Here is a 142,713-nt window from a genome sequence, read left to right on the forward strand (position 1 = left end):
AGTCGCAGGTCATGGGTCTTGCAACAGGATAATGACCCAGAACACAGCTAAAAACTCCCAAGAATGGCTAAGAGGAAAACATTGCACTATTCTGAAGTGGCCTTCTATGAGCCCTGTCCTAAATCCTATCGAGTATTTTTGGAAGGAGCTGAAACATGCCATCTGGAAAAGGCACCCTTCAAACCTGAGACAACTGGAGCAGTTTGCTCATGAGGAGTGGGCCAAAATACCTGCTGAGAGAAATCATTTGATTGCAGTGATTGCCTCAAAAGGTTGTGTAACAAAATGTTTAGTTATGGGTACCATAATTTCTGTCCAGACCTGTTTCATGAGTTTATTTTTTAAAATAATTCTGTTGAAGCATTGTTGAAAAGCAAGGTCTGACTTTCATTGGTTAATTTTCATAGGGTTTTTATTTCAGATCAGATCCAAGTTATTTCTGTGACCATTGGGTTTTTTTTTTTCATTAACCGAGGGGTACCAACAATTTTGTCCACGTGTGTAAAAGCAGAAAAGGAAGCATTGCAGAGAGTGGGATTTGAACTGGGGTCAATGCCTTGTGAGAACAGTGTTCTACCCACTATTCTATGAGCATGAGTTGGGTCTAGAAGGACTCCCAACATTAAGAAAGAGATAAAAAGGAAAAAAGGACAGGGGAATGGAAGGAAACAAACAGCCTAGACTAAGACTGAAAATGTGGATAAATAGCAATAGGGAAAAGCAAACAGGGGTGCAAAAAGATGTACCTTTAATTCTGAGGATAAAGCTCCTGCTAAAGTATAAAAGTGCCTTGCGGAGTGGCACATTAACTGTAGTGCCACCAGCAGGGCCAAGGAAACATCAGAATGGGAGAGCTAAAAGGATAAGGACCTCAAAAGGTGGGAAAATGGATCAAATGATGCCCAAACAAATAAAGAATCAAAACAAAGGAGAAAAACAAGATGATGAGTCTGACTACCTGTTGGCCTTCAGATTGTCTAATCAGAACCCCAGATGGAAACCTGAGGGCAAAACACAAGACTCTGCACCAAATGTCAGGCTGATTGATGCTGGGACTTGAGCACAAAGGTGGTGGTGCAGGAAGCTACTTACAGGACCCCCTCCACAAGGGACATTTCCAGACATCCCACAACCAGCCACCGGATGCCAATTAAAGGTCCAGATTTGGAGGTCTCATTTGGACACAATGATGATTGGGCGGATGCTGTAAAACAGGAAACACTTGTTACTTTCATAGCTACACAATTCAAAACCTATTGCAGTTTAAAGGAGTACAAGAAAACAAAGCACCTACCAGTTCCCAGTCCCAGTCCTCATGAGTTCAATGGCATCATTAACTTGCTCCAGATTCATAGTGTGTGTCACAAACTCATCCAGCTTTATACGACCAGCCATGTAGTCCAGGACAAGCTTTGGGACAGAATCCTTACCCTTATAGCCTGAAGTGAGTTAACAGAAGCTGTTTAATGCAAATGTATGGTTTTATTAAACTTGAAATGCCAGCTTGATTACCTCCAAATGATGTTCCCTTCCAGGTTTTTCCAGCAATTAGCTGAATTGGCCGAGCAGAAAAGTCATAAAGGTCTGTCCACCCAGCAATCACACTTACACTCCAGCCTTTAACACATGACTCCAGTGCACTCCTCTATAGTGAGACATACAAGAGAAATCCAGAGCCACATGCCTTGTATGCAGAAGTCAACTTTGTAGAAAATGATAAGTACTCATAAACACAGATTACCATAACGTCCACTTGGCCCACACACTCCAGTGAGTAATCCACCCCTCCGTTGGTCATTTCTATCAGAACCTTGCTGATCGGCTTCTGGTGGGCTTTAGGGTTCACAAAGTCGGTGGCACCAAAGATCTTGGCCTTTTCAAACTTCTGCTCATTGATGTCCACAGCAATGATCCTGGAGGCTCCAGAATTCTTACATCCCATGACTGCAGCAAGACCCACTGCGCCCAACCCGAACACTGCACACACTGATCCTGGCTCTACCTGTATGCACATATAATAGAGTAGTAGACATCACTGAGCATCACTGAGCATTACACCTCCTCAAAGCTTCTTGATGAAGCTAGCCAGCAAATGCAAGTGGCGCAAGGAGCAACTGACATCATGGTCAATACCTAGGACTACCCCCACAACTGTGCAGAGGCCCTGTGAGTAGAATGAGACCCAGATAAATAATGTGGTGAAGTTTTATGTTTGGATGGAAGAGATCAACATTGTGCATCCCCTATAGCTCCAAACCCTCACAGATAACTGAGCTAATCACACATGGTTTGTTGTTGTGTCCTGGTGAACATGGGGGGCAACCATTTCCCTTTATTCACCTGGAATAATACCCAGCACAGAAAGGACACAAGCCAAGCATGGCTGCATCTCTAATTAGGGCATGGGATGCTCCATTGTATGTTCTTGTATTCTGGCTCTCCCATTGAGAGGGTAGTAGTCCTTACCTGTGATAAACTATGTTAGCCATTCCATTCATTTATCACCATTAGCCTTTTTTTTATCATTTTGTTCAACAATGCCAAGGTAAATAGTTTTCCATTTTAGGGCACATTTAATCATTAAAGGTCACAAAAACAAGGACTACAAAGAAGTACTAGGAAAATTCAAGGGCTCATTTAAATGGTGCAGCATACTCTTGCACTTGTATACTAGTTATATAAAAGCCTTAGCTATCACACACAAAATCCAACTGCTCCAGAATGGAACTTAATAATCTGGTTAATAATGGTTCATTAGTTCAGTCCACTGGCAGGAGTCCAAAAAACCCAGTGCACATACAGTACCTTAGCATTGTTGATAGCAGCTCCATAGCCAGTGGAGACGCCACAGCCAAGCAGGCAGACACGGTCAAGTGGGGCATCATCATGGATCTTTGCCACAGCAATCTGGTTCTTGACAGTGTATTCTGAGAATATACCAGTGCGCATGAATTGCAGGATTGGCTTACCACGGCATGTGAAGCGTGTTTCAGTAAGCGACTGCTTAGCAAACAGATTACCAGACCTGCAAATGAAACAAATGTGATTATCTAATTTTCGTACCCACTACTCCAGTAAATCAGAGCTATGTTACAGTTTAAGTCACTAGGCCTATTTCATAAGACCTGTAAAAGTACCTTACACCTTACAACCTTATTTGGTCTCATGTTGTCATGTGGTGTTTATGTATGTATGTATTTTTCTTACCAGTCTTTCTCACACATGTTGTTATTAGGATTCTTACAGAACCGGCACTCTCTACACTGAGACTGATAAAGGGGGATGACCTTGTCACCTGCAAAACCACACAGACGTTGTAAATATACTCCTTTGGGACAACCCAGAAAAGCAGAAATCGTAACGGTCTGTCTTCTCTGACCTGGTTTGAACTCAGTGACCCCAGGTCCAACACTCTCCACCACTCCAGCTCCCTCATGGCCCATCACAACAGGGAAGCCCCCCTTGGGCTTCCCCTTAAACATGTGGTACAGGTCTGAGAGACACACACTTGTAGCTATCACCTACAGCATAGGAACAGATTTCTATTTTAAAGATCATGCATTCTTTGAACATCTGTTGTAACTGATACTTTGCTCTTTGCACTTTTGGGAATCAATGCCAAGTGAGTGTGAGTACTGTTCTAGCGTATATTAATAAGTATGTTTTCTGCTTTGTTTATAGGTTTGACATTCTGGTCAGAAAAGTCTGCTAGAAAAGGTTCACCTTGATTCGTATTTCATTCTTTTGAGGTGGAGCCACTTCAACCTCTTCTATCACCAGTGGAGTGTCGGCCTCCCAGGCGATAGCAGCACAGCATTTAATCACCTGAAACACACATTGACTCAACCTGTGACTTTTTCTGTGAGTAGGAGGTTGTGTTCTGCTTACAGGGCTGAATCTGAAAGGTTTGATCTCTGGCTGCACATGGAGCTTTTCCAACCAATAGGCAAGTTAAGTGATGTTTGTCTTTAGTGGGGAGAATAAGAGTGATTTCGTAACTTCAGTTAATGCTTTAGCAGTTACTGTAAAAGAGCCAAATTCTGTGTAGGGATACTTGTGGTCATGCTAGAAGTGGCCTTTAACTGCTCTTATGTCATTCACTACTTCAGCATTCAGTATGTACAGCATGAGTATCATATTCAAATCATGGAGACACAAATGCAAGAACATGGTTTTAACTGGAGTGCATGTCAGTTATAGTAACTGTAGTTAATAGTAATAGTCAGTTAAATAGTCAGTTATAGTAACTGTAAGTAATAGTAACAGTAATAGTAAGATAAATCGTCATTTGTTCTGCACATAACAATCTTTGGTGAATGGTTTTAATACATTACACATATAGTAATAATACAGTTCCCACAACATCACGGCACTGTTGGAGTACTGGGTACCTTACAGGACAGCTTAAATAAAGCTATCATGATGTGAGTTGATTATGGTGATTTAACTCAGAATAATCAAACATCACACAGATGAACTTATGAACTAATGTGCAGTGGGATTGCAAACAATGTAGATTAGTAAAGTAGACTTAAAGACAGAATGAAGGATAAAAGAAAAGACAGACCTTTCCTGCAGTAGCCATGTCTTAGCACTATCAGGTTGCAAGGTGAGACAGCAAAATACTTGCCTTTTATTTATATACTTGCGTGCTGAAGTCTCAGTGAGGTGTTGCTCTCTCTCTCTCTTTCTCTCTCTCTCTCTCTCTCTCTCTCTCTCTCTCTCTCTCTCTCTCTCTCTCTCTCTCTCTCTCTCTCTCTTTGGGGAGGGGACAGCCTCATTAGAAAATGATTAAATGAAACCGTTCAAACACCATAAAGGCGAGTAATTCCTTTTTATCTCAACATGTACAGGTTAATTAAGGTTAAGTGACAGGTGGCTTAGAGAAGCCCAGCGTCTGGGGCTCGAGTGCTGTGTGATACTGTAGTTTTAGGGTTACATAATCTCTAGCTCTAGTTTCTAGGTAAAGGTATCACTGAGGCTGTTTACAGTCCGATATTATAAAATGTTGCATGAAAGAGCAGATAAGCATAATATTTAACTCTTTACTCTTTCCTAAAGTTAGCAGGATAAAATGGGGTTTAGGTGCCTTGCTCAAGGGCACTTTAGCCGTGTCTTTTTGGTTCAGGGGTTCAAACCAGTAACCTTCCAATCACAAGGTGACCTGATTTCCAAAAGGCAAAAAGTGACACATTTATTTAATATTTTAAGCACTTTTTACTATTTATTCCCATATTTTATTTCAAAGTAACATGAAACCTTTTGAAGCAACTAAGAGTATTCTTTGGGCGATTTCTTGCAATAGACTTCTAGTTCTGAGAATATTTGGCCATCTTGCATGTACTGCTCTTCAATCGTCTATCCATAGATTTTCAACAATGTTTAGGTCAGGGGACTGTGAGAGCCATGGCAAAACCTTTAGCTTAAGGTGGTCCATTGTGGATTCTGATATCTGTATAGCTGTATGGCTTTGTATAGCTTTCACTGCATGTTACATACCCTGTCTTGTCCTGCCTGTTTTCTGTGTCTAATGTCTGTTGTATTTTTTATATTTATTGTTTTGTTCTGATTCCAGTTTTGAACATCAATGTTTACACTTTATGTTTCTGTACTGTATTGTTTCTGTTCCATGTCGCACCATAGTCCTGGAGAAACGTCATTTTGTGAAATTGTCAAGCCCAAAACATGATTAATCCCAACGTGTGCTTTACAGTTGGAGAGATGTTCTTTTCATGAAACTCTGCACCCTTTTTACTCCAACTGTAGAATTGCTTGTTGTAGCTAAAACGTTGTTCATTTGAATCCTTTGATGTTCAAACATTTACATGCCACTTTATACTGTTTCATAATACAAAAAACTGAGTTTAGCTTAGATTAGCTTCCATTCAGTGTAATTTAGTTTAATAAAGAGAGATACAGTATTTGGGAAAAATATTTTCAAGGAAATGTAATTAAAACAAACGCACCCAAGATGCATTTAAAACAGTTACAAACCTGATCACTCCGACCATTTCAGGTGGTGGTTTGAAAACACATTTGAGGCACGTTTTAACACTGACAACCAAAAACCCTCCCAGTACAACCAAAACACAAGTAATAATTGCCGCATAATGAGCAAATTTGCATATTCTGTACCACACAGCAATCAGATTTAAGTCTGACTAAGTAGAGATGCATTTGACTACCAAGGGTAAATGCATGTGGCTTAAATCTTATCAGGATTCAATCCAGGTACACGGGGTACACAGGTAAACAGGGTCGAAGTGTCCTCAATAGTCCCAGCATGAGTCTTAGCTTTGGCTGGTGATTGCATACAGGCATGAGGGCAGAGTGGTGACATGGTCTGTCACTGAACAGTACCTGCTTAGGCCATTTACATTTTTAAGGATTCAACAACTTACTGAACCCCATCCATCTGTATACAGGGTAGTACTGTTTTCCACTGCACTATTCTTTATGGCCTGTTCACCACGTCTAGATGGCTGCAAAGATTTTTTCCTCATAGATACTTTGGGAGAATGTGATCAAAGCCTAAAAGCCAGTCATGTGAACAGGTGTTAGTTAGGTGCTTGGCTAAAAGCTAACTCTGCCAAATGCACAAGAGGGTACAGAGAGGACAACAACATACTCGCAAATAAAATCATGTTACAGTGATAAGCTATGACAGTCTATGCTAATCCACTGCAGTGACGTTAACTAGCCAATATAAGCAGAGCTTCTTTTTTATTATTTAATAAGTCATGAAAGGTGTTTAATTCTGAGCCATATTAACAGTGGCTTTTAACAGGTGTGCATTGTACATTGTACATTGCAACTTGGCATTTTTCTTCACAACTAAAGTGACATTTTTACACATCAAAAAACATGTAAAGTCTGAACAGATGCATTATTTGCCACCTTTCAGCATAGCAGTGTGTAGAGTGTAGAGTGTTGTGGAAATGAAAATGCAGGATAACTTCAATTATTCAAAAAGACTTGAATCCCAACCTGCACCTGCATTTTGGTTGTGTTCGGGTTGATGTGTCAGGGCTGCTGCTGCATGCACACACACCCACACAGAAACACAGTGCAGGCCACGCTGTTCACGCACACACACAATTAAGTCATCGCAATAACAGCCACAGACTGCACAGTCATTGTGAAGCCATAAAGGCTGTATTTATGATTCTTTATGGCCATCATGACACATCATTGGTTCCAGAAGTCCTTAGTAGGGAGTGACCTTAACTGACAGCCTCAACAGTTCAGGTTCACATCAGTCTTTGCTTCTACACTGAGAGAGAGAGAGAGGGAGAGTTGTTTGTGTTAAAAATATGTAAAAGTAAGGTGGTAAAAGTAATTATTATTACAATTATTATTTAATTGTAAGACATCCGAGCTGAATTAAAGCTTTTAAGCTTTTAAGGCTATTTATAAGTCTTGACAAATAAGTAAAGTTTGTGTATTAATAGTCACATGTTTTTAAATGTATATGACTCCCTCCCACTTACCCACACTGTCACAGTCCTACAACTCAGGCCTACTTGAAGCCCAGGACAATTAGGCAGCTTGGTTTCAGAAGAAGTCCTGGTAGATTCTGCAGTGTCCATCACAGTTGCCTGACTTGAACCCTATAGAAACTCTAAGGTGGGATTTTGGGAAAAGTATGACGTGTCATTGAATAGCTAAATAGCAACAGAAAGGCTGTCACCTTCATCACATCATAAAGTCTTTAAGTGAGTTTTAAGTTATCTGTTAAGAATATTTTTTGTCAATTAGCAAATTCAATCATTTCAATATTCAATAATCAGTCATTTTTATTCAAATGCTTCTGAATACATTTTCTTTCTTTTTTTTTTTTTTTTTTTAAATATGTTGGTATTTAATAACTGGTTTTCCAACAAAGCTGACTGTTCCCTGAATTAGATGACACAAAACACTCTTCTAGGCTTAGGCCACAAAATGCTTCAGTGGTTCGATTGAGTACACTCCAAATGGTTAGACTTTAATGGCCAATATCCAAATCCAACAGGACACATTTTTTCTTTAAAATCATAAAATAAACTTTATTCAGATTCCCAAATATCCAAGTCAAGTTGATTGTAGTTACAGATGCAAAATTCTTTAAAAAAGAAAAAAAAATTGTGCACCTTAAAATAAATTATCCCAAAAGACTGATAGAAAATACAGCATGAGGCATAAATGAAGTCATGGCACAACGTGCAATCAATGAGGTATAAGGGATCAGCCGTAAACTACACCGATGCACATTTGTAGTCAGAGAGAAAAGAGAATAATGTAGCCTGTGGATTACAGTACACCTGCGCTACAGCTGTAACACAAACAGCCCTGCCTTCTCAACTCAGATTCACAGAAAAATCTCATTTACAGATTTAATATAATTTTTTACCTGTGAGGCAGAAAAAGACATTCTTGCAAAGAAGCTTGTGCCCCCTAATCACATAAAGAGCAGCTTAAACAGCAGCCTAACTCATTTTCCTTCCAAGAGTTATCATTTTCATTCCATTTGTATAGATAAATATTTTGTAAATACTGTACATATCAGGCATTCTCATGAATTTCATCCAGAACATGGGCATAATAAAATAAAAGCATGTAAAGAACAACATTTACTCAGACCTTGCCTTTTTCGCAGTTTTTAGCCCTACCAAACCCATTTCCATTTAGCGTTATAAGCATTTGATAAATAGTTTTACATTTCCCATCATTAACATGACTCTTAGGTTGGTATCAGTTTATATTAGGCAGCAAGATGATCAAATAAGTACATGATATTCTTATCACACAATAAGTACAGTGTCTTTTTCTGGGGGATAAACAGGGCAGGACACACAGGTGTAGGCGAGGGGAATAGTAATGGAGGTAATAAGTTGCACATTCACACTGCAAATTCTTATTTTTGCACTTTCATCAATTAGCCTTTAATAACATGGCCTGTAGAGAGGGAATGGAGAACCTTCAGGTGGAGTTCAGTCATAGTTCTGGTCAGATCCTCAGAAGCTAAAGGGGCTAAGAGAAGGCTGCCCTCTAGTGCACTTGTATGGACAATGCAGGAATGACAAGAGGGGCAATAAGATGGATACATCCAAGAAGCTATGCAACATTCCTCCTTCAAAAGAGAGTGAAGTGTATTGTTATGTTTGAATATATATATATATATATATTCTTTTTTTAATTTTATTTAAAGTGCTTTTCTTCAACAATCATGCTAGTCATGAAAATGCATTCACTCACCAGTCAGTAAAAAAATGATAGTCAAGAAAAGCATGCATATCCAAAGCACCTCGCTTAGTGCATACATTACAGTAAAAAAAATCTTCACTACAGTAGGGTCTGTAAATCCCACCCCAAAGATATTCATCCCTGACTAGAACAACCTCTGCCTCATAGTGCCTTGTAAAAGCATGAAGAGTGCCTTGTTATTATGTCTTTGCATTATAGATGATATATGCGCTTGTAATTAATAATAAAAAAACATAGCTGGTGGAACCTTGTAAAGAAACCTTGTTCATTCAAAATTAAAACTTTTCTCAGGCAAAGTGAAAAAAAAAAGATGTATGATGTTTTTTTTAAATGATAAAAAAAGGTTTGATATGACAGTAATTAAATTCTTAATTATGACGTATAACTCGACTTTCACAAGGCACTGTATATGTTTACTAGGGATGCACTCTAATTTCTCATCACATATGTATCTGCAAATAATTGTAGTAATTTGTAATATTTTACACTTATTTTGATATCTGAAGATACATTTCTGCTACTCCACAGCATATCCGGATTTTAGTCACCCACATATGTAACCCTACAGTTCTATTTCTCTACCATGCTGAACTAATATGATTTTGTCCAATTTCTACATTCTGAAAACGTTCATGTATCTGTGCTGGCAGATGCATATATGGATCACTATCAGATGTCAGCTACGTCTCACAATTCCCATATTGGTGCATCCCTAATGGTTATGTAGTCATTTGAGCCTGGCAAAGGACAAAGACCCAAAACACCATTCACAATAATGCTCTCACAAGACATCCATTAAGCTGATCTGTGTTAGGGCAGGGCAAGAGGGCTACAACTTCTCTCTTTAGCTGCAAGGCTGGCACTTGTTCATCAGTCTTTTCTTGTCACCTGTCCTGCCTAGACCTGTTACTTTTGGATGTAGATGATGACAATGCAGAGTGTTCCCACAAGACCTAGGGCCTGGATGCCCAGGAACCAGAGTAGAGCCCAAAACAGCAAGACCACCACAGGCTCTACAATCTTTTCCCCGAAGTAGAGCTGAGTAAAGCCCACGCCTCGCAGACACTTATTCAGCTCTCCAAACAGAGTGCCCAGCCTCTCGCAGTCGTCTACCAGAGCTGCATCTGGGGCAGGATTCGCTGCAGCCTGAGCCTCTGGTTCACCGCTAGACCGGCCTGGAGGTCGTGCCCTCGCTCGCAGGTCATTCTGAGAAGGAAGGAGAGTTTAGTTAAGCATTTTATATAATGTGATTCAAATGTAATTCTTTTTGTCACATTAAAGAGGGCCACGTATGATGTCCTGGATTCCTGGCACTGGACGAACCTTGGTTAACTCTTTCTTTTGAAAGCCCCAGTTGTCAACTCAACTGCAATTAGGGTAATTTCATGACAGCTCAGCAAGGATCTGCCCATTTTGGATTTCCATAAAAACTTTTAAAACTTTCTATATTTATAATTTAAAATGCCATTCAATTTTTAATTTTCAATTTTGCTCTGTTTGGGTCTACGTTTTAGTGAGAAAGCTATTTTGAACCCATGGTGCAGCTTTAAATACTGCATTCAGAAATGGAAAATGTTGGAATACTACATAAAGCAGTATTCTCTAATATATTGTTATATTTATAGCTGGTTCTTTTTTGACATACTCTGAAATTTAAGTATAATGTAGACCCTAATAGGGCAAACTTATAAAACGCATACCTAAAAAAAATACTTTTTTGCAAGGTTGCTTAAATTAAATGAAAGTTTAACTAATTCATGATGTGGGGGAAGAAGGCGCGTTGGTGCAGAATGACCCACTATTAAATATATATAAATGAAAGTAAAGATAGGTGATTTGAGTATCATTAACATTCAAGTCACACTTGAACGAGACTTGGAAAAACCCAATCTCTCTCCCTGATCAGGAGTGTGTGACCATTTCAGGTCACATGGTGATTATCAGTTGCATAATGTAGCCACAGCAGACTTTTACAGTTTGCTTTTTCTGGCAGAATGTAGACTTTAAATCTGTGTGAAGCAGGTATTGGATTAAGGAGGAAGTTATGTTTAATCAGAAGAGTCTATGGTACTATTTGGTCTCTGAGGGGTGAAGCTGCATTTGAAACCAGTATAAATATATCTGTAGCTGTATACGCATTGGATCTGCCTTCTCCTTGTAATTCCTATGGAATTTAAATGTGCATAGGACATAATATCTGTGATGCCTGGCATCATCTCTAGAGATTCTCAGAATGCTTTGGATTGGCATGTGATGCTGGACGAGCAGCATTAATGCAAGTCAGACTTCTAGCTATAAAAAGGAGATGTGTTTATGTGGCCAGGAATCTGAATATATTTTATGTTGACATTATATACATGATATGATATGCATGAAATGAAAAGTAGGTGTTAGGTGGCTCAGGGCATGACTGTCCAGCCAACGACACAGGCACAACTGTCAGAACACATGGAAGCTAGTTTGCCTGGTATGGCAACAAGCCTGAAGACTGTTGTTGTGGGATCATCATAATGTCCTTTGCCGTCCTCTAACAAGACTGTGGATGTGGTCAGAGTAAAGTTGAAGGATGTTGTGGGCCAGTTTTTCCAGATACGGTTTGAGGCCTCTTCCTGGACTAAACTGCAAAACTGCAGTTTAAACTGTGTAAAAGATCAACCATCAAGGAATTTATTATTATTTACCCATTAAGTAGTAAATGTAGGGTCTTAAATTGAGGTTAGAGTTGGGATTAGGGTTTAGTTTAAGTTTAGACTAAGTATGTGTGTGTGTCTGTCATGTATAATATATATATATTGTTTCCACAAGATGCTTATTCATATAGTGTTTATGGAGGTAAAGCAAAGGCTCATGGTATTTCAAGCCTTTACGTGTGTATCACCTAAGCGTCGTTCTGAGCTGTGTTCTGCTCCTCAGATAAAAATCTGACCAAAGATACAAGAAAAGGTGAGGGATGTGAAAAAAATCATATGTAAACAAGAGCCACTAATCCAGGGGGTAGCTTGCAAAGCAGGATGCCTCAGTGAGCGCAATTGCTTAAAAAAAGCATTCAAGGATTTTTGAAAATGTCTGCATTATTCAGTGGTTGAAATGCAAAGGCACTTAAGAGTGGCTCAGTGTGCACTGGTGTATTGGTATTATTGAAACCGAGTCCTTTACAGTGGTCATGATAGAAAACAGGGGTTGCAATCTCCTGAACATGCAATTCTATTTACAAGTCACCAGAAACCTACATGTGAATTCTCATTTGTAATGTTCATAATGGTAAAATGAGTTCACAATAGCAGTAAATAGTGGTTTTCCTTTGGTACTATTTTACCTTACACTGCTCTGCATGTACCTTATATGGACAAAAGTATTGGGACACCTTTTCATTCATTGTTTCTTTTATATATAAAAAAAAAAAAAAAAGTGATTCCTGCTTTTGCTGAAGTAATCATCTACGCAATCCAGAGAAAGCTTTCTACTAGATTTTGGCAAGGTCAGGATGATGTTGGAATGGTTTGCAACCATTTCACTTAATAGCTTCCTGTAAGAGGGCATTATTAACCACAACATGTTGGATCAGGAAACTGTGTGTGTTTCACTGGTGTGTATGTGTGTGTGTTCACTGCACGAATGGGATAAATGCGGAAGCCAAATTCCATCTGTGTCTGTCCCTAATAGTAAATATGGTTGTCTTGTCATTGATTTCTGGACAACTGTCAGTTTTTCCAATATCGTACAGTCCTACTTCAGATATCTGGTTCCTATTTTTTCTAGCGTGGCCCTATCTTGTCAAACCTGTCTTATTGATTTAACCATGCAGACACTTTAAGGCAAAGTCAAGCATACAGAAGAGGTAAGGCAATCAACTGCTGGACTATTAGCAATAACTGTTGCCTTCTGAAATGCTGCTTAATGAAATACACAAAGACATATTTAAATCCACATCTAGAATCCAGTTTACAGTCTGGGTTTTGTAATCGTTGGCAGGTGACAGAATTTTTGATCTGGGCTGCATCAATACACTCAGTCCCTGATTTTATTCAATTTGTGATTTTGGGGGGTTACGATTGACCTATATATTTGAATGGAGAAAGTGACGACTGTGTCTGGGGTGTTATTTATCCTACTAAAGAGACTAGAGCTAAGGGGCAGAAGGAGTGGAACGGATGGTATGGTGATTGGTGTGGAACAACAGATAACACCACTACCTGCCAGTGAGCAGCTACACCACGTGGGAGACCAGGGTTTGATTCCCAGTCTGGGTGACCGTGTTGTGCTACGCTAATAAGAGTCCTTGGGCAAGACTCCTAACACTGCATTGGCCCATCTTTGTAATATGAGTAACCTTGTAAGTCGCTCTGGATAAGAGCATCAGCTAAATGTAATGATGAACAATGAATTTTGATGAACTTAGATTTTTCTCATTTTTATGAAAAACTAGATTTTAGAAATGTATGAAATCCCTATGCAATGCAACTTTAGATAATGCTTGTACACATATCTGAGTTATTATGTATATCTTGTAGCTACTTGGTACATGCTGTGAACACATTTTGCATTGCACCGCCACTTTACCTGCATATCTGCATTTAATTTTATTTATTTTTTTTACCTACATACATTTATTCTCTTATGGTATCTTATTTGATCTATAGCTCAACTGTTGATGTTTACTGACTAAACATCTAGGGCTGGCTTCCCAGGCAGGGATTAGGTCTAGTCATATAGTAGAATATCATATCTCGACTATATTTCCTTTTCAATGGAAAGGCACCTCTGAAAAGGCTGTTTAGGACTTCAACAGTGTTTACCTGTCAAACTCTGAGATAAACAGTGTCCGTGTAGAAGCGCAGGCCGAGTTAAAACGCACTCAGTACGACACACACACACACAAACACACACACACACACACGTGTTTTAGGGGTGGTAAACGGTCAGGAGTTGATGGTAAGTCATGGTAAATCAACCAGAGTTCACAGCGTTAGCTACGCTAAGTGCTGACTGATCAGGACGCAGCTGCTCACCTGCTCGGCTACACAACCATACGGGTACCTGCTCGAACCACCCGCCTCCAGCAGCCCGCGGCGATGTATCACGGCGGCATCATTCATAGTCGGCGACTGACTTGACATTTTCAGATTGTCCAGCAAAAAAAGCTAGCCACAACTCCCGGTTCGATCCAGCCGATGAAACGGGAACCGCTGGGATGATTTGCCGTTTGACTGTGGCTTCCGGTCTTTTCTGTCAAACACAGCACTCGGTGACGTCACCGGAGCCGGAGCCAAAAGCGAGGTGGCACATTCAACAACCCGAAACAGCTCCTAAACATCAACCTCACACCCTACACAGATCAGACCCATTATATAAAAAGAAGTGAATATTGAAGTGGTGTATTTTCACTCTTTGTATTATACGGCAACCTTCCTTGTTTAGGCGGTGATCCCCAAAAAGTTGCATTACCTCACTAAACCCAACTCCATGTCCTTGTCCTCATTCACGTCTATATTTAAGCACATCATCATTTAAAACGTGTCGTTTCCTTAGCTAGCTACTTAAATACGACAAGTCCAGAGCAGATAGCTGGCTAGCTATCTAGCTAGTGTGTGTTGATGTTTACCCTACATGCCTGAGTCAGTGAGGTTCAGTGAGGCACTCTGCTCCATATGAGGCCTGTGTGTGAAGCGGCCAGAATGTAAAATGGCGACTGCGGAGCCGGTGAGTCGAGCCGTTAGGAGTAACGCTGCTTTTCTAGTTTTTCTAGCCGCTGTTGGGTCAGCGCAAGTCAATCTCCCAGCAGTAATAAGTGTGTAGATGGGTTTAGTTCGGGATACCGCTGCAATGTCACCTACATTCACACTTTAGAAACGTTAATCCGACTGTTTGAATGGGAAAGCCGCGAGTCTCCTAACGTTAACTTCACTCCTACTTCGCTTTCTAACAAGTTAGGCTGACTCGGAGTCCCACTGCTTGTTTTGAGAACCGTAGCTCCTGGTTTGAGTAGCTAGCTAAATAACGCTTGTTGCTATTATTTGTCAGTATACTCAGCTGTCCGTGCCATATAGCTGGCTAGGTTTCTGTGTGTTTACATGTTTCTAGCATGTCACGTCGTGTTCCTGCACGCTGTTAAACACCGCGCTGTCAACAGTTAGCTAGCAGTGGACTATAATATGATGATCTAGCGTTAGCGAGGTCCCTGATAGCTGATTCCTCTCTATTTTAGCTAGCCAGGCAGCGTTTGCCTGTTAACTACAGGCTTTGTCGTACACTGAATGAACTTTAAATGAATAAAAGTAGACGCTGTTGGAAGTGCTAAAAGCAGGCTGACAGCTGCGGCTTGCCTACACGGGAGTAACTTCGACCGCCACGACATCTGTAGGTTAACTATCCGGTGGCTCAGTAAAGCTTTCTTTCTTAAGCTTAAGGCAGCACGATTGACACCAAGCGAGACACCGGTCAAAATATTCAAAATATCTCCCAGTGATCCTGCAGTGAAATTATACCCCGGACAGGGTCATATGTAAGCACTGTTAGTACTTCAGCTCGTATGTTAATGTTCCAGCTGTTTACTTGACGCTGTGCTGCACCGCCAGCTGGGTTGGGGGTCTGTTTAATACAGTTATTGATTCAAACACAGATGTGGCCCAACATCAAGATGAATGTACAACTCAATGATTTGTGCAACTCTATGAATCAAGCAGGCTGTTTTCCGTTCATTTGGTGCTATTCCTGTTTTTAAGGAAGTCCTCTTGAATCCGTCAAAGAGCGAAGAGGAGAACTCAGAGGAGACAAGCCAGGAGATCGTGAACCCCGAGTGTTATATCAAACATCCACTACAAAACAAGTGAGCCATGTGCAACACAGCATCTCTCTGCCTTCCCTGAGAACACCTTGGATTTTGCACACTGCTAAAAATGTTATCTTTGAGTTTGTGGGCTCTATCTTGCTCTTGCTCTCATGGATCTTGTGTATTGAACTGTTTATTGACCATGAGTGCCACAGGAAACGGACGCCTTTCTTATCTGCTTGTTCTCAACAGATGGTCTTTATGGTTCTTCAAAAACGACAAGAGCAAAACATGGCAAGCAAACCTGCGGCTGATTTCCAAGTTTGACACCGTAGAGGATTTTTGGGCGTAAGACTTATTATATTTACATGACATTTGTGTGTATTTCAGTTTTCTTTATGGTCTTTTTTTTGTTTTGTTTTTGTTTTCATGAGTTTCTCTGCACCCTGGGAGTTACAATTTGGAATTACATATATGGTACGTGGTTGGTGTGGCGCAACAGATAACAACACTACCTCACACCATGTGGGAGACTGGGGTTCGATTCCTGGTCTGAGTGACTATGCTGCGCTACACCAATATCCTTGGGCAAGACTCCTAACACTACATTGGCCCACCTCTGTAATACAAGTAACCTTGTAAGTCGCTTAGGATAAGAGTGTCAGCTAAATGTTCTATATGTAAATGATTAGAGGCGATAATGTATAAATATAATATTATTGCTAGTAACTAACCATAAACATACTTTAAAATAATTTTTCACAACACGAAATGTGAAGTTCATCATGAAACAGGCAATTGGTCAGTTAATGCTAAACCTCATATTGGCCAGCCCTAGATTAATTATATTCCATTATATTTTGGTCTTTGGCATCCAATGTTTCCGCAAAGGGCCAGTGTGGCTACAGGGTTTCACCCTAAACAACGAGCAGCATGACCAGATTCCATATGTTTAATGAATTAGTCCAGTCTTCAAACACCTGATCACATGTTCTCTTGCTAGGCTGGAATGAAAACCTGCAGCCACACAGGCCCTTTGTGGATATATATATATATTTTTATATATATATAATATGTGAAATCTTTTGTTTTATTCTTTATATACTGTAAAGTTTCAAATGAAAAAATCTTTGTCTTCTTAGACTTTATAACCACATTCAGCTGTCCAGTAATTTGATGTCGGGTTGTGACTACTCGCTGTTCAAGGTGAGCTGAGGTCTTGGTGTGATATGTTGTGGGTCAAATGTACAATGGATTTAACTTTTAACTTTCATTTATAAAGCTCGAGCCACAACAGGGGGAGTGGCTGGCCAGTGTCCGTTGCCTCTCTGCTTCATCGCAGAATGTAGAGGCTGAGTGCTGGGATGGTGGGTAAGTCCCAGTGCAGCGCGGTGGCCGGGTAGATCCGCTGCCAGCCTCCAACTGTTACAGCACCCTACCGGCACAGCGTGTAGTTAGTCACTGAAGCAGAAAGGATTCTCATGGAGCTGCTGCTCCCCCAGTCACGGCTCGAGCTTTAACACTCTGTTTAGCTTCTATCCTCGAAGAGAGAGCGGAGCCATGTTAGCCTTGTGATTGGTCAGGGGTATATTGATGTAAACCTGACCCACTTTTAGGACCACCCATTCCACAGAGCAATACTGGTCAAATACAGCAGATATTTATTAGCCTTTGGGAAGATATTCCATGAGGAGCCCAGGAGATTAACATAATTAGATTTAGCTTTAATGCCTACATTGCTCTGTGTGTGCAGTCTGAGTTTTGATGCAGCTCTAATGATTCTTTTCTGTCCCTCCTCGTATACTACAGGACGGTATTGAGCCCATGTGGGAGGATGACAGGAATAAGAAAGGAGGCCGCTGGCTAATCACCCTCAACAAGCAGCAGAGGAAACTTGACCTGGACCGTTTCTGGCTGGAAACAGTGAGTGTCCTTGTGGAACTGCTCTTTTAGCTTCCTTTTACCGGGAACAGTTCACAGCTTTGATGACATTGTGATGTTTTCACTCTGTGTTCGCAGCTGCTTTGCCTCATAGGAGAGGCCTTTGATGACTACAGTGATGATGTGTGTGGTGCTGTAGTCAATGTCCGAACAAAAGGAGACAAAATTGCTGTGTGGACAACTGATTATGAGAACAAAGACGCCATAACACACATAGGGTGAGATGAATGCACATTGATGCAAAATGTAGAAACCACTTAGCATGGAAATATTGTAAACAACAACAACAAAAAAAACTCTCATTAGCTGTAAAAACTAGATGCAATGACATGTGGGTGTATCTGGTTGTTTCCACAGGAGGGTGTATAAGGAGCGATTAGGCATCCCTATGAAAATGACCATCGGCTATCAGTCGCATGCCGACACAGCCACAAAGAGTGGCTCAACTACCAAGAACAAGTTTGTGGTCTGAAATTCTGAGCCTGATTGTCCTCTCTGTCTCTCTTGCTCTCTCTCGCTGTCAGATGCTCTTTCACTCTCTGTTCTTGGGTTTGTGTAACAAATCCTACCCTGAACCAAAGCTATATATTAACAGAGTTGGGCTGAAATTATTCTGAACAACTAGTACTTGTTCAAAAAAATAGGAATCCCTTCACACCTTAGCCCACACAAATGTATAAGGAATTCAGCTCCCATGGGGACTGCCTCAGCATGTAAAACACTACACATCCACCCAAGCAAAACAACAAACATTAAAGTCCAAAGACAAAGGTTCGTAATGATACCCATTCAAACATAACATTTTGAACATAATGCCAGTCTTAAAAAAAAAAAAAAGAAAAGAAAGGACTGATACCAGCTCACACATCTATTGTTTAACAGGTCTTGGCGATTGTAAGATATTTGATGTGTTCTTTTAAAAAACAACAAAAAAACCAAAAACAAAAAAAAGCAAATCTGTGTTGGATTATTTAACAACTGAGGAAAGAAAATGCCTGTGTGCTCTTATCCAGCAGCCTCGCTGCAGTAGTGCCTAATGAACATATCTAATGCCTAATAACAATCTTTTAATTTATTCAGATCTTAACATTTCATTTAGGTGGCCTAAGGCCACTGAATGCATGCAATCAAGCAAATCTTCATAAGGCTGCCTTATTTTTTCAGCATTAACATTAAATTTGGGGTTTTGCAATTCAATATGTGTTTTTTATTTTATTATATATATATATATATATATATATATATATATATATATATATATATATATATATATATATATATATATAAAATTTGAGTTGTTTGATGCTACCGAGGTTTACATTCCTTGTCAGAATGATAAAATAATGCTGCAATAGACATTGTTCTTGTCTCAATGTAATTGGCTTCAAATTGATTTAGCTTAGGCACAGTATTATCACTTAGGTCCTTAAATAAAGATTGGCCGTATTTCTCTAACATAGCAGAAACTCAGTGTTCTCAAATGGTTAACTCTTTCTGTGTTGCGTGAAATGAAACAACAATGAGTTATATGAACTGCATATAACAAAAGTTTTATATGATTTAAGCCATTTGTTGTTGACAGTTATAGTTTGCTTTTGAAAAAAACATGCTTTTTGTGGGTGCCTTATAGCCCTCAATATAGTAATTTCCTAATAAGATGCTTATCTAAAATTGTGCACTTAACTCAGTGTTTTCAATAATGTAATAAAGTATTACAAATGAAAAACATGGAAATGTAATAAATTCCAAATTATGTAATAAGATAATATATTGTTGGTAAAAGTGGTACTACCTTAATGATCAAGACCCAGTATTACATATAAGCAAATTATTAGATATTTGGGTCCTGTCACATTCTTTGAAGTTAAGAGCACAATTATATTACATTTCTTGGTGTTTCAGGATACATGACAGGATTATTTTGATGTCAAAAGAATCAAGTTTTAACCCCAGTTCCGAATGAGTTTAAAACCCCCTGTTGACCCGTCTTGTTGAGGATGTTATTTTGTTTGTTTACATTTCAGTTGTTTACAAAACAAAACAATTTTGGCTCACAATGAGATTCTGTACTGGAGTTAAGCCTTATATATTATCCCATAGTGAGTGTTACATACAGTATACGGCAAGAGCCAATGGTAAAACTACTCCAGTTCAAAACAGTGACTTAATGTATGATATGGGCACTTTAATATTTAATATTTTTAGCCTCCCCTTTTTTAATTTGTGTGCCAAATGCTTATGTATCAAAAAGGACAAAATTCTGTCATTTTCTTTAGAATTTATTGATTAATTTATTTATTTTGCATCACCCTCTCAACTGCTTTTTGAAAAAAAGAAGAAGAAGAGAGAATTAAACAGGCTATTTTTGGTACTTTGCCTTTAAGACTCATAGGTAAATATTTTTGTTCTGATTGAATGCAATGTAATGTGCTTCATTAAAAAAAAAGACACCCAGGCATGGGTGCTAAACTGCAAATATTATCTTTAGAAATGTATTATATATAACTGCTTTGGTTTTTGTAATCCCACAAAAACAGTGAAGTCTATTTTGTCTCCTTCGTATGGGCTGTGTGGGCTGGGGGCATGAAAGTGTAGTTGGACCAAGGACAAGATGCTCAGGAAGAGAGATGTCCAGAAAAGGCTGCAGCTGCCCTACAAGTGAAGTTCTCAAACAGGTCGGCAGAGAAACGGATGGAGGATGGTTTTGATGGGGGGGGATTAAATAAAATTGAGCCTAAATGTCCTTAGTTTACAACATACATTAAATTACAGATGGGTTTTTGTTGTTGTTGTTGTTGATAAAACAGAACTTATGTCACAAGTCTTTTGCAGGAAATGAAATCATTTAAAGGTGACCTAGAATGGATTTTGGTGTAGTTGGATAATGAGAGTTCAGTACATGGAACTGATCTAGCATGAACACCATTTCTTCTGCAGAAAATCTTAAACCGCTATAAAACTTGCCAATTCCAAAACTGTTTCATAACCGTCTTGACCTGTTATATTTTACCCCTGCAACATTTCCATACATTCAGTCCACTAACAAAAATCCATGCTAGTCCTAGTCAAAGCAGGCGAAATATAGGGTTTTTGATGCCTGTAGATAATCTTCCCCCACAATGTGCATCAAGACACAAGGGAGAGTGTGAACAACAGTGCTAGACTATACTAGATTAGAAAACAGGTTGCCTTGACTGTGCAAGTGTCCACAGAAGGGGAGCTCAAACTGCGTGAGCGAGGAATTACAGTGGATATAAGCTAAAATCAAACTGGGTTTAACTTCTCTTCATCTCTCACGGCACTGAGGGCCTCAACGCTACACTAACTAGTAAGACTTGGGAATAATAACAAACAATGATTACACTGTTCTTGTTACAATGCTAAAAACAATACCGGACTACGCTATGTGGCTTTTTTTGTGAGCCCCTGGAGTGACGTATCCCAGTTTATTCACATGTGCTCCATAAAACTTTCATTCTTGGGCGAAAACATAGGGTTGCATCTGGGCATTTATTTTTCTCAGCTAAACCAAAGTCACAAACTTACTATTTATACCCAAAAGAACACCTTAAAATATTCAAATGCATTTTAAATGGATTTTCTGGCAAAACATGAGTTCGGTGCTTCTGTTGACACACAAGTAAAATGAGTCTTTTTTTCTCTCAAATTGTTACTGCCATGTAAACCTCCCGTTCGTGGCTCCCCATAGCACTAGCAATGCTCCTGACACCAAGAGGGTAAGGGTACTTAACATATATATCCTCTGATAAATGCAAAGCCACCTGTGGAGCATTGCCGAGCAGCCAACACGCTTGGAAGCAAGCACTGGGGCCCCACCAGCTAATAGATGACAACCCACCCAAAGAGAACACAGCCAGTTGGGCTTATTCAGACTGCGGCAGCTGATGGCAAAGCAGCAAAATTAGTCTAACTATATATGCTTCCTTTTAAAGCGAGCTCTCTACAAATAATTAAAATTAATATTCAAATGGCTGCCCCGCAATAATTAGTATGATAATTGGGCCCTGAATATGGTGGTATTAGACTGGACATTCATGACCAGTAGAGCATTTATTGAGTTATTAATTAGACTTGCTTGTTTTCAGTCGTCCTGCCCTGTAAAAACGCCCAATTTTAATGTGATTTATAACTTTTAATTTGGTTGAATGAAGATTGAGCATTTTGAACAAATTCATAGTGATTCATCTTCATTGAAGCTGATTTAAATATTATAGATATGATAAATTGAAGAAACTTTAGCTGATCCTGTGTGTCTTTTGCTGCCTTGGTGACTAATCCTAAGAACACATCGTGCCTTTCTCTAAGCATATCCAGCTGTCTGATCCTGTTGATAGTGGTGTCTCTGTATGACACTGCAATGGCTTTGTGTAGTATCGAGTAACAAAGTGGCGAACAGGTTTCTTGTGAGTACATCTTGGAAGTGGTCTATTACTATGCATATGGTGCCCTCAGCGACAGCGTAAAACGTATTACTTATGCACACTCCTATTGTTCCAGCAGAGTGTCATGTCACCTGCAGTTGTGTTTGATTTAGGTCAGCACAGCTTAATAACTCAGTACGTCATCTGCTCAGATTCACTTTGATTTGATTTAGCTCGGCCCGAAATCTGTCATGCTGCAAATCTGATGCATGTTAATGAGCACCGGAGTCATTTAGCCCATGGCCTTAACATGCTGGTCCATCTGCGTCCACACAGCCTGGTCTCTCCAGCTTGAGAGATGTGTGTCAGTTGTAAGAGAGATTAAATGGTTGATTACTACATCATGAATACGCTAATATTGAGTGCTATTATTACAGTTCCAGAGTTCTGCACTCTTAAAAATTAAGGTGCTACAATGGGATCTTAAAGCGATGCCATATAAAAGCGGCTTTTGGTTTCTTAAAGAAACGTATTTGTAAAAGAGCTGTGAGTGTAAAGAACTTTTACATGAACTTCTTCAAACATTTAAAAACATTCTTCACCTACAACTATTTTTTTTTTTTATTTTTTTTTTTACAAAATAGTACTTGGAACCAAAAGTGTTCTTTCTACAGCACTGCTCCAGCAACCCTTTCTAGCATCCATTATTTTTGAGAGTGTGTTCAAACATGAGATATCTTATTTTGATTCTGTTTACACTAAAGAAAACCTTACAGATCCAGACACATTTCCAAACAAAACACTCTTTCATAAAAATCTGAAGCATTTAGCAAATGACTCATTGCAGTGGGAGTGGATAGCATGAGTAAACAGCTCCAAATAGAATAAATAATAATAACAATAATAATAACCGACTGCTTGGCCTCAATAACATCACCAGGTTTATATACATGGCATCCTGGTGATCCAATTATGTTATTAAATTATATTTGGATCACTCAAGCCACATTACTTAAGGTGGCTCTTGACCATGGTTGACACAAGTTTAAAAGGAATGCTTTTTTCTGGAACTACTTTTTCCCCCCTCTATATCCAGTTAGGCCACAGTTCTATGCATTTTCCACAGTTTTCCCCACTAGTCTTGACTGGTGCCCTGTGGATAATAGTGGCACAGCTGAGACCCCAGCGAGCTGCAGAACGGCCTCTTATTTTGCTAGAGGAAGAAACTGTTGGCTGTTTAAAATTATTTTTCTGATATTTGACAGTACAGAGTACACGGTAGAGTAACGTGTGAGAAACCATGTTACAATGGATGCGACGATGTACTGTTTACGTAGAAAGATCACCGGAGGTTCATTTTAGTGAAAAGTGTGTAACTAGGCAAAGTAAACATTCATATATAACCTGTACATGTAAATAGCCTTAGAGATACAATACTTAATATCTGTGAAATATGAGCATTTACAGATGCTCATTCACAAATCTTACAGCAAAATTAATGAAAGACATGCATTTCAGAACCTTGAACAATTAAATGACATCTGAACTCATGTATCAGGTACTAAGTTAAGGGTGTTAATAGAAATGATCCGTTTCAGAAATATCAGCCTGAGGCTCAATCCAGGAGCAAGCATGCCCTCAGGAACTCATCCCTATCTTGGCCCAATTTTTACACTGTGCCCCATATAAAGCAATGGATTTATAATGCGGTTTAAAAGAGGGCTGCCTTCCTACTGAAGCAGCGGTAAAAACTCTGCGGAGGAAGGAATCAGAGGAGACAGAATCAGGAAAAACAAGAACATGGTGTCAACACAGGGCACTTCCAAGCTGGAGAGGCTATTAAGATGTTCCTGCTGGGTTCACAGTGGGGGCAATGTACAGCTTTCTGCATTATCCTCACCAGGTTCTGATGACACCATTACGGGATTTGGTGAAGCTTCAACTCTCACTGTAACAAAAAAAAAAAAACTTAGCAAAACCTTAAACATAGGTAACAATACTTTAAATAAACATATTAATCTTCTTTTTGGCAAATGCATTAAGTGCACAAAGTCAGTTTTAAGATTGCTTGTTTTAGAGGTGTTTCTGACCACCTCATTCATCAGTGAGTTCATACTTTGGTTCTTTAGACTTGTGGAGGTTTTTTGATGATACCAGATGATGAAAATAGTTTAAAGACATCAATCAGCCATAACCTTAAACCACCCTAATCACCTTTCTAATATTGTGTCCCTCCGAAGCTGCCAAAACAGTGTAAGCCAAACAGAACAGCTCTGACCAATCAAGACATGGACTCAACAAGACCTCTGAAGGTGTCCTTTGGTATCTGCAATCAAAACATTATAGAGGCAAATCCTTTAAGTCCTGTAAGTTGAGAGATGGGGCCTCCATAGACTGCGTTAAAGAGCCCTTGTCATCATGACCCTGTTGCCAGTTCACCAGTTGTCTTTGGAGCACCTCCATACTGAAGGTACAGGTACAGAAATGCTTTAAACATAAGTTTTAGTTTTTGAAATTTGAGAATTCAGTTACTTTAAGGGGGGCCTATTCTGGCACAGGTGACCGGGGGTGCACTTACAGCTTTTATAATCTTCTTAGAAAAGCACTGAGTCATGGGATGCTCTGGAGCATCATCACATAATCCTAAGAATCAGGTAGGGGAGTATAAATCCCTCTCAGTATTGAGCTGTGGAGCAGTAGTACTGCATTCTCTAGAGTGTAGAAGCTCTGTCCAATATTTCAGGGATTAATTAAAGTGGTGTTTGTCTTCCATAACTAATCATCCAATACCAGTACCTATACCTGCCCTTATTAATGCTCTTGATGTTCCAACATCTGGTAGAAATATGTTGGATGATTGTTTCTCTTGCACGGATTAAACCCCTTAGACCCTGTAGCGCACATTTCTTCACTACATTACTGTCAGAATTAACATCAGTGCCCTAACATAGAGCCCTGTGGGACTCCACAAGATAAATCAAACTGTTGCTGAAACATTCAAAATAGTTCCTGCATAAAGATGAATATCTGAATAATAAACCTAGGGTTCAATGGGTTAATACATGGGTTTCTTTGTTGCTTCCATTCAGAAAATGAACTGTGTAAACCCACAAGAGTACCTGCAGCACCATTACAGCATTTAGACATTATAGCATGGCACCTAATCTCAAGCTGCTGGAACTGTAGCGCCCCTTCTTCCATCAGCGGCTCCCATGCCCAGACTTTTAGCATGTTCTCCATGCTGCTCTCTGCCTAAATGAGACTATAATTGCCTTTTATATTCATCAGTTTAAAAGGTTGAGGATTTTATATGGACACAAGTGAGATACCCAATTACAGTGTGGAGGCTGAAAATGAAAAGGCTTACTTGGTGTAAAAGCAGTTTGGCTGTTGCTTTGACACCTACCTTCGAAAACAAAAAGCACAGGATGTTCATTAGCCATTCTGCTGAGCAGTGGTAAATGAGGGGGTCCTCTGAAGCGTGGTGCCTGCTTTCTCTGCACAGCGATAGCATCTGTAATGAGATGCACTCAAATCATTCTCACAGACCCCCAATAAACTCGTACCTTTTGCTCATTAGTTACTCATATATATAGCTTAGAGGTTATATGCTGTTGGAGACTCATTTGAGTAGCTCGTTTTAAACAATTTCGTGTGATCAAATGTGCTCGCTTTGTTTCATGCACACACAAACAGGCTTCTTGGGTGATTCAGGTAGGTCCCAGTGGATGACAGCATGCCATGGACCTATAAAAATACTGCAGGAACAACACGATCCCACACACTGGGGAGTGATGGGTGGTGGGCGTAAGATGGACACTTTAAAAAGGTAGAGCCATCAGCACGACTTAATGTCTGACCGCAGTGTTCTCTGCTGTACACAGATTCGCAAAGGAAAGGGGGGTCGCTGAAAGGAAACAAAATACATTATTACAAATCTTTTTCAGATGACTTGAAATACATAAAAAAAAACACTCTTAAAAAGATTCATTTGCTGATAAAGATTATTAGCATTAAGTATCGAGGCAAACAGGCCGTGAACAGCGGAACGCTTATTGTATGGCCACTAGATGGAGACTCGTTCCAGTTTGCCATCTATTTACTGGCCCAGAGAGTCAATGCCCATAGGGGCAGCCTGAGAGAACCCTCGGTTGCGAGTGATCTGACATTTTAATGGCTTTTTTAAAAGCTTTCTTGGTAACATTAGAAGGGCCTCCACAGTCCTTCATCTTCTGAATAAGTCACCTCCATAACTGACAGTCTGAGGGACTGAAGTAGCCACCTAACCCAAATAAGGCTGTCTGTATTAAGCCATGGGCTATCTGTTACTCCAGAGGTCCAGTTTGTCTAAGTACGCTCGAAACCATCTGAAAAATCAGCTCATGGAGAAGTGAATGACTAGAAGTGCAATCACAGTCTAAATCAGAGTTTAGGTAAGGAGCTACTAGGCCTTAATGCACATTCCCTGTGAACTGGACGGTTCCCAATGAGTCTAACATGAACAATCATTTGCACTTTATCCATTAAAAAAAAAAAAAAGTAATAAAAGCATGTTAAGGCCAAATTGCTTCCTCACGTAGTACCTGAGTCTTCACTGAATGTGTAGACTTGCTGTCGGAAGGTGAAGACTGCACTCTAATACAGAGCAGCTATCTCCTCTGGGTCACTTATTTGCACACTGTAGAGTCTAAATGAGGTTTTAAAGTCACACACATACACCCGCTAGCCTAATTTGGTCTAATCAGGCCTAATGATGTGCGCTAACACACACACACACACTCGCACACGCTCACCAGTGGACAAGGCTCGTGTCCGAGAGCATATTTTTCTTGTTCTCAATCCCAACCATTTAAGGATTCAAGACTTTTTTGTTGCCATACACCAAAAAAGATTTTTGGCTCTGTGTATGTATAAGGCAGTGGTGTCATTTTTTTTAACCCTGACGAATGTGTGCTACACCAAGAATGTGCCGATAGTCATCTAAAATACAAAACTACTGAAAACTAGTTGAGTAATGAGTTATATACTTATTAAAGCAGTAAACCAAGAGAGACCCGGTTTTATCACAAATCCTGTGGCTCTAAAACCTCCTTAAACATGGTAAATTCATGGTAATGTATACCACCAAGTGGCTTATTGCTTGTATAAATTGTCCACGACAGAGAATACTATGAAATGTATCATGTTTTAATAAATAATTTAAGATATCAAATAACAATTGCAGGAGCTTTCTGCTGTTGCCAAGCAACTATTGACTGCTGTGGAGGACAAGAACCGTAGCCTATTGTAGTCATTTATTGAACGTTTAAGATTTTTTGTCATATAATAATAGAACTATTATAATATTTATATAGAGTAGTGCTAAATTGAAACCCCTTTGTTCAATTTCTATTAGCGCATCTATGCAGTTTCTAGTGTTGTGTCTTTCTATTCCACACTGGTGCAGAATCTCATATCGCACCCTACTCTCTACAGAGCGCAATGTAGGATTTAACCCTATAAAACGTCTATGGCCGCTGACGGGCTGAAATAGACCAAACATCTATTACCAAAGAATAGCACCACCAGTTTCTACAGAAGTCCTTAGTGTGTAATAAGCCTTGCTGCTTTAAGGGGTTAAAATAAAGGCCATGCATAACATGACAGTGACTAACAAAGAGTCAATGGAGAGTCCGAACACCACAATTTGGGAGCAGAAGCCAAAATCTCATAACTCACGTAGTGCATTGATTTTAAATGTACCTGAGGATAATCTAACCAAGCCACAGACATTTCAAGATGTTATGATGCAATGAAACTGAATCATTCAGGAAATACTTTAATACTATTAATAATCAAATCAAATGAAACTAAATGTATTTGTATAGCGCTTTTTACAATTGCCGTTGTCACAAAGCAGCTTTACACAATCAGTGATTAGTAAAGTACAATAAATCAACAACATAAGAAGACATGAAAACCAAAGGCCCCCAGTGAGCAGCCAAAGGCGACAGTGGCAAGGAAAAACTCCCTCAGAGCTGGAGGAAGAAACCTTGGGACTCACAAAGGGGACCCATACTCCTCTGGTCAGAACTATTTATACATTATTGATAAAAATCAACGAACCACTGCATAAGGCTGTTCTACTGCTCAGGTGTGCAATATATTTTTAATCATAATATAATAATCATGGTGTAGTATAACTTATTATTGTCATGGCAGTAATGGTAATGGTAATGAGAGTAATGATGGTTAATAGTGGTAATATTAATAGTGGCAGATAGTTAAGAGTCCATTTAGGTTTTAACATGGTCATTAAGCACGTAGCAGTGGTAAGAGGGTGTGCAGTTGGTCTGGCATGGGTGGTGGAGGAACCTATTAATAGAGTAGTGTTTTAGTAGGTTAGCTGTTTTCAGCTTTTTAGTTATCAACTCAGCTGATCACACAGTTCTAGTTGTTGCTCTTTCGTTTACTTCTGTCAAAACACTGGCTGGCCTGTGCACGCAGCGTAACAGTCCATTAACAGTAATGACTTTGGTCATAAGTGTGCATACATGGAGTGCTTTTCAGTGTTGTTAACTTAAAAATTTCATAGTTCTCAAAATTATATATTTTTTGGGATATGAAGGATTGTTTGTTGAGTTGCTGAGGCAGGCAGCACATAGGGGTTGAGAGGAAGATGGGAGGAAAGTGCTGAGAAATTTGAAAGCTCATTTAGGTGGTATGAATAGTTTAGGAAACACAAGAAAACATAAGATAATTGCATTAAGAAAACCAACCAGTAACAGTGAGAATAGCACATATTACATTAGGTAGAATGAGAACAATAATGTTTTCTCCTATTTGCTGGAAAGTTCAGAACAGTATATAGCGATTTCTGCCAATCTCTGTACAGTAATTAGTTACATTTAACATGTTAGACAAGAACAGTGCTAGACCTACTAAACTTAGCTTAGCAGATATTGTTAACAGCTACACTCACCAAGCACTTTATTAAAAAAACCTGCATACTTATTTTTTCATGCAATTATCTAATCAGCCAATCATGTGGCAGCAGTATAGTGCAAATAAATCATGCAGATACGAACCAGCAGCTTCAGGCAATGTTCACATCAGCCATCAGAACAGGGAGGTTTAGGTGCAGTTTGATTATTTCTAGAACCGCTGAACTGATTTTCAAAAGTATCGTCTCTAAAATTTACTCTGAATGATGTATTAAAGTAAAAACATCCAATGGGCAGCAGTGAGGTCAATGGAGAATGGCCAGACTGATTCAAGCTGGCAGAAAGCCGACAGTCACTCAGATAACCTCTGCATAATTGTAGTGAGCTGAATACCATCTCAGAATACCCAACACATCAATCCTAGAGGCAGAGGCAGACTAAAACAGCAAAAGATCAGGTTGGGTTCTGAGCTGAGGCTGCAGTGAGCTCACCGAGGCTCCCCAAAACTGGACAGTTGAAGATCTTGTGTGATGAATCCCAATTTCGGCTGAAGCACACAGATAGTAGGGCCTTGTGTCAACAGTCTGTTTGAGTATTGTTGCTGAGCGTATTCATCTCCTCATGGCCACAATGTACCTGTTTTCATATGGCTACTTCCAGCCTGCACCTGCACTGGTTTCAGGAACATGGCAATAAGTTCAGCGTTCCTCAGTGGCCTTCCAAGTCACTGCATCTGGATTCAATAGAACGCTCTGGGATGTAACAGAACGGGAGATTCTGCTCCTGAAAGGTCTGTAAGAACTTTGTGATGCAATCATGTCGGCACAGAGCAGAATCCAACATCTTGTGATCTTGTGCAAAGAGAATTGAAGCTCCTTTGAGAGCAAAGGGGAAGCCCTACCCGGTAGGAGTACAGTGTTCCTAATAAAGTGCTCAGAATGTGCAAAGCTTTGATTTTTCTTTTAGGGGTGGGGCTACAGCTCACAGTAGGTAAGCTGGAAATATCACAGGTAGTCTGTTCAGTTTCCCGACTTTTTTAATATCCTTGCTTTTCTCAAGATTTATAAGGTACAGGAAATGCTGGACACTGCATGTTGGTGGGTTTGTGGACTTCATTTATCATGAGTTTGAGTATTATGTAAAGTTAGGTAAAGGTATAAAGACCTGCCAGAAAATACAATTGGAGACGCTGGGAAAGGTCATGACCCCCATTTTCACCCCCTAAATTTGTTCCTCTGGGGTAAGGCCACAATTAAACAATGAACGATAAGGTAGACAAATACAAAAAAAGACAAGACAACCAGTGTAAAACAGAGACATGTGAACAGACATGTGAAACAGTGCGTATGTAATAAAGAACGGCATGCTGTAAGAGATGTGGATGTATGAGATTTCTCAGTGAGAAACATTGATTTTCTGCACTGGTTTCTCTTTCCTATTAGACCATTCCTGGCAGTGATGAGATGGTGCCAGTCTCGCGTTGTACTGCAGGCGTTCTGTGCCGCGCGCCGTGGACGGAACGGCTCGTGGCGGGAGTCCCGCGAGGCCCTGATGGTTTCCCATGGCAACAGAGTGGCGAGTGAGGGTCTGTGTATGGCGGGTAAGCGAATTGCACTCACACTGACGCTTCACATCAGCTGCTTTCACCAGTCAGCCGATTAGAGGAATGCAAAGAAAAGCATGGCTCTCTAACCCGCCTCGTTAGGGAAGCCTAGAGCAGAACAAATTCACAACAAAATGTAATATCTAACATGGCAGTGCCTTTTTTTTCCTGAGCTGAATTTTCCCTTTCCGACTTGCCAGTTGTGGCTCAGAATGAAAATTCAACTTGAAAAACGTCATTCCCACTTGCCATCCCAAAGCTTTGTTGTTCTTTTCACAACTGTTTTAAACAAAGCTCGCCTTCCTCCCTCCACGAATCTTCAAGCCTTCTGAGGAACATCAAAGAATCCCTCTGCATAATGACTGGGGATCTTCGGGAAGGTGTTTGATTAAACTTAAAGAATGGCTCATTGTTTATTCATAGGAGAAGACTTCGTTTGAGCCTTCACATGCTGCCTTTTGTTCTTATTGAAGAATTTGCTGGTGCTGGCAGTGCAATCAGTATGTGGCGGTGAATCTTTCTGGGCATTACGTGGGGGCCACAGGGCCTAAGAGGTTCAACTCGAAAGTCCTCACCTCCATCTCCAGTGCCATTTCACTTAACGTTTAATCTAATCCCTCTGTCTAGGACTCACACTTCTCACATTCAGACCGTCCGCCTGGGGCCGCTGACCCGTCATCAGAGAGCTAAGTGGAACTCATCCGTCCAGCTGCATGTGGCTGGCTGCTGTTCTTTACTGCCCCTTACTGCGGTCAACACACATGAACATGTGTTTTTTTTGTTGTTGTTTTTTTTCACTGATGCTGAAATTGTACTTGCCGCAGGGTCAGCACCATGCTGCCTTCCTTTTGGCATCAATAATCAGGAGAATGTGATAGCTTTTGGCCTTGGGGTTCTGGTGCTAGTATTGCTGTGAAGCAGTGCACTGCGTCTACGTCTTCTCCTCAGTGGATGTGTGAGGATAAATCCATTAATGCTAGCTTGTGTAAGTCCGGTGTGTACTGAGCTCACGGCTTCTACGAGCCTGCATACACTTTAGCTTTCATTTCTCCACCGTGAGATCAGCCTGAAAGTGACAGGAGATAGAAATAGCCTATTGCTGCTATCACAAGACAGCAAAAACTTATCTCCACTGTTGACAGTTTTCACATTTATCAACCATCACTTTCATACCCAGTTATGACAGTCATGGTCCTGGGAGCTAAAACACCATTATAAACCAGTTGAAATTTCACGCTCCTTGAGCCAGATATTTCTCTTTTCTGCTTTTGAGAATATGTTTTGAAGGGTTTTGTTCCGGCATCAGGCCTGTGATGCATGTTCTGCCTTTGAAACCAAGCTGAGAACAAGTTCTCTGGCTTCGTAGAAGCTGCACACACACACACACACACACACACACACACACACACATATACACACATTTGGTATCGTCTTATATCAGCTGCTCAGCTGCTGTACAGTACATTAGCCAGCCAGCCAGCCATCCAGCCATCCATCCATTCATCTTCACAAACATTCTCAGTAGGAAAGCCTTTAGTGTATAAATGCTGAATTTCATTGGGCTTTATTCCTTTTGGAAGCCACCCGAGAGCCGTTTATGTCGTTTGGGCTGCAGTTTGTGACCGTATCTGTTATAGTGGGTTATCTGTCATCAGTGATGACAGAACGCGCTGGAGTTAGACAGGCCGTCAGTTAGAGGGGTTTAACGAGGCCCTGTTGCTCCTGATAGTTCCTGTCCGTGTTGTCGCAGCACCAGGAGCTGGAAGTGTTGGAGTGTGTGTTGCGTCAGTGCTGGAGATGGTGTTGTAGTCCTTGTAATCTGAGAGAAGGAGGCAGCTTTAGGGCGTTTGGCTGCAGCTATTTTAATCTTAAGGCTGGAGCATTAAGTCGGGTGCACTGAGGCAAACGGTAGAGCTGTGGAGAGGCATTCCCCCAGGGCTGCCCAAAAACACTAATAATGCTGAAGAGTAGAGAAAGCAGCACAACATGTGAATTACACTGAGAAGGCGTGTGTGTGTGTGAGAGAGAGTATTCCTATTTGTATTTAATTGTCTGTGCCAGCCTGAGCCAATGTGTGCATTTAGAGAGTCTCATTTAACTATATGCTCTGTAGGAAACTGACAGTATTCACTGCAGTGTATGTGTGTGTATGTGTGCGTGTGTGTTTTTTCTTCTTTGTGAGGGAGCATCTACATAAAAGCTGTCTATAGAAGCTTTTTTATATATTTTTTTCAATGCAATATATATATATGTGTGTGTGTGTGTGTGTGTGTGTGTGTGTGTATGTGTGTGTGTGCGCGCAGGCATTATTAGAGCCTTCCGTTTTCCGTTAGTCTCCCCTTTCTGTCATTCACCCTACTTTCCTTCATGGCTGAATATCTCCATGACGACCCAGTCTCTCTCTCTTTCTCTCTCTCTCTCTCTCTCTCCCTCTTTCACCATCTCTCTTGCACTCTCTCTCATCTTTCTTTCTCTCTCACTGTCTCACTCTTTTTTTTTTGTTGCTGTCTTACTACCTTTCTCTTTTTCTCTCTCTCATCTTTTTCTCACAGTCTCTCTCTCTTTCTTTCTCTCTCTCTCTCTTACTCTTACTGTCTCACAACATCTCTCTATCTTTTTTTCTTTCTCACTCTTCTCTTCCTCTCTATCTCTTTCACTGCTCTCCCCTCACCATCTCTTCTCTCTCTCTCTCTCTCTCTCTCTCTCTCTCTCTCTCTCTCTCTCTCTCTCTCTCCCTCCCTCCCTGCTTCCCTCCCTCTCCCTCTCTCTCTTTTCCTCTCTCTCTGTAGTGTGCGTCATACACAGGAAAAGTGTCTTATTCCCCTGTGGAACTCAATCTAGCCCCCCCAAACCAACACACACTCTCACACTCACCTGCAAAATCCCAGCTCCTCTTTGCTCATCACCCTCTGTGTTTGGGAAAACGTCAAACACTCACACACTCACACACACACAAACACACAAGAGCACGTCACACTCTCTGAGTAAGTGCGCGCTTCAGAACGACGGACATAGAGAGAGGACGAGAGAGAGAGATAGAGAGGGAGGGAGGGGATAAAGTCTTATTGTTCTCGAGCAGCGTGTACTGGAGGTGTGGCATCTTCCGGGCGTTGTCGTGGAGACGGAAGGCTACCCGGGCGCTGTTCTCTCTCTCTCTCTTTCTCTCTGGGCTGATCACCAAGACGCTGATCACGGGGAGGCTGATCCTTATGGCAAGAGCCGCAGCCACAGGTAACCAGCACACACACACACACTCACAAACACCCCATCGGTACTTGTGTAGCAGGTTGAAAGGGACAGTGTGGTCATTGTTGTTAAGTGATTTGGCGATGAGTCAAAAAGATGCAGAAAGTGTATGTCTCTGTGCTTTCTGTGTGTGTGTTTGTGTGTGTGTGTGTGTGTGTGTGTGTGATAAAGATAGTGGGTGCACTAGCAACTGTATGTGTGTGGCAGGTACAGGAGCAGATCAGAGGGTGTGTGTGTGTGTGTGTGTGTTGTGAGTCATAAAGGGGGATGTGGTGATGTATTCTGCCTGTGGCTTCAGAGAGAGATGCAGCAGATTCCCACAGCGCACACAGTCCTCTCCTGCTGCGCTCTGAGAAATGGGAAAGAAGAGTGGGAAGTGTGTGTCTCTGTGTGTTTGTGCATGTGTGTGTGTTCCGCTGCGTGTACTGATGTATACATATGTGAGCATGCAGGAGAATCTATAGTGCTGAGAGAGTGGATATTGTATTAAAAAGCTATGAAAACTCTGACTGTGTGTGTGGTGGGGGGGCGGGGGGTAGTGGAGAGGAGCGGCTGGTGGATACAGGTTTATGTGAGTATTGAGAAAGTAGATGGTTTATTAAGATGCTATGAAATATATGAATGGCTCCATAGGCAGATAGATGTGTGTATGTGTCTCTCTGTCTCTCCCCTCACCCTCTCTCTCTCTCGTTCGTTCTCTCTTCCTCCCTCTCAGAAAACGATATTATATATATATATATATATATATATATATATATATATATATATATATATATATATATTTGAATTTATATAAATGTAAAAGTCTGGGCACCCAGATTTTATTAAAAATTAAATAAATCCTCTACAAAAAACTTCACTTCTGAACATTTTATCCCACAGTTCATATTTATTTACATTGTTATTTACATTTTATCAGAAATGCATTTAATAATAGTAATAATAATAAATAACAATAATGTATACATACACATATACATGTGTATACATGTGTGTGTGTGTGTATATGTGTGTATATGTGTGTGTATACATGGCTCAGATGACACTAGTGAGACGTTGTGTCGTGGACATGGACTGTATTAGGTGATGGAAGGTGTTCATTATATAGAGGTTAACTTGTCCACAGTTATTCCAAAGGTGCATCCCGGACACTACTAACTTTGTGGGATGTTCTAGAGATGCCCTAGTGAGGGTATATAGACTCCTTGCACACCGACAGCATAACAGTGGTGCCCCACTGGCCATTAATACCAGAGGGAAACAACAACTCCGGGGAGTGGTACAGAGCAATCGACGCACCACTGTGGAGCAGTTAACCTCTATAATAAACACCTTCTGTCACTTAATACAGTCTATGCCACACTTTTAGGTAGGTGGTCATAATATTCTGATATGACTGTGTACATATTTCGTTGCTGTCACACAAAAATCCTGTACCTCTAAAATGGCAACTTTACAGGAGGAGGAAATACTCTCGTTAACATTCAATGGAAGTCAATGGAAACATATTTTATTACAAGCGATTTTGGAGCATTTGTATTGGTCCATTTATCATGATATTTTGAGACAATGTAAAGAACAACTGGCAGATTGACATTAGGTGAACAAGGGAAAATGGAGCAAAAACTGACATACAAGGTAAAGTCTTCTACAGCAGTTTATATAGCATATATCCAGTTTTATTGTCTTCTGCATTTTGGAATATTGTAAATCTGGCAGTTGATGTTCACATTGTGTCCAAAGTACAATGAATAGATCAATAGAAATGCTCAACATTGCTCAGAATTCAACCTATACCTCTGCTTGCGATAAATGCTAAGGAGGTTTTTGACACATCTCCACATTTTGTTGGGGGTTGGCTGATACCAATATAGATTTTTTTTTGCTTTAAATACATATATTTATTTATTTTCTTCACCTCGATTTTGCTCCACAGTTTCTTCATTGCCAATTTCCACCCACTAGGTAGGATTTCCAAAGATCAGTTAGAAGACAGCTGCAGTGGCCAGCTTCATGCTGAGTGAAGGGGACTAGAGGAAGGCTTGGAGAGAGCAAGGCTATTGGACTCCTGGCCACGGATGGTTGTGGCACCAAGAATCAAACTCAATGTCAACCTTGCAAAAATAGGGGCAGGCACTTAGACTGTTGCACCACTCAGGATCCAAAATAAGCTGGGTTTAATTGAAGCACTTCACTAAAGATGAGAAGTATCATATTCACTGTCACGGTCATACTCCAACTACTCAAACACTCTAGTACCCCAGATGATGTAATACACAGCTAACAATATGACACAAAAGTGTGAGTGTGTGCTTCTTCAGACGAGATTTAATACAGAACTGAATCCGATTTATTCAACCTTAACTTTCACTGGAATTCAGAGTAGAAAGATTTTACTCCAAGTCATCTTAGAGCATTTCTTCTGGTCCATACATCAGTACATTTTAACAGAATTTAAACTGCCAGATTCACAGTATAGTCCAATAGTGAAAAATGATATAAGGACAAAGACTACATATATATATATATATATATATATATATATATATATATGTATATATAAGACTATATATATATATATATATATATATATATATATATATATATATATATATATATGTATCATATGCGCATGTGTGAAAGAGTGTGTGTAAGTGTGTCACCGGCAAGTATGTCATGGACTGACCTGATAGTTCCTTCACCTGCCGTGTGCGACAGTTAGATGTCAGTGTTGATATGGCTATTTTGGCCGGCTCCCTCTCAGTATGAGCGATAGAGGCAGCACAAGCTGTCTCCTCTGAAGCTCAACCTTCCTCTCTCTCTCTCACTGATAGACCAGAGGTGGCGGGACAGTGATGGATGCTGTTCCCCCCGTAAAGAGCAAAAAGTCGTCTTTTCAGGAGGATGAGGGGGACAGCTCTGCTCTGTCAGAGAGAAAAAGGGAGAAAGTGCATGAAGCAGCCCCCTATGACTCCACAGGCTCAGTCAGAAACGGAGGCTGGAGAGTGAATGAGTAAATGCATTACAGAATGAATGAGTGTGTAAGCATATTATTCACCCCCTGCGCAACTCCTGGTAATGAAGGTGTGTGGGCCGACCGCGCTTATTTGTTTTAAACCTATAAAGGGTGAGTTATGAGCTCAGCAGATCACCCAGATGTCGGGAGAGGGAGAGAGAGAGAGAGAGAGAGAGAGAGAGAGAGAGAGAGAGAAGGAAGGGAAGGAAAAGGGTAGAGAAGGTTGAGACCCACAGGACATGAGAATGTAGATTTTAGATAAATACAATATAATTGTTATAGTAAGTCCAGTTAGGTAATGTTTCCTATGGCACAGTATTACAGTCAGGTCCATAAATATTTGGACAGTGATGCAATTGTCCTATTTTTGCCTCTGTATACCACCACTATGGATTTAAAACAAAGCATTAACAATTACAGCCATTTCTGCAAAGTTCCTATATTTCTACAGACTCAAAAGTAATTGGACAATCAATTATAAATATTACTATTTTTACTATAAATATTAATATTGCTAATATAAATATTACTATTTTTATTTAAGTTTTTTGTTTTACTTTTGATTAATATGGCTTAAAGCTCATAAAAATCAGAAATCCAGTTTCTCAAATTGGGAATATTGGAATATTTAATAGAATCAAACAGAAAGCGATGTACAATACAGAAATGTCCAACTTCTGACAACTGTGTTCATTTCTACACTACATAATTGGTTGGCCCTCCTTTACCGCAAATTACTGCATCAGTGCAGCATTGCATAGAGTCAATCAGCTTGTGGCACTGCTGAGATTGAAGCCCAGGTTGCTTTGATAGCGGCCTTCAGCTCGTCTGCATTACTAGATCTGGTGTTTCTCATCTTCCTCTTAAGGTCCAGAGAGTTGACTGGCCAGTCAAGCACAGAAGAAGTAGTTTTGGCACTGTGGGCAGGTGCTAAGTCCTCCTGGAAAATGAAATCAGCATCTCAATAAAGTTTGTCAGCAGATGGAAGCATGAAGTGTTCTGAATTCTGGACGCTGCGTTGACTTTGGACTTGAGCTTGTGCTCCTTTTCCTACCACATTTTCCCCCTTCCAGAAAACTTCCCATTAATATGCTTTGATACAGCACTGCCTTTTCAGCAGTGACCCTCTGTGGCTTACCCTCATTGTGGATGATCGTCTTCTGAACAACTGTCAAGTCAGAAGTTTTCCTCATGATTGTAGTTGCGTGTGCTGAACTAGACTGTGTGATTCACTGTATTTATACTGTTTAAATAGTTATTTACTCAGACACCAATTTAAATATTCTAATAATTTGAGATACTGGATTTCTGTTTTTTAAGCCAACAAAAAAGTCTTGAAATATGTTACTTTAAGTTGAATGAATATAGATTTATGACACAATTGACTACGGGTTAGTAGATGGTGAGCTTAGGCCATGTTGCCTGGCACACATGTCTGTTGGCTGGTGCAGTAGAGCTGAGGACCTGGTGCTTCTCTCTGAGTGTGTTGGCTGCCCAGCAATGCTGCATTGGCTACAGTTTGAAAAGAGGCACGTCTGCTTTTGCATGTATCGAAGGACTTGTGTTAAGTCATTACCCTCCTAGTGTCTGGAGCATTCCTAGTTCTAGAGGGGGGCTACGAATGGGTGGGTTAATTGGCAGGACCAAATTGGGAGAAAAAAGAGAGATATTTGACTAACAAATAAAAATTAGTTTGAATGAGTTTCCTCTGTTGAGATGCCATAACACTTCCTCCACCATGTTTGACAGATGAGAGGGTATGCTTTGGCTCATGAGCCCTTCCTTTCCCATCATTCTGGTACAAGTCAATCTTGGTTTCATCTGTCCAGAGAATCTTGGGTAGGCTTTTCTTATTTACCATTACATAAGCATTACTATTGATTGGTAATCTTGATTGGCCATTAATGAAGTTCAAAGTATTTGTAAGAATTCTGCAGCATTAAACAGGGAGTGGCACAGTGGAAATCGGCATTGTGGAAGGTTTTGAGTAGGACTGAAAGACTGTGACACATTTTAACCGTTACCGCATTCATAAGTTATATGAATCTGGCCATTTGTGTCAGGACACAAGAACACAGCATGTCTTTGTCGTTTAATTAGAACATTTTTTTAACACTGCATGTGTTAAATAAGATCACACCTTGGTTGTGTTAAAAGTATCACAAAATGTGTTGTTCCTTAACTACATTCTTGAATGTGTTTGAAAAAACATCTGTTTTGAGAGAATTCATATCAATTTGGGTGATTCTGCTGTAGCGGTATAAACTGTATAAGGGTTAATTTAACGCTGGGTGTTTTTGTGTGTGTGAGCTTCAGCCAGGGGTAGTACACGTTGATTCAGATTCCATTCCTAATCCTAGGCCCGACACGTAACCCTATAATGTGTGATTCTGTAAGAACGGCTTGGATTTCATATTATACATCAATCTATGCTGTAACTGTTTCGAATATTGTGGTGCTGTACACACTATTATGCATCTTTGTGCTTCATTAGGCAGAACTACATATGCTATCCTATGAAAGTGTTAAGTCTTTATGTTAATGAATATGTTGTGATCGCTGTTGGATCAAAAGCCTGTATCTTCAAAAGGAGACGGGGAAAAAAAACTCATAATTTCTAATGTACGTTAATATAACAAGCTTTTATACCAAGTCATTTTTTGAGCATTTCATTGATCATACACTGTGCAGTGTGATAGGCAGCTGGCCATGCAGAGTTTTGTTTCACAGCAGTGATAGAAGATTGGTTTAAGTGGCTGGATGGTCCAGGTCTTTTGAAAAATCTCAGATTTCCAGTTTCTTCTGATGAGAAAAGATGTGTAGGTGTTGAGAGAAAAGAACATAAAGGAGCTACATGTATGCGAACATGGATGTGTGAAAGCGTGAGACAGCCTGCGAAGAAAAAGTCATTGTTCCTTGTTTGAAAAAAACCCTAAAAAGGTCCAGTCTCTTTTCAAGAAGGCTCTCTTCTAAAGCTCTCATCAATACAGCTCACCCTTAGAAGTTCTGTCTGCTTAGAGGAGTTCTTGGATCTGAGAGGGGTAAGCTCATCGGTGTATCAATCAAATCTGATCTTCACTAAGACCCAGTCTGCTGGCTGCTAATGTGACTTTAATGTTTATGGCCAAAGCCTTTAAATGGATAATCAATCAATAATGTCATGTAGGCGGTAACGACACTGACTGTCGTTTCATCAGCTCTATTATAACGTCTCAATCACTGAGGAGAAGAACAGGTGCTCTTTATATTCTCTCTTGCGCACATGTTGCATAGATCACCATTGTGGTGTATAACTAAGGAGAATGTTTCTAAGGATTATGTTGTAGTAAAGGCATAGAACAGGCACTGGCTATTGAAGGGTACCCAATGCTCAACATGATGGTTGTTATGGAAACTAATCAAATTGGAATAAAGGTCCAGTGAATGGCTGTCTGTCTTAAAATGCTAATTTCTCGCTGCTAACGTTGTGTCATTCAACACTCACATGGTACTTGGACCATTATTCACACCACAGAAGATTCTAATATCTGTTTTTCAGAGGTGTGTCCATGTTTGACATGCAAGTCACAACAAATTCTGTTATGTCTGCTAGTTGGTGAAAGCAGGAGGCCATTAATTATTGACAGATAAATTCACAACATGACTAATAAATGTTCTTCTATTACAGATATGAATTCCATCCTGTTATTTGATATTTCTACATTTCTTGGACACATGTAGGCCTTAAAGACAAATGTTTGTGGACACCCCTTCTGATGAATGCATTCAGCCACTTTAAGTTGCACCAATTCCTGACACAGAAGTGCAACTACTGCACACACATATCTTGTCTAGTCCCTATAGAGAAGTACTGCCAGTAGAATAGAACTCTGGAGCACAAAAACATGAACCTATTGGCACCATGCCTAATGTCAGGCGTGGTCTAGAGGCATTAGTTCCACTGCTCCATTGTTTTCTGGAATGATGGTGGTGCTCCATCCAATACGTTTAGAATGATTAAGGGGTTCACTAATGCTTTAATCCTCACAACAAGGCTCCATAACCTAGTAGAAAGAGGTACTTCAACAAAAGCAGGATATTTTTGAAAAAGAAAAAATGAATGAGCAGGTGTCTCCATACTTTTGTCCATAATGTGTACATTGAATAACACATAAATCCTGTCCCCCTGGTTCATTACTGTAGGCCAGTGTTTAGCACAGTTTGGTCATTCCCCTGCTGAAAACACCTTCTAAACCTGGCAACTAGCAGCTGAGCAGAAAACTGCTGGACTGGAAATGATGAACCCTGCTGTTTAGCGTTAGTATGGAAAACAGAGACTGTTTTTTCAGATTTGTATTATTTGCTCAAATACATAAACCACTGCCCTAGTTTAACAGCACAGCACAATGTAAAATTAGCATCCAAATACAAATGAACAGTGGTACAGGGCTGTTGCTGGACCCAATCAAAGAAAACCCAAAGAATTGGGTTTCCGCTGTTTGCTATTCAACTTTTTAGCTAATTGTGTGCTAGTCCACATATCAATGAAATGGTGGCCACAAACACTGAGTAATGACCCTGGGGGGTTTGTTAAACACCAGGCCTGAGCTCCTCCAGCTAGGCTAATAAGCCTGACAGTGGAACTGATTGGCGTTTGATACCAGAAATACGACTATAAGTCTAGGCTAGTCTCCAAATTACACGCAGCGCCGGCAGAAGTGGGGTTGTACCTGTCAGCGTGCTTTCAGAGGCTTGTGTTTGGTATGAGCGGTGGAGGCTAGGTGAGGGGTTTTAAACGCAAGGCCTCCGCCTAACTCTAGTCAGCTGTCAAATTTAACGGCCCAGAGAAATGCTTCTATGAGGTCAGCACAACTTTGTTATAAGCGTTCCTAAATATTCAAATATTTATCTGTGTAAAAACTGACCTTTACAGCCTTACTGTGAGCTATGCGGCTCTGGAGACACCTCGTTTTTGTCTTTAACAGAGCATACAGACTCTGACAAGACGGCTAACGTTCCCAGTCCTTGAGCACGGCTTTGTCATATGGCGTCACGACTGGGTAAGAAGGCGAAACCTTCTGAGTCTGGTCTGACTGAGCATGTGTTTGTGCCTTTTTAATTAGACTTCCTTTCAAAGTAAAGGCGGCATGCATCCAGCTCTGCTGGGCCCAGTGGCGCCCAGGAGCTTCCTGTCCTCAGGGGGTAGGGCATGAGCAGCAGCAGGCCTTTTAACAAAATTTATTCGCAGGTTCAGCAATATGATTCATCTTTTTAATGGCTAGTTTTCAAAACTCTTTATTACTTTCTGATATTTCCCCTCTGATACTCCTTCTTTTTCTTTTTTTTACCCTTGGCTGTCCGTGCCAGTGCCCCTGTGGCCACGAATAAAATGAAGTTGTGATCCCTCTATGAATAGGCCTCCATGGTTCAGCAGGCCCGGTAACCTTATTTCTGCATGCAGTGCACACCCCCTTCGCTGCCTCCAAGCACGCGAGGAGCTCAGTGTAATCATTAGTGTATTTGTTACTGTGACCGCTGCTTCTTTGCACAGCTCTGCACAGGCGTATGAGTGCAGGTATTTGTTATTCCTGCTGGCTTGTTAGTTTGTTTGGGAACAAACCGCTCTCCGAAGAGTCGAGGCCCGATAACTGTCCCACTCGCAATCTGCATTGTGTGCATGAATTAGCATACATCAGCCGACGGACTGAATATGTATGTGAGGATGCGTGCGGGACTGTCTGTCAGGGCCGATGTGTGTGTGTGTGTGTGTGTGTTTGGGTGTGTGTGTGAATGTGTGGCTCAAGCCATCCGGGATCCATTCGCTCGAGCTGCTATTAAACTACTTTCTGGTGGCTCAGCCAAAGCACTTACACTGTGTGCCAGAAACGTCTCCCAGCGTTTAAGAGCTTTATTTATTTTGCTTGGGCAGGAAAGCTCTTAGTGTGGAATTTGTCTGAACAGTTGATGAACTATTGGTCCTTCTCCCCAAACCCCCACCCTTTTTTGTTTTTGCTCCTCATACTGTTTTGTTTTGGTTTTTTTGCTGATTTTTAATTCCACTGCTTTAATTTTAGCTATGATTAATTCATACAGCCATTAAATAATATGATCTTTTTTTTGAGGTTAAGGAATTGTTTTTCTTTTTTTCTTTTTTTTTTTTTTACATTTTCCTACATGATGCATACAATTATTTAACTTTATTATTAAATAACTAAAAGTATTGAACAAAACTAAAACTTCAAAAGTTTTCATTGTATGCCCATTATGCACTCAAATTTCTCCAAAAAAATTATGCACACTTGTTTCACTGAAAATCAGTCAGAAAACTAAAGAAAACTAAAAACTTAATGTAATGTAAAGCATTTTGGAGCCAAACCCTTTAAATAGTGTAATGTTTGTGTAAGATACATTTATACACTTTTGAAGTCTGAAGTCAGTTTTCTGTGCTTTATATTTTACCCCTTGCCAGAAAAAAATCTTTAAAACGGTAGTGTTGATTTGACCGTCTGACCAATTATAAAAGAAAAATCAATAACACTTTGCTTATACAGTGAGTCCAAGAAGTATTTGATCCCTTGCTGATTTTCTTCGTTGGCCCACTAATAAAGACATGATCATTCTATACTTTTAATGGTAGATGTATTCTTACATGGAGAGACAGAATATTAAAAAGAAAATCCAGAAAATAAATCTAAGGAATATATATTAATTGATTTGTATTTCATGGAGTGAAATAAGTATTTGATCCCTTAGTATTCATTAGCAGTTCTGGCTTTTACAGACCAGTTAGACACTCCCAATCAACTTGTTACCTGACCTGAAGCCACCTGTTCTCACTAATCACTTGTGTGAAAAACACCTGTCCACAGAATCAGACAGATCACACAGATTTCAAGTCTCCAACATGGGTAAAACCAAAGAGCTGTCACAGGACCTCAGAGTCAGAATTGTTGACCTTCACAAAGCTGGAATGGGCTACAAAAAGATTAGTAAGGTGTTGGATGTGAAAGTAACAACTATTGGTGCAATTATCAGAAAGTTTAAAGAGTATAACATGACAATCAACAGACCTCGGCCCGGTGCTCCAAAGAAGATTTCGCCTCGTGGGGTGGCAATGATGCTGAGAACAGTCAGAAATCGTCCTGCAACCACTCGGCAGGAGTTAGCAAATGACCTGAAGGCAGCTGGGACCACAGTTTGCAAGGAAACAATTGGCAACACTTTGCGCAACAATGGATTCACATCCTGCAGTGCCCGAAAGGTACCCCTGCTGAAGAGAGCACATGTGGAGGCGCGCCTCAAGTATGCCAATGATCATTTGAAAGATGAACCAAGTTATTGGGAGAAGGTTTTGTGGTCAGACGAGACCAAAATTGAACTTTTTGGCCTCAACTCCACCCGCCATGTGTGGAGGAAGAAAAATGCTGCCTATGACCCCAAGAACACTGTGCCCACCGTCAAGCATGGAGGTGGAAGCATAATGTTTTGGGGGTGTTTCTCTGCCAAGGGTACAGGGCTACTTCACCGCATCACTGGGAAGATGGATGGAGCCATGTACCGCACAATCCTGAGGGACAACCTCCTCCCCTCTGCCAGGGATCTGAAAATGGGCCGTGGTTGGGTCTTCCAACATGATAACGACCCTAAACATACAGCAAAGGCAACAAAGGATTGGCTCAAGAAAAATCACATTAAGGTCATGGAGTGGCCCAGCCAGTCGCCAGACCTCAATCCGATCGAAAATCTATGGAGGGAGCTGAAGGTCAGAGTTGCCAAGCGACAGCCCACCAACCTTCATGATTTAGAGAGGATCTGCAAAGAAGAGTGGGCCAAAATTCCCCCTGGTGTGTGTGCTAAACTTGTGGTTAACTACAACAAACGTCTCACCGCTGTGCTTGCAAACAAAGGCTTTGCCACTAAGTATTGAGTGTGTTTGGCAAGAGGGATCAAATACTTATTTTCCTCATTGAAATACAAATTAATTAAAATATATTCTTTAAAATTATATTCTGGATTTTTGTCTTGATATTCTGTCTCTCCATGTTAGAATATATCTACCATTAAAAGTGCAGAAGGATAGTGTCTTTATTAGTGGGCAAACAAAGAAAATCAGCAAGGGATCAAATACTTCTTGGACTCACTGTATATATATTTTATTTTAACCCCTTATATTTGCCTTTAAAATGGTCCTCAGGTTATTTCATTTTCTGATGTATGCTGTGCACAGATAATCCACCAGGAAAAGAAAACATGTGTCTGTTTTGATGTATTTATCTAATTAGCTATAATAGTTAAATGTAACAAATGATTAATCATGAACAAATGATTAATAACAAAATTTGTAATATTGTTAATATTCCTATATTATATATTAGTGCTCAAGTTCATTCCCAGCTGGCTTTAATAAAAACTGCCTGAATGTTTCATACACCACAAATTTAGTACAGTCTTAAACTCTGCATACACATCAACACGTTGTCGCAGTCACATGACCAGGCAGTGGGAATGTTGGTGGCACTGTGAGCTAAGCCTGTGCGATGTTTGGCTTCTGGGATGTGAACTTCTTTCTAGTTCTGATTTTAGTAACACCTGTATAAAAAAGTTAAGGCAACACGTCAGAAGCTTTAAGGCTTTCCTCCAATATGGAAACATTAAGACTAAGTCTATTAAGTCTCCTTTACTTTTGCTGTATGACATCCAACCATCGCATACACTCCCCCAGACATACCATATGTTTAATTCTTCAGTTAATATGATTACTGGCTGGAGGGCTGCAGCAGGTGTGTGTTTTATCTGTGTGTGTGATGTGTCGCACATGTACAGTGTCACTGAGCTTCCTTCATCAGGGGTTTCAAAGGCGAATTTCGCTCGTGTCTAGAGCCTGTGCCAGAGACACTTTAGGGCCATAATAGTAATGCACTGTGTGGCAGCCAATCCCAACTGCCCTTAACAGCACGGCCTCGCTCAAAGGCTGCTGTCATCTTAAGTTAATGCCCTCAATATGCCGAATAGGGGGAAAGGGAACGCCTCGCCAGGAGGCCTGTGTTATTGCACTGTGTGGAAGGAGATCAAGCATGAGCAGAAATAGCAAAACAGCAAGGACTGGTGTGAACATGTGATGCATTGAAGCACAGAATACAGATACATATTATGGATATATAGACCATAAAGTACTCTGACACTCTGCGTAGGTCTTTATAGGCTCATTTTTTAAAAACGGTATTTTTGACGTGACTTTTTGCCTGGAAAAAATATAATTTACCATTAGAATTGATGGAAAATGGATTCAAAATATAAATATGTTAAATATATACGTTCCTGTTTTGAAAAGAGTAGTTGATATTTTCTCAGGTTACTTGAAAAGCAGCATTTGGTTTCAGATCTCTCCTGGATGACCCAACCAGTGCATGGATTTGTTGTTTCATCACCCTCAAATTGCGTCACCCAGAGCTCACCTGTGTTTACCCTCATGAAGTATTGATAAACTAAACCAAATATTGGATGATAGCCACAGACAATACTGGGATGCCACGTGGAGAGGATGGAAATGGCAAGAACAATGGGCGAGAACAACTGTACATCAGAGATTTGGATAGGATTACACGATTTGTGTCGATACAATTATACAACAGTTAGTTCCAACCTCACAGTCTGCCTTTCCCCACTATGGGATAGAAGAAAAGCAAACAGTAAAACAAGAGTAAAATGAAGTAAAATGGTAGAACTTTATATGATTAATGTTGTTATACAGAGAGAGTAAGAATGGAAGTGCAGGATACATGCTCTATATACTACATGCTCATTATGCTACTTCTGTCTATTTTACTGTTGTATATTTCAGTATGTCACAACATCAAGTAGAAATTGAAACAAAAGTAAAAAATATATAGAAAAAAGTAAATAATTAAATTAAAAGTAAAAGTTAAATATATTCTATTGTTGCAGAACTGAAAGAACTAGTGCATAGAGAACTGTGTATGCTGGAAGATCAGGAGACTGACACTGTGGACATGGTTTGGCTTGGGTCGTTTAACTTTCCCAGTCTTTTTGGTAGTTTTGTTTTTTGTTTTTTTTTTAATCTAAAATTAGTCACCCATGTGTCATCACAAATAAAAAGTTCAAGGTTTGAAGTTTTATTTCTCAGATAAATGAAACAACAGGATAGAATGAATAAAAATAACCTTTATATAATAATAAAATAACAAATATATAAGACTAGAAATAGCAATACATTCATTAAATATGATGGTTAACATTTTGGGAGTATTTTCTTTTGCCCTTTTCTTTCAGCCCTCAGGATTTACTAGGATTTTGCGTACATGCCTATTTCTACTTTTTCCCCTTTTTGAAGTGGTTACCTATTTATTCAAATCGTTTATATAGTGTGTTCAGCTGATTGCTGATGGTTTGTTGATAGTTAGTAGTGTTTACGGAGATTGTGAGTTTGTGTGTGCTCTGAACGCAGTTTTGCATGTGTCAAGTTAAAATGCTTTTCAGGCATTTGTTTTTACCAGAAAGAGAATTCATGTTTAAGGAATAAGAGTTCTTAGAAATGTAGAAAATGTGTTTTAGCTATTTTAATTAAAAACTGTAGTTTTTATATTCAGAGAGTATGTGTTTGGACAGCAAAGATAATTTGATTAAAAGAGAGCAGCTAGACTTTTATTCTTAAAAAAGTAAATGGAACAAACCTTTGCTACAAATACTACCATCCATCATGGAATGTATTCATTATAAAATAGTATATTTGTTTTTTACTGGCCAGAAATTGAGTTTTTCTGACTTGATAATTTACTGTGTATACAGCCCGCTACTTTAAAACCACTGACATGTGAAAGGAGTAACATTGATTATCTGGTTACAATGGCACCTGTCAAAGGGTGGGACATACATACAGCAGCAAGGGAACAGTCAGGATAAGCAGGATAAATGAGTAATCATAAGGTTCTGATCCACTTGGTGATGGCTGAATGACTTGATGGTCAGAATGTCTCCAAAACATCAGGCAGTAAGGTGACATGAACTGTTCCAGATATGCAGTGGTCAGTACCTACCAAAAGTGCTCCAAGGAAGGACAACCCGTGAACCAGCCACAGGGTCATGGATGCCCAGGCCTCACTAATGCTCATTGTCTGTCTACTGCAGCACAAACTGCTGGAAAAGTGAAGTCTGGCTTGTGGAGTACAAGCCTCAAAGGGTCATGAGTTGTTTTGGTGGCACGAGGGGGGCTACACAATATCAGGCAGGTGGTTTGTATGTTATGGCTGTGGGTGTGGGTAGGGGTGGATGGATGTGTGTATTCAAAGTGTGTGGTGAGGTGAGGGTTACTGCCGGTCTGTGGAGTTTCGCCTGCAGGGTTAATTAGCATTGCAGAGTTGCTGTCTGGAGACAGCCGTCGGCTCATCAAAGATGCCTTTGCGTCTCTGTCTGTGTCTCTCTGTCCTCTCTGTCTCGCTCTGTCTTTCTCTGTATGTGAGGACTATTTGACTGGAGGCATCTTCTGTGCATGTAACGCAGACAACAACAAGAAAGCACAGAGCTGAACAGGAGATCCCACCCCTCACCACCACCACACACACACACACACTTCCCCTGATGTACAACGAATTGGAAGAGCAAACCTGTTGGCCAAACATCGGTGTGTGACTGCACACACATTAGTGTTATTAGCTGAGGCGGGCAGGTGGAGAGCTGACTGCATCGGTTCGTCTGAGTTTTGTTGTTCTATTCTCTGTCTTATTTTTAGATATATTAGAAATATTTGAATTTTTTCACCTCTCTCCTTTGTTCTGTTCGTATGTTAATATCTTTTAATATCTTCAATAATTCATCTTCTGCCTCCACTTTCCATTTTTCTTCACTCCCTGAGCACTATATTAGGATGGCTATACTAATAATAGGACTTCTTTTTGCCCTCAGAACAGCCTTTCTTTTCTTCCACAAGATGTTGGAAACATTCTTTTGAGGTTCTGGTTCCTATTTGACATGATTGCGTCACGCAATTCCTGCAGATTCTTCAGGAGAACTTTCATGCTGTGAATCTCTCGTTCTACCACATCCCAATTGTGTGTTTATCGGATTGACATCCGGTGACTGGGAAGGCCACTGAAGAGCACCAAGCTTAACAGGCCTGTTTACATCTGGCATTAAGATGCGTCTTGCATCCTGATAGTATCTGGATCTACTCTGACCGGATTCTGTTTACACTTGTCGTTAAAATGCATGCCCAGTATCACCAGATGAGATCCGATTTTACTCTCCTGCATAAAAAGCACACCAACATGTACATCATTTCCTGTGTACTTCCTGTAAACAGCAGTTTCTCATCAAAATGTGCTTGTGGAGACTGTGAATGGTTTAGAGGAATGGTAGGGGATCTCTTATTTCCAGAACAGCTTTATTGGAAATTGCTTTGGGATATTGAAACTGCAAGGGAGCAACTTCTGCAGTACTGCTCCCATCTACCCGTAAATAAGCATGAGCACAAGCACACACACGTGCACACAAACACACACAGTGGCAGGGAGATAGAAAGACCAAGCCAAGACACTCTCAGACCTGCCTTATTAACTTAACGCTTTATTTAACAGACGTATTTCCGCTTGCCTGACAGAATCTGATCACAGAAAGCGCATTTTGTTTACACCTGTATTGAATGTGAACGGGATTTGTCTCTGACCACCCGTGGTTTGAGTGATCCGATTGTAATCCGATCACAGCGCGTCTTGGGGGTGTTTACACTTAGCTTTTCATGCGGACAAATCCGAATGTTATCTGATGGCCAGAAGCGCAGGTTAACGTCAGGTGTAAACAGACATTATATACAGACAGATACTTCTACTTTGTGACACGTGCTGGAAGTAGCCGTTGGAAGATGGGTAAACTGTGGCCATGAAGGGATGCACACATATAGGAACAGTGCCCAAATAGACTGTGGCATTTGAGCGATGACTGACTTGTATTAACAGGCCCAGTATTAAGTGTGCCCAGCAATCATTCCCCATACCATTACACCACCATTAGAATGAGAAGGATCTCCTACTAAAGTGCTCAGTGAGTGCATATTGTCCTGCCTTTTATATTATTCATATAAAAATAAATTCCACTTGGTAAAAATATTCCACCTGGTTCAGAATTTGTTAGCTTAGGCTGACAGCATTTACTCAGACTAATGGATGATGAGTGGTGGACTCATTAAAGCCCAAAGATGTGCTTTTGGTTTAAATTACATTGGAAAATAATCAAAGTCAACACAGCCAACCTACATTCATCAATATAAAGCAGGCCAGCAAATGGAACTCAGCTGCTGGATTAGTAATGAACACGTCAGAAAGAGGTTGGGAATGAGTAAGGCAGCGATGGTGACTTTGCAGTTACTAATCCGTAATGACAAATGTGAGAAGTGCCGCCGAGCCCACAGCAACTTCCAGAAGCCAAAAACGCATTGTTAGGCTGCTCAAAAAAATGCATCAAATGATCCTGACTAGGGATTTAAGTACCTTCTGTGCAAACTGATGCATGTGTATATACATGCTTTCTGGACTTTATGTCAGTGTGCAACAGTGTGTGTGTGTTTTTTTTAATCCTTGTGATATGAGGAGCAGATGCTGACAGGCTGAACAAGCAGCATCCTCAATTAAGGCATTAGCAGCAGAGCCCAGATTCCCCACAGAAGCCCATTAAATTGTTACAGACTTCTATCAACTTCTACCAAGTCCATTATCACACGCTGTGAGAAAGACTGAATATCTAGCTAACTGCTGTCTGGCAGATGTGACTGCTGGTCTCATTAGCTATCTGTCTGTTCATCTATCTTCCTACCTACATACATACAGCGTACATATATTCATATCCCACATTTGGCTCACATTTTTTTTATTCTTATTATCGTATATTTATATATATTTATATATATATATATATATATATATATATATATATATATATATATATATATACAATAATATACGTATACGTATACGTATATTATATATACACCTGAAAACCTTTCTCTCTATTCCTTTCTCTCAGGAGACTTAGTCATTAGAGCAGACACACTCGTTTTCTGGAAACGAAGGCCCAAATAGCCGACACCCACACACATGCAGGATTGCTAAAGCTCTCAATAACCTCACAGAGAACACACCGTCATATTATTAGACCATTCACAGAGCAGCTCACCTGATCTCTGGGGATGTATGAAACATACAGAGACAGAGGGCTTGACTGACAGGTGGATGGTTGCCATAGGTACGCAGCACTACAGGGTTTCTGTCTGGTGTGTGTACGTGTGTGTGTGTGCGTGTGTGGTGAGGGACACACGAGGAAGTGAATGTGTAATAACACAGAGATCAATAGCCAGAGTCAATAGCGCTCCAGTGGGCTGGATCAGGCCCCCATAGAGATCCTACAGCAGCCTGTCAGAAAGCATTACAGCCTGAGCACACGGGGCTCGAGCGTGCCAGCGCAACTCGGAGACGTCTGTACCAAATGATCACCAAATGTAGTTCAGGATGTATCTCTGAATTAAACATGATGTACAAAGACCCGGCAGGATCGAGGTCACGCCTGCGTGTGTGTACCCGTCACGCACGCATACTCAGAACACACACACACACATGCGGCATACGTTATTAATGTATATGCACACTTTCAACTCTCACACTCTTCGTTCCTACTTTCTCTGCTCCTTGCTAACATGCACACAAAGGCACAAGTACACACACATAGCGACCCATGCGCGCACATACACCCTGTGGGAGATGGGTGTTTGGCTCTCAGTGACTGTGGTGGTTTCACTCAATGAAAAATGGATGAGCCTAAAATTAGATCAACTAAAATTAGACAAAGTAAGAAAAACCACAAGCTTCAAAAAATCCGGCTCTTAGTAAGCGAGACTGTGTCACAGAGAGAGATAAACGCAGAGATAGAGCGGAGGTAGAGGCAGAGGTGGGGATATCTGAACACCCATCTACAGCGAGATGAAGAAAACCCTCCAATTTACCTTCTAAAGCTTCAGCATGGAGCACAGAGATACTTTAGACTGACGCTTCAGTCAGTGTTCGACGTGTCTCTAGGAGAGATCTTAAGAGAGATAGTGGGAGTACTGGAATAGCTAATGCACACAATGCTGTGTGCTACGTTCAAACGCATATAACTAGTACTACACCTTTATCTATTGATTGGTACGCATGTGTTTTATGCTTGCCTCTGCTTGTTAGGCTAATAATATATATTGGATTCTTGTTATTAATTAATGATTTAATAAAGAATTTTAAGTTGTAATATGTTAATACTAATATATGACGATAATATGTAAAGTAAATACCAGTCCACTTTTTGTATACCCAGTTATTCTCCCCAGCTTTGGATTTTTACCCAAACCCCTCGTTAGTATTCTCCCCATCACATGTAATGCTCCCGACACTGGGAGGGTGAGGGCTGACACAAGTATTTCCTACTGCTACCGATGCAACGACACCAGGCAACCAAAGCTCCGGCATCAGCTAGCAGACACCCGAACTGGCCAGCATCACACTGAAGGAGAGAGAGAGAGAGAGACATCTACCCCCCTGAGGAGAGCAAGGCCAATTGTGCTCTTTCAGGCTCTGGCTGCTGATGGCAGGCAACATGACCCAGGATTTAAACCAGTGGTCCACAAGTAATAGTGGCGGTACCACAGTCTGCTAAACCACTCAGAGCCGCCCCCATCTGTACAGCAATTGTATTAACAGCTGTTAAAGCAAAATTATGTAAGAATTCATTATTTTTTGCTCCTGGGCTCTCCCTACAGTTGGAGAGTGTAATCCACTTTTGCACCACTGCCGTAAATACAAATCATGCTTGAGCTTTCCCCGCATGGAGAGCTGTAGACTTCCTCCTCATGGACAGATGTAGTACATTTATTGACAATCTGAGACATGTCGACATCTGAAGGGAAAGAATGCTATAGGGTAAAATTAGCGGGTAAAATTGGTGGCCCACCAGGGTTTGCAAACTGGTTATTTTGCCTTTCCTTATGTAGGTGAAGTGTCTTATTGAAAATATCTCCTGAAAAATGAAGAATGGATGTCAAATAAAGGAAGCGCAGCCTCTGAACTTTACACTGTTCTGTAAATGTGCTTGGCCTAAAAATTTTTAGGTGTATATTAAACCACCAGTCGTGTCTTAAGGAACGTCCAGTAAGATGAAGGAAGCCCTAAAATTTACTTTCTAAAGCTCCAGCCGGGAGCCTGAGAGGAGCTTTAGATTGACGCTTCTGTCAGTATTTGACAAGAGCTATTGATAGAGGAGTATGGGAGATAGTAGGAGCCCTGGAATATGTGAAAATGGATTTCGGTGTGTGTATGAGAGAGATAAAACGAGAGAGGACCTAGGTATTCTTGATATAATGGAGCTGATCTCAGCTCTGTATGAGCGTGCCATGTATGATGATTTATTGATCACCTTCAGCGTCTAAAACGCCTCTTCTTGATCCAGTCGACTTGAGCTGAATTACATCACTGCTCATTCGCTCTCCAGCTGAGGCTACTGTCGTCAGAGCGGCCTTAAGCTTCCAGTGGATTGAATTGAATTATTAACTCATTAAAACTTAATAAACTCCTCCGGTGTGCGGGGCTGCTCTTTCTAACGAAGCAAAGCCCCCCTATCTCAGCCCCCCTCCTACTTCAGACATGCTCTCTCAGTCTTCATTCTGACACAGACACTGGCAGGCAGGTTTTAGACACACAGCAGGCGAAGCTGAACTGTGTAAAGCCTCACCAATGATATTCTCTCGCCGTCTCTCACACACACATACACAAGGCCAATCTCACTCTCCCTCAGAAGCCGATACGGTGACAAATGCCGTGGCATCCGCTGATATTGATTTGAAAGGAAAGCCCACTACTGCGCTTACTAATCGCTCCGAGTTGTCGAATGGAGCGACCCAGAGAGCCGGCCAAGTTCATGTCGGAGCACATTCTCTACTCTAAAGATTAAAGATGTGGAACAGCCTCCGCAGTCCGTGCTAGTTGTCTGGACAGCTTTCCATTGTAGGCCCATTTTAAATGGAGCGCAGGGCTCCACTGCCCATACTAGGTTAATGCGCAGCGTGCCCTGTACCGAAGGAACTGCACACATAGCCCACACTTTACTTATTCATTGGATAAGCAAGGGTTTTTAGTCAGTAAAGCTACTTAGCCCTTTACTTGCATCTGTAGGTAAGACTGGATGTGGCCCACCCTTTAGTTCCCCACTCTCATAACTACATAACTTACATATTAGGTGTATGCACACAAGAATGGACTACTGACCAGGCCAGAGGAGCAAGTGCCTAGAGACCTCTGACTGCCATGGTGTTCCATTCAAATAGAAAGGACCACCACAGAGCAGCTATTATTTGGGTGGTGGGTCATTCTCAGCACTGCAGTGACACAGGTGGAGCATTCACTCCATCATCAACAGATTGTGAGGTTGAGCTCTAGTCAGCTCTGGTATCCACACTGGGAACGCAAAAGGTAGAAATGCCTTATGGCACTGTGTGATAGAAGGAGTTCTAGCTAGTGGAAAAACTGAGTGCATTCAAAAATGCTACATAGCTGAGATACAGTTCAGCAAATGTTTAAACTAAGACACTGGCTGAGACATTGAGTTGGGTAAACTCCAAGGTGGAGTTAACTCAAGAACAGATGTGTGAAGTGTTCCAGTATTCAAATGTTTTTTGAGGTGTTGTGATTCTATATAGAATCATTGCCATTACTCTTGAACTCTTGAAGAATCCCTTTTTTAAAGAGTGTACCATTAAGCTGACTTTTCTTTTTTTCCCAGTAGGCACTCAAAAGTCATAATTACCAACTGAATAATTAGCCTAGACATTTACCCACCCGAAGGAGTCAACAGAGAAGAATCAGGTACAGTTTAGTGACACCCTATCTGTCAGCAAAGTTCATTTAGCTAGCGTTAGCTCTTCACATTGCTTAGCTAAGGTCAAACTAGTCATTAACTAAACTGACAGCTTGTGTCCCTGAAGTTACGAGTGTCACATCAAGTTAGTATGTCAGGAACGCTTGTCATCAAACACAATACTAAATGTTGCTCACTGGACAAAAAATGAGTCGCATGCATCATTTCTTTTCAGAATTCTTCCCCTTGCCCTAAAAACTGGCGCCCGTCTTGTCAAGTATAAGGATTACGCCAGTCTCTTGAGAGAGTCCCTGTTCATTTTAGCCCACTCTTCCACTACCTGGGAGCACATTAGTGGAGGAGTGGGCTGAAATGGACAGGCTCTCAGGAGACTGGTGAAATCCTTATTCCTGACGGGACTGAAGCAGGTTTTTAAGGAATAGTTGACGCATTATCAAGTAATAGAGAAGAAATGATGAATGCGTCTAATTTTCCTGGGGAGCTCATTCGCTTTGCTCAGGATTGTGCCTTGCGAAGAAAAGCTCAGCTATATTGTTATGCCATTTATAATCGTCTTCTTTTTTCATTCCTATTGTTGCCAGCTAATTCGTTCCGTAATTTTTGGGATATCAGCTCAAGATTGGGTTTCAATTCCAGACTGTTTGGTTGGTTCTGATTGTCTGATTTCTACTTGTGTAAACGGTTTATAGGTCAGACACATGCTTTCCACTTGGCAGAGGATTTGGTACAGATTGTCTTCCTATAAGAATGAACAAGGTGCAAAAGTTTGTGCACTGTTCTGATGTCACAATGATATAAATGCACTAGTAACACCCAACCATGCCATTGCTAACCTCCACAGCAATTACCTCAAACACCTTGGCAACCATCTGCGGCACCTTAGCATCCAAAAGATACCTCTAATGTTAGACGCTACTAAAAACCAAAGTCAGGAAAGACGCCACAATACTCGACACTACACTTTACCCAAGTACTTTTGGAAGAGATGGGTCGAGCGATTCTGCCGTTCAGACACCCAGGAGAAGTTTGTTCCACCACTTCGGTGCCAGGACACCAAAATACTTTAGCAGCCACCTGAAGTACCATGGCATCCACCCTAGAAACCTCCAAGGAACACCTCAGCAATAACACTGCACCAACCTAGCAAAGCCTTAGCAACCACCATATGTCACCTTGGCAAACATTTGAAGCACTTTAGCAACCAATTAAAATACCTTAGAGATCACTTGAAATACCATAGCATCCACATAGCAACATAGTAGCAACTGTATGGCGACATCCTAGCAACTGCTTAGACGTGGGAACCACTTATACTGTGCAACCACAGTGTTTTCTTCAGGAAATGCACGTCTTTAGTAAATACTGTACTTTTACTATCATTTTTATTTGGACAGATTTCCTTCCCTACACAATAAAAGGCATCCTTTACAGGTTCTCCAGTAAAGGTAATGAAACCATAACCATGAAACCTCAAATAACCATTTAAACAGTTCTCCAGAGTTGATTCCAAAGATTTCCACAACTTAACAGCCCTGGGCCAGTGAAGTATTACACACACACACACACACACACACACACATATATATATATATATATATATATATATATATATATATATCGCCTTTAGGCGAGCACTCAAAGGCAAAATAAAAGTCCTAAAAAAGTGAAAATGTACTTGACTAAAAAAGATTGATTCAAAATAAATCTTTACATTTGACTTTGCCTAAGTGTATAATAAAGTGTATATTACACCATTTGTCACTGATTAAAGAGTGCAGAGCGCACAGGGAGCAGAGCCTACAATACATTCAGCACTATTCAAGGCCGCAACGCTGATAAATTATTCTAATATTGCCAAATTGCTACTGTATGCTGTGCTATGCTTCAGCCTACTGTGTTGGTCTGTATTTCAGCTCTAGATCCTCCTCATAGATTTTTGCAGCCTCACACAATGGCGCTGGATTGCACTCACTCACAGATAAGTGCCTCATTCTTTAATCACTGTTATGATCACTGAGGTCTGCCATTCCTCTTTATGGCCATTCAGAAGCAATAAAGCGAGCATAATGCTGCTCGAGTCCTCCAAGCGAATGCAGCACTCAGCAAAACAGGTCTATATTTGAGGCGTTAAACATTTGCTGTCACACCTGAAATTTCCTTTGACATGCCCGAATTGACTCACGCTGGGACTGCGCTGAGAAGAAATATCAAAGAAATAACCAATCATACAGTAGGCGTGTTTCTTCCACCTCATAATTAAAGAAGGACGTGAAAACACTCCAAATCTGTGAGGTGTTATTGGGGCTAGCTGAGAATAAAAGTAGGGAGGGTGATTAAGAGCAGCACTGGTGTTTTTTACCCTCCTGAATTACCCCCTGAGATAGGAATCGAGTGAGAGGCAAGTGAATAGCACCCTTCAGAAACAGCTAGGCTGCGTGTATGTGTGTGAAGACTGCAAGAGGGTGAGGCTGAGAGGTGAGAGATTCCATGCTCCTCACCAGGGAGCTTCAGAGCCTGCCGTGCGGCTTTTGATATGGGGGGAAAGTCATTCATTTTTAATGGCATTAATGAACGACCCTGTAGTTTCAGCTTCAGTGGATCCAACCGCATGATCTGAAGAGCCGGCGGAAAAACCACTTAGCCTTTTCCTTTCATTTTGTGCTGGATGATGAATTGATCAACTTAAGTACACTACACACAGGGCTGCTGTCATCGAGGCAAGCTTTAAATGGGCACATGCAGGTGTGTGTCTATTTTTGTGTGTGTGTGTGTGTGTGTGTTTGTGATGTGAATCCCCAAGACCTGTGGAATGCCTGTGCATCACTTTTATTGGATTGACTCCCATCAGCAAAGCAGGACTAGTGTCGAGGGAGTGTGGAGTTTCCATGGTAATCGCATGGTTGAAGAGGTTGGCCTGAAAGAAGGGCTTGTGTGGGTGTGAATGTATGTGTTTGTGTGTGTGTGTGTGTGTGTGTGTGTGTGTGTGTGTTACAATCAATACAGCAAGGGGTTCATCTTTGTCAAGTGCAGGAGATATCTTGGTTAGGACGTATAGGGTGATGGATGAGTGTGTGTGTGTGTGTGTGTGTGTGTGTGTGTGTGTGTGTGTGTGTGTGTGTGTAAGAGGGTAGAAAAGCATATGTCTGGTTTGTGTGATGTGTTTTAGGTGTTTCTTTATATTTCCCATGTTAAAATGATGTGTTAAATGATTTGTGTGTTACTGGCAAGTCATTAACTTGCTCTTAAATCTCGATTAGGGTGGTAGGCAGTAGGCCAGGAGCACGCCTCTATTCAAGTAGACAATTGCAAATGGCCATGTCTGGAACTGGCAGTTGGCCTTCTCTCATCGCATATCATCGGGGTTTAGCCTTCTCCTCCCAGCTTAGGGGAATCATGTGTGATAAGGGCAGAAGGAGGACTAAAACTGAGGGGGACTGGCGATTATAAACCCCAGCATTCAATGCTACATATGTTCTATGTCCTAGAATTTTACTTTTACTAACCATTAACCATTAACAGCCAGATGTTATTCAGTGCCAATGCCAGTCAGCAGTGCTAGCATAGCATCAGCAGCAGGCAGCATAGCATTGGCAGTGATGTGGGTGATTTGAGCAATGCAGATCACTTGCAATCTGTTTAGACAGGATTGCAAACAAAGTGAGACTGAGATAGGTGATACTACTAAAGATATCTGGCCATTTGGAGCATGGATTACACAAAAAAACAGAGGATTTGTTTTTATGTCGAGTTTTATTTGTTCAATATTTCAGTTTCATACAGTCACATGTGATACCAGCCTACCCTTGGTTTTGGACTGCCCATCAGCAACCAATTGAAGACTCATAACTAATAGCCTATGTATAGGCCACGTGAGCTATTACTGTATACGTTACGACTTGTCACTGCGATTATTCACATTGCAAGCATTATAGCTCAGTACTGATTTCCTGATCAGATCTGATCTTGGTGGTTTGGATGGGTGTTTGTCAGTGACCCATATCTATCACAAAGTAAGTGTGAATACACTTCTGCCCTGAGAGGACCTTCGTTTTCCCAATCAATAATCCTGCCAGAGGCGGGAACGTGTTTTTACACTTAAGCCCGATTTTTAAGTCTCTCAAGTCTTTTTTTATTATTATTTATTTATTTTGACTTTTATTCAGTATTTCAAAAAGGCAGATAATATGTCTCTATATTTAATAATTATTTTCTTCATTTTACCTGTGATAGGTGTAAATATATATTTTTGTACACCTAAAAAAACACCTTGCATCAAAGACAAATGTAGCAAGAGAAGCGATTCATACTTTTGTGTGAGTTCATACTTTTGTGCTTTAACTTGAAACTGTACTTCAACTTTTAATAGAATATTTAATAAAACTTAAGGTTGGATTACTACCATCTTCTCCATTGAAATAAAACACTGCAATGCTCCTGCTTAAACTAACTTTAGCTGAATGTCGTATAATCTCATAGATGTTTTTGTGGTCAATGACTTTACCACACGTCAGCCCAACTGCATACAACCTAGCTAGGTATCGTTGCCTCAGTGCCATTTCGATCGGTAGTTGCAATAACAAGAGCCAGTTAGCTAATATCAGTTCGACACTGTCATGAAGCATGCATGACGTTGTTTTGCAGATTCTCAGTGAAAATCAAGCTAATTGCTTGACATGTTGCGTCTTACAAACTAAAAACATAGCTACCTAATGTTAGCTTGGAGTCATTTTCATAGAAAGTCTCGTATAGGGAATCAAATCAAATGTATTTGTATAGCAGCTTTAGTCAGTAAGTAATCAGTAAGAGGACAAGAGATCAACAAGACAAAAACCACTCTAACCCCTCCGTGAGCAAGCCAAAGGCTATAGTGGCAAGGAAAAACTCCCTCTGAGCTGGAGGATGAAACCTTGGGAGGAACCAGGACATCCTCCTTTGATCAGAACTGATTAATGAATTATTGATAAAAGTCACAGTACCACCAAGACCGTTCTAAGACCGTTAAGACAGTTAACACATGATATCTAACATTAACCTTTTCTTTTGTTGCTGATTTTAGGATCTGGATCCATAACCTACGAAAGGAAGCTGTCCTATATCAGTGTAAATGTAGGCTAAAGTTACGCAGAACACATGCACCGCCGAGGCTAGCATTAGCTTACATTCACCTAATAGCAAACGGTGCTGTCTATTTGCTTTCTTACAGCTGTTCAAATGGAAGACACTCCCAAAATACTGGTGACACTACTTCTAGATGGCAGGGAGATATGCAAGAAGATACATCATCTCAACAGTGCTGCAGAAATAATCGATGGCTGCAAGCGTTTATTGCCTTGTACTGCCGAATATCATAGAATTCTGAAATTCAGTGCTGATTTTCACGAGTATATTGACACAGACCTTAACGACAATGTCCAAAACTTTGACAAGTTTCAAGTTTTGTTCAACTCAGTCAAGCCAGGTGGAGCACTGCAGTGGGTATGTATGACTTAGTTCCTATGTGTTCTTATGTTCAGTGAGGAGAATGCAGTCACAGAGAGGTGAACGCACCTATAAGTGACCCCGTTATCAGTACAAATGGACACAACAGCTCATCTCCATGGGGCAAAAGCAGCGATTTTAGACCTGGAAATCCTAATATGGGCATAATGTGTTAAAACTGCCATGCTGATTCTGTCATTTAAGCAGATTAGTTTACGGTTAGTGAAAAACCATGAAGCAACAATTAAAACTTCTAACTATGTAAGAAAATATAACATCTGTGTAGAACATCAAGCTCTTGGTTGGCTATTTGGTCCTTTCACTTTTTATGTGAGTGTGAGCTCCTCATTAGACATCTTTAGTGACATTAGTTTGGGCCTGTGCTCCCCCTTTTTTATACCCTAAACTCTTTCGGCACTGTAGGCTCATTTCTAACTGGATTATGTTAATGTACTTAAGAATATAATATAGCCTACCCGTGGTGTGTTATGACTGTTAATGATCAATCAGTCATAGTTTTATTGGGCTATGGCCAGTGGCGTAATTTGGCTTTATTTATTTATTTATTTATTTATTTATTTATTTATTTATTTATTTATTGCATGTTGGTTTCCCCTTCCCCCTGTTTAATCTGTTTAAATAAATTTTTTAATAAATGTCTTCTTGCTATTTGCTTAGTAACAAAGGACTTATAATATGTTTATTTTTTTTTCTATTAATGACATTCATCATGGCATTCATCATGAAACATCATAAAAATGTGTGATGCTGGAGCCTCTCGATTTTCTTTGTATTTTTTTTTCCTTCTGATTTCTACTGTCTTAACACAATGCTCATTTCCAACTACACCCGTATAGGGTTTACCATATCAGTGGTTCTCAGTCTGATCCTTAGGGAGCCTCAGACGGTCTACATGTGTGCTACAACCCAACTTGTAAAACATAGGGATTAAGCGAAGATGTGGGCCATCTGGGGGTCTCTGAGGACTGGTTTGACAACCAGTGCCCTATATTCTGTTAGTCCCATTTTATGATATTTATTCCGAGCTCCAGCATTGACATGGACTTATGTTTAACTGCAATGCAGGATGCTTTGCTCTCTGAATATTACTGGAGGAGTCTGTTTGCTTGTTAGCTCTCTGAGAACTTGTGAGGAGAAAATGACCCCTTGATAATGTCTTTGTTCAGGCGCTAGAGGGTGCTTCAAGCAAGTCCAGAAAAAATGGGTCATTATGGAGCTTAAGCACTTACATTTTAACACACTCCAATTATAGAGCTTCCTATCACCATCAATTGCCAGCCGTCAATGGGTGGTTCAGCTCACCAGCAGGTCAGCACTCAGTAGCCAGAATGCTAGCATCTGTCTGCCTTGCTGTAGAGGAATGTATGCTGCTGGGTTTTCATTGATCTTGGTAATGTTATACATTCTTCTACTTCACAACGTAAAAAAAAAATCCTTCCTGGAAGACTAGAAAACATTTTTATTAACATTTTATTTTCAGCCGATTAGCCTCGTTCTCTCCTGTTCAATAAGGACTCGCTCAGGAGTGCTCCGTAGCGTTTTATACTCATTGCTTGTTATAAGGCCGGGCTCCTCATAAACTGACTCTGCCGTAGACTAATGAGGGCAGAAGAGATTCCAGTAACAGAGGAGACTAGCTGTAAAATGAACAGGTTACAGAGAGCTTATTGACTGCTTCCTGTCTCATAGCATTTTTAAAAAGCTCCTTTGGAGGTCAGCGTTCCAAAATACTTAAGGGAAATAATTAAGCGAGTATTTTACCACACGTATCATCGTCTCTGTGATTTAGCAGAGGCGAATGAAGTGGATCTCATAGAGCTGATGGATTAGAAACTATAGTCTATTGTGAGTGAAAACAGGGAGGGAGAAATACAACTATAATGAGAAAAATGATGATAATCAAGGGATTTACTCTAAACTCATGATGTACTCATAATCATTTTTTAAATTTTGAACATTTATCACTCATGTTTTACCTGGGTAGCATCTTTTTCATGGGTCCCATTTCATTTAAATTTCCTTATATGTGACTGTAAAATCACGTATATTCATCCATGACAGTTTGCGCTACTGGCTGAAGCTCTAATCAATTTCTTGGGCTAATTTAAATTTTGGACTGATGTATTTATTCTTTATCAAAGTGTCCCCCCACTCACCCTAGCACAGCAGTACAGTAAATGTTCTCATTGTGGTTAAAACTGCTCTTGTTTTAGTAGTGACTTTATTTTCTTTTTAAGGCTGGACAACAGAACACAGAAGCAGCTGGTCCCAGTAATCAACTAAAGGTATTTGTGTATTTAAAGACTAAACTTGAAGGTGGATGTTTTTACAGCTGATTGCTGGACATCACAGTAGTGGCAATCACTGCAGGTTACATTGTTCAAGTGAAAACACTGTTTTCTTGTAAAGGTTAGGCCACTCAGTAATGATGTACCTGGTTCGAGTAATCAACTGATGAAGGTATGCTTATGATTACTGAAGATCTACAAGTGGTGACATGAAGTGGTATTAGAGAGTTTAATGGAAACATTTTTATATCAGAATTGTCAAACATAAAGTTAAATCTCTTTTAACACTGGAAAGAAAATAAGGATTTTAAGGCAAACTACAAAACAAACAATGGTCCAGTGCTTCTAAAGGAAATATATAGAGTTTGACATAAGCAGAACAGGCTCTTGCAGGTTTAATAAATGTATGCGTTATGTATTTTGCTTCCCCAGCTTGGTCAAGGTCCAGCTAATGCAGACAGACTGAGAGCGCTAATTCAGATTAAAGGTCCAAGCATACTGGCTGATTATGAAGCTTCAGGAACACTGTCTGAGACATCAAGAAAACTTCTTGTGAAGATTGGTGTCAGTGACCTGGTGGAGCAAAGAGGATTGTGAGTTGTTGCCTTCACCCAGTTATATCTACATCTATTTTCACAGCTTTAGTCATTTGAGGAATGCTTAATCGTACTGTTCTCACAGGCTTCAGATGATTGAAACTGTTATTAATGCAGACTTATGCCTATAATTTGGTGATTTGCAGTCTGAAACTTCAGTTTTGCTTTCAAAAAATTGCTTTCAGTTACCCATCAAATGAGGAAAAGCTGATGTTAGCGAAGAGTGTAATAACTCTGTTCCCATCATTGAAGATTAAGATGGGAGAAGAGAATGAGGGATTTGTAAGTAGTATGTATTTTACACTCAACAAGACATTTATTGAAATAGTTAGCTAAATAGCTCAAGATTTTTTTGGGTGAGCTTATTGCATCTGTTCATTAAAAATATCAGAAGGACAGCCAATCTGCAGGAAAGGTCACTGTGTCATTTGGAGGCCTCCCATCAATTCCCATTCTGCTCATAGCTTCATAATTCATAATGGCAGCTGCAAAACAATACAATTACAGTGACGCTCCCCTTTTACTCTGATTCAGGAGCACTTCTACGACCCAGTTTCCCACAATGGATTCATTGAAATTAAACTGAGAAATCTACGGAGGACCCTTCACGATAGTCAGCGGCGCTACCGCCGCAAGCGAGCCGTGACCAGTGATCCATCTTTCCATCCAGTTTCCATCACACTACAAATGCCCGCAGAAGAGGAAGAGGAGACTATGGTGGAGTGGATGACAGTAATGAAAAGGATGAAGCCATCTCAGGAGAACCTCACAACCATCAAGCAGGGCATGGAGAAAACCTACGACAGCCGCAGGTTCTGGATTGCTAACAACTCACCAACAATTGAAGAGATTTTTCAGCAATACCCTCATTTTGTAGACATGCCATATTTAGTAAGTACATGTTGTGTCATGCATGATCATGGCTACCTAAAGCCAAGTACACAATAACTGATTGCTGTATTCAGTTATGTGCAGTTCTATGTAATTGTAATTGCTGCATTCTGCCCTTTTTCTCAGCTTGACTTTGAGTTTGAGAAAATGTATCCAGGGAAGGCTGACCTCTTTCTTCAAAAATGGGAAGGAACTATAGTTCCAAAATTACTGAGGATGGCCACAACGAAAGAGAATCCCACTTTTCTGCCCTCAACTCCTGAGAGTGATGGTAGGCTACATTTCACTAATATAAGACACAGCAAACACTTTGGTGGTAATCTGTTGTGCATGTTGTGGTGAATTTTCAAATAAATGAAGATTGTATATGTGGGGGTGTGTTTCCTTTGCATTCAGCAGGGCTGTTAAATGACTAGAGGAATCACTGTTATGTAGGTCTGTCTACCACTCACGCTCTGTCAAGTCTCATATGCTGCAATTTTCGTCTGAACTCTAAAGGCAGGGCCTGATATGCTATAAAGCATTGGTTCTCAGTCATGCTCCTGGAGCGCAACTGCCCTGCACTCTGTAATGCTGTCCCTGCTCTAACACACCCAGTTAACCTCAGGACGAGATGGTTGATTAGTTCATAAATGCCATTTATTTTGTGTTTATTTTTACAGAGCCATGCTTTAGAGCTCTTCAGATGCTCACATATCTTTTGCCTCCTACTGCATCTGGGAGAGGCAAAGGCTGGACTAAATGCAGTGTGAAATCAGCCATATCTTATATCTTGGACATTAAGCCGGTAGGCAGGTTTCTTGTGTCTGTTATGTGTATAGTTGTGTGTGTGTGTGTGTCTGAGTGTGAGGGAGTGTGGAGTTCAATTACACTCTGACTTTCAAGGGAGGACGTAGTTTATTACTGAGATATCCTACATAAGAGTACAACACAGTCTCAACACAACACAGCACATAAGATATGAGCTCTTAAGCCAGGCATGAACTGCACGATGGGAAACCCTACATTGCAAGATTAAATCATCATCATGTGCCACCAATACACATCATATGATTCGTTTCATATGGTACAGTGAGGGTGTTCACACTGTACACAAATGTCTGTGCACATTTCTATATTTGTATAATTTCCAATAAGACTGTTTATTTTAAGACAATGCACTGAACACCAGTGTAGTGTAGAGGACAAAAATGTTGAGAAAGTGTACAGCAGTTTTCCGGTGAACCGGTGGACTTCTGGTGAACTGTATACTGAAGCTTAAACCAGGACAATAAGCTGATGAAATTCTATAGTCAATGACATCTTTGCTCAATTCTAAATGTATTCAATCAATTATTTTAGTGAGCTCACCTCCAAATACGTCCAGTACTGAGACATTGTTAAGTTTGTTTAGGTCTCAAAAGAGATAACTGATCAGCACAGTTATTTATCAGTATACTCATGCTTTAGTAGAGCTCAGTAACTCTGAGATAAATAACTGATCGGCACAGTGATTTATCAGTCTACTAATGCTTTAGTAGATCTCAGTAACACTGAGATAAATAACTGATCAGTACAGAGATTTATCAGTCTACTCATGCTTTAGTAGAGCTCAGTAACTCTGAGATAAATAACTGATCAGCACAGTGATTTATCAGTCTACTCAGGCTTTAGCAGAACTCAGTAACACTGAGATAAATAACTGATCAGTACAGTGATTTATCAGTGTACTCATGCTTTAGTAGATCTCAGTAACACTGAGATAAATAACTGATCAGTAAAGAGATTTATCAATCTACTCATGCTTTAGTAGAGCTCAGTAACACTGAGATAAATAACTGATCAGTACATTGATTCATCAGTCTACTCATGCTTTAGTAGAGCTCACTAACACACTGAGATAAATAACTGATCAGTACAGAGATTTATCAGTCTACTAATGCTTTAGTAGAGCTCAGTAACACACTGAGATAAATAACTGATCAGCACAGTGATTTATCAGTCTACTCATGATTTAGTAGAGCTCAGTAACACTGAGATAAATAACTGATCAGCACAGTGATTTATTAGTCTACTCATGCTTTAGTAGAGCTCAGTAACACTGAGATAAATAACTGATCAGCACAGTGATTTATCAGTCTACTAATGCTTTAGTAGAGTTCAGTAACACTAAGATAAATAACTGATCAGCACAGTGATTTATTAGTCTACTCAGGCTTTAGCAGAACTCAGCAACACTGAGATAAATAACTGATCAGCACAGTGATTTATCAGTCTACTCAGGCTTTAGTAGAGCTCAGTAACACTGAGATAAATAACTGATCAGCACAGTGATTTATCAGTCTACTCATGCTTTAGTAGAGTTCGGTAACACTGAGATAAATAAACGATCAGCACAGTGATTTATCATGTATTCCCATTACATCCCCATCCTGTCTAGATCACTTCAGGGATCAATCAGTCAAACAGCATAATAGGATACAATACAAGATTTTCCCACAATATTAAGTTGTAGAATACAGCTCTTGTACATCCCCGCACACATCCATATTCGGTGGGGCATTTGTTCCAAAACTCAGAGGAAAAATGTGAAACAATGTGAAAGACCACTGAATCATAACAAACACTGTAAAATCAGACACTACTTGTTGGAAAAGAGCCAGAACAAAAAAAGAGATACAGTTTTCCATTTTCATATGAAATTATAACATTTCCCACCATCTCTCTTTAAGATTTGATTGTCTCCAGTGAAACTCAGGTCTTTCATCGCCTCCTCATAATTTAACCCCTTAATCCAGCAAGGCTTATTACACACTAAGGTGTATTAGTCAGTAACTGCAGGGACTTGTACAAACTGGTAGGGCTATTCTTTGGTTTGTAATAACGTGTCTGGCCTGTTGGCGGACCATAGGCTGTTTGAAGGGTTAAGTGCCATTTTCAGATCTATAGATGTATGTTATCTCTGAAATGTATTTTAAAGTGAATTGTTGTTTTTTTTTCAGCCCGGAACAAGTGGTTCCAGACACATGGACCCAGATAGAGCGGCGAAAAATCAGCAACCTCACCTCTTGTGTTTAGGCCACCCCAGTACTACAGCTCAGTACATCATTGTGGCAGAGAACAACAAAGTTGCCATTCCACTTGAAGACAATAGTTTGACATGTGCCATTGACAAACTGTTTAAAATGTATTGTGTTTGCAACTTGCTGTATCCTGCCCAACTCACATCAGTCTTTAACTTCTTTGAGCATCTTTATGACATGCCTATCTCTGGTGGGAAAAGATCCAAAGTTGTAGAGCTTATTGCAAGGCTTCACGCAATGTTATAAAAAGAGAGGAGAGTGATCGTCTGAATAAATAGGACCTGTCTCGCTTATCGGCCCAACTTTAGGTGGGTCATTTTGTTGTCTAACTATGCCCAATCTGGGAGAAGCACAGCATAGCCAGGTTAAGTCCTATGCCCACAGGCACGAAGCAGATATACCCATCCAGTATTTGGGATTTCAAACCCATGACTGGTTTACCTAGCTTACCACTAGGCTATTGTCCACCCTTTATTTGGAATTAAGGAGGTTTCGTGTCTTAACTGTGTGCACAGCACAATACAGTGTGAGGAATCTGTGAGGAAAATGCTCACTTTAGGGCAAATACATAAATAAATGGTAACAGGATGGTGAGCCTTATCTGTTTGGAGGCCATCGTTCAAATGACAAGTTGTCAACTCTTTATGTGAAAATAGCATTCTGCTCTGCATTTTAGAGCACAATATCTATTTATTTGCTGACAAGAAAACATAAAATATAAATGTTTTACATGTAGAAATTAAGCAAAAAAAAATAGATTTTTTGCAGTAAACTGCAGATAGATACATAGACAAATAGACAGACAGATAGTTCATCCCAAAAGAAATTGCTAACTATGCAGAAATGTTCCCTGTAGAGGATTTGTTGACTGATTTTCACACATAAAAAACTTAAAAATCAACAAAATCCAGGGGTTCTGAAATTTTATAGTAGGTGGGAACAATCATGAATCAGAGAATCTCAGAAAGTAAATGTATTCAGTGATGTGGTGCCTTTTTGCCTTTCCTGGTTGGAGATTCTGTGAATAGTGCAGAATTAGCACTGGAGATGTTGCTCTTCCTTAGTGAAAGATGTAGCATATTATTTGCCCCATTTGTCATCAATATAGCGTAGTTACAGCTAGACAAATAACTGCTGTATATTAATGCAGCTCTCCTCATAGATCACCCAAACATTATTTAACTACACATGCCCCTGATCCAGAACTTCATTTACTCACTTGTGTGCGATGTTCAAATGTAAATGAAGGCAAGCCTGTGTGTATTATATTCATTTTTCTAAGACATTCGCCTAATCAACTCAAGAGCATATTTACTTGGAAATGCGTGAATGTACTGCAAACATAATTATCCTAAATTTTCCATTTGGTTGGATCGTTTGAGAAATTTAATCTGTTAGTTAAAAAACACATCATTAATGTGTTCTGCTGTGATATTGGCACTGTAAACATGCAGCACTTAGTTAGTGATTTCAGTGAAACGACTGGAAATGTATTACACACAGCTCTATGAATGTGACACATCCTGCCAGGGTTTGGTTTAAAAATACTGAACTGCTTATGTGCTTTCTTTAAACCTTACACTGGAGAGGAGAGTGTCTTTTTGGTGCAATAATTCATACAAGCTGTATGGTCAAAAGTATTGCGACACCGGCCCATTCATTGTTTCTTCTAAAATCAAGGGTACTAAAAAAAGAGTGTATCCTGCTTATGTTGACTTTTTACTAGATTTTGTAGCATTGCTCTGAGGATGTGATTGCATTCAGCAACAGGAGCATTAGTGAGGCCAGAACGTTTGATGATCAGCACCCCACCTCACCCCAGCCCAACTCCCTCATTCCAATAGTACTGGATGGAGCACCAACCATCATCCCAGAGAACACAGTTCCACTGCTCCACAGCTCAATGTTGGGGGGCTTTATACCTCTCTAGCCCATGTCTGGCATTAGGTATGGTGCCATTAGGTTGGTGCCAGAGAGTCCTGTTCTATTGGCGGTACAGAGACTAGACAAGCCGTCAGCAGTCAGCAATAGTGTCCACAAACATTTGGACATGTAGTGTTTATTTTGTGTAAGTCCGATTTTTCTAGGAATCCCCTCAAGTATTCCCGTAACGACTTTGTGTGTGGTAGAACAGACTTGTTTACAGGCTTGTTTAACTATTCATGAATTAATTATGAATCTTAATGTTTGATGTAATCTTGATTAGGAATCAAATGAAGTGGTAATAAACCGAACCGAGTCTACATGGATTTACTGAGTGTGTCTGGTTTTTGAGTTGAGGTGTTATGGTATATCTATGCCAAATGAATCCAGCCTACTTCTCACACAGCCTGTATAATTAGAACATAGCTTTGTGTTAACAATCTGATCACACTGCCTGTGTTAAATAAGATAACACATTGATTGTGTTAAAAGTAACACAGAATGTGTTATCTTCAACTGGATGGGCAGATGTGTCAAAGATAACACATTACGTGTTGTTTTTAACACATCTGCGTCAAGAGTGTTGACGCGCCTAATTACGTCTTCATTTCTGTTCTTCTCCCTCCGTGCCCCCTCCCTCCTCCTTTGCAGGTGGTCATGCTGTTCTCTTTGTTCTCCTGCGCCATGGGGTTGTCCCTCCTGCCGCTCGTCCTGTTCCCGTGCCCCGCCCGGGCCTGCCCCGCCCGCTGTGAGTGCTCTGTGCCAACTCGCTCTGTCTCGTGCCACCGCAAACGCCTGGCGCAAGTGCCCGAGGGTATCCCTATTGAGACAAGGTTGCTGGATCTGAGCAAGAACCGGCTACGCATCGTCACTCCACAGAACTTCTCCTCCCTGCTTATGCTGGAGGAGTTGGACCTGAGTAACAACCTGCTGTCGTCGGTAGAACCTGGCAGCTTCCGGGCGCAGCCCCGTCTTCGCATGCTGCGCCTGCGTGCCAACCAGCTGACCCTGCTGCCCCGGGGGGCCCTGGCTGGCCTGGGTGAGTTGACCATGCTGGACGTGAGCCAGAACCGGCTAGTCATACTGCTGGACTATGGCTTTGAGGAGCAACGGCGGCTGCGTGTGCTGGAACTGGCCGATAATGAGTTGGTGTTCATCGCACCGCGGGCCTTTAGCGGCCTGCCAGCCCTGCGTTCACTCACCCTGCAGCGCTGTAACTTGAGTGCTGTACCTGGCCATGCCCTGGCCCACCTGCATGGCTTGACCAACCTGCGCCTGAGGGAGCTGGACATCGCCGACCTGCCGCCACATGCCTTCAAAGGCATGGGACGCCTGCGCAACCTGGAGATAGACCGCTGGCCGGCGCTGGAAGGGGTGCCTGGGCCGGCCTTGCAGGGGCTGAACCTCAGCTCGCTCTTTGTCACTCACACCAACTTGTCAGTGGCACCGTCGCTGAGCCACCTGCCCTACTTGATCCACCTTAACCTGTCGTACAGTCGCCTGAGGGTGCTGCCTGCTGGCTGGCTGCGTGGAATGGATCGGCTGGAGGTGGTGCGCGTACGCCAGGCCCAGCTAGAGAGGGTGGAGCCTCAAGCATTCCAAGGGGCACTGTCATTGCGCCTGCTCGACCTCTGTCAAAACCGGCTGAAAACTCTGGAGCGGGCTGTCCTGCCCACCTCGTTGGTCTTGCAAAGTCTCCTGATTGGTCAGAACCCCTTGGTATGCGACTGCCGTCTACACTGGTTGCTACAAAGGACTCCGCCCCTTCTGTACGGCGAGGTGGAGCCTCAGTGCAGTGCCCCCACATCACTGGCTGGAAAAGCCTTCAGTGACGTAGTGAAGCCGCGGTTCTTTCAAGATGTTGTTTGCACCAAGCCCAAAGTTATCTCCATGTCCACTTACCCAGCCCAGGCCGAGGAGGGCCAGAGAGCCTGGCTGTACTGCAGTTCAGACGGAACCCCGCGCCCATCTATCTCTTGGCTAACGCCACACAGGCGATACATTACCACCAAGAGCACAGGCCGGGTAGTTGTCCATGTCAACGGCTCACTGGAGTTCAAGGTGGCTGAACCTCAGGACACCGGCATTTATGTGTGTGTGGCATCCAACCCTGCAGGCAACGCCACTCTGTCCATATCAATGGCTGTCAAAAGCCTGGGCATCAGGGACGGAGCTCTCTACGCCAACCGCAGCTTCCTCTTCGACTCAGATTACAACAGCTCGCTGATCAATGGCACAGAGCGCTACACCATCCGCATGGTGCTGGACTTCACCACCATCCTGGTCTCCACGGCCATGGGCTGCCTCAGCTTCCTGGGAGTAGTCCTGTTCTGCTTCCTGCTGTTGTTTGCCTGGAGCAGGGGAAAAGGCAAGCACAGAGGCAGTGTAGACATTCAGTATGTCCCACGCAAGAGAAAGGGAGCCAATAGCGAGTTGACGGAGACAAGCGGCCCCAGACGGGTCAACATGAAGATGATCTGAGAGCTGGCTAGTTCTGAGAAAGTGAAGGAAGTTATCAATGACAATGATCTGTTGATTGTCAATGAGAGAGAGAGAGAGAGAGAGAGAGAGAGAGAGAGAGAGACTTGTGACAGTGATACTGTAGCTAGTAGAGGTTGGGAAGATGAGCAGCACAACATTTTGGTTGGAGTTGTGTGCTTCAGCGTGAATGTGCATATGCGTGTATGTATAGAACTATACTATATGAGTTCATGGGCATGTGTGTGTGCCTGTATTAAAGGATGTATTCAATTGTGAGAGTTTACACATGCTATCCTAACAGAATCACGTATCCAAAAAGCGTATTTGCGCGTCTTCTGCGATGCTTCGTCTGTGGACAGCATTATCCGGACAGTGCAGACATGTGCAGAGGTCAAGTCGTTGTATAAAGCTCATATTTGTGAGGGGACAAAGAGTGGTCTATTTATATACATATATTTTAAGTTCCATTATTAATAACCTTCAAATCGCTGCAAAAACTCAAGTTGTCTTCCCCAACAAGCAAAGTATCTACTGGAAAAAGCCTCAGCAGTACTGTGTTGTGAAGTGTTTGGTTTTCGCTCTGAATCGCTGTTCTCTCCTGGGAGATCCTCTAGTTAACAGAGCCTCTAGGGGAAGCAGAGAGTCGTCTGCCATTTCGTCGTGAAGATGTTAAAATGTGAGGGTCTATTTGACATGGTGGGTACCGGGGGCTGTGTTTGTGACTCAGTGGAAATCTGTGAAAAATGTTTTTTTTTGTTTTGTTTTTTTGATGTTCTGTCAAATGCTGCTCAAATGTTTTTACATAATAAATATCTTGGTATATTTTCCAAAGAAAAAAACTATGAATCATAGACCTTGATTGTTCTTAACATTACATTGTATAATCTGATCTCACATTAAACATTCAAGTTCAGACTAAGGTTCAACCCAACATAAAGGCCAATTTCATGTTTACTTTATCTAATGGAAAGAGACCACCGTTGGACCACTGTTGATTGCTGACCAGGCTAAGTGTGGCAGGTAGTGGCATGTTAGGCAGGAATGGGTGTGCCCATCACAGCAGTGCTGTTGGGATTTTTACACACCTTAGTGTCTCAATGTTTGAGAACCAAAAAAAGATCCAGCCAGCAGTGGTCCTGCAGTCAGAAACTGACCCCTAATGAAGGGCTGGATGATGACTAATGGAAATTGTGCATGGAAAATGTCACGACTGGTTTAACACTGTGCCAAATGAATGGGAGCACACAGTGAACTGTCTATAGAAACTCATTTTAATAAATGAGTCAAATGAGGCAGATATGAGCAAGCCATCAGGGTGAGCTGGACGAGCTCAAAAAAACAAAAACACTTTGGCTGATGACGGCAGCACATCAAGAAAATGTAAGCTATTGCTTCTAGGTCAGGGGTAGGAACGGGAGGGTGGGAGTCCAGCACAGTGTGGTGTGATATCCATGCTTTCAAACATCTACTCTACCTGGCAGTTAACGCTAAAGTAGAATCAAAGGTGCTTGAATGGGAAAACTTTCTAGGACCAAAGTCTCCCACCCCTGTTTTAGAAGGACACCTGTGTACCAATGGAATGGGCCTGATGGCTGCATTGCTAATGTCATGCTTCTGCAGTGCAGAGGTGAGCTTAATTTCAGATCCCGGTGGCACCATACGCTGTCCTTGGCCAGGTGTCCATGTGAGTACAACTGGCCCACCTCTCCTTGGAGCAAAGGATGACAGGGGTCTCTCTCCCTTTTGATGTAGGCGGTGTACATATGGCATATGCTACACCACACAGGCTAAGTCAGACAGGTCCCTGTCCTCCTCCAAGCTCACTGATGGTCAGTCATTTGAGAAGTTGCACAGAGTAAGGCAATAAGCCAACTGTGGTTCTAAATAGAAGTCATAATGTGCAAAATTAGAGGAAAATTGGCCAAAGAATTGATTTACTGAAAAGGCTGAAAAGCGTAAGCAGTTTCACAACCAGCACAGTTCATTTAGCCCACAGTAATTTTAGCCCTTCACGGCTGTGACTCTGTGTGTACTGTATGTGAGTGTAGGTGTATCGCTAGGATGCGTCATCGTCGGCATAACAGTATGTAGTGCCTCGAGTGTCCGCAGCATGACCTTGCTGCGTTCTGTCAGTATGAGTTGAGGGCGAGAGCCCGAGCGGGCGTAGCTTTTTCTGTGTGAATGAGTCTCCCTCAGAGACACGGCACGGCATGAACTGATGCATGAGCTTAGCCTTCAGCTGGACCCGAGGAACCGCCTGCTGACAATGGGAGACACACAGACAGACAGAAAGACCAAGATTGTCTGAGGGGAGCTAACAAATAGCTCTAATGAGAAGGCTTGATGAACAATCTGGAGAGGGAAGCATGAAGCAATCAAGCGGTTATTTATAAAGCCATGTGATACACGGCTCGGTGCGTGTCATCTAGGGTGACGAGCTCATCACTCACCAAGGTTACAAGACAGACCCTCAAATGTGACCCTCAATGTTAACCTGAAAGCATTACGGCAACACTTCAGAGGATACACACCCACCATCTGCGTTATTAGAAACACCTACCTTGTACTTCTACTAACTGGCCACTTTATGAGGTCCATTTTCCTTATAGGTCATTATGTAGGTGTACAGACTGTAGTCCATCTGTTGTCACGCACTGTTTGTCAGCTATCCTCAACCTCATTCATCACTGGCTGGTTTCTTAACACAGGAGAAGATCTGACCGGATATTATGTGGGAGTTAGTGTTGCTAGGGGGTGTGGCAATGGTTCAATACTGCAATTTTCTGATATATCAGAAATAAAAAGTGCCTGAAAATGTGTCTAATGTTAATGTGTAATGCTAGTATTCCGATTTTTCATACCGATAAACAAGCCCAAAAGCTAATGTGGTAGGCCCGAGTAAGCGTATGCATAAGGAGTGTGATTTTCTTCCTTTATTTGATACCAAGGTAAAGAGGGAGGGGGGGGGGGTGGTCTACGCTCACTGTGGTCTTTAATGCACAGGCTTGCTTTGGCTTAAGCTCAGGTTCTCTGAGTACTTCAGTGTCATTAATTGACATTTTTTTATGCCCTCCACCCACACACATGCATACATCACTGAGTCCCCATTGATCCTTCTACAATGTCGTTCATATCTGAGGCCACTGTTGCTTGGTTAAATTTATTCAAAAGATTAGCTCTGATGCTAATTAGTCAGATGCTTTTGCTTTGCTGAAGCCAGACACGTGGCGAAATATGTGAGAGCATATCTGCCCCAAAGGAAAAACGAGATAATGTGATTCTTTTACCATCTACATCAGCTAGCCCACCACTTAGCCCCTCTTGCCAAGATGCAGTGTTAGCATCAGCCTGTCTGCTGGCTTCCTCTGCCACTGACGTGGATTACTAAAGACTTCTTAGCTAAGTAGAAGAAAGAGAAGACGGCAGCCTAGCATTACTTTTATTTACTGCTGAAAAGGCTAACCCTAACCCAGTGTTTTAATCAGGGATCATTTAGCCTTATTTGCATTATATGATAATTAAACTGTAGACTATAGCTTGTGGTAGCCCTGGATTGTTTTACTGAATGAACTCTACCACAAATGGGTGGATTATGGCTGCTATCACACATAAACAAGCGTAATGCTGTGTTCCATTTGAACAGGGATGTCAGATTTTCTGAGTTCCAAGTAGGAAATTTCAACTGGAATGCCTCCACAATTCGGGAGAGGCTTACCAGCCCTGAGTTTAAAATCCTAGATGGCTGCACTGCACATCAACAGTACTAAAAACAGTAGTAGGGGCAGTGGTGGCTCAGCGGTTAGAGCGCCAGGCTATAGATAACAGGGTTGTGGGTTCGATTCCCACTGTTGGGCCCTTGAGCAAGGCCCTTTACTCTCTCTGCTCCCCAGGCACTGGCGTTGGCTACCCACTGCTCTGCATGTGTTTGTACTCACTGCCCATTAGTTCAGTTCCCTGTGTGTGTGTGCACACTCGCATGTGCAGTACCACAGATGGGTTAAATGCAGAGGACACATTTAGCTGTACAGTGACAAATACATGCACCTTTAGTATTTCACAGTTTATTTGAACAGTCTGCCTATTTTGTCTCACTAAAGTCAGTCGTACACACAATAATGTGCAACTTCTCTCTGTGGATGTGTTTCCATGGTGTTTCCATGCGTTATCAACTGGTATCGCTAACCTGGGACATATTTTGGAAGGGTTCCTCATAAAACATCAGTGAAGGATGGTCTAACTGGTTGTGGTAAACTCAGAAGTCTTTAGCTAACTGTTTTCTGGAAATGCTTTAAAATACTGTTTTACTATCAGAATGTTTAACTGGAACGTGGTCAACTCTGACGTAACGTCACTCCCAGCTCTGACATCCAACTCCTGAGGTCAATGAAATGCAGCATAATTTCTGTATATTTAATTTTACAATCTAACTGTATTTATATACTTTTAAAACTTTTTTTTAACATCCTTTAATGAATTCATCACATTTGGTCTTAGCTAAAAAGCTCCTCATCACGCTGTTCTTAAGCTAAAGGTGTAAGCTCAGGCTGTCATGATGCTGCTTTTTCAAATTTCAAACTTAGGTCCAGTTCAGGATTTAATATAATACAGTAATAAAGATGATGAGTGGTGCTCAGAGACAGTCAGCAGTCAGTGCATGCTAAACGCCATTATCATAGAGTTTTGGTGTTTCTGGAGGTTGTGTGTGTGATCTATAGACTTTATTAGACCCAGAGGGCTCACAACCACCTGTTGCTCCAGAGCCCACAAGCAAGACAAATTGCATCCGGATACCTGTGTGTGTTGAACTGAGAGTCTTGACCTGAAGGATCCTACACAATACATTGTACTGTAACCTGTAGACCTAGCTGGCACGGGTGTATCAGCGCCAGCATTCCTAGCCATCAGCATTAGTATGCTGAAGGAGTCCCACTACCCACAAATTGCCCGGCCAGTTGTGGCTCTGTGTGCAAATACTGGCCACTGATGAAGGCCCACAGCATATTTTAAACAGTGCATGGCAACAGATGGGCTACAGCCAGGTGGACCTACAAGGAAGTGTTTCTAATTAGGTGAAACAGGCACAAATAAACTGTCTATGAACAGCCCTTTCTGAATCATCTCAATGTTCTTAGAGGAAGCTTTCCAACACCCATCCCCCCGTCAACATTATGACATTTCAGCAGGGTTATGCTAATTATCAAGGTGTGGTTCACCACTTGACTCTCTTTCGTCTGAGATCACGGTGTACTGAGAACAAAGGAAGTTCGCTTTCAGCCTGACACCCAGTGTTCGCCAGTGCTGCGCATCAGCCTGCCAAATAAGAGAGGGAGGAACAAAGAGTACTGGAGGATCAACATGTCACCAGCTGAACCCCAGTCATAAATCTCACAGCTTTTCCTCATATCTTCTAAAGCCATCTGATGCATAGTCAGTCTCTATCCAGTCCCAGACTGCAGGCGGCTCGTGTGGCTTGTGCGGCTCACTGCCGCAGACCTGCTCACCAGGTTTTGCGTTGGAATGCCTGCGCTTGTGTCCCAGACTGACTTTGCTGAAATGAATGCATTGCTGTTTAGCCTTGGTGCACTAATGCGCTAGTCACGTTGTATATGTGGTGTAAACAGACCGTCGGCATCAGGCATTAGGAGGGCCGATACAGAAATAATAGCCCCCTACATTCCCCTGCGAGAGAGGGCTGGTACATGGCGCATGCATCTCCACTCTTCCACACCAGCGCATGCTAAAAGGATGAGTGGGGTGGAGGAGAATCACTCAGGCAGACATCATGGCTCAGTAAAGAGCAAACATGACATCGGCTAATCAGTGCAACGTATCCTGATCTGGAAGGGCATGTGTGTGAAGGAACGCATAGGTACAGACATAGACCCTAACACATACTGTACATACATCATTACATGCACATTGTAAAAGGTGCCTTGTCCTTTCAGCCTAAAACAAATAAATCATTTTTACCTGAGTTGAATAAATTCAGTTAATTGCTATTGTTACTACTTTTTCTACAGTCTATCTATCTAACTATCTATCTGTCAGCCCTAACATTAGTACCGCCTGGCTAATATTGAGAAGGTTGGTAGTGTAGAGTAGTGCTGCAGCAACAGATCTGAGCATTCGAGGCATGGACTCCACAAGACCTCAAGAAGGTGTGCAGTGGTATCTGCCACCAAGATGTTGGCAGCAGATCTTTTAAGCCCTGTAAATAATGAGGTGAGGCCTCTATGGATCACCTTAGGTCCGCTTGACCCTGTTTCCAGTTCAGCGGTTGTCTTTCCTCAAAGCACATCCGGTACGGCTCAGCGGTTAGAGCGCCGGGCTATCGATAACAGGGTTGTGGGTTCGATTCCCGGGTTTGGCAAGCTGCCACTGTTGGGCCCTTGAGCAAGGCCCTTTACCCTCTCTGCTCCCTGGAGTTGTGTGTGTGTGTGTGTGTGTGTACACACTGCCCCTAGTTCACATGTGTGTGTGTGTTCACTACCATGCGGAGGACATATTTTGCTGTACATAGTACAGTGACAAATATGTACACCTTTACCCTGCATATGAGAAAAGCCCCACGAGACTCGTCTGATCTTTTGGAGATGTTCTGACCCAGTCGTCTAGCCAGCACAATTTGGCCCTTGTCTCAGATCCTCATGCTTTTCATTTTTCATGATTTTAACACTTCACCTTCATATACCTTCATCATATATGCACTCTTTTTTAACAGGAGCTTCCTTAAATAATCACCTCACCTGTCATGTGTGTGTGTGTGTGTGTGTGTGTGTGTGTAGACCAGAGCGAACATTCCCACACTGAAAATCCTCCAACTCTGTGGAAGTGCTGTTGCTGTGTATTTCTCACACATTGGGAGATGAAGCAATCTCATGGCACCGCCCATTAGGAGAGACAGCCAATAGAGCTGGATGCTTCTTCGTGGTGCTGTCTAGTAACCTGGCCATTAGATACATGGAGACGGTTGCTAGGCGCTGCCTAAAATTGTTGCTAACGGTGCAGCGCACTACTGTTACCATGACAACTCGAATGCCTATACCTCTTTCTCTTGTCAGCCTGTTCAGTCACGGAGGGAATCGGCTGAGCACAGAAGACTCACAACACACAGAATGACCTGTTGCCCACCAGCACGATCACACTGAAATGTGCATCTAACATTTTACAGGATCTGAGATCAGACCACGACCTAAAATCACATGAGCACAGCTGGCCTGTGCGATAGATCTCTCACTGGGATGTGTAATAATAAATCTCAGAAGCTCAGGGCCAGTGCTGAATCCAACGTTACATAATTTTATACATAATTCTACTCACCTATAATTTGAAGAGAGATGCAATATGCTGAACACAGAGCTCAAATTATAACATATCACAGATTGACTCTATGTGTGTGTGTGGGGGGGGTAGCTTTGTGAGAGTGTAGGCACACCACTTTGACAGTGTGGGCACATTTAGTCGGTTTGGTCTATATATGTATATATATGCTGAGTAAAAACTGGAAAAAATTAATAAAAAATGACAGTCTTGCAAACTTACTATACAGAGCGAGTGTGTCCGCATTACCGCAGTGATCCGGTATCACACGAATGGTCGCAAACGACGTCAATGTATTAAAGTGAGAAAACAGCACCATCTAGTGGCAGACCCACTGACCTGCAGCCTGATGGACCTACTAGGAACGACTCTACAAAATGCACAGCCCCGCATACGACACACGAATGCGTCATCATGCACATCTCTTTACTGTAGTTATAGATTTTATATACAAAAACGAAACCTTGGTTTTGTGCCAAATTCGCGGATAAATTAGCACTAGCTAGCTAACTGCCATACAAAAAACCCGGCATGCCTGAAGAGGGCAGTGTTGTACTGGCCGACTACTTCAACCACACGCGACTCTTCTTCTCAAATGTCAACAACATAATCAGAGGAAAAGCAGGACGTGATGTTTCCTTCGTGTACGAGTCGTTTAATAACGGGTAAGGAGCTCATATCAGCAGTGTCTGACCCGGCGGGGACAGGTAGAGGGCCCGGCCCGTTAGTGGGGGAGCAGTAGTGATGGATAGCTAAAAGGGTGCCAGTGCTAGCAGTGCTAGCTAGACCCGCGGCTGTGAAGATGAGCGGCTCAACCGGTCAAATGAACGTTAACGCTAATCCTGATGTTCAGGTTCATGGTCAGGTTTCACGGGATTGTCGTCATGTGTCACTGACATTAGCTAATCCTGGTTCTGTTTCCTGTAAATGCGTAGCTCTCACTTTTCCTTCATTGCTGCCCTGTCCGCGAAACTCTTTCGATTTAGCTAGATAGCTAGCGCTAGTTGAGAATGCGGAGAGCCAAAGCACGGAGAAACTGCCGTTATTTTTTACTTTCTTGTCGTTTTTGTGGTGTAATATATAATAAAATATATAAATGACGTGGATGTTTCACTTGTCGCTCTCCTGTTCTGCCAGTTTTCTGCCCTATTTCTACAGCTAGCGCCAGCTATGAAGGTCTCCAGCCTCCTGTCAGTCAGTCAGTGTTGGCTAACGCAGCAGCATTCAATTTAAAGGGGAATTTCACCAGTTTCTCCAAATGTCTGCATAATTCGGTGTTGAAGATGTGAACAGTTGTTCAAGGTGATTTCATGTAAAAATAGTGTTTTGTAGAGAAACGTGCCAACTCAGACTTCTTTACAGTGGTGGTGATGGGAACCAGCGTCCTCAATACAAATATGGCCGCTTTATCTGCTCTCCAGCACCACCAGTGAATCCACATATTCACAGTGTGTCCAGATGTTTAAGGACCCTTCAGCATTCAGACACTTTTAGTTGCACCTGTCAGAATAACATGAACCTATTGGCATCGTGCCTAATGCCAGACATAGGCTAGAGGCCCCAGCATTGAGCTGTGGAGCTGTGTTCTCTGGAGTGATGGTGCTCCATCCAATACTTTTGGGATGATCATCCCAGTCATCCTGCATCCTGACCTGACAGCATGATGACCTAATGCTTGTGACTGAATGCAATCAAATTCTCACAATGCTGGAGAAAGGCTCCGAAATCTAGTTGAAAGCCTTCCCTGTCCGATAGAGATAGTTACTCCAACGATAGTTACTCATTTAAAATATCCTTGATTTGGGAAGAAACGATGAATTAGCAGATGTCCCAATACTTTTTTCCCATATATTCTGAGGTTTTATGTTCACTGCTAGGAATGGTAAATTTGTGGTGAATCCAAAACAGTGGTCAATCTTTAAGGACTGCATTGCCATTATTAAAGTGTACTAGAGGTGTCTTAGCTTTTAGAGGTGTTACATGCTTTAGGCATCAGGTTTCCATCATTAACACTCCCCTTTAACTTCACCTGTATATAGACTTTGCTCAAAGCACTTTTCCTAAGATATGCATCTAAATGTAGGCTATCAAACTCCAGCTCCTCTAGCACTCTAACAGCCTACAGGCAGAAACACAGGGCTAACACCTTCACATGGTGTGATTTTTAGGTTAGATTTGGTTGTGTAGACTTGGTAGAAAGTGGTTGTACTATGTTGTACTCCGCACAAGTGTGGTGGTAAGCAGTCTTAACACTGTCTGTTCTGTCTTAATTCACACAGGTTTCTCTATGGGTATCTAAAAGGCAACAGTAAGTAGATCTAATGATCAGCTGGACACTGAATCTGACTCTGCCCTTGTAAAAAATAAACAGAGCGTCTGAGGCGCCATGTCTGCTGCCTGCCCCCCGCAATCTCCAGCCGTGGCTAAGACAGAGGTGGCGGTGGAAGGATGGTGCCCTCTTCTAGCAGCCACCTTTGCCTACTGGGACAACATCCTGGGGCCTCGTGTCCGGCACATCTGGGCCCCCAAAGGTCAGGGGTCATTGCTGCTCAGCGACGGCGAGGTGACTTTCCTGGCCAACCACACGCTAAATGGTGAGATTCTGCGGAGTGCGGAGAGCGGTGCTGTGGACGTCAAGTTCTTCGTTTTGGCAGAGAAAGGAGTGATCATCGTCTCGCTCATCTTCGATGGTGAACTGAAGGGAGACAAAAACACCTGCGCCTTGTCCATCATTCTGCCTCAGTCCGAGCTGAACTTCTACCTGCCCCTGCACAGCGTGTGCGTGGAGAGGCTCAAGCACATCGTCCGCAAAGGGCGCATCTGCATGCAGAAGGTCTGTAGCCTCACCCATTCCTAACTTCCAAACGTTAAACTCAGAGGATGGCTTTCCATCTCCTCCCATCACTCAGTATGGTTCTGGCCAACACAGGCGTCTGTTATCCCCCCCACCCGACATTAACAACACTGGTAATGAATGTGGTTAATATTTAATCAGTTCAACAATGTTTTTATCAAATAATTGAATGAAACCAAGCAACTATCATTGAATCACTCAAGGGTTTGATTCAGTTTCACCCCCCTTCAATTAAAATGAGTTATTTCCATTCCTCATAGAAATATTCATGTCATTCCTGTTGTCATTTTAGTTTTAGGAAAAGTCAGGGAGGTGCTGGTTCCATTAGAGGAAGAGCCCCATCCAAACACAGCTCCTCAGAAGTTCCCAGTCATTATTCACCCAACCCACAGATGCAGTATTTAGTATTTTATGGGCAAATCACAACATAACATAACTTGAATGTGAAAAGAAAGCCACATTTTGTGAGCCACTATAACCAATAAAACCAACGTTCATGGTTTATGTCTAAAATTGTAAGTATTGGACAACTGTAGCCACTGTGAGAGTTTGGCTGCGGCCTACAGTTATGGAGACAGTAGAATACAATCAATGTTTTTAGAATTGATGTGGGTGTTGGGGCGTCTCAAAAAAAGATTTTGACCTTGAGCAACCAATTTTAATTAGAGTCAAATCACCTAGAAAACTGATAGTCTTCACGTGTATTTGCATAGCCGCAGTAAAGTTAATAGTTTCATCAGTTACCCCAGTGCTTTATGCATCTGATATTCATGTCAGAATCGCTGAAGTTTCCTTCTGGGAAAGATGCCACCATTTTCCACAACAAGGGATTTATTTTTGAACATTCTGTCACACTTTTTCACTGTTCGCAGGCTTTTATGTCTGCATTAGAATTGGATTATGTGGTACGCAATTACCAGCATGGATAGTGTCAGGCACACAGTGAGAGATCTTTATCCATAGTTTCATCCCAGTCTGTTCCAGTGTGTATGAATCCTCTTATTTAATAAAATAACAAAATACTCAACCTCTTTCTAAGAATTTTTCTGTCTGTCTGATTCATGTTATTTATAAACCGCAGCATTGTTCAAAGATATGCTTTTATATTAGGGATACCACTGTCCTATTAAAATCCCAAATAAGAAAACATCAGTGTGAATTGTTGTAAAAAAAAAAATGCATTTTTAAAGAATGATCTTCTAAAGAATGGTTAGTAAATGAAGCTCACTGTCACAGGGTTCTAAAACTGCATTATCAGACTTCACTGAATTTTGATGTTTCTTATGAGAGTCTTATGAGTGTGTTTCTTTTGCAGGGTTACAGCATTATCGCTGTGTTAACGTCAGAGATCGTGCCCATCATGGAACTTCTGTCCTCCATGAAAACACACAACGTACCAGAAGAAGTTGATGTGAGTCTTTCTTTTTTTTCCTTTCTTCTTATTTTTCTTGTAAGAAAATGAGATATAATAAATCTCCATATTCCTCTTCTCCCACAGATCAAAGACACATTATTGAATGATGATGACATTGGAGACAGCTGTCATGAGGACTTCTTGCACAAGTAAGATATAGAGATGTTATGAGATGTAAATCGTAGGAGCATGCAGGGCTATGACCAAGGGCTGTGTGTGTGTGTGTGTGTGTGTGTGTGTGTGTGTGTGTGTGTGTGTGTGTGTGTGTGAGAGAGAGAGAGAGAGAGGTGCTCTGTAAATAGAACCAGCCTCCAGCTGTGTTTTTGTGTTTCAGAGCCATCAGCTCTCATCTACAGACCTGCGGCTGCTCCATCGTTGTTGGCAGCAACCCAGAGAAAGTCAACAAGGTCCACACATGCCCTCGCATGCACAGAATGATCATCGTTCCACAGTTATAGTCATGTGTGGCAGTAGGTTCCTAAGTGGGGTTCCTTTGTGTTGTAGATTGTGCTCACGCTGTGTCTGTTCCTCACTCCCACCGAGAGGAAGTGCTCCCGACTGTGCCGAGCTGATGGCTCCTTCAAATACGACACTGGCCTGTTTGTTCAGGGCCTGCTCAAGGTACACTACCAACTTCACAGCACCACACCAGCAAAACACAGGTTCACAGTATCCACGACGACTTAGAATCCTCCAGTCCTAGCTACACTACTTGTCCAAATGTTTATGGACATCTCTTCTAATAAATGCATTCAGCTGCTTTCAGTTGCACCCATTGCTGACACATGTGTAAATGCGCTCACGCACAACTTGTCTAGTCCCCGCACAGAAGTATTGCCAAAAGAATAGGACTTTCTGGAGGAGAAAAACATTAACCTATTGGCACCATTATATTCATATTTACACATTTATGCTCATTGCACAGCATTGTGTTGCGCTACCATCATGTTTTTTCCCATTTTATCTTATTACATCTGTATATGATTTTGTATCCTTATATGTCACAAATTCTTTCCACAGTCTGTCCTTGGTTTTTATCTGAATTGATTCATCTAAGCTAGAGGATTACTCCAACTGAACAGGATTAACTTTTTAATACCCTTGATTTCAAGGGAACAATGAATGAGCAGGTGTCCCAATACTTTTGTTCATTAAATCATGTTGTGCGCAAACAAGTGAACAAATCTTCTACAGGAAAATGTTCTTCACGTTTTAGAGCATAGTTCCTATTTATTTCCACTGCAAGTGTAGTTTACTTGTTGGACACCTGTGGTTGTTCTTTTTGGGACTGTGAAGTGATGAGTAAGTGTTTTTTTGTAGGGTAATGTCATTGAGAGAGCACACTGTCAGGCCATTGTTGGTGACTGAATGTGACTTGTAGTCTGTGTAGTGTGTCTTGCACTATTGGCTCTTGTTGGGCCTGGTTAGCCCTTTTTTAGCTGACTGAATATGCTGCATTGGTGTTGGCAATCATCAGATAGTTGCGAATTAGCACATGGGGAAAAAGCTGTGATATGCAGAGTGTGTTAGAGTGCAAATTCTCATTCTAAAGGCAGTCATCAATCAGGCTTAGCTGGTGCCATTCCGTCCTCCTCGGCTTGGTGTGTCTGGGCTCTAAGAGGATCTATGTGCTCTTTTCTCACACAGGACTCCACAGGGAGCTTTGTTCTGCCATACCGGCAGGTGCTGTACTCTCCCTACCCAACCACTCACATAGACGTGGACATTAACACAGTGAAGCAGATGCCTCCGTGCCACGAGCACATGTACCACCAGCGCCGCTATATGAGGGCTGAGCTCAGCGCACTCTGGAGGGCCGCCAGCGAGGACGACATTAGCCCTGACAACCTCATCAACGCCCAAGACTCCTTCATGCCTGACCTGTAAGACTGCTGCCATAATACACACATTGTCACACAATTCTTTGCCTGTGGGTAGTTGCCCTGCTGTTATGTGGTCAAATAAGAGACCCAAAATAAGGAGGAACAAGTAGGGTATTCTAAGTTTGTTCCTTTTTTTTGCCTGTAATGCCTTTATTAGGCTTGTATTAATGAAAAGCAGCAAAAGAACTATATTCGTCAGCACAGCCTCTTGCCAAGCTGCTGCACTATTTAATAATGATAAGAGCGACTGGCCGGCTGCCAGGAAAAAATGATAATTACACAAAAGATTGCTCCGGTTTCAATTAATGCAGACTGCTGTTGCTTTGAAAGCATTAAAAAGAGATATTGGACTGATGTACACCCACATACTCTATTTTCAGACCCGCTCAGAGGCTTAGTAGAGCGGCTCTTTAGTCTCTTACTGTATGACTAATTCTGTGGCTTAAAATCTTAAAGTTTCTAAGCTACTCACTTGCCATGGCCTACATAATTTAGTCCTATTCACCCAAAATGACTCACCTTTTCACTATAATAGTCGCATTGGCAAGAAAGGCAAGTGTTTTGTATTTTGCAAAATACAGTGCTTTACCTGTTAACTTTTTTGTGATAAATGGACCAAAAGAAATTATCCACAATGACTTTCATTTCTTTACATTGACTTCCATTGAAATTTAAGAAGGCTTTTTTCTGTTTCATGTAATTTCTGCTATTTTAAAGATGCAAGGACAGCAGCATTACATTCATAATCCACTGCATATAAAATATAATTCATGATCATAATAATATTAATACTTATATGATAATAATATTTAAATCATAATTTAAATCTCATTCACCAATATCTACCTAGGAATTGTCTTATATTTGTTCTGGAAAACAAATAGTTTTCTTATATGCCTAAGAAGAAATTGCGTAACAGTGCTATTCACAATTTCTCTGATACAAATAATCTAGCTGACATTGATCAAGGGGGAAAGTGTGTGTGGGGGGTGACAAATTATGCTGCAGGAAATGCACTACAGACAGTAATTGTAATTGTACAAAGCACATTATATGGCCACTGAGTGCAGATAAAAGGTATGTTAAACTAATAAACTGGCATTTGTACAGTGTACAGTAATGATTCCATGCTTTTTGTGAAAATATGGTAAAACCCCTGTTTGTCTAGGAATATATTTCAGGACGTGATGCACAAAGACATGTTGGTGAAGTCCTTCATAGATGAGGTAAGAGCTCTTCCTGACTTTCATCTATTTCTTTTGTGTGGATTTAGAAACAATAACATGGATCAATGAAGTGGCACTTTCATCCTAGCTGCTCTCTTGTAAGGCTCAGCACTTGACCATCTTCACTGAGCACTGGTACATCTCATGTGTTTTTTGTATGTAGGTTTTTCTTTTGAAGCCAGGCCTTTCCTTGCGGAGTGTGTACCTGTCCCATTTTCTGCTGCTACTGCACAGGAAGGCTCTGACGCTGCTCCGATATATCGAGGATGAGACGTATGTACCACCATGCTCCACAGATCCATACATCATGTGCAAAGAACAAACCTGAACCTTTTTTTAACACTATTAAGCACACTCTCATTGTACATCATTGCTGCAGCCACACAAAACCTTTATATCTCCAAAGGGCAACTTCACAGGAAAAAAAGCTTCTTTCAATTCCATTTCATTTTGGAGCATTTTTTATTGGCATTTCTATTCTAAAGAACTTCTGACACAACGTAAAGAACAACTGCTGGAACTGAGGTACAGGTTTTTTGTGTGACAGTGATGGTATGTAAAAGGTGAGTGAACAGGCCCAGTGGTGTCCTCTTATTAGTTTCAGTGGTGCATATGCAGGTAGGCTGAATCATTTCATGTTCGCTCTTACAGTCTTTATTTAGGCCAGATTAGTAGAAGGAGAGTGGTGGTAGAACATGTGGGTTAACACTGTTGCCCTCCACCCAGCAGGCTGGGGTTTGGCTCCCCAGCCTGGTAAGTAGACCACAATGTACCAGTAAGAGCCTTTGGTTTCCGAACATTACATTTGCTTAAAAGGATACCTCAGTAACATGAGCAAAAAAAGATAATTTATTTACGTTGGAGGTCAGTCAAAGGATAATGGCATAAAGAAATTGGAACAGCAAATAATTAAGATCCTCCTCAAGATCATCATACTTTAAAACACCTTCCTCTGTCGTTATGATTGATCGTGGTGCTGAAGTTAAATGGGGTAGGAGGTCTTTGTTGACTGTTATGGTGTATTGATCACACTTGATCATTTTGTTGCAGTCAGAAGGGCAAGAAGCCGTTCCGGTCACTGCGCAATCTAAAGACCGACCTGGACTTGACTGTGGAAGGTGACCTGAACATAGTCATGGCAATGGCAGAGAAGCTGCGGGCGGGTCTTCACTCCTTTGTGTTCGGAAAGCCGTTCTTCACCAGTGTGCAGGAGCGTGACCTCCTCATGAGCTTTTGACCTTCCGCCTCTACAGTGTAACAAGGACATTGTGCAAAAAGACTGGCAGCAATTTGTCAGACTGTCGCGACTGATGTTGATTTATTGTACTAAGTGCATGGGCCAGTGCATACTGCTGTGTAAGTGTAGTGCATTTCTGAAGAATGACTGTTGACCTTGCGTGACCTTTAAGTGTTCTAATATTGTTCTTTAGACTTGAGAATGATTTTCATTCGTTGTTGTTTGTTGTAAATCTTGTACTTATTCAGATGGATGCTGCGCAATAAAGAGCCTTCACTGTGTTGAAGGTTACTTAAACAATGAGGAATTGTGAAGCGGTTATAAAATACTGGGAATGTAAATCCTGAACTGGTAGAATATCCATGACTTTCAGACAAAAGGAAATAACCATTACCATCATGATGATCCCAGCCAAGAACAAACATGTACAGTGGAATCAAACGGTGTTCCTTTAGTGCATTGATAACATACACCCATGGCCTGTGTCTTCAGGACCACACAGTACTAGTCTGACAGGTTATAGACTATGTACCACGTAGCGCAACTTAAAAATAGTGTTGTACAATGCCATCTACAACAACAAGTACACAAGAATGCTAAGCTCTGCTCAAGGCCCAACAATAAATACTATAAATATGCAGAATAAAACACTATGAGAACTACAGTAAGTTGTCCTGTCCTGAAGAGGTGATCTTTGCAAATTTAAGGAAAATTGCAGAGCCGTATGCAAGTGATAAACTATTACAAATAGTCTCTCAAGTCAACACTTAGTTTTTTATAAAAAGGAGATGAATAATCACTCAGGAAGGTTTTTGGGATTTTATTTTCAAGATTTACACCATAACATTGTCAACAGGGCCAAGCCTAAGACTTTTAATCCACAGAGGCAATATTGTACGTATATTCAGTTCCAGACAAAGGTGGGTAGAGCTTAAATAAAATGCTGCCATCCCCTGCTCGTAATGTTTCAAACACAGCAAGACGAATATATATGCAGCAGAGGTCATTGAAAAGTGTAGTGTGTCCATCTTTCCATGAGCAGCTGTTGAGTTCCAAAAAGCTAAGAACTGAATCATGTGATGCTAATGAGAAGATATGATGGAACTGATATCAGTGAAATCTTAAGTTGTGTGTGGAAATGAAAAGCCAGATCCTTTCTTTGCTTATCAACCTAGCTGAAAGTAGGGCTGGGCAATTTGATGATATTTTATCGTACTGTGATACATTTTGTCATTGTGATACACAGTATGCTTTTCTAAGCATATCGAGGATACTGTTGATGCTTAAAATGAACTGATCAACTCTGGGTTTCATTACCAACAGTGTGATTAGACTGGCTTAATTGGATGAATAACAGATGTTGAATAAAAATAACTGAATTCAGTACAGGAGAGTGTGTGTGTTTTTGCTTATAAACGATCCATAATACCATAATAAACTATAGGGCACCTAGGCATGCAGACTAATTTATATATTTCTTTCTGCGTATACTAGTTTTCTGAATTTACTGTAAGATTCTTATATGAAATCAGTCCAAATTCCTGTGGTAATATGTACTGTGAAAATGTCTTTAAATATTTTGATATAGTATTTTGGTATAGCATATTGTGCAGCCCTAGTGGAAACTTCAACCTGCTCATTGTTATCTTACACCCCGCCAACAGTCTATTACAAGGCGTACTTTTCCCAACGTTACAATAGCAAAGACTCTGACAAGCCCTAAATCAAGCTGTGCGTTGCACAGTTGCCGGCCCGCTAATTTTGCGTATACTAGTTTTCTGAATTTACTGTAAGATTCTTATAGGAATCCTGTCCAAATGCCTATGCATTTTGTTCATAAGACTGAATAAAAATAATAATTTGATGTTGAAGAAGTTAATTAATATCGTATAACTATATAAATGTGCAGGACAGACACTTTTCTGACGCTCTTATCCAGAGCGACTTACAAAAGTGCTTAATCAGTTACTCTGAATATTCAAGGCTACTGTCGATAGGCCCTGAATTCAGTAGACTTCTGAGCTCTGACCCTGCCAGAAATGAGTACTGTGTGAGAACTGAGAACTGTCCTAAGCATGCTTTGGAACCGGTAACATTAATCGCTGGTGAGTCAGACTAAAATCTGATTGCTGCAAGATGGAATATGCAAAATAGCCTGTTGCTGCCATTTTTACTGGTGTTTTGGTTGTACTGGGAGGGGTTTTAGTCACTGAGTGCAGCTTAATGGCTATGTTTACAGTGCTATAATGTGCTACCAACTGCGTATCAGATCAGACTTGTATCTGTTTAAATTACTGAGTGTGTTTACACTTGGCCTTATCCAGATATAATCCTAATACTGCACAAAGTGAGCAGGTGTAAACAGGGCCTTAGATTTTAAGATATTTTTAAGGTGATGCATTTTGCCCTGGCATATGTATTTGTTGTTTTTTTTTTGAGCGCCTCCTTAAAATATGAAAATAAAGTAATTTGATGAAATGCAGTGGTTTCTTCACCTGAAAAGGAGAAGAAAAAGTAATCTTCTGGTTTTCGACCAGTGAATTGTCATGAATAAATAAAATCAGTCATCACTGAAAGGCTATTTCAAATGAAATGATTTAAATAGTTACTGTCTCAGCTCATCATTTCTGCGGTTAGCGCATTGCCAGGTGGTCTGGATCACCCAGTGCTGAGCGGTCAGATACTCGAATAGCATTGCATGAACAGATTACAGCTTCGCTACTACACTTAGGCATAAAGTTAAATACACAACATAAGGGGACACTGTTGATGGTGGAACTTTGTGGGTGTGTTTTTTGAGCAGTGTCCTCTTACCTTTCAGTTTCAGACCTTCACAAAGCTTTTGGGTCATGGTTGTGGTCAATAATGAAAAGCACACTAACTAACAACAAACGTAGAGGCATTAAACACTATAGCCTCCATCAAAGGACACTGTGCAAAAGTCCATGCATCCACATGCGGTTCGCTAAAACATTAGACCCCAATCTTTCACAAACACAGAGTCAGGATAATAATCAGCTGCAGTGCATGGCAACACAGATAAGCTACACCCTGGACATAGTGTCTCCGAATCCTGGAAGCATTTTAAGGCATTAAACACAGAGCTGCAGTTATATATGATAATGCTGTGTATTTTTATAAGAACTCAAACACATTAGCTACTAGGAAAATAAAAAAGTAACACTCAGATCTTTTGAAAAGTATTTCATTATAAACTTCAAGGACTATAAATAAGGTTATATACCGTTACAAAAACACCTGTGCGATTTAGGCATCAGTCACAATTCAGTACAATTCCTTCATACTTCACAGAAATCAACAAATGATAGAAAATGTCACAATAACAAAAACATGTCTGTGCAGACACGTGTCAATCAAATCAAGTTCACGCCTGAATCAGATCAACGACAGAAAACCAACACTGCTGCTTTAACACCTCTCACCACGTTTCTGTGTAAGTTTTAAACATTTAAAAAAGAAACTATAACGTGTATGTACTATAATATTAATAACATCTATACCATTCCTCTAATAATTCCTCTCAATAACACTAACAGTCATAAGCTGTACTTGTGTAGTGCACTATAGTATAGTAACTGTCTGCAGACTCTGGTACAGTCTCCTGTGGTGTTACTCTATATTTGTGTTTCACCGGGGTGAGACTGAATAATTAATGTTGTATACTGTAGAACTGTATGAATTATTATTATTTGCCATAATAATATTATTGAGAACTACAGTAACTTATTATTCATCATTTCAACCTGTGTACTTATGTGGAGGGTTGTTGTCTATTAGTGTGTTGTCTATAAACAGAAAGAAGAGGCGTGTCGTTCCTAGGTGGCACCTTATAAAGTGTCCCTTGGTCATGTCACATGAAAGGTAAACGTTGGACTGCTTTTCAGACCTTCACTCATGCCACGAAAGAAGGTAAAGTCATGGTTATTGTATGGAATTAGTGTTTGCTTGTCTTCTCATAATTGCAATAACAATGGACTAATGACTTAGTCCTTAGTACAGGTGTAGGTGTGTGAGGATACATCAGGCTTAGAATAGTTAAATACAGAGCACATCTGACAGCAATGTTGACTGTCTGGTACCAAGTAATATCAAAGCTATTCTGATATCAAAAGTCTTTCTTGTGTGCATATAAAGATTAGGATTAGGATTTGTCCAGTGAAAACCTGTGACTTGTGGACATAACAAATGTCATTTAAAGTGTCCGCATTAAATACTAAAGCAAAAGTGAAAGAAGATTGTGCAAGCAAACAGGTGTAGAAGAAACAAAAAGACTTTCTGACCACAGGGGTGAAAAGCACAAAGATAGACAATGAAGGGGTGCAAAATGCACTTGTTTTCTAATAAATCAGAAATGATATGTGAGTTTTAGTTCCAAGGACAGGGAAGTCAGTCTGACTCCTTCAGCATGCTTAATCAGCTCTTTCATTTCTTCCAGGAACCAGAAGCTGGGGATCTCATAGAAATCTTTCGCCCAGTGTATCAACACTGGGCCATATATGTTGGCAATGGCTATGTCATTCACCTTGCACCACCTTGTGAGTAAACCAAGGCAGAGAAACACTGCATCTGTGTGTGCATCTGTATGTATATATATATATATCCATCTTTTGAACCCTGTAGCTGATTTGTACACTGTGTGAATAACTCTGGATGAACAGACCAATGGAATTATTTTACATGGACTTCTATTCAAAGTTGAGAATATTTTTCACTTCTCACTCTCTGACATAAAATCAGAATCAGAATAATCCTGTTTTAGGTCAATTAGGATTACCAAAATTATTTCTATTTGCTAAATGCCAGAATGTAGGCTGCCTTGCTCGCACATGCCTTTTCAGCTTTGCTCATAGATTTTTAGTAGTATTGAGATCAGGGATTTGTGATGGCCTCTCTAAAACATTGACTTTGTTCTCCTTAAGCCACTTTGTAATCAGTTTGGCAGTATGCTTCGGGTCATTGTCCATTTGGAAGACCCATTTGCGCCCAAGCTTTAACTTCCTTGTCTTGAGATGTTGCTGATGTCTTAAGATGTTGTTTTGCGGCAAGTCCCTCCTGCAGCAAAACAACCCCACAACATGATTCTGCCACCCCCATGTTTCACAGTTGGGATGGTGTTCTTAGGCTTGCAAGCTTCTCCCTCTTTCCTCCAAACGTAACGATGGTCATTATGGCCAAACAGTTCATTTTTAGTTTCGTGAGACTACAGTACATGTCTCCAAATGAAGGTCTTTGTTAATCTGTTGTTTTTTATGTTTATTTTGGAGTAATGGCTTTTTCCTGGCAAAGTGGCCTTTTAGCCCATGTCAATACTGTCATGGTGTGTACAGCCAGACCTAAAGGAACCTGAGCAGGAAGAGGTTAACCACCTTAAGTTTGTTAACCACCTTAAGAGGTTCCTTGAAGATGGTGGACTTTGATTTACAGGCTCGACAAAACAGTGTTTGCACTGTTAGCACAAATAACAATATTACATTCTTATTATCACTATTATTATTATTATTATTATTTTACTTTATTAGTTTTGAGTCAAAGTTACTGTAGACTTCAAGAACAAGCTGTGCTCAGAAATCATTTCAGTCTGCTGCAAGCTGTTACATAGTTAGCAACAGCAACGGCAATGCACAGACTTAACCCAGAGAAGTCATTATTTGCACACTTTTGTATGCTGTGCTCCAACTTCAGAAATTGCTTATACTCAATTTGCGTACTTAGCTGACCAGCTCACCGTGATCAAATGCCTGCATACTGAAATGCCGGCTTCTTGTTGTCCCCAATATAACCTTTGGTGAACCCATAATCCTATCCATAACCTTAGGAGCTCTTACATACATACATTGCTTCTAACATAACACATGTCAGTATGAACATGCAATAAGGTTCTTTCTGTTGTCTCTTAGCCGAGGTGGCGTATGCTGGATCCAACATTGTGATGTCAATGTTTTGTGAACGGGCACTTGTGAAGAAGGAGGAACTCTCAGTTGTGGTGGGGAACGATGACTATAAAGTCAATAACCTGTTGGACGACAAGTATGAGCCCAAAGACATCGACCTGGTTGTCAAACATGCTCACAGACTTGTAGGCCAGATGCAGCCTTATGACCTTTTCAGCCATAACTGTGAGCACTTCGTTACTGATTTAAGATATGGGCATCCGACATCACGTCAGGTGAGCTATATACAATGTTCTGCATTTGCTTGATTTTTGTATATTAATTAGTGCCTTTTTTGACGCTAACTAATCATCTTACCAAGTTTGGCCCCAATACCTCATATAGATCATTCTCTTTACTTTTATTTAGCGATGTAAACACGGTGTTGCTACTTTTGAGCTCAGAGGGTAGATTACACTTTACTTATGCTGAAATATGAATTAAATCCCATAACTAACACTCAGTCTTTTACCGCTCCCCCATCTCTCGCTCTCTCTCACGTACACACACACAGCTGAATCAGTTCAACAAGTAGTTAAGGCATTTTCTCTATTAAAGCTTTTGTGTCCAAGCTCTGTTGCGTTTGAGGCTCTCAAAACTTTAAAAAGCATTTAAATTTGTGAATAAATGGAATTAATCACAGATTATTGTTGTGATTAACGCCATTAAACTTTTTAATCGATTGACACCACTAATAACAATCCTCTAAGCCCCCGAAGGTCCCCGGTTTGTTTCCAGGCAATAATTTCATTGTAAAGTGAGCTCAAATCCATATGTTCTCATTTTGGGAGTAATATGCTTAAATACTATAAAAAATACAAAAGTCTGTATTAAGGGAAGTATTGCTTTTCTAGTCATCTCACTTAGATAAATAAACGGAACGTACAGTAGGCCTATACATGCCATAGAATACATAGAATTGTATTTATGTATTTATGGTGTCTGTTCCCTTTCTTGTATTCTAGGTACGAAATGCAGTTGGTGTCACAGTTGGAGTGGTTGGAGTGATTGGTGTGGTGGCCATGATGGCAAAACTGTTGTCTGATTCTGGAAAGGAGAAGGAAAACGAATACTGATTATTTTTTTCTTAGACAGAATAATTGTACTGTCAGAAGCCTTTTGTGTGCTCATGAATGAATAAATAAAAGCACTGACCGAATTGAAAGGCTATGTGAAATGAGAAGTAAAAAGAAAAAGCAGGTGAGAAAAAGTCCGCTAGGTGGACACCAAGGAACTTGGTGCTCTTAACGATCTTCACAGAGGAGCCGTTGATGTTGAGCGGAGAGTGGTCTTGTCTTGTTTTTCTGAAGTCAACAACCATTTCCTTGGTCTTCTCTACATTCCAGCGAAGGTTGTTGACTGTACACCAGTCTGTCAGCTGCTGCACCCCCTCTCTGTATGCTGACTCGTTGCCTTTGCTGATAAGACCCAGCACAGTTGTATCATCGGCGAAGTTTATGATGCTGTTAGAACTGTTTCGCAACGCAGTCATGAGTCAGCAGGGTGAACAGCAGAGGACTCAGTACACTGCCCTGGGGTGCCCCAGTGATCATTGTGATGGTGCTGGAGCTGCTGTCCCCGAACCGGACTAACTGGGGCCTTCCTGTCAGGAAGTCCAGGATCCAGTTGCAGAGGGGGGTGTTGAGGCCCAGCAGGCTTAACTTCCTGGTGAGATTCTGTGGGATGATGGTGTTGAATGCTGAACTGAAGTCTATGAACAGCATTCTGACGTAGGTGTCCTTCCTCTCCAGGTGGGTAAGGGAGAGATGAAGGGTGGTGGTGATGGCATCATCCGTGGAGCGGTTGGGACAATATGCAAATAGCAGGGGTCCAATGAAGAGGGCAGTTGGGTCTTGATGCGTGGTCAAACCACAAGCATCCCTTACGGTACCTTCACTCTACCGCTGTCTCACAGGTTAACCTTGCCCCGCTTAAGGACCTTTAATGGCTGGACCTGCCATTCTGCTCCCACCCTTAGCCGGCATAGTCTACTGGATTCAATGCTAGTGTCCCTACTAACATTCTAAGTGGCCAGGTGCTTCTCCAAATATCAAGGTGGAGGCCATATCAGGCTCAGAGGGGGCCCATTCATTGAGATATATATACATATAGAGATAATAAGGTGAGGTTTTTCTTTGTTTGCTTGCTTCACCAATGTCTTCAGCAAATGTCACAAACTGCAGTATGGACTCCATGAGCTTGAACATTAGATCGAAAAAGATAAAACATGATTATAAAGAAATATAATTCATTATCACCTTATACACCTGTGGATTCTGCAGTAGTCTCTTAACACAGCCAGTTATAGGCAAGACAGGGCTGTTTTATTCATATAGCATCTTTCATATACAATGGCAATTATAAGTGCTTTAATATTCTTGTGCCTGGAAATGCATTGAGTCCCGGCTTGCACAGCACACTAATCCCAGCAGGCCTGGAGTCTGACACACAAGGTTACACAAGGTGTTTTGTGGGGAAAAAGAAAAAAGACATATTTCTTGGTCAGACCAGGCTCTGGTTTAACTGTGGTGTATTGCCTTAATTTAGGCTTTTAACTGTCTAACTAGTCTGCGGCTTCCCTTCGGTTCAAGTGACCCCTAATGGCTGCCAAAGGCTCACCATGCACGCAACCGCCCATTGGTTAAATAATACACGTGACCAAAACAGAAAAAAAACAGGAAGAGCTCAATGGCGTCTATGTAAATACTCCGGAGAGTGCCTCTCTGCTTGGAGATGTGGGTGTCTTCAGCTGAGGGTAAACGAGAAAAGCACTTAGAAAGGATTGTTATGGCGACGTGACATGTATGCTAGGTCTGCACGCTGTGCGGCGAGGTGAGTCTGGGTTTTGCACGGTTTAAGACCAAGACTGCGTGTTCACAGAACGAGGCCTGGGCTACAGTAGCCAGGCTTCGCTAGCTAGCTATTAGCTAGCTAGGTGTCTATGCGTTTCTGCGGTTAGCTGTTAGCTCGTTACCCGCTAGCCTGGGGTCACCGACTGCTGAGCTGTCAGAGACTCGTACGGCGTTGCGTGAACAGATTACAGCCTCCGACACCGTTAGGCATGAGGTTATCTAGCTAACTGCACAACATAAGGGGGCAGTGTTGATGGTGGAGAGATGAGGGTGTGTGATCGGTGAGCAGTATCCCAGTGTTCTCTTAGCTAGCTAGCTACCTTTCTGTTTCAGACCTTCATAAAGCTTTGGGGTTGTAGTTGTGGTCACTAGTGACCGGCATACTAAAGCTAAGACGTGGGAGCATTAACCTAGCTATAGCCTCCATCAAGGGACACAGAGGTGCACAACGTCTGCTAGCTAGCTATCTAGCTAACATATTGGGGGTGTGTTTAATAAAAATGAAACTAGACTGTTTTGGGTTGTTTTGAGTGCTGTTATGTGACATTCCCAGAACTGAGAGGTGAGCTTTGAGCACTGCCTGCTGTTGTAATCAACATCATCCCGGGCTGTCATTGTTTCCAGAAGTTTGTGGACACCTACTGACTGTAATAGGGTGTTGAACACAGCATACTCCTTGTCCATCCTAACAAATCTGTTCAGGCTTGCCCAGGTAGGCAAGCTACGTCCCAGCATCAGCCATCAAACTATGCAGGTTTCTGCTGGATTGATTTTTTTTTTTCTTTCTGGACCTAAATTTGCCTCCTCTTATGTGTGCACATGGTTTTAATGAGTGTTTCATAGTGTTTATCAAAGTGATGTGAACACATCACCCAGTGCTGAGAAGTAGGAAACGCTCATGTCTGTGGCAATGTTTCTTATGCAACACTTTCCAGCTCCAGTTTCCCCATCATGTAACCGGCACAGAGCTGTAGTACAGGCTAGTCTGTACGTGTGCCTTTTGCACTAGCGTTTAGGCTATGTGGTTGCTAATGTAATATTGGGGCGTGTCTACTTGGATGTCACATGGAAGTTGTGTTTTGATTAATTTGGTATTTATCATATCAGGGCATACATGGCAGTCGCAGGCGTGTCTGAACTGTACAGAGGCTTGTGCCTCTGAGCTGAGCTGAGCTGACTGAACATCCGACTAAGAAGTTATGGGAAGTTATTTTTCCACTTAACATCGGCTGCACCAACACCCTGCATCCATACTTCTACGTTAGACGTCACTGAACCTTTCTTATCCTCATGTCTGCTCTGTTTTTAACTAGTGTTGCACCGATACCAGCACTTACACACACATTGTAAGATGCTTACCGATGCCCGATGTTATTTTATTACATTTTTAATTGCATACTTGATAAAACTAAATGTTTAAACAGCAAGTAAAAGCCAGTGATAAATAGACAATTAATATAACCTTTACATTTACAGCACTTTCCATTGAGTTTCAGCAGCTTGTTTAAAGGCCACACATTAAAGTTTAGTAGCTTTTCATATAGAGACGTGTACCTCAATGTGAAATTGCTGCAGAAGCACTTTTCCTTTCTCAACTGGCGTTTTTTTCACTTCTCTGAAATAAGAAATATTTTAAACACCAGTTAAAAAGCTGTTTGGTCGATCTTAGCCAGATATTTCTGCATTGTGGCCATTTTTAATGTTTCATGGCTTTGAAACTTTTCAAATGTCCAGATACTCAACCAGTAAATATTGTTCTTTCAAGCTTATTAGATCTTATTTAAGATAAGATATATAAAAAAAGCTCTAAAAAGTGGAACACTAACACTAATACACAAATATTAGGATTTATAACCATATATTGTTATTTAAGTCCGTTGGTATTGGTATCGGTATTGAAAATCTGATATCAGTAATCTGGTACTTATAACTATCTGTCTTTAAAGTGCTAGATGAAGAAACTCTGATACCCTGCTCTCTCACATCTCCACAGTACACTTCTGTACTCTGGATTATGAAAGTAACTGCCAGGCGTCTTGAGTGGCTCTATCAATGAAAAAAAACTGGCTGACTGATCTGATTGTGTTAGTTCTGCCCCTTCTTTCTCCTCTGTTATTAGCAATGCTAGCTGCAAGCCCAGATCACTGCTTGTAACTGTTGTAACAAGCTTGTCCAGCCTCCTGTTTGGGGGCGATGCAGGGGATCTGAAGAGTTTTGGAACTTTTCTCCAGTTCTTTTCTTTCCAGTTTTCCTCCTGTTTTTACCAGATCACTCTCTGTTAGGGACTTTGAGGCTTTGAGGCATAACTTATCATCCAGTTATTTAGATCCTGCTCCCACACCTCTCTTGAAAGCTTGCCTCCCTGTTTTTGCTGTCAGATCTTTAATGGGTGGCAGATCTTTGAGTGAAGTCAGAATCAGAATCAGAATCTCTTTATTTCACCAAGTATGTTACACATACAAGGAATTTGTCTTGGTGAGAGCAAGTAACAAAAAAAAAAAAAAACACAGAACACAGTCTTAAACTAAAGGAAAATGACACTAAACAATAAATAGGGTAGGGGATACATTAAAAAAGTAAAAAGTACAAGGTTAGTGGCTCCTAAACTCTTGAGCTTACTCCTACGAAACCTTCATACCATCTCTTCCACCTCAGCCTTCAAATGCCAGATACAGGCTTACCCTTTCCCTCTGTTCTATACGTACTATTCTGCTGATGACGAGCCATGACCTGTTACATTGCTGTGCCATTTCCTCCTGTTCCTGTTTTCTCATAGATGTGTGTCTTATTACTCTGTATGTCCAAATGTTTGTGGACACTAATGAATGTATTCAGCTACTTTAAGTTGCACCTATTGCTGACACAGATGTGCGAATGCACGCACACACAACTTGTCTAGTTTCTGTAGAGAAGTACTGCTAATAGAATAGGACATGCTGGAGCAGATAAACATGAACTTGTTGGCATTGAGCAGTGGAGCTGTGTTCTGTGAAATGGTGGTGCTTCATCCAATACGTGATGAGATGGGGGGTAGTAAAAAAGCTTCCATGGACAATAGAGACAGTTACTCAAACAAAAGCAGGATAAACTCTCTCGCTCTCTTTTTTTTATATATATATCTCTGATTTTAGAAGAAAAAAAGAATCCCAATACTTTTGCCCATATATTGTGTTCTAATATTGAGTGTATTAGTTTTGTTACGGGTTGTATCTGCTTTCTGTCATAATGCTAATGTGTGTTTATTTGCAGTTGGGTCTAATCATGGACAGCAAGAACAACAGTTTTCCCAGTTTTGGTGACTTGGATGATTACCTCACCAAACACAATTCCAACTTAGTCTGGTTGCTTGTGGGTAAGACAGCTTTTTTTGTTGTATTTAAAACACTAGCGTTTACATCACTTTTGTAAATAACAAAATACTTCAAAAAACATAAAAAGGCAGTGCATGCAGGCGACACACTTTCCCAGTAGTCCAAGCAAGTGAAGTTGGTAACTGGAAATAATACAGGAAGGCTGTTACTGCGCTTTCTACACAAGAAAGTAAAGAATGGCAGTCATCTGGACACTTTGGGGAGGCATTTAATTAAAAACTGTAAATAGAATCCAGCCAAAGTGTATCCAGATATAAGCCATATACAAAACATGCTTTGAGGTGCAAGGTGTAAACAACCTCAAAGACTCCAAAATTCCCTGAAGTATGGCATCTATACACACGCATGCACACATTAGGGATGTCTCAGTCCAATCTAGGCATTTAATTGATTTCTTTAAAAAGTTCGCATCCAATTCTAATCCTTCGTTTTGTTGTGGCAAATCTGCTGAAGTAAGTGCTGAATTTGCTAAGGTGGAATGGAAAAGGAACTTCAGCTTGGGTAAAGGCTCAGACACAGCAACAACAACAAATGGCACAAAGAGCAGCAGTTAAGTGTGTGTGTCAGTTAATATGCCAGAAGAGGATGATTAAAACCACGGTTCTGTAAAACGTGTCTGTATTCCGCCGTTTTTGTCCACGCCTCCAAAACCACCCACCTTGGTTGTAGATTGAAGATATTTCATCCCATTCCATTGTGCTCATTTGGGGAGAGACACTTCCACCTCATCTTTACTCTTGAATTATGCCTGGTTAGAAACAAAACTATCTTGGAAATAGGCCGTTCTACCTGCAGGAGAACCGCACTGCTTTCTTTGGTTCTAACTGAGTAGTAGGAAGCTAATGCTCACACTACAGAAACACTATAGAAAAGCAAATCATAGATCTTTCAGCACCTCTTTTACAAAGCCTCACTTGTAAAAGAGGTGCACACAATAAATTAGTTATTACACATCAGTAACCAACAGACAGCAACAGCTATCGGTCCAGCGATTACCACTATGCACACACACACACCGTAATTTAAAGGAACTTAAAGCTGAGGTCAGGAAGGTCTGTCGGATTGGATCAGAAGATATTAGACACACTATAAAATGTTAAAAGGTTTCTGCTGAATAAAATAAATGAGTTCAGAAAGTGTCATTATAGAAACCATTCACTAAAAATACAGTGGTTTTACTGGTGTTTACTAGTGTTTATTAAATGCACATCTTACCTTAGTTGTGGTGCTGTATTATTTATAGAAACACAAAGATTGGATCAGATCAGTATCGGCCAACAGTCAGCATTAAGGTACTCAGATCAGATCCAGGGTCAGAGAAATTTGATGGAGACATCCCTAACATGCATGCACACAGTACCTACATTGTGCAAATAAAAGAGATTGGATCACAGCTTAACCTTTTCTGTGTTTATTTTCTCAGCCACTATTCTGTCCTGTGGATGGATCATATACTTGACCTACTACAACTCCCGTAACATCGGACTCATCCTTACCCTGATTATCAACAGACTCTACAAAAATGGCTACATACACATTGGTCAGTACATATGAATACTTGGGAAATTCAGCATGTTGATGAGTGGTTGGCCTGACTGAAGGGCCATGCTTTTGTGTGTTTACTAAGATATGTGTGGTCTGTTCTTGCAGGCTCGTTTTCCTTTTCTGTGCTCTCCGGGAAGGTCATGTTCCGAGATGTCTACTACATCAATGAGGACATGTCCATTAGGTATGTCTGCATATGAGACAATTTCACGGTTTCGTTCAGTATTTACAGACGGACACCATCTATATTATTTTAGTAAGCGTGTACATGCTTTCACTGATGAATGTAGGTGCAGCTCTGTATTAGCCTGGCAGTCCATTCAGCTCTGTTCATTTGGCCTTTGTTTGTGGTCCAGTCAGGGCTGGCTTTCCTCCCTGTGATCTTTTCAGAGATTAAACTTGAATTGGTTCCTGACACAGCCTATTATATGTGAAGCCTGCTTTGATTATCCTGTAGAAACAGCTCTATAGAGTAATAACTATAAAAAAAAAACACAAAACCAATATATATATATATATATATATATATATATATATATATATATATATATATATATATATATATATATATATAAAACGTATGTATGTATATAAAATGTATGTATGTATAATTTCTTTTGGATGAGTCATCCGGCAAATGAATATGTGAGTGTGTTTAAGTCTTTGAGCTGACTGTGAATTTATTCCATTTGTGATTGATTGATTTGATGTGTAATGTCATTGAAAAGCAAGTTGTGATTCAGTTCAGCTATTTGAGATACAGTTTCATTTAGAAATATTCTTAAAAGACGTCCTTTATTTTTTTCCTCAGCCAATAATTGAATCACCCAGTAGCTGTTGTAAACCCCAGACAAAAGCAGCATTCAAAAATGATGTCCTTATTCTTTTATATTTCATATGTGCTCTCCTGAACGCTGTAACAAAAAATTCTAAAAAGAGAAAAGAATACAAAGCAATTTTAACCCAAATTTTTAGCAGATCAAAATTATGGTTCTCAACCTATGGCTCACGAGCAGCTTGTAGACCAGTAAAGGTTGTATTTCTGATTCACAGATTTCAAAATAGCCATTTAAATCTATGGTCACACATAGTATTTTTACTATGCTGTTGCATCTTATTGTAGCATCACATTGTTTATAGCAGAATTGTGCAAGAATTGGCATTTCTTGCTCCTGGGCTCCTTCTACAGTTGTAACATGTAATTCGTGCCTTGTGCCACCACTAAAGGACATGCTTGCATGCATTTTTGGACAAGCTGAGAGATACAGAACAAGTGTCGTGGCGCATCCTGTCCCCCCGGACACATCCCCCCCCCCCCCCCCCCCCCCGACTGTTACATACTGTCATACTTCTATACCAGATTAAAATGTATTAAAAGATATTTACTGATCATTACTGAGAAGTTATTATCTCAGTAAAGGTTTGCTATTTAACTTTATGTATTAATTATTAGCACGTTCAACGATATAATATTGTTGTTGCTACACTAGCATATAAAGCTGATACCAACAGGTAAAGCTATCTGCTATCGAGCTAGTTCCTTGTTAGCTAGTTAACTTGCTAACAAATATTAGCAATGGTTATCTACATCCCACTGACACGTCATCTCTCCTGACTGTTCTATTGGGTGAAATTGTTTACGTGTTTAATTGCCCATTCACGACGGAACTAAATATTTTTATTACTTTACTTGACAGTTTTTATCAGATGGAAACCACATATTACCAAAGTACCAATTAAGGGTCTTTGCACGCTGTATTGGGTCCTAAATGGTCTTTCTGTAAGATGACATCAGAGGGGATAGGATGCGTCCGGGGGGATAGGATGTGTCACGACATTGGCATTGTAGTAATATTACCAGATTTTACACACAGTTCTCACAAGCTTTGTCCTGCCATCTTTACCAAAGTTACATTGTGCATAAGGTGTAATGCTACATAATGTTGCTTTAAACCGGTTTGTTTTGTCACTGATCACACAACAAACTGCTTTTCCCAGAATTCAAGATGGCTTCCTTATATTCCGCTGGTGGAAGATGTATAACCCCAAACAAAAGCAGCATGGTAAGTATCACACGCCAAATTCATGTACTCCTCCTGTGTATATTCTGAAAGCTGTAACTAAGGTTGAATCCAAATTCTTTTGAGATTGTATTGCTATTGTTTGTTTGTCTGTTTACATGATGTCAGATGTGGTGACTGAACAGTACTCAGGGTGTACTCAGGTTTATCTCAGGCGTATCCATACCACAAGATCATAGCTCTCTCTTTAGCTGAGTGGTTTACCACAGCAGCTTACTCTACACAGCAAACCTTCTCTGGGGCAGGTTAAGTTGAATGTAACCATACTGATAATCCTACTGTTCACTCAAAGCCTTGGAAAAGCTATGATGTTTCCGTTCTTTAAAATTCATGTGGATCTTCCACATTGTGAGGCGATCTCAGCAGTGAGCTAGGCTACAGAGCATCCAGAATGGTTTGATGCATATCTGTACAGAACATCATCTAGATTTTCCGATGATGGCATCCGGTAACTGAACGTTTTATGTCACAAATATCACTCATTTTACAGGAAGTGTGCATCAACTGGCACACGCTGTAACACTTAGGCTGTAACACCTCTGCTAAGCCTGTATTGCTGTATTGAAGCAATTGATGACCCAAAAATACTGGATGCATTTGTCCTGAATGCCAGTCACTTGCATGGGCTGCCAATTGATTTCTGTGTTGAAATCAGTGCATAGCATCAGTGCCTGAGATGTGCCCCTTCATTCTCAGTATCTGCCAGTGCCAAACAAGGTGTTAATAGAACCCTTTTTGCTGCTTCCTGTTCAGATGAGCAGTGATGACTACACTCTAAGCAAAAATGGGTTCTATATACAGTACACCAGTGCTGGGTAATACGACCTCAAATCAGTATCACAATGAATTGAACATTTTGCCTCGATTGCGTTTAATGAATGAGTTCAGTTGGCTTTCCATGTCGCAGACTGGACGGGGAGGAGTCATGTGGGTACAGACGTACGAATATGTTTTTAAAGGGACAGTACATGAACACACAAAGTGGAAAAAAAATGATTAATATAATTGATACGGGCAAGATTACCACAGTTATAGGTCCTAAATGTTTGCTTGGATTAATTGCCCAACCCTGCTATATACACCTTCTGATGGTCACTGATTTTTGCTTGTGTTTTCTTTGCAGACCCAAAGGCAGAGACCCGGCTGTATGTGACCGTTAACGGCTTTGAGTTCCATGTGTATAATCGCACTGATCTGTACGCACGGCTACAGGAGACGTTTGGCTTGGAGCCCACCCTTATCCCGCCCCGCCAAGACGAGGATAAATGCAGAGACGAACAAAACAAAACCCTTGACAGGTAACAGATCCTTACAAAAACACTACACTAATGGGTAGATTTCTCTTACCCAGTTAGACTATAACACTATGTCTAATTTGTTGGAGTGGTTGACGTTCTGTTTAGCCCCCCCTCCCCTCTCCCCACCAGTAGTAGTGCTTTACATCTTTAGTGATATATATTTTTTTATGTGTGTGCTGTTTTTGAAGTGTTCACATCAAAGCTGAAACTCAGGACCCCTCTTCGTCATGGAGGTCTCTCATACCTGTTATAAAGGTCAACATCAGCACAGTGAGTACAGAAAAGAGACTGCACTGTTTCCATTTACTCAGGCCTAGAGCCCAAAACCCTTAAAAATACACAGCGTTCTGTAATCTAACCAAAACTTGATCAAATGTTTCCAATTCTCTCTCTCTCACTCTCAGGGCCGGGTAGCATTCGGTAATCATCACCTTCCCCAGACTCTGTGTATGAACTTTGATGATGCCTTCTTGACTTATGCCACCAAGCCTCCCAGCAGCCACCTGGATCAGTTCATGCACATCGTGAAAGGCTCGCTGGAAAATGTTCGCGTCATGCTGGTGCCCAGCCCCCGCTACCTTGGCCTGCAGAACGATGAGTGAGTTCCACTCTGTACACAGGGAGCATTTTGCCTTTAAATTGCCACTGAGCTGAGGTGCTGAGCTGAGTTGAGCTGGGTTATTTGTTTTTTTGCAAGGGTTAATGTTGTTGTTCTGTGATCTGTGATATTTAATGAAAAGCTAGTGGTATTGTATTAACAGATGTAACTAGTGAAATCATATTAAGTACAATAGGGTGGATAATAAGATATTATATAACAGTGTAGCAAATTGCACTTTTTTTTTTACCTATGGTAGACATCAGAAAACTGCATATTTCAGTAAGAGAGGATTAGCCTATTTTCAGATTTAGTGCAGTATGTGGAAAGCTAATACCACTGTTGTTCAAGCAAGAAAATTGTATGAGACCACAGTGCATTGCATTAACTACACTGGGCCCGGATATGGCAGTGTGGAGAGCAGACGTGTCGTTTATTTGACAGAGCTAACAGTTCCGTTGAGATATGAAGTGGAGATATGAAGTTGAGAGATGCAGATTTTAGTAGACGAGTAGAGGGAGGTGTTGTGGGTTTTGTGACAGGTCTGTAAAGTGAGCTTGAAGGGAAGCCAGACCTCACTGTTGAGCCTTGCAGAGGTGTCCTGGGCTTAATTTAGGCAAACATTGATGAAGGAAGGTGCCTACATGTTGACCCCTGTGAAGAATTGTGAGGTAGTGAGTGATTAGCTGGCCCCTGTTTGTAACCCCAATTATTAGGTGCAGGACTTTTGGCATTTGACTTGAATATCTCCCAGGTCTACAGCATCACGTGCCATAAAAATACCTTACGGATCTTGTGTCAGTCAACTTTAAAGAGATACTTCCAGGAGGTCTGGCACACTGTCAACAGAGAGAACTATAAGAATACTACCATACTGCAAGAATAACTGAAAGGTCTGAAGCCTCAGTCTATTTCCCTGCTGAGGAAGTGAGCCTCTGTCTGCTGTGTTCTGGTCTCTGAAAGCTCAGGGCTTTGTGGTTGTGAAAGTGCTTGCACACATAAATTCTTGAGATTTTGCAGTGTAAGATCTAAGCTTCTTTTCAGGTGGCAAAAAGGGTTGTTGAACAGATGGAGGCTCTCTAGTGGTTCATGTCGAAACACATGTAAAGCCCATTGGCAGCTTTTATGGAAGTCATTGGCTGCCTAATATGCAGACATTATAACCAGTTGTGCTTTGAGCATGTGTTCTGTTTTTATGGTTTTATTAAACATGAGGGCTTGTAACAACACAAAAGGTTTTGGATGTTGAGAGAGGATTACACTGATGAAACACTAATGTGATTTAACAGAGCTTAAACTGCAGGCTTAGCTTCACCTAAGCTTTTTTATGTTTAAGGGAAACTGTTGTACACTCAGTATCTTAAAACCACCTTTACCCAGATGTTTAAGAGAGGAGTAGATTTTAATTTAAACGATTTTTAAAAATCCATTATTGGACGGAAGGTTAGTGTAAGTGCTAGTGGTATAACTGATTGCATTTACATTTAAGACATTTAGCAGACACTCTAATTCAGAGTGATTTACAAAAGGGCTTCACTGTTTGCTCAGAAATTATCCTTAGCTACTCTGTATAAGCTAGATTACAAAAGATGCATCAATCTAGATGCTGCCAGATACAAAAGTAAGTGTGGATTACTAGATATCACAAGTCTGGATGCTTGTCTTCTGTGCATTCCTAAAATGGTGAATCATGCCAAGTCCTACCTGAAGCTCGAAGGGCTCTTGGTACAGATCGGATTTTGACCATTGCCATCAAGTAAGGCTGGTCTAGTCCTGGCTTTGTAGGCCAGCATAATGGTTTGGAATATGACTGAAGTTGAAAACATTAAAGACAAGTTGTGCTGCCACGTTCTGGATCAGTTGCAAGGGCCTGATTGTACGTATGGATAGCCCCCCAAACAGGCCGTGTCAAAATAAGTTGGTAATACAAATGAACAAACGGACCATATCAAAATAAGTCTCTAATGCGAATCAAGCAGCAACACAATGACTTTTGAATGGAAAGCTAAAATTACTGTCTCACGTTTGTCCTTTTTGCTGATCTGAAAAATGGTCCAATCCAAACTGTGAGTTTAATATTAAAGCACAGCTAAAGTTTCAGTTTACTGTTTAATACCTCTTGACTTTTTTCAAATCTAAAATCTCGCTCCGAGTCCAGCTCATCCCAGCCACAATATCTTAACAGGTGTGCAGATTAGAATCTGAACATGAAGAAAATGAGGTCCATTCACAAATACACAAATGTACAAACGCTGTGTGAGTGTGGGTGTACAGTGCTCTCATATGTCTAAAACTGAAAGGGTAAATTCTCCCTGCACAACTAAAACCGCATGATTCTCATTAATGGAGCCGACCCTGACTGAGTCTGTTCAAACGCAGTGACTAAGCAGAGCTGTCTTTTCTTTATCGCCCGTCTGGTCTTTTACAATCTCCTGGGTATTACCTGTAATTAAGTGAGATGAAATGAAGGCAAAATTAATTGAACCTGATGCTTTTGGTGTAAATAGAATTAATCGTAGTGTTTTTCGAGTTAATTGGGTTTATTACGGATTGTAGAAGATTAGGTCAGGTAATGTAAGGGCTAATATAATTTAGGAATAATCATGTTTATATTTCATTTGCTGAGTATTTGCTTTTTCTAGGCCACCTCGACTCATGGGAGAGGGCTTTGTTGTCATGCAGTCAAATGATGTGGACATTTACTACTACCAGGATGAACCAGGTTTGTGTGTTTTTTTTTGGTTCTCATTCTTTCATTTATTACTGTGCTATGAATCCACACACACATCTTGGTATTCCTCAGTTAACAAAGGAACTAAAGTGTTCGACTGTTTGTCTGTTTGGGTGTTGAAGGTCTGGTGCCTGAGGAGCTGGAGAATGGAGAAGCAGAAGCTTGCTCCGAGGGAACTAAGCTGCAGGATCTGCCTCCATGCTGGGGTTTAGACATAGTGTGTGGGAAGGGAACAGACTTCAACTACGGACCGTGGGCTGACCGGCAGAGGTACTCCAACATGTACTTATGTATACACGCGAACGCATAGATGCACTCCTACAAGCAAATCTCCTGCTTACTACAGCAGGCAGACTTTGCACTGTGTTCCTTATTCCGCTGATTCTGTCTCTATAGGGACAGTTTGTGGAAATTCTTTCTGCCTGCGGACTATCAGCCAATGAAAATGAGCGACGTTCCCACACCCGGAAAGCCACGGCAAATTCTGGCCTTTGAGCTTCGCATGAACATCATAGCGGATGCTACCATAGACCTGCTCTTCACCAAGAACAGGGTATGAGTTGACTGACTCGCTCTCTTTTGCTCTCTCTCTTTCTCTCTCTTTCTCTCTCTCTCTCTCTCGCTCTCATGTTCTTCACATTGTTTTTTTTTTAACAGGAGACGAACGCCATTCATGTAAATGTTGGTGCAGGTTCTTATTTGGAGGTCAACATTCCAATGACTGTTGGAGAGAATGGTACTTTATCAAATCTTCAATATATAGTTGAAATATCTATTTTTTTGGAATGATCAGAAAAACACCTTAAGCACTGGTTTTGAAATCAAATATCTTACTGTATTACATTTCTGGGATGTAATGTTTTTGATCATCTCACCACTTTCTTCCCATGTTCTTCTCCATCCATCCATCCAAGGCTATTCACCCACAGTTAAAGGCCAGTTACTGCACGTGGACACCACAAGCAGCATGCAGTACAGGACCCTGCTGGAGGCTGAGATGTTGGCAGTGAGTTTACCTTTCATAGTCGGAGAGTGTTTGTGTGTGTGTGTAGGTGCGTGTGTGTGTAGTAGGGGTCTAAAATTAGGGCTGTTTATTTTCGGCATTAATCGGGGGTGGGGGGGGTAATTCAGCAGCACAGCACACATTTCAATTAACAATCAGTTTCTTTTCAGTCATAAATAAATGGCAATCAAGTTTCATTTGACTAAGCTGTGAGCCTTCCGACACTTTCCTCCTGTTCTGACGTAACCAGCCTTTGAGGAAAATGCACTCTGACTGAGTAGAAACGGACAAAACATGAAGTGCTGTGTTTGGCTGAAATCGCTGATTGGGGGTGGGTGGTTTATTATTATTATTATTATTATTATTTAAGAAAAAAGCCAAACAACAGCCTACAATTTACAGCATTCATTTACATTTACAGTTATGGCATTTAGCTGACGCTCTTATCCTGAGCAACTTACGTGGCTCTTCGTATTACGGAAAGTGGGACGCTGTAGTGTTAGGAGTCTTTCCCAAAGACTCTTATTGGTGTAATACAGCACAGTCACCCCGACTGGGTAATCAAACCCCAGTCTCCCACATGGTGTGGCAGCTCACTGGCAGGTAGTGATGTTATCTGATGTTATCTACACGAACCACCAACTGCATTCAGATATTTTCTTTTTTAGTAAGCTTGTTGTGCCATCATAGTCAATCAGCTTTGAATAGCATATTTAGCACACTGCCTTTGTCAAAGTTTAATTGAAAGCGTTCCCACACAGCTGAGCTCTTCTGCATTTTGTCATCTCATTAGCGCTTTCAGCGAAAGCTGAAGGGTGCTGATGACTGCTGTGAGTAAGTGGAAGTCAAGCACTTAAGCAGAGACACTGTAGGATTAGCAAATGTACCCCCCCCAACAATAAAATAAATAAACATAAACAAAACATAAATACAAAACAAACAATAAATATCCAAAGGTTTTAGGTTCCATATGATGTTCAGTTCTGAGTTTTTTTTTAATTTCTATGTAAAACAATTATTCTACATTGCTGTAACCCTCGCCTACCTGCTCACTTAACTCTGGTAAGATGATCACACATGCCTCCTTGACTATGGTTTCCTCAAAAGAGACTTCGCAGTGCAGTTTTCAGTAAACTTCCTTTGAGATTTTTGAGATTTTTCTTTCTCCTGCTCTTCAGTTCCATGTGATTGCCAGCTACCCACGTGTGTGGAATATGCCTCAGTCCTGGCAGTGTGAGATCGAGGTGTACAAAGCCACTTACCACTTCATCTATGCACAGAAGAACTTCTTCACAGGTAAACTTACTGCATCTGCTCTGAAACTGGGCTGATAGCATGTTCAGGAGTGAGTGTACTCTCTGCCTTCCTCCTTTGATTGCTGCCAGCTTCTGATTTTATATCACTGTGTCCAGATCTGATCCAGGACTGGGCAAGTGACAGCGAGCCAGACATCTACTCGTTCGTGCCATACTCCTGGACCTTCAAAATGCTATTCCACCAGTTTGAGATGATCTGGGCCGCCAATCAGCACAACTGGATTGACTGTTCCACCAAACAACAAGAGAATGGTGAGGGAGACCAGAATAGCAAAACAGGAGCTGTGACATTTACAAAGTTAAAAGGCTAGAATGAGAATGTTGTGTTGTGATGGATGAACCTCAGATTTCATAAGCCTCAATCATAAACGCACCCAAGTAAGCTTTGACCAATGTTGAGCAATGTTATTTCAGGATTAGGATTACTCCAAGTTTACCTCCTGAGGATTAACCAATATGTCATCTTAAGCTGTGATTCCTTTACTTGCTCATGCCATGATTTCCATATTTTTTTCTTTAATCCCTCCAGTGTATCTTGCTGCCTGTGGAGAAACACTGAACATTGACTTCACTTTACCTTTTCATGAGTTTGTTCCTGCTACATGCAACATGTGTTTCCGTTTGAGAGTGAGTATAGACACCCATTGTGAGGTTCACACACTTGCTGGTCGAATCTGCAGCCAGATTTGGATGATCAAGGATAGTGTTCTAGACGAAATATGACTTTTCTCATGATATATTGATACATTTTGTAATCATAATAAAAAGCATGCATTTGTCAGCTTGTTGTGGATATTATTAGTATTTAAAAACTATGGTGAACTGCATGTTTTTTAATGACGTTTTTATGATAAATGGCATAATTAGTCCTGTTTTGACTTTTGACAGAAGTTTGTAGACATTATGTGTGTCAGAATACTGTGACCTCTATTTTAGGGGTATAACGGTATACAAAAGTCACGGTTTGGACCTCACAGTATGATACAGCGAAAGAAAAGCAAATCGTATGGCTTATAGCTTAAAGTTTCCAGGTGGAACTCTCACTTGTGAAATTCAGTTCTGTTTGTCTTGACTTACCGCATGCCATATATTTTCTGCTTGACTGCGTGCATTGAGCTGTGTGACATCCATACAGTGGCGGTCTGTACAAATACGTGTACCGTTACACCACTACCATATTGTGTTTGGTCTATAAATATCACAGTATACAATTTTTGGTTAACCAATTTTTTTTCTAGTTTTTGGCAAGGATACCTGCCTTAGTCCTGATTACCCATGATCTGATGTCTGTCTCTTAGGCTGAAGACACAGACATGCGGCTTTGTTTACCCGACTGCCATCCAAGTCGATACCCCCTACTTACCCTTGCCAAGGATTACCAACACACCAAGGCCCCGCCAGACAACAGCATGTCTACTGAGCCGCAAGGAGGTCCTCCTAAGAACAGCAAAGCCCGCTGGAGAAACATGACCCATGCTGAGTATGAAGGCTCTGTTTCTGTTACCCAGTTTTATCCTTTACAGCTTTCTCGTGTATTAATGAACTGTTCCCTAGGGCTGGATGGGTGGACTGCTGGAGTGTGCCTAATTTTGGACTGATCGTAGACTACACTTGGCATCCAATCTACCCTCAGAAATCTGACCAGCAGCTGAAACAGTCATGTGAGTCATTTTAACGTTGCTGTGAGCTAAATGAGGTATATTAGGTAAGATTTATTGCTCAACTCTGCAATATTGTTGCCTTCCACACACTGACAATTGCAGTAGTTTGGCCTGATTTACAAAGGATCTATATACTCCTCATATTTCAAGCATTGACTTGTTGTGCTACTCTTACTGTGTAAAAATAATGTAAATGTAAATGTATCTGAATAGTGATGTGATTTGGACTGTCCTTGTCTAAGAGAATTTTAGAATATTCTGAAGTGCATTATAAATGCTGTTTTCTGTCTGCAGTATCCGAGATGGAGGAGTCCATCCTGTCAGCCTTGCGTCCCCCAGAGCATGTACCCCCTGTTCCTCCTCCTCCTCGAGTGCCGTCCGACCCCAGCCTGCTACCTCCAGACCGGCTGCATGTGGAAATGGAGCTCAGCCCTGACTCTCACATCACGCTTTATGGGCCCTTGCTCAGAGCACTGGTGTCCATCAAGGTATGAAATATTTTTCTGGGCATAATGTGATTTTGTCTTTTTCCTCACACAGTTTTTTTTCATAATTTACTCCATGGCAACTCAATATGACCCTAAATGTTTTATATAGGAGAACTACTTTGGGGAGGATGACATGTACACAGACTTCGAGGAGTCTCTGTCCAGCCCAGTGCTGAGCTCTTGCTCCTCCTCATCTGGCTGGACTGGAGTGGGTCTGGAGGACAGCGGCCACAGAGACGCACCCCACCCTCTCTCACTGCGCCCCTGGGACATCACTGTACTTATCAATTTGCACAAGGTCCATGGGCGTCTACCTACTGTAAGTCAGATACACACAAACACACACACACACACAAAAACACGATTGTCACTTTTACATGTGATTAGCAGTGACCTTAAAATAGAACCCTGAGAAATCCCCTGTATTTTTATCACATAATCTTTGTCTTTGCGAGACAGCATTGCAGCAGTGACAGTCCGGAAGGTCCAACAGGGTATCTGGAGCGGCTTTGTTTTGAGATGAAGAAGGGCTACAAAGAGACCCTGCTGCAGCTCGTTCTGTCTCCCATACATGTGTTTGTTAGTGACAACTACCAGGTGCGCAAGATTTAATCATTTAACTGGGGTCCATGTACTCACAGTTCTCACTGTCCTCAGATCATTTCTTTCTTTATTTTAACGTTCTCTGCTTTCACAATCGTGTAGCGACCTGCTGTTGACGGGGTGCTGCGTGACGGCCATCTGAGTTTGTCGGGCCTGCAAATGCGAGCTCATGCCATGTTCTCAGCGGAAGGTTTACCAGCAGGCAGCGACACGCTTGAGTATGCCTGGCTCATTGACGTGCAGGCCGGGGCTCTCACAGGCAAAGTCACCGTGCCACAGGTGTGCATCAGGATGTGATAGAAATGTCCTCATTAAATTACAATGTAAGGAATAGAACAAACCAGTCTGGTTATTTATGACAGATGCTGATTGTGATTGTTTTTGCTTCAGTGTGCATCCCTGCTGGAGTGGGGAGAGACGTTTTTGTTTCATGTGGTGTCCCGAGAGTTCCAGCTAGAGCAGCCGAAACCCTCAGTCACCTGTCAGCATGGAGTTGACCGTAGAGTGTGTGACTCTAAGGTAGAATAGTCTTGCACACATGCACACCTCATGCCTGATAACAATAAATGGATCATACAGTGTAGTCCTTGCTTTTGATGTTAATATGCAAACTGTGTGTGTTTGTGTTTGTGTGTTTGTAGTATGCAGCCTTGCCCGGACCTTGCCGGACGTCTGAAGATCTAAAGTATACCATGACTCGACTGTCAGTAGATGGGGCTCAGATTTTCATTGTAGAGCATGGCTGTGCAGCAAACATTAAGGTCAGTCACACTGTTGCCTACACACACTCCCATTTCTAATATTGGAACTGTTTTGGCACTACTGATGTACGTGTGTGTGTGTGTGTGTGTGTGTGTGTGTGTGTGTGTGTGTGTGTGTGTGTGTGTGTGTGTCCTCAGACGGGTGCATTTCGGCTGGCAACCTGTAATCTGCACACGGCTGCAGTAGGAGAAGGCATCAGTGCTGTCCTCCAGGATGTTGTTGTTGCTCAGTTCATTGAGCAGCAGGAAGTGGCGAGGCTTGGTCTCCCTCCACCCCTTCTGCGGCGATCCAATTGGCTTGAGGCTGGCTCTGTGACTTTTAACCTCATCACTGCAGATGTGGCCTTGGCTGCTGACCATCCAGCCAAATATGAGGTGCAGAGAAACTTCCTGGAGCTCCATGACACGCAAACAAAGAGGTGAGTGTACTTTTAAACTACAGTCAGGTTCATAAGTGGACAGTGACACAATTGTTGTAATTTCGCCTCTGTACACCACTTCAGTGGATTTGAAACAAAGCAGATAAGATGTGATGTAAAGTGAAGACTTCAGCTTTAAAGGCTCTGTATGCAATTCTGGAAAACAACTGTTGATATTTGAACTCAAATGCAAAACAAACACACCACGCCCTTTAGTGCTCCTTTAGAAGCTCCACCTCCAAATGTGTTAGCATTAGGTAGGCTGGGGGTTAGCACTTAATTGTTGCTACAGTTGCTGCTGCAAGGCAATTCAGTTGTGATTATCTTTTACAAACATTTGCAAACAGGACAAAACAGTTCTGAGATATTTTTGTGAAACCCTATCCAGCCCCTCCTCTTCCACCATCCTGTGCACGAGCATGAATGCCTCCTGTTGCTGATTGGCTATGAATAGTGTTGTGTTCTCTCTACGAGCCACTTTGTTTCCCATTTACAGAGCCAGACTTTTTTCCAGCGCGCAAGCTGACCGGAGAGCTAGCAAATATTCACACTTTTACAAAAAGCGTATAGGATTGAAATCGTATACAGTACCTTTAATTCAAGGAGTTTAACAAAAATGTAGCCATAACCATTTAGGATTTGCACTCATTTTTATACAGTCTCTACATTTTCACAGCCTTTAATATAATTGGATGTTGACTGATCTCTGTGGTTTCTTGGCCAGATGTGGCCTTTGTTATGCTAGTAAAGGAGGCCATTCTTAGGCTGAAAAACAGTCCAATCAGCATCAGCAGAAACATTAGGACTGGCCAGATCAACAGTTACAGTCTTAAAAAGAAAGAATAAACTGATAAAAGCCAGAAAACCTAAAAGGCCACAGAAAACAACTAAGGTTGATGATTTTAGATAATATTTTAATATTTTAAATCTCCTCCCAAACACTACTCAAGTCAAGAACTCTCTTCAGGAGGTTGGCCTACAGTTGTCAAAGTCTACAATCAAGAGATCCCTTCATGAAAGTAAATACAGAAGCTTAGTAATATGTGGAAAGGTGAGATTAGACTAATCTAAAAATAAATAAATAAATAAATAAAAGCCTAGTTCTGACACAAGATTCTAAATGATTGCAATACAATGTTTTTGTTAAACCCTTTGAAAGTCATATCTTTACTGCTAAATTTCAAATTCATTGAGAATGTGTACCAGAACAAAAATGCATCACTGTCCAAATACTTTCAGACATCTGTATTTGCATATATATACATGTCTTATACTCTATGATGTATATAACTTCGCATAGAATATAATTGTTTTTGAATGTGTGCCCTTTAGGTTGTGGTTCTTGTGGCCAGAGGAGAAGTATAAACGAAGCAGGAACCGCTGTGGATGCTTAGGTGGGTGCCGCTTTTTTGGCGGCTCAACTGGTGGTTTGGACTTTTTCCGATTGGAAGAAATCACTCCCTCATCGAGCTCTGCCTTCTCGAGTGGCAGTGCTGAGAGTGACATGAGCTACGGCCAATCACTGTTGCAACCCGGGGAGTGGATAGTCACCAAGGAGCAACCTAAACTTCCTGATAGTATGTTAACTCCCAGTCTGCCTCTTTTCTTGTTACAGAACGTTCTGAAATTAACGATTACCATAGATGTAGGCATGATAGGAATGCCGGTTAAATGTGGCTTGTTTTTCTGTCAGCTAAAAGTGTAGGCGTGCGTAGAGATACGTGTTCTCCTGCTCCTATGGCTGATATGCGTGGCCAGCACCTGAGTCTGCAGGTACCTCAACGTTCTCACAGCTCGGCCTCTTCCTCTGAGGAAAACTCCTCTTCCAGTGCTGCGCTACCACTGTTGGCTGGCGAGCGAGAAAGCCCGTCCCCATGTGCAGAGTGAGTCTCTTATACACATGCATGTCATCACTGTTGCACAAAATCCTTGTATGTCCAAAGTGGCAGTTGCCAAGCATGGGATAGAGGGGAATAAAGCTGTGGGACTGTGTTTTTGTCCAATACTTCTGAGATTAATTGGGGACTTTGTTGACCACACAACGCTCTTGTCGTTGCATGCAATCAAATCCTCACATCTTGTAGAAAGCCTTTTTGTGCTTATGTGTTTAAACAGGTTAATGAATGTGACCACTGATGGACCTGTCCCTGAAGGCCCACCGATGCGCTCTCCTCTCCGCTCGCCCCTCAAACGCCAGTCCTCTGTTCAGTCAGCTCGTCTTGGTAGCACCAAAAGCCTATCAGCTGCCGTCTTTGCGGAGAAGGCTCCTCCCCCTGCTGGTGTGCAGTTTAGCAGTGAAGTGTCCCGTAGTGATGAGAACGTTTTGGACTCGCCACGGCAGCGGCGGAGTTACGGATCCTTCCCTTTCACTCCTTCGGCAGATTCCAGCACTTTCCATCAGTACCGCTCGGTGGACTCCTCCATGTCTGTCGCAGACAGTGAAGCATACTTCAGTGCCAATGAGGACTTTGAACCAATCAGCAGTGACGAGGGGCCAGGCACTTACCCTGGACGGAAGCGGAGGCGAAGGCAGCAGGGACAGCCGCATATTGAGCACAGCCGCACCTCGATATATCACAGCGTGGAGGGGCCGCTGTCAATCGCAGAGCCCCGGCCACCACAGCTGCCTAGCCATACCTCGCAGGCATCTTTTGTGTCTGCGCTGGGATTGGAGGAAGAAGGTTCGGTGGAAACGGAGAGGACTGAGCCTGGCCTACTTACAACGCAGCCCCACCTGATGGCTTGTTACCATAACTATCTTGCTCATTATCACGTGTCAAACTGGTCGGTAAAGCAACCAACCAATAAGAGGACATCCAAATCGTCTCTGCACCGCCCTCTCGACCTGGACACGCCCACAAGTGAAGAAAGCTCTGCATCCTTTGATCAGTTGTCCATTCCAGCTTTTAAGGTTGGTGTGTATACAGTTGTGTTGGCTGTTGTGAAATAAAAGAGATTGGTGTTTGTTAAAAGTGATAATGCTGCTCCTCTTTCTTCTGCAGATGGTGAAAGCAGGTCTGTCTGCGAGCTCTCTATTAGACAGAGGGGTTCAGCTTATGGGAGATTTAAGCAGGTAACGTGTGATGGCATTTTAAAACTTATTGCTAAACATGCTTTAGTGCATATTTTTACATTAGAAATTGCATTTGTCTCTGTCTATGTAGCACCCCCTACACACCCCTGGACAAACGGGCAATGGAGAACACAGATGAAGATACGACAACAGAAGACTGGACTGTGGATCAGCCACTGGCCCAGACTAGGACCACTGCTATCGTTGAAGTCAAAGGAGCGGTCAATGTTGTGCTGACCCCTCTAGTGGCTGAAGCACTGGACAGGTCATTACTTACATTTGTATGGCATCATTTTTACAATCCCCTAGCTGAGGTTTACCTATAACGTTTGCAAGGTTTTAAGCACTAAAAACAGTCTAGACTGTTTTAAAGACTGATATATGAAAATTACCTATATTCTGATTGGATGTCCTGTATTATGCCACATTCAGAATACAGGGCAGATCGATTCTTTATAACTTTCTGTCTTTTATTAGTCATATGTAATTAATAAAAAAGTTAGGACAATCCCACATTATAAATATATACATTTACAATCTACTTTAAATGTCAGATTATTAGAAAAATTAGAATCAGGTGCTCCACATCAGCTGCAGATGATTAGAACATTATTAGAGAGAAATTAGGAGGAGCCAGTCTTATTTAAACTGCTTTAAGTTTAGTTTGTTTTCAAGCAGAAGGATGTAGATGCATATGAGTCTGGGAATTTTAAAAAGGTCTTTTCACAATGTCCTTTGTTGGGCATTTTGAGGTCTGCTCTTGGACTGAACTTGGTCTTGCTTGGACAGCATGACTTGGCCATGTTGGCAGTTGTTTTAAATGTTCTCCATTTGCAAATTTCTTTCTGAAGGTTTCAGAGAGCTCTTTGGATTATGCCATGGCGATAACGCTCACTTCAACAATCACAAGCAAACTGACCTAAATGTCTGAGGATTAAATAAGACGGGCTCCTCCAAAATCCACTCTTACCATCATCTGAAGCTGTTGTGCTGTGCCTGACTCTAATTTTTGGTATTTCAAAAAAGTAATAAATATTGGGGTGTCCTTACATTTTTATAGAAACTATTAATTTGCATTTAATCAATTAATTAATTAACCAATTAATGAATTACAATAAAATATATTGTAATTAATTTCTTGCAATTAATTCCTTGTTTTTATGACAATTACTTGTATTTTTATCACATTTTACCAATGATGAAGACATTTCTCCAGGTTTATGTGTTTAATTTTAACCTCCATTTCACTGTTGTTCAAAGGAAGATCAGATGTTATATTTAAATATATTTAAATATGTCGACAAATGGGTTTTTGTAGGTTGTCCTTACTTTTCACATGACTGTACAGCCTGGAAGTACAAATAGTGTTTTCTTTATAATACTACAACAGACTTTTATTATTATTATTAATAATTATTATTATTAAAATTCCTATGGTGTATTGATCTACACATTATTGTATTGCATCCTGTAGGTACATTGAGTCCATGGTACACTTTGCCAGTATTCGCCACCCAGCTTCCATCTTGGATGACCTGCATGGAAAAGTGCTGAACGAAGCTTATCAGATCAGCAAATCCACTGTCTCTGAATCTGTGAGTAAACATTGACACACTCACTGATACTTTGGAGTTTAGAATGGAATTTACACATCTTTCTGTGCTTTTAGCTAGACGCCAGATATAAAGATTGATTGTAATTTTTTGGAGTGTTTGTGTGTTGTAGAGCGCTGCAAAGCCGGAGCATAAAATCTCTAAAACTGAAGGCACCACTCCCGGATCCCTGAATACACCTCATGGACAGACGGACCTGTCTGTCAAACCTGATAATGTGAAAATAAAGGGCCTGCAAGCCAATGTTACTGTCCCGAAGGTATGGCCATGTCTGTGACAGAGAGAAAGGGATGGACAAAAACTGGAAAAATGGACTTCGATTGATTGTGTTGGTCTTTGTGTGTGCTTGCAGGTGAATCTGTGTGTGCTGCAAGCTTCAGTAGAAGAGGGTTCACCCTCCAATAAGAGTATCACTCATGTCTCTCTTGTGGCCCTTTGCTTTGACCGAATTGCCACCCAGCTCCGGATGAACCGGTAAGTGTCTATTTGCTTCTGTTATAGAGGTGTTGTAGGTCAGTGGCTTTTCTGTTCCTTTGTGAGTGCACAGAAATCCATGTCTGTGGTAGTTGGCCATGACGCATGACTCTGATCACCTAGATGGGAATTTTATATGGTTGTTGTAATGTACAGGGGAATAGTGGAGGACACGGAGAAGCCCTCTGTAATGATGGAGAAGTTCTCATCTGCCTCTAAGATGGCCCCTCAGTCTAGTGGATCTCTGCGCTCAAACGCAGGAATAGAGAAGGGCAAAGAAATCGCTGCCAGACTCAACATCCACCGCATACACAGTCAGCTGCGTGGCCTTGACTCATCAGGTACACACACCTTAATTAATTTGTCCATAATAACTACAAGAATGTTGTCTTTTTTAATGAGTTATATTATACAGAATATTCACGTGTTGAGTCCCGGTGTGTTGCAGACTTGGGAGCGTGTGCTATAACTGCTATTCCATTTGAGAAGTCCAAGGTTCTCTTCAGCTTAGAAGAGACGGATGATTTCGCCTTAGTGGACGAGACGGAGCCACCAATCAGCACAGATCACGTCCAAGACCACGCCTCTGACCCTGCCCGCTCTGGGACGAACCCTGAGAAATGGGGCTGGATCATGTTTGAGTGTGGGATTGAGAACCTTACTGTGAAAGGTATGGCAGCCCCACTGTGGAGTTAATTGTTTCCGTTTCCGTTTCTTCTTCTTTACAATAATATAAGCTTGATTTGTGTGTGTGTGTGTGTGTGTGTGTGTGTGTGTGTCCTCACTTCCCAGGGGGTCGTCAGTCAGGGGCTATACTCTACAGTGCGTTTGGAGTGATGGGTGGAGCTGACACTGGTGTTAGGGGTGGCGTGTCCAAATCGAATGGCTCTAGCGGCTCTCAGACAGGAAGTGGCTATAGCACTGATGTATCCGATGACAACCTGCCGAATGATGCTCACAGCCCTGCCTCTGAACCAAACAACAACTCTGACTCTGACGAGCAGGTACCGACTCATCTTTTTCTTAGTTTTGCCTTGTTCTCGTCACGTTCACCTCACGGTTATGCACAATGATGTGTGCAGGATGAAGGGGTGGAGTCTGATGACCTGAAGAAGGATCTCCCCTTATTGCCCCCTCCCCCTGACTCCAGCAGTATGAAGCTCACCATAAAAGAGATCTGGTTCAGTTTTGCTGCTCCGACCAACATTCGATCTCAAACACAGACCATGTCCAGGTACATGAACGCACACAGGATATTGTGAAATTAACCAGAGGTTGAAGATTCTCCACAATGTCTAAATGCATGGTCATGGGTTTGTGCTTGCAGGCAACTCAATCTGTTGAGCACAGCAACTCCTGCAGTGGGTGCGTGGCTTGTGCCCATTGACCAGCTGAAATCCTCCCTACAGAAACTGGACATGGAGGGCACACTGCGAGTGTGTGCGGTTATGGGCTGCATCATGACCGAGGCCCTGGAGGTCAGAGGCTTGAGGGTGTACAGTTGTGGTCTGAAGTTTACATATGCTTATCATGGACATGAATGAGTAGCCATCACCAAGCTTCTGGCAGAATTCTGGCTGGATATATTTGACTGCTGTGCTATTTTTTGATAGGGTTAAGGTCTGGACTCTGGGAAGGCCATTTCAAAAGCTTAATGTTAGCCTGCTTTACAACCTACTTTCTTTTTAAAACCCACAGTTTTCACAAAGATGCTGACATTCACCAATATTTTCTTATGTGGGATTGATTTACAAAGGGCAATGGGAACTATCATTATAAGAACAGAGCTGTGAAACAATTCTGTGCTCTAAAAACACATCATGAATCTGATATAGACATTGTGTTAGGACATTTCTCAGGAACAAAAAAAAAAATTCTTAGGAAGATATTGGTGAATGAGGCCAGTTGTCCTACAGTTAAGTTAAGTTAGGAGCTACAGTTAGGAGTTAAGAGGCCTTGGCAGATAAAAATAACTTTTCAAACCTTTCAGCACTTTTAAGTTAATAATCTAAGGGTATGTATATTTTGCCCCCCACCTCTAACAAATTCTATATCACATGCATATTGTATACTCATTCTGCCCTAGAAAAAGAACAGGTTAAAGAAATCTCTAAAAGCCCAATATTCCCATTACATTTCTGTCCGTGATGAGTGTATGTGAATTTCCACCCACAACTGTGAAGCAACACACATACACCTCCGTTAAATTACATTAACTAATGCCACTTATCTAATATGAGTGTGTACTTTTTTTTTTATAACAGAAGAAGAGCATTCACATCCCGTTCAGGAGCAAATACAACCGTGTGACGAAGCGAGCACGCTTTCTCCATGAGAATCCATCCTGTTTGCTCTGTAATATTTTACATCGCTACCTCCAACAAGCCGACTACAGCATTATAGAGGAGGCCACCATGGTAAGGCACAGTGCAGGTGGTGGTGGTGGTGGTGGTGTCGTTGGTCTGTGTTTTCTAACTCCCCCTTTTTTGCTGTTAGAATGACGGCCTTCCTGCCCTGGTCACACTGAAGAAAGGCTTAGTCGCACTTGCTCGTCAGTGGATGAAGTTCATCGTTGTCACCCAGGGCTTCAAAGCAGTTGGTTTGCTACGGCCTAATCAGATGCCAAAACCCAAGGAGCCTACCCTCACCGATCCTGACCCCACACAGTGTGTGGACAGTGGAGCTGCCCTTCAGAGTGACACCAGTGCTGATGGTGTAGAGTTCGAGTTTGATGCAGGTAACACACATGCTTTTTCATCTTCATCTCATATTAATTTTTAATTTTCTAACCCTTGTAAAGTAATGTGCAAATGTCTCCAGCATCTGGGAATATATACTATGTTGACAAAAGTATTGGGACCTCGTTTCTTCTGGAATATCACTTTTGTTAAAATCTCTACAGTCCGGAGAAGGCTTTCTACTAGATTTCAGAGCATTGCTGTGATTCGATTGCGCTCAGCATCATGAGCGTTAGTGAGGTTTAGGATGTTGGATGATCACCTCATCCACAAGTCCCCAACTCATCCCAAAAGCATTAGGCATAGTTCCAGTGGGTTCATGTTTATTTGCTCCAGAGTGTTCTGTTCTATTGGCAATACTTGGCTATAGGCACTAGACAAGCTGTGTTTATGCATCTGTGTCAGCAGTGGGTGCAAATTAAAGTAGTTGAATATAAGGGGTATAAGCTATGTCAAGTGTCTTCTCATTGAAGCAGCTATAACCTCTATAATGGCTGAACTGGAGGACATGTACATCTCCATTTTGCTGTATTCTTCTGTTTAGGCACTGTGAGTGAACACACAATGCTGTTGGAGGGTGTGTGCAGTCGACCCGCCCCTACTGGGACCTCTGCACCTGTGAGCGGTGTTGAGATCATGAGAAAGCTGTCGAAATCTCACACACACAATGAGTCTGGTCTCAAGATTAAGGTATGTGCTTGTGCTAATAATTACTATTTAGTGGTTGTTCATTGATTGATCAATTGTTGACTTTGTCTCTGTATTTTTTTTGTAGGGTTCTCATCCTTACCAGTCTCTGAGCTACACGAGTGGAGACACAGCAGCCGATTCGCCAGCTCATGTGAGTCGGACCGGGTTGCAGTGCAATCACAGTCCACGTAAAGAGTCGTTGCTGAGCTACCTGACAGGAAGCTTCCCCAGCCTGCATAACCTCCTGGAAGCCACGCCTCCTCGCACCAGTGAGCAAGTAGCAGCCAAGAGCAGCTCTCTGACGCGTACAGGTATGCACACTTCTTCAGGTAGACTGTGGTTCTGTCTTGAAAGTCGTATTATGAATATCAAATGTACTCCCAGTGCCGACAGCGGTTCTGTGATCATCCAGATCCATTTTGTTTGTATTGCTTAGGGAATAGCCTGGGTACAGAAATGCTGACCGAGCATCCACTCCTGTCTGAGCCATCATCTGTCAGTTTCTACAACTGGATGTCCATCGCTGTTGGGAATCGCCAAGGGGGCACTGTGCAGGAATCTCCCCTCAACCGCTCTCAGCACAACAGCCTGCAGACTGGGGGTGTGTTTGCATGTGTGTGCGTGTGTGCGTGTGTGTGAATGGGTTCTGGTAAATATCTGATAATTTTTTTTGGTTTATACATAGGTGTACTGCCAACCATCCCATCAGCATCAGACTTCAATACTGTTCTGTCCAGTGATCAAAACACAATGGACACGCACTCTCAGCACACACACTCCCAGCACAGCACCAGTCAAGATGACCTGCTTGAGCAGGACGAGACCAACCTTTGCCCTGCCGCTGTGCAGCTGGCTGATGCTCAGGTAATGCTTGAAAACACAGGCACTTTAACACACTGTAGCACTACATTAGAGAGGTCTGCTTATGCTAGAATGACCACGTCTCTGTATTTGTATGTGTGTGCAGGTGGTGTTTAAACCTCTGCTGAGTCACACTGGGATCCAGTCTCAGGACACTCCTCAGTCGCTCAGTTATAAGATGTATTTCGGGGAGCACCTGTCCTTCAGTGGCACACTGGAATGTTTAAGAGCTGACATTGTTGATTCGGACACCAGCAAAGAAAGGAAGAACAAACGAGCACGCAGGTAAGTTAAGCCTAATTCTGGGCCACATTACCTGGCAATAGGATACGTATCTTGATACAGGGGTTACGTTCAGTATTGTATGTATGTATGTATGTATGTATATATACATTTTTGCATGTGAACTATTACTTAAAAATCAGTACAGTGTTTAGGAATCCACACAGTATTGCAAAACATATTGTGATACTTCTATATAGCAATATTTTCCACACCCCTAATTCAATCGAGAATTGCATGCAGATGTAATTGCATGATGCAATTAGGTTCAGTCCCTTTCCAGTAAATCGCCCCTAAATGCCGACCAGGCAAGCACACCAAGCTACACCAGTAAGAGTTCCTGTGTTCTTGTGACTGCTTTAGGGCTGCAACAAACATCTTTTTTAATAGACAAATAATCTATAGATTATTAAAACAATAATTTGGATTGCAAATCGCTCAATTACTACTAATCACTCAGTTAACCAATGCAACTCTCCTCTCACACACCAGAGTGATTCCACAGCAGATGTGTTGCCTTATGCCACTGACAGTCAGCTGCTCAGTCTATGTTTCACTGCAACTCTGCGTCCAGGCTAAGGGGAATTATTACTGTAAAAAGTGACAGCGGCAGTGATGCTGTGTCCCATGCAGTTCTGGATAAAGTCGTTATGATTCCTATTATGATTAATCCAGGACGGGAACACGTGCTGAACTATTCCCAGTTAGCATGAGAAACATGAATGCTAATGTCAGCAACTACTTGACTATTAAATTAGTTGACCGTAGACTAACTGTATGTTTGTGTCCCAGGCAAGGCATGGTGAACCTCCCGCCACTGGAGTTTAAGCCAGCACTGATGATCGAGACGTTCAGTCTGAACGCAGTGATCCTGGAGAAATGCATGTCCTCACCACCATCAGCCAGCGCCCTCTCTTTCCACGAGCTGAGTCGGCGGCCTCAGGCCAGCGTCCACTGTCACTTTACCCTGGCTTGCCAAGCCATCCGCCAGCATGTGGACATGGCCCTGGTTCGCCTCATCCACCAGTTCAGCACCATGATTGATGACATCAAGGCCACGCAGACAGACATCAAGCTCAGCCGCTACACTGCTGGCTCTGCCTCGCCCACACCCACCTTCAAAGCTCGACCGTACCGCGAGTTCCGCTCCTCCGACTTTAGCCGCAGCTCCCGCGGCAGCCTGAACGGGGCCCCCCGCTTCAGCACGCAGAAGAGCAAGCGGGCTGCCGCTGGGTCGGGCCTGGACACGCTGACTCGCAACCGGGAGCCGCGGGGCAGGAGCTCGCTGGGCAGGTCCGAGAGGCGGACGTCTAAGGTGTCACGCAAGGGGTCTCGGGACGTGGCGGATCACATGACCATCCAGATGGATGACTCTGATTCTATTACAGTGTCTGAGCAGAGCGAGCCATCAGCCGAGTGCTGGCAGAACATGTACAAACTGCTTAACTTCTACTCGCTCATTTCTGACCCCACAGGTATCCTGGAGAAAAGCCAAGACAATGCACTGTCAGGTGAGTGGCTGCTTACTTTGGCAGTTTGGTACACAGCTGTTTAGCAGCGAGGGGTCTGACCAAAAACTCCTGTATGCAGTTTACCCATTTAGTTTACCCAGTTTAGTCCTTTACCCCAGATGAATTCTATCAGACAAAACACGAGACCATTGTAGTTCACGTCATGGAAGCTTGCATTCCGCCAATTAGCATCATACCTGCTGGATGGTTTGCTTGCCAGTTTTGTATCTCTCAGCTTGTCAACAAATGCATGTGTAGAGCATATCCATGAGGGAGAGCAATGGAGTGAATTACACTCCTAGAAGCACAAAAGAGACCAATTATCATGTAATGCTACTTTAAATGTGTTTTCTGTGGGTTTGTTTTTCCCAAAATCTTTTCTCTATTTTCAGAGGGTGGGAGGAGCCCTGCGGATCCTCCGTGCCGGTTGGTGTTTGAGTCCGAGGCGGAGTCTCCACCAAGCCGTCCGGGTCGTAGGCGGAGCTTGGTGAGCTCTGAGCCTCAGCATGTTACGCTGATAGTGTTTGGTGTTGGCATGGTGAACCGGACGCATCTTGAGGCCGACATTGGAGGACTGACCATGGAAGCAGAACTGAAGAAAATACATGGCAGCTTCACGCTGAAAGAGAAAATGAAGGGTAACTGCACAAAAATGCACATTAATTAAGACTCTGTAACTATATATACACACACACTGACATATTCTGCTCTCTGTAGATATTCTTCATCAGAAGATGACTGAGACATGTGCATCAGCCCACATTGGCGGAGTGAACATTGTGCTTTTGGAGGGGATTACACCCAACATTCAGTCAGTATCATCAATCACAACATTACAGAATCTGCCTAAAGCAACTCAAAACACTACCATTTATAACTCTTATCTTTCACTTCTGAACTTCTCTCCTTTAAGGCTTTGCTAATTCTCTGCTGAGTAACTTTCAACACCTTGCATTTGGTACATTTGGTAATTGAGTGATTCTAACCTACTACTGTTGTTGGGTTATGTAGGGAAAACAAAGTTATTATGAGTTGTGTTTAAATTTATTTTGATTTGTTTCATTTAATTCTAAGATTATGTAAAAAGCTGTTTTCTCTTTTGTGCACTCTTGGCATTTCTACTTATTTTCCAGATTTCAGCCTAATCTAGAAAACAGCTTGATGATTTAAAAAAAAAATTATCTACAGGAAACTCACCCTTCTTTCTTTTTTCTTTTTTTTTCTTTCTGTGTATTTATTCTCTTTAAATTTCTTTTATTTCTGTATTTTTCTTTCTGCCTTTTTTCTTTCTCTTTTTTCCTCTGTTGTTGTTTCTCTCGCTGGCAGACTGGAGGATTTCCCTACCTCCCCTACCAGCACAGCCAAGCAAGAGTTTCTGTATGTTAAAATTTCCTCTATAACCCTTCCATATTCCTCACCCAATCCTTCTCACAACTTCAATGTTTCCTTCATGTCCATGATATGACATGTCTCAGATATTCATCCCACAATGCAATGTGCTGCTCTTCCCATAGTTTGTCTGTGGCTTTCTTAAAAAACATTACTTCACTTCATGTTGAGCACCACTAAAAAAATCAACTTGCTGCTAGTTACACATCAAACCCTCTATATGGTTTGTCTGTATTTAATGTGAGGTTCTCAAGAGTGAGCAAAGTTCAAGTTGTTTCAGGAACCAGCAGTTGGGGGTGGGCAATATGACGATATTTAATAAGTCAAGATAGATTTTGATATTATGATAGAAGTGAGAGTACAGTGGATATCATCAGCCGACTGGATATCATGACCGACTTCACATTTCATTATAGAGAGTGTAATTAGTACCGTTTTTTTAGATGCAGTGTAGCAGATTTTGAATACAAATCACTGTACTTGTGTGAGAGAGTTTTTGAACAGCAGTTTTTAAGTATTTTGTCTGCATGTCAAAATTTCACAATGAAAATTGTGTGTCGTGAAATTGTCCATAAATATCATGATATAACATTTTTACCATATCGCTCAGCACTACCTGCTGGTAGAGGGTACCTCTAAAGATAGGTTCACAATATTAATAAGTCTCAGTAGAAGTAAATACGTTGAAGTAGAAAAAGTAGGATATTACATTCTCTTCTTCTATTAACACACTGTCTGAGGAAAAGTCAGTTTGCTCTCAACAGAGATGCCTCAGAATTGATCTGTGACCATGTGGGGCCATTTACAGACAGGGCTCTGCAGGTTAAGAACGCTGGACTTTAGACTTGAGTTTAATTTGGATTTATGTCTGAGCATGTCCCGTTTGAGGGTGATGAAACGGTTTTCTAAACTCTTTCAAATGTGTTCTAAGAAGAATGTAGAGGAGAACAAATGACTTTCCCCTCACATGTTATTCATCACTATGTATCCAAGGACTGTGATTTTTTTTTTATGTTTTTTAGGACTGTGAAATACATCTACAGTCATGTGAAAAATGTGGACACCCCATGCAAACTTTTTATTTGTCTTAGATAGAGATAATATAGCTAAACAAAAAAGATTTTGACAGCAAGGTTTTTCTCTTGCACACTTCCCATGAAAATCTGATGGTAGATTCTGTAGTTTGACATCAGCTGTAAAAGAGCCACCTGTAAGTCATGTGATGACTTATTTAAACCGCCTGCAAAGACCTCAAATCATCTCTAACCATGTTCTAATCAACAGCAGCTGATGTGCTGCACCTTATTCTAAATTTAGGCAATTTAAGTGGTATGAAATGTGAGTATTACATTTTCTGTTAATTACATTTTAATTATTATATATTATAATTATTAGAATTATTTAATTATAGTGTTTGTTTATTTATTTTACCTATATTTCTCATTATTGTTCAAATGAAGATTAAATGTCCATGATTTTAAATATGTTCAAAAAGACAAAGGTTTTCATGGGGTATATGTTCTCATCCCACTCCTCATTCCTCATTCGCTTCTTTGTAGTTTCTTGTAGTTCGAGCTATGACATCTCAGACCCTGATGGTCAGCAGACCTTTGTGTGGTTAGAAAATATAGTGCCCTCCATAATTATTGGCACCCCTGGTTAAGATGTGTTCTTTAGTGTTCTTCTAGAGTTTTTTTCTAAATAATATAGGACCACGATGGAAAAAAGAGTAAAATCCAACCTTTAACTCAAGTGAATTTTAAGGGGGGGGTAAATGAATAAATAATTAATAATAATAATAATTAATAAGAATAAATAATTATTCTTCATAAAATCACCTGTTCCACAATTATTGGCACCCCTAACATTTCTTAGGAAATAAATGTAATTAAAGTATTTCTGTCAATTCTACAGTAGTTTATGAAGTTGATCAGAGTATGTAGGAACATTTAATTAGTAATTCACAACTTCCTGTTTCCCTGGGGTATAAATATGACTTGACACAGAGGCCATTTCTCTTCTCTTCAACATGGAAAAACAAAGAAACATACCATTCAAGTAAGGCAGATGTGTGTTGACCTCCACAAGTCAGGCAATGGCTACAAGAAAATAGCCACTCACCTACACCTGTCCATATCTACTGTCAGAGGAATTATTAAGAAGTTTAAAACAACTGGAACAGTGGTAAACAAGCCTGGACAAGGACGCAAGTTTATTTTGCCACCACGCACAGTGAGGAGGATGATAAGAGAAATAAAAAGGTCTCCAAAGCTCACTGTTACAGAATTGCAACAAATGGTAGCTTCTTGGGGTCACAAAGTCTCCAAAACAACCATCAGGTGCTATCTGCATGCCAACAAGCTGTTTGGGAGGCATGCACGGAAAAAACCTTTTCTCACTCACAATTATAAACGCAAATGTTTGGAGTTTGCTAAGCAGTACTGGAACTTCAACTGGGACCGTGTGCTTTGGTCAGATGAAACTAAGATAGAGCTTTTTGGCAACAAATGCTCTAAGTGGGTCTGGCGTAACACAAGAGCTGAGTATGCAGAAAAGCACCTCATGCCCACTGTGAAATATGGGGGAGGATCAGTGATGCTGTGGGGCTGTTTCTCTTCCAAAGGCCCTGGGAACCTTGTTAGGGTGCATGGCATCATGAATGCTTTGAAATACCAGGACATTTTAAAACAAAATCTGGTGGCTTCTGCCCAAAAGCTGAAGATGGGTCGTTACTGGGTCTTTCAGCAAGATAATGACCCAAAACATATGGCCAAATCTACACAGAAATGGTTCACCACACACAGAATCAAGCTCCTCCCATGGCCATCTCAGTCCCCAGACCTCAACCCCATTGAAAACCTGTGGGGTGAGCTGAAGAGGAGAGTGCAGAGGAGAGGACCCAGGTCGCTGGATGATTTAGAGAGATTGTGCAAAGAGGAATGGTCAAAGATCCCTCTATCTGTATTCTCCCATCTTGTGAAACATTATAAGAGAAGATTAGGTGCTGTTTTGTTGGCAAAAGGGGGTTGTACAAAGTATTAACATCAGGGGTGACAATAATTGTGGCACACATGATTTGATGTTAAACAATTATTTCTTAATTTGGGATTTTTAGTTAAATGAGTTAAAGGTTGGATTTTACTCTTTTTTTCCATCGTGGTCCTATATTATTTAGAAAAAAAACTCAATTTATTAGAAGCTAAAGAACACATCTTAACCAGGGGTGCCAATAATTATGGAGGGCACTGTATACACATTTCATTCATGGTTGTGATCTGTTGTTTTTTGGAAACTAAGCATGTACACTTCTGAAACTTCACTGATTTAAGTGTTTGTGTGTTGTAGGACGGTGGTGAAGTGTAACATTGCGAAGTCTCAGGCTTTGTACAGTGCCCAGCGAGGGCTGAAGACGAATAATGCTGCAGTATTTAAAGTGGGTGCCATCATGATCAATATCCCACAACATCCTGCAACTCTGCACAGCATGATGGTTCGCAGCTCCCATCAGCTCTCCAAACAGATCTCGGACCTCATCCGCCAGCCTTCTAATCCGTGAGTCAAAACTCCCTGGTCAACCACTACCTTTTATTATATTATTTACCTTTTATTTATTATTATTATTATTATTATTATTATGATTATTACCACTACTGTTATTACGGCTGTTGCTGATTACTAACTAAGGTCTGTTTATTTCAGTCCACCTCCAAATCGGGAAGAAACTCCCACTCCACAGCCATCTGATAAGGCCTCAAGCATTAATCAGACGCCAGTAGAGGCCAATGAGTTTCCACAGCTGCCTGAAGGATTGGAGAAGAAGCCAATTGTGCTGAAGTTCAGCGCCATGCTGGATGGGATCACTATTGGTGCTGCACTGCTGCCGTCTCTTAAGGCAGAGTACAAGATGGGCAGAATGAAGAGCCATGGGATGACTGGTACTTCCTTTGGCACTTTACCTTACAATGATGCAAGGGTACCCATAGGAAACTGCTTAGGCCCTAGAGTTAGGGTGGGATACACCTGGTTCTTTTTTCTATTTTAGTTTGTTTGGTGTAAACAAAGATGCACAGAGTTGACAGTTTATTAGCTATTAAACATGGAACTTACCTTGTACTTACACTCACTGACCATTCACTCAGACGTCCACATATAGATGGGATTTGTAGCACCTCTGTGGCATTGCTGCTAGACTCTGTAGAGCTGTACCAGTGCAACTCTAACTCTATGCCATGATGGTGTAACTGCTGAGCTGAGAATATTCACCAACCAAATATTGTATCTGGTCAGTGATGGTCCCTTTTCATTGAGATAGAGGGTGACTGGCGGTGGGTGTACCTACTTTCTTCGCTGTCATGCAAAAACTTTGAATCTGGCGAAGGAAAAAGGTAGTTTTTTTCCACTTTCAGTCAGTCTAAAAGGATTGTATTCCAAGTAATTGTGGAACATTTTTATTGGTCAATTCATCATTAAATCCTGACGCAATTTGAGATTTAACTTAAATAAACTCATGTCAAAACTGTGAAAATTAGTTAATAGGTCTTTGCATGACAGCGATGTTTTTCTTTAATATAACATTGATTATTTTTGCCATAATTTCTTTTGCACGTTAAACAATGTTGACAGGGGCTTTAATATCTGATAATTTCGCTCAATAAATAAATAGTAAAAATAAAGACTACCATGTTTATTAGGTTCTCTGTATCTAGATTAGAAATGTCTCAAATGTAAGAATGTTCTATCTCTTTTGTGCAGGTGCCCAGACAAGGTTCACGTTTGAGCTTCCCAATCATAAGCTGTGTTTCCAGTCCAAGGTGTCCCCCGTGGACGTGTCAGCCATGCCTCCCTCAGCAAGCTTGACCCTGCCCCCGGTCACCATGTCTGGAGAATATATCATCCAGGAACACGAAGGCCACAGTGACACTGCATGGGCCCCTGATGACATGCCCACCAAGCATGGCAGCTATCTCCAGGGCAACTACCTGCGCTGCGTGGCTGAGGTGAAGATGGCTTCAGTGTTTTGCATAGTCATATTCACAGTTGTTGAAATGGTTTTTGGGTCGCGTATAGTTAAACTGAGAATTGTGATTGACCTTGGTGGCTCTTCCCTTCAGATTGGCTCATTTGAACACAACCTGACCACCGACCTTCTCAATCACTTGGTCTTTCTCCAGAGGGTCTTCATGAAGGAGGTCAATGAGGTTATCCAGAAAGTGTCAGGTATGTATGTGTATATCCCTGGGAAGCATCATGTTATATGTATATGAGTGTTTTGCTATGGACACTGCAATTATTAGAATAGTAAAATTGAATTCCCGATGTAGAATAACAGTGATTTTACATATTGTGTCAGGTTTTTCGTGATGAATGAACCAATAGAAATGCTCCAAAATGACAAGGAAGAAAAATCTTTTAACTTTCTTTGGTAGTCAATGTAAAAAGTTGCTCTTCTTGACATTTTTGCATGATCACAATGATTTGTGGTGTAAATTCCTCTTTGTACATGTGTGTAGGTGGAGAGCAACCCATTCCCTTGTGGAATGAACATGATATGTCCGCTGATGGAGACAAACCTAAAATCCTTCTGTATTCTCTCAATCTAATGTTTAAGGTGAGTTTCCTGTACTTTACATTTTGCAGATCATTTCATTTAAGGTTAATGGAAATGAATATATTTTACTGTAATTATTACTTGTCTGCAGTAAAAGTAAACATTTGACCTCATTCACCAAACAACATTTCTTCTTAATATTCACTAGCAGTTTTTGTTGGTGAATGACATACTTTTGATAACCCTAGTTGAACTAAATGACACTGGTTTTCTTTTAACTCAATACAGTGTCACAAATGGAAATAATGTACTTTGGTCTGAATTTCCTAGACATGACCCAATCAGTGATAATTTATGATTTTTTTTTTTTTTTTTTTTTTTTTTTTTTTTGACTCTTTGTACAATTGCAGGGCATTCAGATGACTGCCACCACTCCCTCCATGAGAGCTGTGCGCTTTGAGACAGGCCTGATTGAGCTGGAGCTGTCCAATCGAATTCAGTGCAAGTCCACACCCACAGGAAGCAGCTACTTGAAACTCTTTGGGAAATGCCAAGTGGATCTAAACCTCGCCCTGGGACAAATCGTCAAACACCAGGTATTGTTGTTATGTTCTCTCTCTCTCTCTCTCTCTCTCTCTCTCATGCAAGTTTACACACAATTAATACACCAGACATACTCAAAAGTACTTTATGATGATGCTTTTTGCATTAGGTTTATGAGGAAGCGGGATCAGATTTCCATCAGGTTGCGTATTTCCGCACTCGAATCGGCTTGCGCAACGCTCTTCAGGAGGAGATCAGTGGATGCTCTGACAAAGAAGCAGTCCTTATTACACTGAACCGGCCAATAGTATTTGCCCAACCAGTGGCTTTTGACAAAGGTAAACTATTATTATATAAGGTGAGAATCTAGAATATATAATGTGGTGTATGTTTCTAATCTGTTGCCTGTACATATGTGTATTTTCAGCTGTGCTTTTCTGGCTGAACTATAAGGCAGCTTATGATAACTGGAAAGAGCAGCGGCTGGCGTTAAACTCTGACATCCACGTGGCCACCAAAGAGGTGGTGGACAAACTACCAGCAATCCAGCAGACCAGCGTACAGGCCTTCAGCACTCTCTTCCTGCAGCTCACAGTCAATGACCTGGGCATCTGTCTACCCATCACTAGCGCCTCGCCGGTAACAGTACTGCCCGTACACACAGCCTTTCTTTTTGCTGAAACAGTCTAACATTAAACAATCTCACCTGTGGACTGTTTTTCACATGAATAGTGGGACTGATCAGTCAGGTATGTTGTTGTTGTTGTTGTTTCTCCCTCCCACCCTCCCTCCCTGCTGTCTTTTAGGCCAATCACAGTTTGGATTTTGACACTGGCTCAGCTATGGTGCTGACCATAGAGAGCACTTTGATTACAGCCTGCTCCTCAGAGTCCCTGGTCAGTAAAGGACACTTTAAGAACTTCTGTATTCGCTTCGCTGAGGGTTTCGAGACTTCATGGGATGACTGGAAGCCTGAGATCAGAGGAGATCTGGTCATGAACGCCTGTGAGTAACACTTCAGCAGGGCTAAACTGAAAATGCTGGATTATGTTGAATTTGAAATTTGCTAGTGTTTAATACAAGCTGTAGCAAGGAGCTATTATACTGTAGTAAACATCATAAAAATATTTATAGACTCGAGCAGCATCGAAATGTGGTCCTAGATCATCAAATACAGCACATGGACAAAAGCATTGGGCTTTTATGACTTCCCTTTCTTAATCCATGGGCAGCAACATGGAGTTGCCCCCCTCCCCTTTGCATAACTCTGCAGTTGTTGATTCAGCAGAGCGTCAGTGACTTTCATATACTATGATCCTCAGCACTCTGCGACCCTCGTCTGTAACGTTTTGTGGTTTACCACTGCATGGCTGAGTTGCTTGATATTAAAATATACTACCAGTCAAAAGTTTTAGAACATCCAATTTTTCCAGTTTTTGTTTACATTTACGTGTTTTGGTTCCAGTGAAGAAGCTGAAGTAATAGAAAGGTAAGCAGTGAACTGTCAGGGCTTTCGAGCGAATAAAATAAAATGCAAAATAATGTCAAATGTAAAACTAAAATTAATTAAAAAAAAAAAAAGGAAAAATGGGAGCGGTCTTTTGCATGAACCGTTGAGAAAGATTGCAACTGTGCCAAAACAACTGAGCTGTAACACTTCAGTTGCATAAGTTTGAAATAAGGTCTTGTTTTTTCAGGTGTTGTGCCTGATGGCACATATGAAGTTTGCTCAAGAACTACAGGCCAGGCCTCTGCAGGTAGGGGCACAAGCATGTGTGCATGTGTGTCTGTGTATTTGTGGCAGAAACATGCTGACACTCTTGTATGTCCTGTTCATCCTACAGAAAGCAGCAGTGCTGGTACATGGACCCTGAACGTCCTGTGGAAGATGTGTGGAATAGACGTGCACATGGACCCCAACATCGGCAAACGTCTCAACGCTCTGGGGAACACGCTCACTTCGCTGACTGGGGAAGAGGACGTAGATGACATCGCTGACCTGAACTCAGAAAACATGGCCGACCTTTCAGACGAGGATGAGAGTGATGGCATGTCCCCCACTATACATATGGTCAGTGCCCTGCTAAAGCCATAGGGCTTGTGATGCTGGACGCCTCCCTGTATGTATTTGTGACCATTCATTTTTGTTCAGTGAAACTCCAGTTTGATCTCAGGCTGTGGTCTCACGGACACTGCAGTTCTGCAGAATCGGAGCAGATGTGATGACCAGGTTGAAAAATGCTGCTTTATTCCTTTACGAGCTTTGACCCCAGTTGTCTGACCTGTCTTTATCTATGTATGGCAGTGAATGGCGTTATGTGGAGTCATTGTGTTAGTGTTTTTTCTGTGTGCCCAAGGTATGTATATGCAAGATGTCTGTAGTGTGTTTTGGCCATTGTTCACAGTGTATGGAAGGGGACCTGAGCCCCAGATTGTCGTTCAGGAGGCGGCTGGTGAACAGCATTCTGGGTCTTAGCCCCACGCTGCCCCCACGCTCACCCTCAGCACACTCAGAGTATCGGGATGTTTCTGCTGCGTCCTCGATCACTCGCTCCAAGTCGAGAAGTGTTCGACTGCCTCCCTCTGCCAGTGCCCAAAGAACTAGACACCCAAGACCCCTGTCCTGGGGCTGTGTATGTACTTTAGAGTTTAGCCTGTCTTTCTCTCTCTCTTTCTCTCTCTCTCTCTTTTTTTGGTCTGAAACTCCTTTCTCTGCATCTGCGTTGCCTTGGGTGAAAAACTGTGTGGAAACTACAATTAACACCATTAAAGACACACATATTGATTCTGATTCAGCTATTCCACTCTACAAACTCCATATCGAACTTGTGATTCTTCTAGTTCTGTTTATTCTTGACGATTCTGTGTTATACTTTGATTTGTAATCAGTTCTGGTTCAGTTCAACTCTTCACTTTGCAGTCAGGGACTGAAGTGAACCTGAATGGACAATATTGCTGATGTCCAGACAGTGGTGGAGTTGTAGGGGCGGCTTGGACTTTTCTGGAACCTCTTGCTCATTGTCCACTGATTCTTCTCACTATGAGAAATGGGTGACCGATCTCATTTCAGTACCCCTTTCCCCCCTATTCCCTGAGGGCCAAAAGGGTATGGTTCTGTGTGAGTGTGCGTGGGAACGGAGTGTGTGCTTTAGTAATCAGTGTATGAGAAATGGCTGGTGTGTTGATTTTTTTCCTTCTGCTGTTGTATGAAGAGGGTGTCAGATGAATGTTCTTTTGGCATGCCCTGCAACTCCCTAGAAGCAAAAGATAGAGTCTTTGGATTTCTGTCTGTGTGTGCATGTATTTCAGGTGGCAGGGCTACATGTGTTAATGTTGACTCGGTAGTGACATTCATTTCCCTTGTTCAGGAGTCTATTGACCCACGCCGGCAGGTGATCGCAGGTAATCAGATTATTGATGCCCGGGGACGCAAATTTACCAAACGCCTGGTGGACATCAGAGAGCTCAATGAACAGGCCAAAGTCATTGACGACCTCAAGTAAGACATCTGCGAGATCAATAAGTGGAGGCCGTAGGCAAACATCAGAGCTCTTCGCTTTTCGACTCTTGTGATCTCTCTAGTTCTCTGTGTTTATCTGGTTCTCTCTCTCCTGCTCTCTTTTTTTTTTTTTTTTTTTTTTTTTTTTTTACTTCTTTCATTCTCTGTCGCTCAGAAAACTTGGAGCGAGTGAGGGAACTATAAATCAGGAAATTCAGCGGTACCAGCAGCTGGAGTCAGTCGCCGTGAATGATATTCGCCGTGATGTGCGCAAGAAACTCCGCCGCTCCAGCATGAGGGTAAGGAGGCCTGTGTCATCACTTATTTATGGCCCTTTATACTGTCTGTGTGCTCTCAGGAAAAAAACACCACCCATTTGTGTGCATTTCAGGTAGGAGTGAACAATTTACACATATTCTGTACTTAAGTGATGGTAGATCTTTTTTTGTGTGTGCTGTATTTGTGTCTACTTAAGTTAACGCAACATTATGTAAATAGTTTACCTTTCAAACCTTTCAAATGGCACCTGTGTACTCCACTATATACCTATGTTGTGAGACCTGTAACGCAGAGTCATTTTTGTGTAAATTTCTGTAATCTTGAGCTCACCCACGTGAGCTTTGTGAGTACACAAACGTCTTTCACTTCAGATGCTGGATCTGTACTTCTCCGCTCGTCCAGGTTACCACATTAAGAAATGTCTATAGGGGGCTGGCCAAGGAGTAATTTGTATTAACCACAGTGATGTAAATGCATATCACTCTCCAAAACTTTTGTGCCCAAGAGCACAAAAATACCAATTGTCACATAATGCTGCTTTAAAGTACAGAAACACTTGCTTTTAAAATAAAAAGAAGTAAGTACTGGCTTATTGTAAGTACTGCAGTACTGGCTTATTGTAGATGTTAGTCGTTATCAATAATTCTTTCAATTGCTTCTAGTGCCATTGTGGCTATACAGTGTACATTTATGCATTATGTATTTCATGATATAGTGTACACACAGTGTACAATTTGGTGTTGAAAAATATTCCGTTAATGGTTTTGCACAAAAAATAGTGGAGTGAAAAGCAGGATTGTACTCTAAGTGGCTTGTAGTGAAGGTAAAATCATTTTTAAAAATGCAGATACTTTAATAAAGCATAGTTACTTTAAAAACTACTTGAGTACAAGCACTTAATTACTGTCCACCACTGTTTTCAGGCAGCATCTCTGAAGGATAAATGGGGTCTGGGCTACAAGCCCAGCTACAACAGGTCAAAGAGCATTTCGGCAGCAGGCAGGCCACCCATGAAAAGGATAGAGAGACAGAGGTACTCACACGCTTCAATATGGAGTTGATGAGTTGGTTTCATACACCTGTATACATATTTTTATAAGTAATTTCTCCATCTATACCCATCTCTAACTCTCTCCCTCTCTCCCTGCTATGATAGTTCCAGACTTGGTGAATTGGATGACCTCCCAGACATTAAAGTGGATGCCGCATCTCCGGGCCCAAGAGTTACTTTCAACATTGACACGGTACTTTGTGTGCGTGTGTGTGTGCAGTGGTCATCAACAACCCTCCTTATGGAGATCTACGCTCCTGTAGGTTTCACCTCCAAATCTAACAAACTTCATTAAGCTAAGCTAACTCTTCTGAAGGCCAGAAGTAGATGATCAGGTGGGCTTGATTTAGAATTAGAGCTGAAGTATGCAGGAAAGTTGATCTCTAGGTGAAGGGTTGAAGGCTACTGGTGTAGGGCGTGTGCGTGGAGGCGTGTGCGTGGAGGCGTGTGCGTGGAGGCGTGTGCGTGGAGGCGTGTGCGTGGAGGCGTGTGCGTGGAGGCGTGTGCGTGGAGGCGTGTGCGTGTTCTGGTTTGCTTTATTGTATTGCATGGTGTATAGTGTTTATTCTTGTTAAACTCCATTGAACCATGTTTGTTTGTCCATGCCATACTTACATTACTGTTAACATCTTAAATGTAATCTCTCTCACACAAACACACACACACACACACACACACACACACATATATATGTTTCTAGCTGCTTTGATCTTTTGATGTTAAGCTCTGAGTGTGATCTCTTGCTGTGTCCAGTATTGTGTCCTGTCAGGAGAGGCTCTTTTTTTCCTCTGTTGTTAGAGCGTTTCTTGCACACACACACTGGAACACACACACTTTTTCATATTTGGATGGGTTTTTCATACCTGTATTTATGTTTAAGATGAGTAATGTGGCACTGGACCCCGCCCAAACTCCACCCCTACCCCCACAGAGTCCAGCCGACTTTGTCTTCAAGGTACTGCCGAAATGTGCACCTCTCTTTCTGGAAATCACTTTATTTATGGATAACCAAATCTGCCGTTTCAAAACCCAATCAAAGATGTCTGCAGTGCACCTTCCTGTCCTGGCCTCCACCGGATCAGTTTCACTCCTGTGCCTCTGCTCGCTGAAACTGAAACGTGATGGTCTTCCTCTGTCTTTCTTGCTCAAACACACACACACACACACACACACACACACACATTCCCACACACACACACCTAGCCTGCTTGTCATCCTGTGTATGTCCTTCTGGTTGACCGTTTTCTCCACAGCTCTTGAACTGGCTCTGTTGCATCTCCACACTGTTTTGGTGTCCGCTGTAACCTTCTTTTTCATCTGTGTCTTCATTTGCTTCATCTCTCATCCCTCTCTCCTCCGTTGGGTTTTGGAGAAATGCATGAATTGGAGACCAAGAGAACTACTCTCTTCAAACTACTAACTGGTTCCAAGTAGCTGGTCAACAGATTTGGTTATCATGAGCATTTGGTTGTAAATGCAGGACTAGGAGTGAGTTTACATAGCCTGTAATAAATGAGTTCACATGGCTTACAGCCTACAGTGTCTAGGGGTTTGTTTGTCATGTGGAAGTTGAAGAGACCTAAAAAGTATGGTAGTAAGACTGCAGGATTCATTGTTATTTAATAGTTTGGTGATATGAGTGTCGCAGATAAACACAATGCCAAAGGCTTTGATGGATGAACTCCATTTAAACATGCAGCACAAGAGTGGTACAGTTTCATTGGTGGGTGCTGTGTCCAATTTCAGACTACCAAAAGTCACAGAACTACTGGTGGAATGAACTCTGCCCATTATATCAGCTCCACTTACCATATAGGATTACTTTGTAGTTCTTTAATTACAGACTGTAGTGCATCTGTTTCTCTGCATACTTTGTCTCCTTTCACCCTGTTCTTCAATGGTCAGGACCCCACAGGACCACCACAGAGCAGATATTATTTAGGTGGTGGGTCATTCTCAGCACTGCAGGACCCACAGGACGCTGTTGGTTGGATATTTCTGGTTGGTGGTCATGAGGTCATGTCCAGCAGCACTGCTTTGTCTGATGCACTCATTCCACCTGCAGACCACCACCTCAGTAGTGTCACTGCGGTGCTGAGAATGACCCATCACCCAAATATTACCTGTTCTGTGGTGATCTTGTGGGGGTCCTGACCACTTAAGAACGGGGTGAAAGGAGGCTAACAGAGTAATCTCAGATATTTTTTTAGGCTCATTTCTATTGTTCGGAGTTGGACACAGTAAACAACTGCCATCGTTGCTGTCATGCAAAAACCTTGTCTCCGAAATTGCAAAAATTACACGAGACGGGAAAATAATAAATAAAAAAAAACAATTTCTATTAGTATATTCATAATGAAATTTTAACTCAATTTAAAAGACCATGGCAAGATTTGCATTATGCATTATTTGCATGACAGTGTAGATAGAAATTTGTACACCCAGTCAAAGGGCCAACTGGTTTAATATGAAATATGAATATAATTTTATATAGTTTAAGTTTAATATTTCTTCTCATATAATCATTGCAATATTCAGTCTTCAGCTTTATTCAGTGTTACATTTTATGTCCAGCCCTAATGCGCACATTTTTATTTTATTTCTTACTGGAGAGATATGGGATAGAAAATTGCAATTGACAGCAGTTCTACATCTAGATTATAAAAGCAGAAGCTTTATGAAGCATTCTGAGGAGATCTTGAGGTGATCAGTAAGCAGACCAGAGCTGTTTCCTGAAGGCTTTAGGATGAATGGATAGTTAGACAGGTGGTTGAGTAGATGGATGCTCTGACTGTTGACTCTCGCTGATTGTTGAAGTTCCCGGAGGAGACAGAGATGGACTTATTGTCTGTCACCATTGATGATCCTGCTCGCCATTTCCCATCATGCTCAGTGTTCAGTGCGCCCGCTACGCCTGAAGTCTTCTCACCCAGCATTCCCTTCCAGCCTGATGACAGTCGCCGTGACGACCTGTCCACCACTTCGTCAGAGGACTCTGATAAGGAGGAGGAATTTGACCGTGAGAGAGTGCACAGCTACTACCGCCGGCCAGTGTGAGCACCGCAGACACTATGTAGCTTACAGACACTGATTGACATAAAACACAGAGCTGGGGCCAGGAGTAAACAAGCTTGGTTGGGGTTCAGTTTAAGATTAAAGGAATACTCCAGCAATTTACAAGAGATAGGCTTCCTGTCTAAATTTCAGCTGCAAATATTATCAGTGTTTACTCCTTTTATGACCGTGGTTAGTTAGCATAAGAAATAATATAGAATAAGAAATTTCTACTATACATTTGTACAGTTGTGGTCAGAAGTTTACATACATGCACATGAATATCTTGGCAATATTGAGCTTTCAATTGGGGGTGGAATGAGTGTACAGTATACACTACATGTCCAAATGTTTGTGGACACCCCTTCTAATGAATGCATTCAGCTTCAGCTACTTTATAATGACCCCCAGCATTGAGCTGTGGAGCAGTGGAACTGTTTTGTTTGGATTTATGGTGCTTTATCCAGTACTTTTGGGCATAGTTGGGGATAAGGTGGGGTGATAAGCATCCAGACCTCTTTAACGCTCCTGTCACTGAATGCAATCAAATCCTTACAGCAATACTTAAATTATTTGAATACCCTTGATTTTCTAAAAAAGCAACGAATGATCAAGTGTCCAAATATTTTGTCAATATATAGTGTACATGTTTTAATAGAACAACAGACAGGGTTAAAATATTTATACGCCCACCCTGGTAATGATGATTGTATGTAAACAAATCCGGCCCCAGGTACATTTACAGCTAACTGGTTTTTGTGACCCTTTTTCTGTGTCTCTTTTCGTGTCTTTTTAAAGACATTTTATTGGCTGATGATGAACAGCTGCAGTAATATGGAACCTGAAAAATGTTACCTGGAAAGGACCTGAGGGTCTGTCTCCACCAAAAGCTTTGTCCTGATTGGTCAGAGGCTCAGCCCTAATTGGAACAAGAACTGTTTATGATTTGTAATCCTGATCTTAACCTGTCCGAGAGTAAGAGCAATGTACAGCATGTGCTGTGGTGATGTAGTGATCCATTATCGGGAGGAATAGGTTAGGAATCCTGCTTCCCGACACCGGTCCCTGGTCTAACCAACTTTTAAGCACACAGTAAAAAACGTCCTTAAAGTTTTCTGATCAGTCAGAAACCCGTTGTGAAGATGATTCACATGTTTAAATTACTGTCTGTGAGTGCAGAGTGTCAAGGCAAGGCTTAAGATAACCATAAATGGATGCCATAAATCCATAAATTCAGTTTTGTTGTATACTGTGATGTTTTTGATCACATATAGACAGATGGATTCATATTTGCTTATCAGCTCAGCTAGCATGTTCTTCTAGCTCTGTATGTTGCATGCATACTCAAGAGTGTATCTGTGTTCCTCAGATCATCTCAGAAAAAGGCTTCAGGATTGGCTGCGTTGTTTAGCGAGCGATGGCCAGCCACGCCTCCTCAGCGCGGGGCTTTGACTCCACCCAACGAGCGAAACATCGACTTTGAGCTGGATGTGCGTGTGGAGATTGACAGCGGAAAGTGTGTGTTACACCCTAGTACGCAGCTGCCAGAGCATGAGGAGCTCGCAATGCGCAGGTAACAGCTCACCACTAACAAGACCCCTTCACAGGCACACACACACACACACACACACACACATACTTACACACACAGTGTCTTTTGTAATAAGCACATAATCAGATTTGCAGGTGTGATACTCTCACTCTTTCGTTTAGGAGCTGTGACCGGAGCTCAAGGAGTCTGGACCAAGAT

General features: G+C 41.5%; 7 protein-coding genes and 1 long non-coding RNA gene across 21 annotated transcripts in view; 5 read left to right on the forward strand and 3 right to left on the reverse strand.

The window, feature by feature from the left end:
- Positions 1-965: 965 nt before the first annotated feature.
- Positions 966-4,585, reverse strand: LOC140554615 (alcohol dehydrogenase 1-like). The gene is made up of 9 exons (XM_072677778.1): positions 4,568-4,585; positions 3,724-3,825; positions 3,380-3,521; positions 3,208-3,295; positions 2,806-3,025; positions 1,742-2,002; positions 1,513-1,645; positions 1,295-1,439; positions 966-1,204 (listed from the first exon to the last, which is right to left on the reverse strand). The coding sequence occupies exons 1-9, from the start codon at positions 4,583-4,585 to the stop codon at positions 1,174-1,176; spliced, it is 1,140 nt and encodes a 379-aa protein (XP_072533879.1). The 3' UTR covers positions 966-1,173.
- A 3,476-nt stretch (positions 4,586-8,061) lies between these two features.
- Positions 8,062-14,616, reverse strand: fam241a (family with sequence similarity 241 member A). Its single transcript, XM_072677784.1, has 2 exons — positions 14,253-14,616; positions 8,062-10,449 (listed from the first exon to the last, which is right to left on the reverse strand). Exons 1-2 carry the CDS (start codon positions 14,358-14,360, stop codon positions 10,150-10,152), a joined length of 408 nt encoding a protein of 135 aa, XP_072533885.1. The 5' UTR covers positions 14,361-14,616; the 3' UTR covers positions 8,062-10,149.
- A 275-nt stretch (positions 14,617-14,891) lies between these two features.
- Positions 14,892-20,429, forward strand: eif4eb (eukaryotic translation initiation factor 4eb). Its single transcript, XM_072677783.1, is given in 8 exon segments — positions 14,892-14,915; positions 14,917-14,943; positions 15,966-16,069; positions 16,265-16,360; positions 17,155-17,218; positions 17,822-17,935; positions 18,032-18,171; positions 18,311-20,429. Coding segments are annotated over 8 exon segments (684 nt in total). The 3' UTR covers positions 18,426-20,429.
- Positions 20,430-23,873: 3,444 nt separating this feature from the next.
- Positions 23,874-33,850, reverse strand: LOC140554622 (uncharacterized). Its single transcript, XR_011979634.1, has 3 exons — positions 33,736-33,850; positions 25,742-25,849; positions 23,874-24,283 (listed from the first exon to the last, which is right to left on the reverse strand). It is a non-coding gene; the product is annotated as an uncharacterized lncRNA (long non-coding RNA).
- lingo2b (leucine rich repeat and Ig domain containing 2b) lies at positions 33,672-72,585 on the forward strand. Of its 5 annotated transcripts, none has more exons than XM_072677788.1 (11): positions 33,672-34,092; positions 60,063-60,112; positions 60,210-60,481; positions 62,743-62,790; positions 62,915-62,965; positions 63,226-63,386; positions 63,575-63,671; positions 63,924-64,280; positions 64,407-64,551; positions 64,943-65,067; positions 67,262-69,591. In XM_072677788.1, the coding sequence occupies exons 3-11, from the start codon at positions 60,218-60,220 to the stop codon at positions 67,586-67,588; spliced, it is 1,575 nt and encodes a 524-aa protein (XP_072533889.1). In that variant the 5' UTR covers positions 33,672-34,092; positions 60,063-60,112; positions 60,210-60,217; the 3' UTR covers positions 67,589-69,591. The 5 variants fall into 5 exon arrangements, with proteins under 5 accessions (XP_072533889.1, XP_072533890.1, XP_072533887.1 ...); XM_072677789.1 differs by having other exon boundaries at positions 60,063-60,106; XM_072677786.1 differs by lacking the exon at positions 60,063-60,112.
- A 7,021-nt stretch (positions 72,586-79,606) lies between these two features.
- Positions 79,607-89,064, forward strand: c9orf72 (C9orf72-SMCR8 complex subunit). Its single transcript, XM_072677791.1, has 10 exons — positions 79,607-79,731; positions 81,346-81,899; positions 83,236-83,331; positions 83,419-83,483; positions 83,669-83,741; positions 83,839-83,955; positions 84,982-85,217; positions 86,386-86,443; positions 86,607-86,716; positions 87,494-89,064. Exons 2-10 carry the CDS (start codon positions 81,453-81,455, stop codon positions 87,678-87,680), a joined length of 1,389 nt encoding a protein of 462 aa, XP_072533892.1. The 5' UTR covers positions 79,607-79,731; positions 81,346-81,452; the 3' UTR covers positions 87,681-89,064.
- A 2,531-nt stretch (positions 89,065-91,595) lies between these two features.
- Positions 91,596-94,707, forward strand: LOC140554303 (phospholipase A and acyltransferase 3-like). Its single transcript, XM_072677188.1, has 4 exons — positions 91,596-91,610; positions 92,137-92,236; positions 93,599-93,867; positions 94,597-94,707. Exons 1-4 carry the CDS (start codon positions 91,596-91,598, stop codon positions 94,705-94,707), a joined length of 495 nt encoding a protein of 164 aa, XP_072533289.1.
- Positions 94,708-96,314: 1,607 nt separating this feature from the next.
- kiaa1109 (KIAA1109 ortholog) overlaps positions 96,315-142,713 on the forward strand; it is a 57,108-nt gene continuing 10,709 nt past the window's right edge. For 3 of the 10 annotated variants that reach the window (XM_072677792.1, XM_072677794.1, XM_072677798.1), the window contains exons 1-69: positions 96,315-96,463; positions 99,733-99,835; positions 101,278-101,394; positions 101,505-101,583; positions 103,398-103,462; positions 104,604-104,778; positions 104,967-105,048; positions 105,183-105,376; positions 108,019-108,098; positions 108,230-108,377; positions 108,504-108,660; positions 108,765-108,843; positions 109,022-109,113; positions 110,289-110,406; positions 110,523-110,678; positions 110,956-111,053; positions 111,725-111,906; positions 111,981-112,087; positions 112,382-112,575; positions 112,685-112,894; positions 113,035-113,172; positions 113,281-113,457; positions 113,569-113,697; positions 113,820-113,939; positions 114,078-114,358; positions 115,691-115,935; positions 116,052-116,241; positions 116,474-117,269; positions 117,361-117,431; positions 117,523-117,696; positions 118,906-119,026; positions 119,157-119,303; positions 119,397-119,518; positions 119,675-119,859; positions 119,967-120,188; positions 120,311-120,522; positions 120,601-120,752; positions 120,846-120,996; positions 121,783-121,935; positions 122,015-122,255; positions 122,801-122,946; positions 123,032-123,257; positions 123,383-123,547; positions 123,632-123,810; positions 123,914-124,092; positions 124,882-125,600; positions 125,993-126,238; positions 126,318-126,411; positions 126,927-126,977; positions 130,335-130,541; positions 130,689-130,924; positions 131,742-131,986; positions 132,101-132,206; positions 132,500-132,597; positions 132,948-133,133; positions 133,250-133,418; positions 133,508-133,719; positions 133,887-134,085; positions 134,778-134,837; positions 134,925-135,151; positions 135,486-135,713; positions 136,449-136,579; positions 136,755-136,878; positions 137,782-137,891; positions 138,015-138,102; positions 138,790-138,864; positions 140,727-140,962; positions 142,333-142,536; positions 142,677-142,713. The exon at positions 142,677-142,713 is cut by the window's right edge and continues 144 nt beyond it. In XM_072677792.1, the coding sequence (XP_072533893.1) occupies positions 99,745-99,835; positions 101,278-101,394; positions 101,505-101,583; positions 103,398-103,462; positions 104,604-104,778; positions 104,967-105,048; positions 105,183-105,376; positions 108,019-108,098; positions 108,230-108,377; positions 108,504-108,660; positions 108,765-108,843; positions 109,022-109,113; positions 110,289-110,406; positions 110,523-110,678; positions 110,956-111,053; positions 111,725-111,906; positions 111,981-112,087; positions 112,382-112,575; positions 112,685-112,894; positions 113,035-113,172; positions 113,281-113,457; positions 113,569-113,697; positions 113,820-113,939; positions 114,078-114,358; positions 115,691-115,935; positions 116,052-116,241; positions 116,474-117,269; positions 117,361-117,431; positions 117,523-117,696; positions 118,906-119,026; positions 119,157-119,303; positions 119,397-119,518; positions 119,675-119,859; positions 119,967-120,188; positions 120,311-120,522; positions 120,601-120,752; positions 120,846-120,996; positions 121,783-121,935; positions 122,015-122,255; positions 122,801-122,946; positions 123,032-123,257; positions 123,383-123,547; positions 123,632-123,810; positions 123,914-124,092; positions 124,882-125,600; positions 125,993-126,238; positions 126,318-126,411; positions 126,927-126,977; positions 130,335-130,541; positions 130,689-130,924; positions 131,742-131,986; positions 132,101-132,206; positions 132,500-132,597; positions 132,948-133,133; positions 133,250-133,418; positions 133,508-133,719; positions 133,887-134,085; positions 134,778-134,837; positions 134,925-135,151; positions 135,486-135,713; positions 136,449-136,579; positions 136,755-136,878; positions 137,782-137,891; positions 138,015-138,102; positions 138,790-138,864; positions 140,727-140,962; positions 142,333-142,536; positions 142,677-142,713 (11,634 nt within the window). In that variant the 5' untranslated portion in view covers positions 96,315-96,463; positions 99,733-99,744. The remainder of the gene's footprint in view (positions 96,464-99,732; positions 99,836-101,277; positions 101,395-101,504; positions 101,584-103,397; positions 103,463-104,603; positions 104,779-104,966; positions 105,049-105,182; positions 105,377-108,018; positions 108,099-108,229; positions 108,378-108,503; positions 108,661-108,764; positions 108,844-109,021; positions 109,114-110,288; positions 110,407-110,522; positions 110,679-110,955; positions 111,054-111,724; positions 111,907-111,980; positions 112,088-112,381; positions 112,576-112,684; positions 112,895-113,034; positions 113,173-113,280; positions 113,458-113,568; positions 113,698-113,819; positions 113,940-114,077; positions 114,359-115,690; positions 115,936-116,051; positions 116,242-116,473; positions 117,270-117,360; positions 117,432-117,522; positions 117,697-118,905; positions 119,027-119,156; positions 119,304-119,396; positions 119,519-119,674; positions 119,860-119,966; positions 120,189-120,310; positions 120,523-120,600; positions 120,753-120,845; positions 120,997-121,782; positions 121,936-122,014; positions 122,256-122,800; positions 122,947-123,031; positions 123,258-123,382; positions 123,548-123,631; positions 123,811-123,913; positions 124,093-124,881; positions 125,601-125,992; positions 126,239-126,317; positions 126,412-126,926; positions 126,978-130,334; positions 130,542-130,688; positions 130,925-131,741; positions 131,987-132,100; positions 132,207-132,499; positions 132,598-132,947; positions 133,134-133,249; positions 133,419-133,507; positions 133,720-133,886; positions 134,086-134,777; positions 134,838-134,924; positions 135,152-135,485; positions 135,714-136,448; positions 136,580-136,754; positions 136,879-137,781; positions 137,892-138,014; positions 138,103-138,789; positions 138,865-140,726; positions 140,963-142,332; positions 142,537-142,676) is intronic. The other 7 variants (XM_072677799.1, XM_072677793.1, XM_072677797.1 and 4 more) reach the window with 7 other exon arrangements.

This window comes from Salminus brasiliensis, chromosome 4 (assembly GCF_030463535.1).
Source record: "Salminus brasiliensis chromosome 4, fSalBra1.hap2, whole genome shotgun sequence".
Classification (NCBI taxonomy): domain Eukaryota; kingdom Metazoa; phylum Chordata; class Actinopteri; order Characiformes; family Bryconidae; genus Salminus; species Salminus brasiliensis.

Excerpts from the sequence above, each read along its gene's own strand:
- LOC140554303 (XM_072677188.1), top strand. Across the intron at positions 92,237-93,598 it reads CATTCACCTTGCACCACCTT|CCGAGGTGGCGTATGCTGGA; the intron begins GTGAGTAAACCA and ends GTTGTCTCTTAG. Across the intron at positions 93,868-94,596 it reads GGCATCCGACATCACGTCAG|GTACGAAATGCAGTTGGTGT; the intron begins GTGAGCTATATA and ends CTTGTATTCTAG.
- c9orf72 (XM_072677791.1), top strand. The coding sequence starts at position 81,453 with ATGTCTGCTGCCTGCCCCCCGCAATCTCCAGCCGTGGCTAAGACAGAG. Across the intron at positions 83,956-84,981 it reads TTGTTCAGGGCCTGCTCAAG|GACTCCACAGGGAGCTTTGT; the intron begins GTACACTACCAA and ends TTTCTCACACAG. Across the intron at positions 85,218-86,385 it reads GACTCCTTCATGCCTGACCT|GAATATATTTCAGGACGTGA; the intron begins GTAAGACTGCTG and ends CTGTTTGTCTAG.
- LOC140554615 (XM_072677778.1), bottom strand. Across the intron at positions 2,003-2,805 it reads CTGCTATCAACAATGCTAAG|GTAGAGCCAGGATCAGTGTG; the intron begins GTACTGTATGTG and ends ATGTGCATACAG. Across the intron at positions 1,646-1,741 it reads TGGGCCAAGTGGACGTTATG|AGGAGTGCACTGGAGTCATG; the intron begins GTAATCTGTGTT and ends GTCTCACTATAG.
- lingo2b (XM_072677785.1), top strand. The coding sequence starts at position 69,923 with ATGCTGTTCTCTTTGTTCTCCTGCGCCATGGGGTTGTCCCTCCTGCCG.
- fam241a (XM_072677784.1), bottom strand. The coding sequence starts at position 14,360 with ATGTCAAGTCAGTCGCCGACTATGAATGATGCCGCCGTGATACATCGC. Across the intron at positions 10,450-14,252 it reads ATGGTTGTGTAGCCGAGCAG|AATGACCTGCGAGCGAGGGC; the intron begins GTGAGCAGCTGC and ends CTTCCTTCTCAG.